Source organism: Ahaetulla prasina, chromosome 3 (genome assembly GCF_028640845.1).
Source record: "Ahaetulla prasina isolate Xishuangbanna chromosome 3, ASM2864084v1, whole genome shotgun sequence".
NCBI classification, from domain to species: Eukaryota; Metazoa; Chordata; class Lepidosauria; order Squamata; family Colubridae; genus Ahaetulla; species Ahaetulla prasina.
The window spans coordinates 86,564,562-86,708,740 of record NC_080541.1 but is presented as its reverse complement, the minus strand read 5'-3'; the positions used below and the strand labels follow the sequence as shown (position 1 = coordinate 86,708,740).

Genomic DNA, 144,179 nt, shown 5'->3' with positions numbered 1-144,179 from the left:
ATTAATTAAGAAATAAATATTTTCCCTATTTAATATTGTAAAGAAACTGGGAACATATGTTCCTTCATCGCAGCTACATACTGTTGGACTGAAATCAGCAGCATTCTAGTATATTTGCTAATTTTGCAAATCCCTGCAACTTTCTAATGGAAAAAAAAAGAGCAAAAGGAGCAAAGTGTTTGTTTCTTGTACAGAATTATCAGGAGAAAATCCAGAGAGTAGGGTGATACTTTTAAGCTAACAATGTAGTAAAATACAACAAAGCCTCCTATCTTGCATTAATTATGTCCTTCAAGCCTCTTTCTGTCTGCTTTACATCCAGAACTTTGGCTATGTAGAATGCAGGAGAAGACGCTCAAGGCTGAAGGGATAAATAGAAAATGTTACCTATTAAAAAGGCATTAATTTATTATAGTTCATTATGGGGATTATAGTTCACTCTGTTTTCATTAGTTTAGTGAAAAGAAGGACTATGAGTGACATGATAGCAGTGTTCCGATATCTTGGGGGCTGCCACAAAGAGGGGGCCAAACTATTCTCCAAAGCACCTGAAGACAGGACAAGAAGCTATGTGTGGAAACTAATCAAGAAGAAAACCAACATAAAACTAAGGAGAAATTTTCTGACAGTTAGAACAAATAATCAGTGGAGCAACTTGCCTCCAGAAATTGTAGGTGCTCCAACACTGGAGGTTTTTAAGAAGAGATTGGACAACCATTTGTCTAAATTGTATAAAGTTTCCTGCCTGAGCAGGGGGTTGGACTAGAAGACCTCCAAGGTCCCTTCCAACTCTATTATTCTATTCTACTCACAAGCATCTTGTCAAGCTATACATACATTTTGCCCTATCATGAGGCAAAATAAATCTACTCCTCCAAATGAGGGAGCAGAACAAGCATAACATGGACACATTCTCCTTCTGAACTGGTTTCTGAGGTGACAATGTGTGGTTCTCAGAGTAGTTTGCCACACTCTGAACCCATTAAGAAAATCCTTGACTGATGACTACAATTGGGACTGGAACATTTGTTGCTAAGTGAGGTGGTCATTAAGTGAGTCGTGCCCCTTTTTCTGCTACCGTTAAGCGAATCACCATGGTCTGAATCTGTCTTCCCCATTGACTTTTCTCGTCAGAAGCCAGTTGGGAAGGTCAGAAATGGTGATCACATGGCCCAGGGATGTTGTAACTTAAATAAATACATGCCTATTGATACGTGCCCAAATTGTGATCATGTGACCATGCGGATGCTGCAGTGGTTGTAAATGTGAGAAGTGGTTACAAGTCATTTTTTTTCAGCAGCAGCATAACATTGAACCCTCACTAGATGAATGATTGTAAATTGAGGATTTTCTGCGGTGTGCTATGTTCTTAATGGCAATTTATAATGTAGATTCCCCCAGTGTGAAACCTATAGGAAAATTGACGTCAGGTAAAAGGATATTCAAAAAAAAATTATAGGAGTGGAATAGCATGGGTTCATCACACTGGTGGGCTGCTGCCGGTTCAGTCCAGTTCGGGCAAACTGGTAGTTGCGACCTGTGGGTAGCCCCCCCTCCCCCGCCCACCCGGGCGCAATCCCATCCTATATCACTGTGTTTTTGATGCTGCATGCATGTACAGAAGGCATGCACGAGCAAATTGCCATGTTTTGTGATGCAGCACACATGCACGGATGGCACATGCGCTCACATTTCCGGTGCTGGGCAAACCGGTTGTTATAGTATGTGACGCCCACCTCTGGTTCATCAGCCTCATTTCTCTGGTGTTCTGGGTTGTTCATATATGCCCCTAAACATTTAGTTACATCACTGGCCCATTTAATTCATTTTTTAAAAATATATTGCTTGATTGCATTAATAAAAAATGTAAGTACTACATTATATTATTTGGATACAGTGGTATTTATACAATACTAACTATAGATAATTTATATAACTTAAACCTTTAAAGATAAATTTAAAAAGAGTAGGTAAATGTTAACTATGTTTTCTAAAATGGTAATTCTAATATTACTTTCTGTTTTATCATACTGTTCTAAAATATGTATAGTAGATTATATTATTTTGATACACTAGTATTTGTACAGTATTAAAGTTTATTAACACTCTAATGTTTAGATAACTTAAACCATTAAAGATAGAAAAAGAGAAAGTGCTGTATCAGTAATAATTATGAATTAAAATGTCAATGTTAATAGGCATAAGATTATTTAACTTGACATACAGAAACTAATATAAGATTTTAAAATGCTGCAAATTACATCAAAATATTTGTTCTTCAATGAGGGTTTCTGGCTTAAGTCAATTACTTAGTGTTGAGGTCTCCACTGTATTGTTACTTATTGTGCATGTTGAAATAAAACACAAAGCAAATTTGACAACAATGACTAAAATAAGAAGAAAAAAAACCAAAATGACAAAAATGGTTATTCAGTTTCTAACTGCCCTTTTCTTTAGACCTCAACTAATTTGCAATGTTTATAAACATTTAAGGCCCCTAGAAACCATACAATAAATGTTTATATGTGACTTGCGATATAATAAATTGTATACGTGGGAACCATTCTTGCTTTAATTTGATTAAACTTCCAAATTCAAAATGGTTCCCAACATTTTAAATCCAATTGTTGATTAATGAATCAAATGACTTTTTCATGGTCAATGCCAACCTAGCAGCTCGAAAGCACGTAAAAAATGCAAGTAGAAAATAGGGACCACCTTTGGTAGGAAAGTAACAGCATTCTTTGGGGCTTTGGCATTTAGTCATGCTGGCCACATGACCACGGAGACGTCTTCGGACAGCAATGGGTCTTCGGCTTTGAAATGGAGATGAGCACTGCCCCCTAGAGTCAGGAATGACTAGCACATATGTGTGAGGGGAACCTTCACCTTATGGTCAATCCAAAATCATATGTCTTTTTTTTAAAAATCATCTCATCTTTATTACTTTTATAAATAACTCAAGGTAGCAAATATATCTAATATGTCTTCCTTCTCTTATTTTCCCCATAACAATAACCTTCTGAGACCAGATGAGCTGGCTTTTATATCAAAAGTGGAAGTAGAACACACAGGTTTTTAGCCTGGTGTCTTAATCACCACCAGACCAAACTGGTTCTATTACATTGCTTAAATCATATCATTTTATCATTGCGCCTTTTGCACACGTAGAAATTTTTAAATCCCTTTTTGCTCTACAAGGTAGAACTTTGATAACAAGTGTTTGTAGATTTTACCATGAGCAATAATTCTTAAGAGCTGGAATGTTGTAGGCAGACAAGCAATTAGAAAGAACTACTTGTTTGTCCGTTTCATTTTGTCTAGTTTTTCATGATCAGAAATATTTGGCTTGCATTGAGCAAGTCATCTATTAACCCTTGCTGCAACATTTGATTGAAATGATTTGAAAGAAAAGAATGGAATAAAGAAGGATATTTGAGTCAAAATCCATGAAGGTCATTTTTGGTTGGTATATTTCATTTCTTTACCATCTTATCTTGTTCTTTTGCTGTTCCTGTTGTTACTAAAATATTTTTCCATTTGTTCAGGTCTTGCTGAACATATATCCATTAGAAATTTCATTGCTTTTAATGTGGTTATCCCATATATTTTTCACAAAATTACAATATCTTTTCCTTGCTTCTTAGAGGGTTCAAGAGGTTTTGTGCAGTAGTGAGATTCCAATAATTTAACAACCAGTTCTCTACCCTAATTACTGGCTGGGTGGGCGTGGCCATGGTGGGCGTGGCCAGGGGGTGTGACAGGCAGCACTCCGCCTCCTGCACCCTCTGGGAGCAAAAACGGGCTGCGGGGGAATGCACCATACTCCCCTCCGCACCCCATTTTGGGCCTAGTGGGCCTCCCTGCACTTACCTAGGAGCCAAAATGGGGTGCATGGGGACTCCTGAAAGGGGCGGGGAGGGGACAGTCAGGGCCAGCCAGCAATTTAACTATCAATTCACCTGAAGTGGCCCTATGCGGCTGAATCCCACCACTGGTTTTGTGCTTTCAGTTAAGCTTTGAAATAACAATGTTAGTTTGCTTGAAAGTGCCTATCCTATTGCTTGATTCTAATTTCATATAAATCAATTTTCTTAGACGCTGTCATTACTCATTGTTTAATACTCCCATTACTTCTGCAATCATTTTGCTCTCCAAATTCTATTCCTTTTTCAAACTTGTTTTATTTTCTCATTTTTCAATTTCTGTTTATTCAGATGCTGTAAGTTGCTAATATATTTTCAAAAGTGGTTTATTTTATTTTCCAGTTTAACTTTTGCCTTTGCCATTTGATTTTTCATCCCACAGCTTGCTTTCAATTTATAATCCAGTTCTGTTGTTCTTATTTTTGTGAGGCTATACCAGAGCTGTTCATCTCTTTGATCATTTTTGTCATAATTAATTGAGCAGCCACATATGCATCATGAGAAAAATCATTTAAATATTTATTTTGAGTGGACTTCAAAGGAAGTTTTTTTTCTTTTACAGTTTCTTTCATACATTCCATTTTTATAATGCTGTTGAAATTCAGAAAATTATGGTTTTGTTTCACTATTTTGATTTGTCTGCTGCCTCCAAATGGATAGTTATGTTGCCTTGTTCTCAGTGGTGGGTTGCTACCGGTTCGCCCCGGATCAAGTGAACCGGTAGTGGCAGCAGTAGGAGGCTCTGCCCACCTGCTTGGACATCTCTGCCCATGCGCCCATGAACAAATTGGTGCTGCACACTGGTGCCAGGTCCACAAAATCAGGGAATTATTTAAAATTATTGTAATGATCTACCAATTGTTGTTTGCTTGTCTCCCCCTTTTCCTTCAAGTATACAAAACCTCTCTTCTACTTATTCCAACATCGCCCAGGAAGTTAAGACTGCAGACTGATGGCTTTGTTTGAACTTTTATATAGATTGATTACATCCAATCATTTGGCATCTCAGTTTCTGCACTAGGGGAAAATGAGTATGATAAGCTTAATTAAATAAAATACAGAACTGATGATACAAACAAGAGCATGCCTAAACTAATTAAAACATTGCAGAATTCAATTAGTCAAGATAAAATGTATTAAGGCGTGCTGAAGCATGCTTATTATGAGTACTTTATACATAGATGTCAAAGAACACAAACATGACATTTGATTCTCACTAGAATAAAGTTTCCAAACAAAACCCACAAACTCTAGACAACTAACTCAGTATGGAAACAAGATAGTAGTAATAGTGTAGTTTCGTGGGATAAAGATGCACCATAAGTAACTGAGGAAAAAAGAATAAATAGGTATGCAATAGAAAAAGTATCCTGTCACCCTAAATAGGTATAACTGCCAGTTTCATTTTTATCCAGTTCCTCTTGCATTTATTTTACTTCTTTTATTTTTTCATCTTACATATATGACACCCGTGACAATAGCTACATGAAAACTTCTGCATTTTGGGGGGAGGTGGGTCCAATGTTGCGCTGATACGACGGGCTATTTTCAGGGGTCCTGAAGAATGTCGATATCTCCGCTGTCCATGGGTCCTGAGTGACCAAAGTCATCCCATAGAAATAATGAGCAAGGATTAACTGACACAGGCAGATCACAAACTCTCTGGTTGGATCAGAAGAAGCTCCTCAAAGTGGGCAGCAGAGACAGCAGCCATAGATGCCGCTAGGAAGCTGGGGCGATCATGACTGAAAGAGGAAGAACATGAAGACAGAGGGTATTATCTAGGTGAGAATTTTTTTTTACAAAAGTAAAGTTTCTCTTCATACCCACTTGGAAAAAATAGAGTGGAAAAGAAGCTGAAAGCAAAGAGGGAGAGCGGATGTACAAATACAACACCCATGACAATAGCTACATGAAAACTTCTGTATTTTTGTATTTCATATTTCCTTTCAATATAAAGATCTTTAGGGGCCATGGTGATACAGTAGTTAGAATGCAGTATTGCAGGCAAATTCTGTCCACAGCCTGGAGTTCGATCATGATGGGGCTCAAGGTTGACTTAGCCTTCTGTCCTTCTGAGGTTGGTAAAATGAGGACCCAGATTGTTGGGGGCAATATGCTGACATTTGTAAACTGCTCACAGAGTGTTGTAAAGCACTATGAGGTCTAAGTGCTACTGCTATTGCTATTACAGCTACTTTCAGAGTACTGTTCATTGAATTTCTGCAGTGTTTTTTAAATTTAACATGTGTTAATGTCTTCAGTGCTTTAGGTCATGTAAAGATGATTGAGGATTGAAGGGAAAAAAGTAGGAAGATAGAAGTATGGTATTCCGTCTTTTGAAATTGTGATACACGAAAGGAAGGACCCTCTCACTCAGTTTGAGGAAAGAAATTTGCTTCTAAATTTTCTTTCAGAAAAAACAATTGAGTTAAAATCTGATCAGTGGAAAATGCACTCTCATAGTCATTTAATGACAGGGGGTTCTGGTACCGACTTTCATTGGCCAGTCATCTCTTCAACAGCCTGCAGCCTCCACATCTGAGCAAATGTCACTTAGTTTCCAGTAAAGAGAATTCCATTCATGAGACTTTTTCAGACTTGGAAATATGGGAGTTAGAGTAATGGAAAGATGTACAACCGGAAACAATGCCCACAGTGACTCTGTGCCTCTTTAAAGAATAATAATTAAGCTCTATAAAGAGGAATAGTTTGGTTATGTGGCAAAAGTATTAGACTAGAAACAGGAAATGTGAGTTTCAGTCCTGCCTTAACCTAGTTGTGAAAACTTTGCCTAGAAAACAGCATGGATTTGTACAACTTGCAAGAAAAATAGTGTTATTAATAATATCTGCCTATCTCGGGTCCTAGGACTTGGGTTTGATAGGTGGACTTAAAATGCCAAATCCAGTCTGAACATATGGCTGACTGTGCAACTGTGCACAATAATAATATCATTAAAAGAAAATGAAAATAAATTCTCAAGCCCATACCTTGAGAATAAGGAAGAAAAGTAAAATCCTTGCCCATATGAGACTTTGTTGAGAAACTACGAGGCCAATTTAGGCAAAGTATTTGGGATGCTTCCTAGCCACATATTCTGAAATATTCTAGAAAATATAGTTGATTGTCTACAACCACAAACTACAGCATTTTTCACTCCGATTATAAGACTCGATATTATCTATTATTGGAAGTTGCACCTGCTACCAAGATAAATCAAGTAATAAACTGCTCCATAACACTAAAGTAATAATATCACCTCACCTTACACAATTGTTGCAAATATTACTGAAGAAGATTCATGGTCTATGTGCTATAAATGATGTACATGGTGCCACAATAATTCTTCAAAAAAAAAGTCATAATAAAGTATTTCCTTCCATTGCTTCAGGAGTTGGCAAATAGGTTACATAAGAGTCATCTCTTTATCAGTCATAGAGTATTCGGTTATATAGGTTAGATCTTATTCCCATGAACTTCAGAAATCTAATTATGCAGGGAATCATAAGCGAAGTAAGACTCTAAACAACTTAGCATTCAATGTACACAATTTGTTGATTAAATAGCCCTAAATAACTCTCACTTTCTGCTGCCTGCTTAAAAGGTAAAAACAGCTCAGTCTATTCTAGAAAGACTTAAGGAGAAACAGACTTCCATGTTTTTCATAATGAGTTGTGTAGAATATGGGTTCTGGAGTTCTTTCCAACACCGGTGTTACCCATTTGTAAGTGTGTGTGTGTAAGAGAGGGAGGGAGGGACGGAGAAAGAGAGAGAGAGAGAGCATGCCCTTAGTGAATACATCCAACCTGCTAGTGGAATACTCTCTCTCTCTATATATATATATATATAACCCACTCTCTAAAAACTAATTGAAGACAATACAGTGGATTAAGTCAGATAAAGGAGATTATAGGGATCAATTTCACTTTGCTTGAACTCCAAGATCCACCAATTGGGAAAATATATACATTGTAAGGTTTCTCACTTACACCAAGCTTTGTTTTCATAACCACAAATGATTGGATAAACATCAGAAGGCTTTGCACAACATGATAAACCAGACTGCTCATTTACTGCAAGGTATGTTTGTGAACGCTTGCTTCCCAGTATAAAAGTGGGAAGTGATGGGAATGTTATCAAAATATCCCTATTTTCGTACAAAAATGAGAAGGATTGGGCAGAACAGCTCGGAAGAAGAAAAGAAATGGAGAGAATTCCAGGGCGTGAACTTGAAAATCCTTTACCTTTCTCTAGTCTTAATTTCACTATCAATTCCAGTTGGGTGAATTTTCCAACACCCAATTTCATCCCACCATGACTCCTAAAAGATAGATGCACCTTTTGACATGACAAAGCAAACTCCTTTTCATTATTTTTTTTAAAAAAGATTCGGCAATGATGACCAATACTATTTATCATTTTGGACTGCTGTGCAGAAATACATAAACTAAGAATATTTTTATGCTACAGCAGCTAAAATACCATCCTATACTTAGCAAGTAGGACAGAAGTGCCCAGCTGTGCCCTATTAAACAAAAGAGTAAAGAAGCTTACGGTATATGGTACAATAGTCAAGCAGAAGAGAAGAAACTGCTTGACATATTCAAGAAGAAAGTTTGTTCTTGCAGGGACAGGTCGTCCTTGATTTACAACAGTTCATTAAGTGATTGTTCAGAGTTCCGACGGCAATGTAAAAAGTGACTTATGACCATTTTTCACACTTACGACCTTTGCAGCATCCCCATGATCATTTGATCAAAATTCAGATGCTTGGCAACCTGGTTCATACTTATGACAGTTGCTGTGTCTCAAGGTCATGTGATCCCCATTGGCAACCTTCTGACAAGCAAAATCAATTGGAAAGCCAGATTCACTTAACAACCGCATGACTAACTGCAGTGATTCACTGAACTTAAAAACTGATGGAGTTAGCAGAGATGGCTAAATTGACTTTTAAAAACACAATTTCCTTTATTTCTACTTAGAAACCACTTTTGGATTTTGTGCTTGAAGGTGGAAAAAAGAATGAAACTTTGATTTTGGATTTTATCGATTAGATAGATCTGTTGTTATAGAAATGGCTATTTTATATTGTTATGAAAAAGTAAATAGTTGAGGGTAGATGTTAATACCTTATTTTACTGCACCAAAGGAGTCGGAAGTCAATCTATTTTTTTTTCCTTTTTCCCTTACTTTCCCCCACTATCCACTTCCCTTTTTCCTTCTCTAATTTCTCTAATATTTACTTTTGTATTCTCTTTGTATGTCATATTATAAATTAATAAAAACTATATTATAAAAAAATGTGGCAAGAAAAGTCATAAAATGGGCCAAAACCCACATTAGAAGTACCTCACTTAACAATAGAAATTTGGGGCTCAACTGTAGTCATAAGTCAAATACTACCTGTACATTGTTTGTTTGTTTTAAAAAGGATAAAACTCAGGAATGCGGGTGGAGAAGTGAAACAGAATGAGTTTCATCTTTCCTCAGAATTAATTAACAAAATCTCCAAAGAGCTATAGGGGAAGAACAGATTGAGATAGATAGAATTCTGATTTAGAAGAAGACTTGATTTTTTTTAAAAAAAAATCTATCTACTTATATATAAAATTACTCAAGGCTTCTGGAAGTCAGGTACATAATGTAAATTTAATTTGATATTGTTGGTCGCATTGACAGCCAGATATTTAGGTTGGATTTGGCATTTTTATCCATTTATCAAGTCCTTCCCAAGAGCCTAAAATAGGCAGTTGTTGTTGTTTAATAGTGTTGAAGGTATTGTCGCCGGATGTAAGCTGTTCCAAGTAAAGCTGCCTTTTGCGATTATTATTATTATACAATTCATCAAGTGTGATGGTTAATGTGCACAGGCACGCTCACGCACAAGTTAACTTTTCAGCCCTGACAACTGCCTATGGGAAATAACCTTGTGAAGACAAGGGAGGACTTCCTACCCCAAATTACACCTTCTCTTTCCAGTTGTTAAATGATTCTAACAAATCGTTGGCAATGACCCTGGGATACGGCAAACCTGCCGCGTTTGTTCCTTTTTGCAGAGTGATTAGAGCTGCAGCTTTTCCTTGCTGTTTCGTGGCAGAAAAATGGCACAGAAGATGAACTATACTGCCAGACCTGGAGGTGGGGTGCAAGTAGAGAAATCCACCTACCAGCTCCTGTCAACAACCTGCTGTCAGCTGTTTTTAAAAAGAAAGAGCAGAGAAAGTACAACAGCAGAGCTTGTAAGAGAGCCAGGGAACCAAACGAGAGAAAGAAAAGGAGTGTGGGAAAGAGACAGCGAGACAGAAAGCAAGAATCACAAAGCAAGTGGGGGGGGGAGCATTCAAGGAAAAAAGAAGAGCATTAGAGGCAGAAAAGAAAACAAAGACCAAACAAAGGAGGAGAAGGAGGACAAGGACCAAGAGAGGGAGAAAGAGAGAGAAAGACCTTTCGCCGCGAGCTTAAGACACATCTATTTATTTGCGCAGGACTGGGTTAGCTTTTTATCAAATGTAGTTTTAATGGGGTTTTATTGTTTTAATTGTAAATTTTAATTCGGCCTTATCAAATAAGTTTTTTAATTAATGTTCTTATTTCTGTATTTATAGTTATGTATTTGTGTTTTTTAATAGGCTGTAAACCGCCCTGAGTCCCTTGGGAGAGAGGGCAGTATAAAAGTGTGATTAAAGAAAGAAAGAAAGAAAGAAAGAAAGAAAGAAAGAAAGAAAGAAAGAAAGAAAACAAAAGCAATTGAAAGGCAAGTGAGTAAAAAAGGACACAAAATCACTGTTGGCCAAATCTGGCTGTAGGTTCTGCCTCTGTTTACTTTTTCCGATAAGCAACCAGCTTGGAAGATCATTCATTCATTAATTTGTCAATCATATATAAGATAACAGGTAAAAGTATAAACATAATTTGGATACATGAAAAGAGTAAGTAAAAATATTAGGACAGGGACGGTAGGCATGCTGGTGTACTTATGCATATACCCCTTACAGACCTCTTAGGAATGGGGTGAGGTCAACAGTAGACAGTTTAAGCTTAAAGTTTTGGGGGTTTGGGGAAGAAACCACAGAGTCAGGTAGTGCATTCCAGGTATTGACCACTCTGTTACTGAAGTCATATTATCTGCAATCAAGTTTAGAGCGGTTTACCTTGAGTTTGTATCTATTATTTGCTCGTTGACAGGTAGGACATTGTGGTAGATAATTTTATGTACTATGCTTAGGTCAGATTGAAATCTTCGTAGTTCTAAATTGTCTAAGCCGAAAATTTGGAGCCTAGTGGCATAAGATATTTTATTGCGAGGAGTGGAGGACTCTTCTTGTGAAATATCTCTAGCAATTTATTAGAATACTCTGATAAAGATGGGTCTCCCTATGAAAAGGGGGAACCTGGAGAAATGGATTACTTTTATTTTTATCATTAGCCCCACAAAGAACTTCAAAGGAAAAGTTGATTGGTTTAGAAAGAGTCATCTGCCCAGTTACACCACAAGAATTAAAGCATCCAATTATGTGAGTGTAACCAGAGAAAAGAGCATTGTATTCTGAATAAAAGTAAAAGAAATATTTGCAAAGGAAAAACATCAAAACAGGTATGGGGTAAAATACATTCTCAGTGCTTCCCAAGATTGAGTTTGACTATTTTCTTTGTTCATCGAGGCTTGAGAACAGCTAAAAACGAAACTGTTATCTATTATGTATCAAATGCTTTCCTCCAATCCCAGTTTCTGAAAGAGAGACTTTCCTTGAAAGTTAACACTTACGGGAAATTATTAGCAACACAATGAAAAAAGCAAATTTAAAATGCAAGAAATATTAATTAATCAATGCAACAGTACTACAAAAACCATGTTTCAAGTATTATAGAGTCCATCCTCTGTGGCCCTTAGCACGAAAAGAGGAAAAATCCTACCTCTATCCAATGGTTCAGGTTCTGACACATAGCTAGATCCCTGAATCCACAATTTCAGTGGTGAAATCTGAACCGATTTACTACCGTTTCACTGGCTGTGCATGTGCACTGCGGGCGCGCATACACAGCGCACACCATGCACCAAATGTGAGGTGCGCGCATGTGCACAGTGCACGGCAAAAAGAGGTATGGGGTAAGTAGAACAGCGCAGGGGGGAGTGATCAGCTGTGGCACGCGATCTCTTTTTAAAAGCATTTTTTACAACCTATTCAGCCGAATAGGTTGTAAAAAAATGCTTTTAAAAGTAAAAAAAGGCTCTGACAATTGTGCAGCTCAGCTGTTATCGTCACAGCCTTTTTTTTTTACCTTTCAAAAGCATTTTTTAAAAGAAGTGGCAAGCGGAGAAGCGGGCAACCACGCAATTTGGTGGGCATGGGAGGGGCAGGGATTTTTGCTATTGGTTCTCTGAACAACCCACCACCATCGCTACTGGATTGGCCAATCCGGTCCAAACTGGGAGCATTTCACCCATGCCTGGGTCTAGTCATCTATTCAAACTCATCTCTTTTACTTCCCTAGCCAACATTAGTTTTTCTCACAGGTAAAAAAAATCCACCAATCACTGGCCTTAACTTGTCTCCTATTAAAGCTGCAAGGACTGTACCACTTGCCAGCCTGGTTACTAAGGCAGAACCAAGCTCAGGTGTTGAAACAAGGCAACTTCTGGCCAGTATATTTTTGTGTGACAGGACAAAAAGTGGATGTCTGGATGAGAGTTTTCATTTTAGTGAAAGCCAGTTTAACTAGTTTGGAAGTGCTACACCCAAAGTGCCTTTTATTATTGTTGTGGGGTAAAAATAGGGGAGACTCCCATCTAAACCATGCTAAGTTCTCAGATAGAAAATGGGTTATACTGTAAATGTAATAAATAAATAACCACATTATTTCTTACTATATAATCTTGTGTACTTCAAAATAATCATAATCATAATAATAACCTCCTGTGAGGTTATTGACGTGGTTGTGGTGTTTGTGTGCTCTGAGGAACTGGAGATTCACAGTTATCCAGGTCATGGTTGTCCCGAAGGTGTTTGTTCAAAAGGCAACTGGGACTTTATTTTCCTTAGGGACGTTTCCAGAGGTGGTATTCAGCAGGTCCTGACCAGTTCTGGAGAATTGGTAGCAGAAATTTTGAGTAGGTTCAGAGAACCGGTAAATACCAACTCTGACCGGCCCTGTCCCAATCTATTCGCTGCCTCCCGCTTCCCGGCTGATCGGGAGGAAATGGGGATTTTGCAATAACCTTCCCCTAGAATGGGGTGGGAAGCCTTCCCCTGCCATGCCGACCAAGCCACACCCACCAAGCCATGCCCACAGAACCAGTAGTAAAAAAATTTGAATCCCACCACTGGACATTTCACTTCTCATCAAAGAAGCTTCTTCGGTTCTGAGGAAGATGACCGCAATACTAGAGGTTCAACCATACTCGACAGGTTTCATTAGAGGAGCCAGATGAAGGATGTCTCTCCCATAGAAAATAAGGTGAGACATAGTTTACAGAAATGCATACTAGGTCGGTTGTCACCTTGGTCAACAAGATCCATGCTAGGTGTTGGAGTTCCTGGACATGTGGTGAAGAACGGGCCACAGGTCTCAGGAATGTTGGCTGAGCAACCAGGGCCAGCAGCTGCAGGGCTACTAGAAAGAAAAGTGTTTACCCACCACAAATATACAGAGTTTGAAAACAAAGAAATCTGTTATTACAGCCCAGGTTTAACAAGAAGAGGATTTTGACCTCTTCCTACCAAGGAAAATGGGTGGTTGGGAAATGCTGCAAGGACATCAGATGGCTGAAGAAGAAAAAAGGACATTGGATGAGTATCTGAAACATAGTGAAAAAGATGCAGTGCAGCTAGTATACCAGGAAGGCTTACTGGAGAAACCAAACAAGCCCCAGGAAAGACCAAATGAAGAACAAAAAGAAAAGAGGCGTGGGAAGATAAAGCATTGCCAGTATATTAAAAAAAAATACACACACCAGGGAAAACAGATAACTGAGCTGCGGTGGCGCAGCGGTTAGAATGCAATACTGCAGGCTACTTCTATTTTATTTTATTTTTATTTATTTATTTATTTGTCACAACATCATACAAAAAGATTATGTAGTATATACACATATAAACATATATAGGAAGAAGAAAAGAAAAACAATAGGACAGGAACGGTAGGCACGTTTGTGCACTTATGCACGCCCCTTATGGTCCTCTTAGGAATGGGGTGAGGTCAATAGTAGAAAGTTTTTGGTTAAAGCTTTTAGGATTATGGGAAGAGACCACAGAGTCAGGTAAAGTATTCCAAGCACTGATGATTCTGTTGCAGAAGTCATATTTTCTGCAATCTAGATTAAAGCGGTTTACATTAAGTTTAAATCTATTGGTTGCCCTTGTATTATTGCAATTAAAGCTGAAGTAGTCTTTGACAGGAAGGACATTACAATAGATGATTCTGTGAGTTAAACTTAGGTCTTGTCAAGGCGACGGAGTTCCAAGTTTTCTAAGCCTAGGATTTCAAGTCTGGTGGGATAAGGTATTTTGTTGTTTTCAGAGGAATGGAGAACTCTTCTTGTAAAATATTTCTGGACACGTTCAATTGTATTGATGTCAGAGATGTGGTGAGGGTTCCAAACAGGTGAGCTGTATTCTAGAATTGGTCTAGCAAATGTTTTATATGCTCTGGTTAGTAGTGTGGTGTTTTGGAAAAGAAGCTACGCAAAATTAGGTTTACAACTCTTAGAGCTTTTTGCTATGTAGTTGCAGTGGGCTTTGGCACTTAGATCATTTGACATGAAAACTCCAAGGTCTTTAACGGGATGGGGGTCGTCTGTAAGGTAATGTCCATCTAGTATGTACTTAGTTTTAGAGTTCTTTTTTCCTATATGTAAGACTGAGCATTTGCTGGTTGAAATTTGGAGCTGCCAATTTTTAGACCAAGCGGTTAGATGGTCAAGGTCGTTTTGAATGATAGAAGTGTTGTCTGTGGTGTTAAATAGTTTGACATCGTCAGCAAAGAGAACACAATTACTTGAGATATGGTCACAAAGATCATTAATGTATAGAATAAAGAGTGTTGGTCCAAGGACGCTGCCTTGAGGAACGCCACTCTTGACAGGAACAGGATTTGATAAAGCATTGCCAATTTTGACCACTTGTTGTCTGTTAGACAGAAAAGCAGATATCCATTTGTGGAGGCTACTTCTGCAATTCGAATCTCACCAGGCTCAAGGTTGACTCAGCCTTCCATCCTTCTGAGGTTTGTATAATGAGGTCCCAGATTGTTGTGGGCAATATGCTGACTCTGTAAACCGCTTAGAGAGGGCTGTAAAGCACAGTGAAGCGGTATATAAGTCTAAGTGCTATTGCTATAACAAGACCTGGCAATAACTAAGAGTAGGAAAGTTGAAGAAAGAGACAGAGGGGCTAATTCTGGCTGCACAAGATCAAACCTTAAGAACAAATGCATACAAAACCAAAATTGAGAAGACAGCAACAGACAGTAAGTGATGCCTCTGCAAAGAAGTTGAAGAAACAGTGGACCACTTGGCAAGTTGTTGCAAAAAGATTGTACAGACTGACAACGAACAACAGCATGGCAAAGTATCAACAATTGTAGATTGGAATATCTGCAAGAAATACCATCTGCATGCAAGCAGAATTGGTAGGACCATAAAATAGAGAAAGTAATAGAAAATGGAGAAACTAAAGTGCTCCAGGACTTCAGAATTCAAACCAACAGGGACCTGCCACATAACACCCAAGATTTGATAATTGTTGATATGAAAGGCAAAAACCTCTAGTTAATGAGATAGTACTGGGAGACTGCAGAATAGAGGAGAAACGACTACAGAAGATAACAAAATACAAAGACCTGCAAATAGAACAACTACAATAAAAAAGGCAAAAGTATTGCCAGTATATTAAAAAAAAAAACACACACCAGGGAAAACAGATAACTGAGCTGCGGTGGCGCAGTGGTTAGAATGCAATACTGCAGGCTACTTCTATTTTATTTTATTTTTATTTATTTATTTATTTGTCACAACATCATACAAAAAGATTATGTAGTATATACACATATAAACATATATAGGAAGAAGAAAAGAAAAACAATAGGACAGGAACGGTAGGCACGTTTGTGCACTTATGCACGCCCCTTATGGTCCTCTTAGGAATGGGGTGAGGTCAATAGTAGAAAGTTTTTGGTTAAAGCTATTAGGATTATGGGAAGAGACCACAGAGTCAGGTAAAGTATTCCAAGCACTGATGATTCTGTTGCAGAAGTCATATTTTCTGCAATCTAGATTAAAGCGGTTTACATTAAGTTTAAATCTATTGGTTGCCCTTGTATTATTGCAATTAAAGCTGAAGTAGTCTTTGACAGGAAGGACATTACAATAGATGATTCTGTGAGTTAAACTTAGGTCTTGTCAAGGCGACGGAGTTCCAAGTTTTCTAAGCCTAGGATTTCAAGTCTGGTGGGATAAGGTATTTTGTTGTTTTCAGAGGAATGGAGAACTCTTCTTGTAAAATATTTCTGGACACGTTCAATTGTATTGATGTCAGAGATGTGGTGAGGGTTCCAAACAGGTGAGCTGTATTCTAGAATTGGTCTAGCAAATGTTTTATATGCTCTGGTTAGTAGTGTGGTGTTTTGGAAAAGAAGCTACGCAAAATTAGGTTTACAACTCTTAGAGCTTTTTGCTATGTAGTTGCAGTGGGCTTTGGCACTTAGATCATTTGACATGAAAACTCCAAGGTCTTTAACGGGATGGGGTCGTCTGTAAGGTAATGTCCATCTAGTATGTACTTAGTTTTAGAGTTCTTTTTCCTATATGTAAGACTGAGCATTTGCTGGTTGAAATTTGAGCTGCCAATTTTAGACCAAGCGGTTAGATGGTCAAGGTCGTTTTGAATGATAGAAGTGTTGTCTGTGGTGTTAAATAGTTTGACATCTACAGCAAAGAGAACACAATTACTTGAGATATGGTCACAAAGATCATTAATGTATAGAATAAAGAGTGTTGGTCCAAGGACGCTGCCTTGAGGAACGCCACTCTTGACAGGAACAGGATTTGATAAAGCATTGCCAATTTTGACCACTTGTTGTCTGTTAGACAGAAAAGCAGATATCCATTTGTGGAGGCTACTTCTGCAATTCGAATCTCACCAGGCTCAAGGTTGACTCAGCCTTCCATCCTTCTGAGGTTTGTATAATGAGGTCCCAGATTGTTGGGGGCAATATGCTGACTCTGTAAACCGCTTAGAGAGGGCTGTAAAGCACAGTGAAGCGGTATATAAGTCTAAGTGCTATTGCTATAACAAGACCTGGCAATGGCTAAGAGTAGGAAAGTTGAAGAAAGAGACAGAGGGGCTAATTCTGGCTGCACAAGATCAAACCTTAAGAACAAATGCATACAAAACCAAAATTGAGAAGACAGCAACAGACAGTAAGTGATGGTTCTGCAAAGAATTTGAAGAAACAGTGGACCACTTGGCAAGTTGTTGCAAAAAGATTGTACAGACTGACAACGAACAACAGCATGGCAAAGTATCAACAATTGTAGATTGGAATATCTGCAAGCAGAATTGGTAGGACCATAAAATAGAGAAAGTAATAGAAAATGGAGAAACTAAAGTGCTCCAGGACTTCAGAATTCAAACCAACAGGGACCTGCCACATAACACCCAAGATTTGATAATTGCTGATAAGAAAGGCAAAAACCTCTAGTTAATGAGATAGTACTGGGAGACTGCAGAATAGAGGAGAAACGACTACAGAAGATAACAAAATACAAAGACCTGCAAATAGAACAACTACAATAAAAAAGGCAAAAGTATTACCAATAGTAATAGATGCATTGGGTGCAATTGCAAAGCAACTGGAGCATCACTTGAACACAATAAGCCTTGAGAAAATCACCATCTATCAATTGCAAAATGCAGCTTTATTCGGAACAGCTTACATCCTGTGATAATATATTTAACACCATCAAACACCCACATCTGTCTATCCTAGATCCTTAGAAAGGACCCAAACGGTGGATAAAAATGCCAAATCCAAGCTAAATTTATCTGGCTGACTATACAACCCACCATAATAATCATAAGATTAGTGAAGCTGGGTTCATACACACTCCTCAGTTTCCTCGTGTTAAAACAAGTGCAAGTACAGTACATTGCACAGAAATTATCTTCTTTTGAAAGAAGTTCCCAAAGTAAATTCTCTTCCTCAAACTTAGTAAGACAAAGATCTTTTCTTCACGACTGTAATGAAAAGTACCACTCTTAGCAATTGCTAATGAATTAGAGTTGTTTGAAACTGTTAAGAATTCTTTACAATCAATTTTTATATGTGAACCAAATTCTGATATTACCAGAATGTAACTGCTGACTTCATTTTACTTGTTTTTGACCTGCTTAAATGGAGCTTTCGTGGGAAGGCAGCAATTTAAATATCTTTTGTTTTAACATCCCAGTTAAGGTCTTAAAGAATATGTAGACAGGTACTAAAGACATGAATAAAGCATTTCCCCACAGATTATAAATCTTGTCAACATGGAATTATCATCAGGAACCAAGGCAACAGCCTACAATTAATTCAGAATTATTCAGATTACCATAGAAACTGAGCCAACATATCAGATTTTTTGTGTGTGTAATTCCTGACTTAAAACATTCAAGTATACTCTGTAATTTACATAGTAATTGTGCAATAATAAAAGAAAGCACAGAACAAATATTGAGTTTTGGTAAACCCCCCACCACCAAAAAAATCTTTGACATAAAACAAACGTTAAGAAAAATTAAATAAAAAGCATGAAAACTTCCCTTGTGGATTTGCTAATAGCCTTTCTTTTTTCCCTTAATGGGGAATGAGTTGTCTGAATGGAATATTATGAAGCAGCTATTTCTTCTACTTGGCTATTATTAGAAACAGCATGATATAAAGTCATTGGGAGTAGGCAGTATACAAATTTCATAAATAATAAAATATTTAAATTCTCTTAATCCTCCCTTCACTCTGACAGATGAATTCCATATCCAAGAGACAAATATATTGTTGAATCTTTAATTATTCTGAATGCTGTAGCCGAGTCTGAAAGGAACTACCGGCATTCCATATATGAGCTCCCATAAAAGGCTGGTTATAAATCAAACTAACAAATGGGTTATCCTATTTCAGCTACCAAAATCAAGGAAACACTAGTTTCTTTTTTGTATCTTTTTGCTTTCATCAAGTGATCATCAGTGTTTCTCAACCTTGGCTGATTTAAGAGATGTGGACTTCAGCACCCAGAATTCCCCAACAGCATGATGGTTGGGGAATTCTGGGAGCTGAAGTCCATGACTCTTAAAAATACCATTTTATCAAGTGAGAGTGTGATGAATTTGTGCCTGAAAAATTCAAGTTATATCTCTTTTTTAAAAATGATGGAGGAATTAAATGTACATGAACTCTGTCCTTTTTAAATAAAACAGATTTGCACAGAATTAATTTTAGCTTAGCCTTGTGCAGATTTTTGAGAAAAGCCTCAAACAATAGAACATTTTATAACAACTGAAAAGGCTTTCCAAATCAGAATTTTAGTAATATTCTTAAACATTGTGCGATTTAAGCAGTTTGGCTATTTTTCCCATGCTTTCTCTCATAACATTTAATAACTTGTTAATTCTAAGAAACACAAAGTTTTCTCCAGAGTGGTTTAGATCTTTGTGATGGCTTAGCTGTCAGGGGAAAGGGTGGCATTTGTGTGTCTTTTTGTTAAGAAAACAGAGTTAATTTATCATCAAAGGGAATAAGGAACCAGGACCATCCATATACTGTATGAGATGCATTTTCTCTGATAGCATCATGGCATAGTTCAAAGCCTAACCTTGCTTACCAAGTTGAATCCACACACAACCAAAATAAAGTCCATGTCTCCTAGAAGTAAACTACCTCATGAATGTCTCATCAAGTGAGAGTGTTGTGGATTTACACATGAAAATAAAGCTTGCGTGGTTTGTTTATTTTCACCTAGCCAATTCCTGGTTTGTTTTCAATCTGAGTTTTGGAAGAGTATACAGTAGGGGTGAAATGCTCCTGGTTCGGACCAGATCGGCCGATCCAGTAGTGATGGTGGAGGGTAGTTTGGAGAACTGGTAGCAAAAATCCCTTTCCCCCACCCAATGCCGGGTCACCCGCTTCCCCACTTGCTGCTTCTTTTAAAAACTGCTTTTAAAAGGTAAAAAAAGAAGCTCTGATGATCCCAGCTGAACCGCGCAATTATCAGAGCCTTTTTTTTTACTTTTAAAAGCGTTTTTTACAACCTGTTTGACCGAATGGGTTGTAGAAAAAATACTTTTAAAAGTAAAAAAAAAAAGATTGCGCACCACAGCTGATCACACACACACACACCCCGCGCGCTGTTCTACTTACCCCATGCCTCCTTTTGGCGTGCACTACGGGCTTGCTCACACCTTGCATTTGGTGCATGGTGCGCACTGTGCATGTGTGCGCCCAGCACGCATGCGCAGCCAGTGAACTGGTAGTATACCAGTTCAGATTTCACTACTGGTATACAGTGTGTTACCCTGAATCCTTGCTTTAAAGTAAGATATGAATCTTATAGCTTAATTTTTCAGATCAGAGCTGCAAAAATCTGGACAACCACTAAATGGCAAAGAGTAATAGAAAATCTTAACTCGCTGCTGCCTTTCGGAAGTCAATTGAATTTTTGGACTCCAGATCCAGTAGCCCTTATACAGACCCAAGCTAGAAGCTTACTTCATACCTATTTGATCTTTCCAGTAATCAAAGTAACATGCAGCTCAGTCAAGTATATCTTGTAAAAATAAAACAAAGTGGGGGGAAGGAAGGCTCATTTACCAGCTCTTCCTTGCATGTTTTGCTTTTGCTAATAGACATTATATTGCTGTAAAAGCCATTGCTCCAAGGGATAAATGATCACTTAGTTACTTATTACCAACAGTTACTTGTGTTTCTAAAGAAATGCAGCACAGGGGTACAATAGAGGGAAAGCAGAATCATTAATGTCCTATTTGCATATGGGGGTTGCAAAGAATTAAATTGTAGGGTCTACAAAAACAAGTTCTTAATACGTTGTGGATGCATCAACCTACTTTTCTAGGAAACAGTATTACAAACTCAGTTTGGAGATGTCTAGAATAGCATAGCATAGCATAGCATAGCATAGCATAGCATAGAATAGAATAGAATAGAATAGAATAGAATTTTTTATTGGCCAAGTGTGATTGGACACACAAGCAATTTGTCTTGGTGCATATGCTCTCAGTGTACATAAAACAAAAGATAGAGAATAGTCTCTAATCCAGTGGTTCTCAACCTGTGGTCTCCGGAGTCCTGCGGGGGGGGGGATGGGACGGGACACAGTATTATCACAGGGGGCCCATTGAGACTTGAAGAAATGTTATTATTTCAATTTTGAGTTAAGTCTTGGGGGTCTGTGGCCACAAAAAGTATTTAAAGGAGGTCCGTGGTGAAGAAAAGGTTGAGAGCCACTGCTGTAAACCAGGGGTCTCCAACCTTGGTCCCTTTAAGACTTGTGGACTTTAACTCCCAGAGTTCCTCAGCCAGCTTTGCTGGCTGAGGGACTCTGGGACTTGAAGTCCACAAGTCTTAAAGGGACCAAGGTTGGAGACCCCTGCTCTAAACTATTATTATGGAGGAAAAGTGTCACCAACTTTAGTTATCCTCCCTCTTTTAAAATCCCTGTAGTGAAGGGGGAAGAAATATCTTGAAAGAGCCAGGTAATCAAATGTAGAAAGTTAGCACCCACCCCTCTGCTAGGAAAATAAGAAATTTTAAGAAATATTAAAAGGGCAGAATATTTCACCAAAAAGGGAGGCAGAAACTCAGCCCCCCCCCCCCGCCTTTGTCAATGGGCCATTAAGGCCTGGGCCAGTCTATTCAACATAACAAAAATCTACCTCCTTCAGGCAGAGCCATAATAGGAATTGCCCAAAGCCCTTTCATTTCATCATCACCCAACAAGATTCAACCAAACTTAACACACAGGCAAACTAAAAAGCTAGCTATGACCTCTGACAGCAACCAATCAGGATATTCTTTCTGTGCCCCAGGAAGCACAAAGCCAGAGAGGGTATAAAACCCCGGGACCCTCAGCATCTCTTCCCTTTTCTGCCCAGGATCTCAAGCCGTGTGATCCTGTTCATCAATAAACCTTCTTTTCAAGCAACGTCCATGAATCCAGGGTCTTTTTCCCCACTTGGAACTGAACCGAGATGGACATTTCTTCCAACACAAACATAACAAACCTGTGAATCTAGATCAGTGGTTCCCAACCTTTTCTTGTTTGAGGCACAACCTTTTCTTGTTTGAGGCACCCTTGGAAAGCCTTTCAAAAGTTCCCGGCACCCTTATAAGGAAATAGATATTTAAAATCTCCGTAGCTCAAAAGTTCCCGGCACCCTCAAAAGATCTCACGGCACCCCTTAGTGCCGCGGCACACTGGTTGGGAACCACTGATCTAGATAGTAGACAGAAACCAGCAACACCCAGGAAACACAAAATCCTGGCAACCATTTAGAAACAAGATTTCATTGTCCCTCAAGGAAAAAGAAGTTTATTTTCCCTTTGTTCTGTTTTCCATTCAAAAGGAAATGGCTCCTTTTTACAGACTTCTTTACCAGTGGTGGGATTTAAATTTTTTACTACCAGTTCTTTCGGGTATAGCTTGGTGGGCGTGGCAGGGGAAGGAAACTGTAAAATCCCAATTTCTTCTTGATCAGCTGGGACTCTGGAGGCAGACAATAGATGGGGGCGGGGCCAGTGAGAGGTGGTATTTACCGGTTCTCTGAACTACTCAAAATTTCTGCTATCAGTTCTCCAGAACTGGTCAGAACTTGCTGAATACCACCTCTGTTCTTTACCCCTTGTTGGGCAGCTGAGTACCTATTTTTGCCACCAATTATCTTGCAGGGGTTTGCTTTTTCCTGGCATCCTATACCTAACCTGGCGTGTAAAAGTTATGATGAAAAGCAAAAAAGATGATAAAGGGAAATAAATTATATTGTGCCATTTCCTAGCATTGAAGTGTCTGTCTAGAGAAATCGACCTCCTTCTTTTCCTTCTGAATGAGAAAATAGGACAATCTCACAAGAAATAAATAGAATCAAACTTTATTTTTAAAAAAAGGAAAAGAGAGTGCATCAAATCTCCTTTAACTTTGAGTGCTCGCATATAAAATATTTGATGAAAAAGGAAATAAAAATACAGAGCTAATTAAAACACTGGCAGGACCTGAAAATAACGTCTAATGGTGAAATATAAGGCTTTGAGCAGTTTACAAGATATTAGATGTGTTACTAATATAGAAGCAGCTCTGAAGTAAAGAGGTATTAACTTCCATAAAATGTACAAGAGTGAGTTTATATATAGAGATTATAATGGAGATAATAAATTAGACCAAAAAAACCATATTACTTTATTTTATTTCTCTTATTTGAATTTATTATTCAATTTCAATGGTCTCATTAAAATAAAAGTAATTGTATTTCAGTATTTATAGCCACCTTTGTTACATATTCTCTCAGATAAACTGATGCCTGGAGCAAAACTCCCCTTGCTTTCTTTCATGAGTTTTTTTATCCTTTTTTATTTTTAACAGAGGCCAAAAATATTCTTATCCACTTCCCAACCTCCTTATTCTTACTCCTCATTTCTCAGATTTACCTTTTTCTCAAAGACATTTTTTTTTCTTTTCTAGTTTGGGTAACCCAAATGTTTATGCGATTCAGACCACACAGTTGCACCTAGTGTAGAGGTAAATTAGGGAAGTCTGCCTAGAATACATATAATATATTGGGAATGTCTGAATCTGTTGCTGCTAAGGAAACTTCACTCATAACAAAAATATTCTCTAAATGCAAAATTGTTTCAGTTGTTAAACGAGCTGCTTTGAGTTTTCTAAAGGCTTATTAGTATGACCAAAAACAATACAATGTCAGCCCTTCAAGGAAGATCAAGTGCAAATTCTGGAACCTCCTACTGACATCCAAATTAAAACATGTCAAAAAGTCATTCCAGTACAGCAGTAATTAAAAAAAAAGAAAGCCAAATTTTGGCTAGTTGGTATTAAGTAATTTCTATAATTGGTGTAGTCACTATCTGAGAAGACATCCTAACAATATGGATTACGATTTCTATAAAAGAGCATTGTGGGAGCATGGTAGAACTGCATAGCCTTCTTCCATGCCACCCAGTATTTCAGGCATCTTTTTGGTAAGAAGGAATTAATATCAGGATTAATATCAGACAAATAATCAAGCAGTAAATAATAGCCCAATCAAGGAACTACCAGGTAGAAAAACACCCACCACCAACACTGACAAGGACAAACCACTCTACTGTATACCAACACAAACCTACTTCCTACTTCCTTCTAGAACTGAAGATATCACCTGGTCAGGTAACAAAAAATCTGCAAGCCAATAACCAAGGTCAGAGAACGCCAAGGATGTTCTCACCAAGGTCAGAGAGCTGCATCAACAGAAGGATAGTATCAAGGTCACGTGAAGTGTTAGTACCACTTTATACTGCTTTGATAAGATCACACTTGGAATGCTACATCCAGTTTTGTTCACCAAGATACAAAAAATGATGTTGAGACTCTATAAAAGTGCATAGAGGAGCAACAAAGATGATTAGGGGGTTGGAGGCTAAAACATATGATGAATCATTACAGGAACTAGATATGTCTAGTTTAATGAAAAGGAGGACTAGGGGTGACGTGATAGCAGCCTTCCAATATCTCAGGGGCTGCCACAAAGAAGAGGGAGTCAAGCTATTCTACAACGCACCTGAGGGCAGGACAAGAAGCAATAGGTGGAAACTAATCAAGGAGAGAAGCAACCTAGAACAGGATAAATTTTCTGGCAATGAGAACAATTAACCAGTGGAATGGCTTGCGTCCAGAAGTTGTGGATGCTCCATCACTGGAGATTTTTAAGAAGAAATTGGACAGCCATTTCTCTGAAATGGTATAGGGTATAGCCTGCTTAAGCAGGGAATTGGACTAGAAGATCTCCAAGGTCTTTTCCAACTCTGTTATTCTGTTAATTTCAAAGCAAAAAACAGTCAAAATTGTATGTACACCTCAATTCTTGCTTCTTGACTGCATCGCCATCTTTATAGAAAAGATGCATGACTGTCCCCAACCAAAGAAGTGTACATTTAACATCAGCTTCAAGCGTTTGAAGCGACTGTCAGAAAACAGGGGTTTTGTTTAGTTTCCCGTGCTCCAGAATGTAAACAGAACTGTAACAAACTAGGCTCCACTGTTATAGTTTTATTATGATGAATTCAACCAAGGCTGCATTGCTTTCCATGTTGCTTTCTGAAGAGATAGAAAAACACCGAAACATGAGACTTGAATGCAGCCACAGCACTTTGTCCTCTCTGTCAAACTGCAGAAATATAGCTTTCCTGTGAGGGTAACAAATGAGTTTGCTTTGTTGCACATGACAGAACCAGGACAAAGTGGAAAAGAACATCTAAAATTCTTCTCTGTTTTTCTTTGCTTATTTCCACTGCTGTTCAAACAAACAAAATCTATTACAAACAAAGTCTGTTCAATTGCGCCGCATATTTATTACTATAAATTAGTAATAAATACATGGCTATACTTAATTTACTTTATACTTTAATTGATGCTATATGTTCGCTAAGTTTTCATCGTATACTTAAGTCCATTCTTTCCCCTGTGCTCCCTGTGTTACAACAGAGTTAAAGTTCTATATGGCAACTTAATGCTTTTCTGATTTCTTTGCCTTTATTTTTCCCTCATTAAAGAATTTATTGAGTGAAATAAAGACAGTCAAGAGACAAGTCATCTGACAGAACCTTACTTCAGACTGGAACTCTTTGCAAGAGTGGACTATATTTAGAGTAGTTCTCCCATTAGGCTGACTGCTGTAATTGTCTCACATATCAGTTCCTACCGGACAACAACATCAACTCCACAGATGTTCTTCCTCATTCTTGCAGATCTGAGCTACAGGTACCCCAGGGGTGAAATGCTCCCAGTTCTGACTGGATCTAGCAATCTGGTAGCGATCGTGACTGGTGGTTCGGCGATCCGGTAGTGATGGCACAGCAAAGCTCCACCCACCCTCACAGGTGTCATTATTTCCTGGTTTTAACCAGGAAGTAATGTGTTTTTTACCTTCTGTGCATGCGCAGAACCGGTAAGAAAGTTACGTAGATTTCACCCCTGAGGTACCCTACTACTAATTTCCTGTCTTAGATAATCTAGAGAGCATTCTTCCATTGCCAGTGTTGGCATATATATCTGTCAGAATAACTGCATCTGAATTAGCTATATCCAAAAAAAAAACCCTGGGATTTTAAAAGGAAAAAAACAGAAGAACTGCCTAATAACATCCAAACAACAAATCATCCTTTCTTCAGTTAATTCTACATATGTTCCAAAACTCAAGATCCTATTGAATCCGGTACCATGTAACAAGTTGGTTAGATTATCTTTATTTTTATTTTTATTTTTTAATTTGAATTTATATCCCGCCCTTCTCTGAAGACTCAAGGCGGCTTACATTGTGTTAAGCAATGTTCAAGAAGAATTGAATTCACGAAGAATTCAAGAATTCGGTTGCCAGTAATTTGGGGAAAATGTCATACATATGTGTTCTTTTTTATGTGCAGTAGGGGAGGAGTCCTTATACACAGAATCCTTTACTCCAATCCAAACTCTTTTAGAGGGGTAGCCCACATGAATTAGACGATCTAAGTTAGAACAATTTTTCAGTGGAATGGATTGCCTCCAGACATTGTGGTTTTAAGAAGAGATTTTAAGAAGTTTTTAAGAAGAGATTAGACAACCATTTGACTGAAATGCTATAGGGTTTATACTGCCTGAGCAGGGGGGTTGAAATAGAAGACCTCCAAGGTCCCTTCCAACTCTGTTATTGTTATTCTGTTATCTCCTAAATGAGGAGTGTCACTCGATTTCATTGAGGGCCACATCAATGATGTTGTTGTGTTTGACCTAGGGGGGCATGGCCAGATTGACATCACTCATGTTGAGGGCACCTGTGATGGCCCGGGGGGGGGGGCTGGGCGGGATCTATTGTCCTCTTGGGCTCCATTTTTAGCTATGATGGCCTCCAGCCCTCTGCCAGCGAAAACGGAGCTCGGGAGGGCCACACGTGCCCCTCCGAAGCTTCGTTTTCCCTGGCAGAGGCACTGCAGGCCAGTCCTTCACTGTTTCCAGGATGGCCCCACAGGCCAGATCTAAGCACCCTACCGGCAGGATCTGGACTACAGGCCTTGAGTTTGACAACCTGTCCTAAACCATACCAGATGTGATGGTAAGTGGTCATCTGATTGCTCTTTTGGTTCTCATTGTGATTGATTCTCATTGTGTGATTACAGTGGCTTGCAATAGAGCTTCTTATTCTATGGAGATCTTCTCATGAAACATTGAGCCAGCAGTATACTGGCCATATAGCATAGAATGAGAGCCATACTGATATATTAGTTCAAGGCATCAGGGGAGAAACCAGGAGACTGAGTTCCAATCTTTCTAAACACAAAGTCTGCTGGGTCCAGCCGCTCCCTTTTAGCACTAAGGAGAAGGAAATGGCAAGGCACTTCCTTTAAAAAAAATATGTATTGCAATTATATCGATTAAAGCTGATGCAAACTAAAAAAATAACGGAACAGAAAGAGAATGCCAAGAGGAAAGGAGAAAAAAACCTCAATAATATAAAATACAGAATAGAAAAGAGAGAGAAAATGAGAATATCACAAAGAAAAATTCTTTGAGATATTCTTATTATTTCTTGCAAGCCACTTCCAAAATTCTTGCCAAGAAAACCATAGGCTCTTATCCAGACAGTTGCCAGGGTCAAAACCGGCTTGAAGACACAAAATTATTAAAAGTTAGCATGTTGTGTAAACATAGAAGAGCCAGAGTGGTAATCCAGATCCAGATATTGGATTAGATCCAAATTGAATTAACTGTCCTTTGGTCAAACTGAAATCACTATCTTAACTGTGGCTGATTTAGATCCAATTCATCATCTACTGAATTTGCGCTACCACTGATTATTCCCATAGATGCAATTTCTGGTTATATTTAGAACAACCTCAACTCCAAAATTGTATGCGTTCAGGATGATTTACTCCTAAATAAATGTATACTGGTTTGTGGTCTTAATGGCTTTCTAAAAAACTCTGAGCCCTCTTCAGAATTCCATGCTGCAAGATATTCCATTATAAATAACGGCAGGCAATCTGCAATTTGTGAGGTTGCTTTAGAACAGGGATCTCCAAATTCAGCAACTTTAAGACTTGTGGACTCCCAGAATTCCCCAGCCAGCATAGTCTAGAACTTATTTGACCCAGATTCACATTCACCATCTAATAAACTTTCAAAGTTTATTAGATGCCTCTGAACCAGCCATTACCTGTCAGTCTCCTGGTATTATGAGAAAAATATTCTCACCAGATTATTATGAGAAAAATTAGAAGGCAGGTATACTGTATACTTTACAGCTTGTAGAGGAAAGAGAGAATAAAATTAACATATTGTTTTTAAACCATAACCACAGACTTGCGGTCATAGTAACCGCAACAGTTTTCCAAAATGTTCGGAACACCCCTATTTTTAGAAATGGACCATTGCGATTGCAAATAGCTTTTGTTTTCCCACCAATAAGAGTGTATGCAGCATCGCACTTGCGTCAGTTATTTGGTGTTTTCGTTAGCGGCATTTGAATTTGACTTTCGGTCATTTTGACCACAGATCTTTGTTAACATATTTTTTTTAATAATGTTGGGGCCAAGTTTTTTGCCAAAGAGGGTGCAATTTGGTGATCCAAAATTCAAAGAAACTGTTTTAAAATGGTATGGAGAAGCAGAGAGTGATCTGAGTAAAGTGGAATCGGATTGTGACGAAAAAATGTTAATGGACGATGAGGAACCTGCCGCTGCCACTGATTCTGACATCAGCAATGATGAAGCTCCCAATGAAATTGATGACCAGGTACAATCTACACCGTGCAATAATTTACATGGCAAGAACAAATTCAAATGGTCTTCTGCACCTTTTGGAAGCAATAGATCCAGAACCGCTAGTCACAATATTGTTGTGCAATTACCTGGACTACAGCCAGCAGCTAGAAATCTCGGAAATTCACCTACTCCCCTAGAGATTTGAAAATTATTATTTTCTAAAGAAATTATTAGTGCCATCATTAAGTGGACCAATGTAAAAATTAGAGAAGAAAGATTGAAATTCAAGGATGGAGAAACGAAAAGTGACCTGTGTGATGTGGATTTGATAGAGATCAATACATTTTTGGTTTACTGCTCTATACATCAATTTTTACATCCAACCATGAAAACATCAAATGTCTTTTTGCTACCGAGGTCATTATGACCTCATATCTGTAATAGCGTAGCCGAAATAGTACGTCTGTGTTTAAGGCTTAAATAGAGTACAATAAATTAGCGTGGGCTCTTTAGACCCATGTATACTCACACTACTTCGGAATGAAATAGTTTCTTATCATTTCAAGAGGTAAGAGTGAGAGAGAACATTTAATCCTGTGTTACACATCTGATCTGGAGAACTTTGCTTAAAAAGAAATATGAAGTATTTTATAGGGCTTTTACCAAAATGATGGAGATTATGTATTTGATTTTGTAGCTTTCAGGGAAGATATATGGATATATGTATTTTCACCAGCTACTATGATAATGGTATCATTATTCTCTTTTGCAATTTGTATTATTCCACAATGGAACTATATCCCTACAGTTTTTATTTTGACTCAGACATTTTTAATTTTGGAAAGGGAAAGAATGAGGGTGAGGGGAAAGAGGGAGGAGGGAGCGGCAAGGGAGAAGGGGAAAGGGGAAAGGGGAAAGGAAAGGAAAGGAAAGGAAAGGAAAGGAAAGGAAAGGAAAGGAAAGGAAAGGAAAGGAAAGGAAAGGAAAGGAAAGGAAAGTTTATGAAAAGGTCATAATATTCTTTAATTCGTCAGAGAAAAAAGATATTTCAGAGTATGGGATCAGAAACCAAGGGAATGGAAATATAAGTCTAATTAAAGTAATTAATGGAAAAAACATTTTGTTATCTTAGCAGAATTCTAAATTTAGATCTGGTGATAATATGTTATTCAACTCAAATCTTTCTGGAAATAGTTCAGGAAAACAATAGTTAGAACAATATAATTAGAAAAATGCTGTAATATCCTCCCAATGTGAAATCCAGTGCTGTTTTATATATACTTGTGATGATTGTAAAATAGAACATCTGCTCAAATGGGAGGTTTACTGGAGAATACCAAAGTATATTAAACACTAAAGCTCAACAAGAGAAATTAATCTATATGCAATAAAATCCCAAAATTTTCTCCTGGGACGCAATTAGAAATTATGCGAAACTATTGGCAACCTTAAAGCCTTAAAAAAGAATCTTGGCAGCCCTCAATTGCTTTTACTCAATTGGAAAAATCTGTAGATCTGCTTATAGTGAGAAAATAACTGCTGAAAATATATTCCCAGAACTAGTTCATCTGGTGGGGAAAATGCGCTTATATATTTTGATGGTCTACAAAGTCCTATGTATAGGATCCAGCTGGACAGCCACCCAGGATGGAAAATTTAGGCATGATGCATAATGGAGAAGCAGGAACAATGTCAGGTTTCCAAGTAATGAAACCCATTCAAAAAAGGAACAGGCAAAGTCTGTCAAATAAATATCATAAAACGGCTACACATATGTCAAATTTGGGTTCGACAAACAGAACATGAGGTTGTAACCAGCCTATATATGTTTGCCTTGGGCCAGAACAGGTGAGACTGCAGCTAGGATTTAATAAAACAAAGCAAAAAGCTATGCACAATTGACACACACATCAAGAAAAAGAAAGAAATTACTTGGTCTCTACCTGAATGACAGAACAGGAAGAGTAGTGAAGGCGTGTATTTCCTAGAGTCCACCTGAAATTGGATGAGGGAAGGGATTGAGCCATATAACTGAACTGTTGAGCAAGATAACTCAAGAATAATTATTCTTCTTCCTCCATTTCCTCTTCGTCCTCCTCTTTTTCTCCTCCTTCTCCCTTCTTCTTCTTCTTCCTCCTCCTGGCACCCATTTACAACAACTATTCAAAATTAAACTAAAATAGAAGAGGATGTTGCTAAGCCAAGCAACAAGAGAAGGCAGTGACAGAATTGCCTTGCAGTAGATTTTTATGTATCCATCTTCAGAAGGAAGCCCACTGAGTTTAATAGAATTTGTTCCCATGTGAGACCAGCTAGGACAGTGATGGTTAACCATCTTGGTGCCAAATACCCAAAGCGCGAGTGTGCCCCAATCCCCAAAATGCAATGCAAGTGACCCCGCACATGCACCCTGACCCCACACATATGCACGCATTCCCTGTGCATGCGCCTCCGCGCATGTGCACCCGCCCCAGCCCCTGTTTTGGCTTCCAGGTTGGTTCTCCTGCATTTTTGCTGCCTGTGCCTTCTCCGATCTCTGCAGTTTCTCCCCCCAGTGCACCCTAGATTTCTCCTGCATTTCTGCCATAGAGAGGCACCTGCAGAGGGTGGAACCTGCAGAGATTAGGGAAGACACGGAAGGTTGAGAATTCTGTCCTAGATAGCAAACACATGTTTCTCAGGACATGAGAAAATATCTGCTGTGAACTGCAAGTGGGTGTCAGGAAAGGCATCTGGCCAGTAAATATTCAGTTTCATTTAGTTGCCCCAACTCTACTGTGAATTAAGGAATTACAAAGTTGTAAAAATAAAAAAAAACAGGACGCTCATTCAACATCAAAAGATTGGGAGGACTTTCGGGACTATCACAGCAAAAGCTTTCATAAGCAACAACCATTTCATCATTTACAACCAGTTAGAAAACGGTCTAAAAAATGTATCTCAACATTTGAACAGGTCTTTAATTTTGCTTATAAATTTAAAAAAAAAGGAACTGCCTGATGGATGAGTAAATACACATTTTTGCATATATCCTTATTGTTGCTTAATTAGGGAGAGATAAATCTGTCATGTTTAGATTCCATTTCTAATTCTACATCAAACTGGCTGCATTTTAAAGGACCAGACCGGCAAATGTACATGTACAGAATACGTAGCTTCCCAAATATGCATTTCACCAATTGTGTACATCCAATTCAAGCACTGCTTCCTTTTTATACTGTATGCCTCCCACAGGAATATCTGCATTATTTTTTTTTTGCACTTTCCTTAATATATTAAATTTTAATACACATTTTCAGTATGTATTTCTGGCTCAGAGAATTACACTGCAAAACTAAGTACTGTAAATTCAAAAGAGTAATAATAGTCTAACTTGCATGCTGCTTTAAGAAATGTATATTTGAAAACTTCTTATCAAAATGCAAATGGAACAAAATTCTTTCCTCTTTCGTGCATATATTTGATGCTTTCAATATTAAATATTTATAACACGTATTACGGTGAAATAAAATTCTAACTACTAAATTGTCATTTTAAGCTGGTTATTATCTGAAGTTTATTCCATGCTGTCTTGTATATATATATAAAGAGTCCCTTGATTCAAGGTCAGTTCTGGATATGTGGACATATTGAAGTAGTTTTCTTGGCAAGTACACAGAAATGGTTTGCAATGTCTTCTTCCAGGATAATGTTTCAATTTCCCAGTTTATTCAACAATTGTGGGATTTCCTCCTGGTTTTCTTGCCAGATTGGACTCATGATCAGCTAAAATTGGCTAGGCACTGCTATTTACAGCAACTGAACACTTCAAAAAATAGAATACTAAACAAAGCAGCAGTCTGGAAAAGGGGAAAAAATAATTTGAAATGCAATTTTAATATCCCATGTGCAGATTTAATAGTTTTAGCTCTAATGGGTTTAGCAACCAAGCTGTGGAGAGAAATTTGGAAAAACACAAGATGAAATCCAGAAATGAATGTCTCCGGCTGTTGTTCCAGACACACTAGTTAGGGATGATGAAAGTGTGACATCTGGAAGGCCACAATTGTCACTATAACTGAATTGTCTATTCAGTTATACCTGAAACTTGTTTTCTGGGAAACTGTCAGGTGTGAAAGACCAGGTTCACATGTGAAGATCCAATTAAGCTGATATATTGCTAAAAACCTATGTACAACTAACAGTCGGCACCTGCTTGAAGTTAGATAAGGGTTAATAGAATTCAAAGGAGTTGGATTTAGTCTGCTTGTGGTGACATAGGGATTTTACGCTAATCCCTCTTTTAACTCCACCCCCAGGATCTGTTACTCCTATTATGGAATCAGTTATCAAACACTGAAAGGGGGTGGGGGGAAGGCTGTACTTTCTATTAACAAAATTGGAGTGGAATCTTCATTGGTATTGATAAAGTATAATAAGAGCAAAATCATTTTTTTCTGATGGACACAGTTTTTATTTTAGTTTAAATTGATACAAATTATTTCAAAATTCATACTGAGAAGGAGCCTGGGAGAATTATACCTACCACGTTCCCTGCAGTGTGAAAGTGTAATCCAGTCAAAATCCTCTTGTGAGTTTTTTAATAATTTGTCTACACAAAGTAATTGGGCTCACCCCACTGTTTGACTGAGCTGGAAATTCAGATACTTGCTGTTTACAAGTTGGGCGTACTTAGAATAGAATAACAGAGTTTGAAGGGACCTTGGAGGTCTTCTAGTCCAACCCCCTGCTTAGGCAGGAAACCCCACACCACTTCAGACAAATGGTTATGTAACCTCATGGCGTGAGATTAGATAACCGGCCTGTTTATTTATGAAACCAGATAATTCTTTTTAATTGCAAAACATCCAAAATCGCTAAACGGTCAGGTGGTCTTTAAATGGAATAAATAAATTTTAGACTCTGGCAAACCTATATGGAGAGAAGAAAGGGTAACCAAACTGAAAACTGTTGGTGTAAAACAGGAGTGTCCAAACTTTTTGCAAGGAGAGCCAGATTTGGTGAGGTGAAAATGTGTGGGGGGCCGACCATTCAGCCTGACATTCTTTGAACCATTAACATTAAATGCAAATGAACTATTTTATGGAAAACTAAACAAATAACTTAACTGCACTAATGTGAAGGGTGATACTGAGATCTCAACTGCATTATATAGGCCAGGTCTGGCTCAAAAACTGTGGTTTTGATGTGCAAGATGTTACATAGGTAAAGTCACTTAGTCTCATCCTCACAGGCTCTTGTGAAAAAGTGCTGCTATGCTGTTAAAGTGGCTTCCAGTGCCTTCCATTTTTCGCCGTGTTCATTCCCAGTTAACTTGTGGTAGTTAGCACGTTTCATCTAGTAGTACCTCTTGATATTGAATTCCTTGAAAACAGCCACAGTCTTTTGGCAGTTGTTTCATATTTCAGTGAAAAAATACTCCAATTTCCACTTGTTCTGGAAGCGGCGGCCCTCGCTGTCAACTTTCCTTTTTTTAGTTACAGTCGCCATTTTAGAAATGGGCACACAAGCTCACAAGGGTCACGTGATGAGAATGCTGACTCAGGTCTACTGAAAAATATGGCTGAGATGCTCTGCAGAGCAGGGTGGCTGTGGATCAGGAGGCAGCAGGGGACAGCTGTGGGAACCGCTGTGCGGTGAAGGGAAAAACGCTGACTGACAGGGATGAGTGACAGGCTGAGCCGGCGGGAAGAAGAGGCTGCGGGCCACTCGAAATTTGAACACGGGCTGATTGTTATCTTATTGTTCCTTCACCACACACACACACACAAACCCTATCCCATTTGTAGTATTCCACCTCTGAATAATATGCCTGCAAATGGTTTTATAAAGAAAAACAAACCTGCTAAATCCATAATTCTTAAATCTGATATTGTATCTTGCCATGCAACTTCAAGAATTATTTTAAAAGCCAGCTGATGTGGAATGCGATTGATTTCCTTGATTTAGAAAATCACTTCCCTGGCACTTATACATCTTTATTATCATTAAGTACAAGTAGCAACGGTGGCAAAAACATGGCACAAACTTTCATTCCATACACATAGGCCATTATAAAAACCTGAAGTCATACTTATGGGTATTATCTTGAAGGTTATTTTCCAGTGAATTAGAAAGCTGAAAAGTATGCAACTCTACTGATCTGCCCAATATGTCATTTGCCTTAATAGTGTACAGTACACTAAATGGCTGCTTGATCGGATGCGTTCAGCCTCCAAAGTCTAAAGCCAGGAAGACATTGTATATTTAAAGAAGTACTTTATAACTTCTAGAAAGCAGGAAGAGTATAACCTATCCAAGTAAATTATGTATGCATTTCATTATATGTTAATTTGTTTTAAAAAATTAATAAGTTTTTCATTTTATAGGAGAGCAACCGAACCAACTCGATATTTTAGTTGGAACAGAAAGACCATGCCCAGGTTGTAGGAATACTGTACCATTTTATAAGCTTCTCATCATGGTTATAATTTCAGTATTCATTTTTTCAAGCAGTGAACACTGAGCAGGATAAATAATTGATTCTTCTCTTAAAGGCTGAAGCTCTAAACCTCAATCAGGTGTCTCGGGGCAGTGTGATTTCTGTGTGAATAATTGCATTTTTCATAACAACATATACTATTGTTGTAAATACATATGCCTTCTTCTTTTGAAAAACATTCATTTATACTGTCAATGTGTTAAGCCAAAATGTGGGTCTGAAATTGTAACTTCCTCTTAGTCCACATAGATGACTGACTGACAGACAGACGGATGGATGGACGGACGGACAGACAGACAGACAGACACAGTGGTGGGATTCAGCCGGTTCGCACCTATTTGGGATAACTGTTGTTAACTCTCTAAGCAGCTCAGAGAGCCAGTTGTTGGAAGAAATCTTATTTTGTTTTTTTCCAGTTTACAGGACTAATCCTGTAAGGAACACAGGAAGGAAACATTCTGGTGTTGTTTCTACCTTAATCTTTATTGCCCTGCTTACAAGAAACTGCCTCTTTGGTTAACCCTTATTACATTGTGGGAGCACCAACACTCTGGAACGAACTCCCCCCTGGCTTACGTCAACTGCCTGATCTTCGGACCTTCCGTCGTGAGCTTAAAACATATTTATTCATTCGAGCAGGACTGGCATAAATAGTTGATTTTAAATTGGGGTTTTAATAATATTTTAAATTTTTAAATGTTTTAATTATCGGCCGTATAGTAATAGTTTTAAATTCTTTTAATTGTATATATTCTGTGTTTTTATTTTGGCTGTACACCGCCCTGAGTCCTTCGGGAGAAGGGCGGTATAGAAATTTAATAAAATAAATAAATAAATAAATTGTAACAGCTGAGGTGAAGCGCCCATCGACGTGAGTGACATTGAATTGGCCACGCCCACATAGTCACATGACCACCTAGCCACACCTACCCAGCTGGTCATTAGGGCACAGAACCAGTTGTTAAATTATTGGAATCCCACCAATAGATAGGTAGATAAATATGATAAATAGATATGATATGATAGATAAATGAGAGAGAGTCTGGAGAGAGATGATAAATAAAGAGAATGAAAGATAGATGAGAGAGGGATGAGAGAGATGAGAGAGAGGGAAACAGAAGGACAGAGAGAGAGAGAGAAAGAAAGAGAAAGAGAGATGATTGATAGATTCTGCAGGTACATATACAAAGATAAAGATGTTCAGAAAGACCCACTCAAAGGAGGAAGAATAATTAGCCATTTGTTAAGATTGGAGGGCATAGCAGCAGGGGAATTTCCCCAGTTGGGATAACTCTTGTCTTGCAAATTGTTACCAAAATCTCTTAATCCAGGCAGGATTATTTTTTAATTAGTTTAGAGCCAAGACCGCGTGAGCACAGGTCAGGAGCAGCTTCAGCAGCAAGTTTCGGATATGGCCTTCATACCTGTTCTTGGAATTGGACTACTGGTCAAAAATATACCCAGTAAAAATGTTGCAAAATGTTGAGTCAGATGATGAAACGGGAGAAAAAATCTGCTTAACCTCCTGGCAGAAAAGACCATTCTTGTTTCTAGAATATATTTGACTAAAAATCCGTCGGTTTGATCCAGATGCTGAGTTATATTTAATAGTAGACAATTGAAATCACTTGGTCTTTGGGGAGTAGATCCAACCCATCATATCTTCCTATCTACAATTTTATTACAAGTCTGTAAAATACGTTGAAAATAAGTATGAAGGATTCATCAGGGCAAGAGAAATGTCAGGAGATCCATTCATATTTAGTAGAAAACTAGAGCGATTTCCCTGTATTCCTAAGATATTCCTAGAAGTCTATTCTAATTTTATTATCAACTTTCTAGAAATCTGTTTTAATTTTATTATTTCATCAGTACTGGAATTAATTATAACTCTCTAATAGCCCCTTGGATTTTATATTTCTACGCTTTTCAAACTGCAGAGATGAGCCATTTGGCTGCCATTAGCAGTGCAGAAAACTATTTTCCCTCTGCTTAAAAGGAATTTTATGTGTTCCATGGCTGACATAAAGGCAAAAAGTTAGGATTTAGAATTCAGTACTAGGAGAAATGCAGATGTAAAGAACAGGTACTTAGTTTTGTTACACCAGAGATAATTGAATTGAAATAATCTAACAAATGTTACAACTTTTTTTAAAGCATACCATATTATTAAAAATATTTAAGTAGCTACCATATTGCTGTAGAATTTTTTTCCCCCAGACAATACTTCCTTGGCACTGCAATGCTATTATTACTATAGGACAATGTTTAATTAATGGCACTTATTTAGGAAATCTATGGAGCTTCTCAGTCAGTCATGGTTGTTCCAAAGTGGGAAGCCCTCTTGCCTCTTGAAAAAAGCTTTGGGGGCACTTATTTAGGATAGTTCCATCTTCTCAGAAAAGGAGTATTTTTCCCCCTTAATTAGACCTGTACTCCAAATCAAAAGTGAGAAAATTAAGTTGCTACATGTAATTTTGCATGGTGCATTGAGAACCACATTGAGAACCAAAATAAAAATAATATCTTCTGATGAAGGAAAGGGGGGGATTGAATTTTTTTTTTAAAAAAATCAAATCTTTATCAGATTTGGCGTATCTTTGAAATTCCTCCAAACCACCCAAAATATAAAACAAGAGTAGTAGTTTCAATCTTTCATTGTGAGAATTTAGAAGCTGCAAAATGTAACCACACAAGGGACATGGGTGGCTCAGTGGCTAAGATGCTGAGCTTGTCCATCGAAAGGTCAGCAGTTCAACGGTTCGAATCCCTAGTGCCGTGTAACAGGGTGAGTTCCCAGTACTTGTCCCAGCTTCTGCCAACCTAGCAGTTCGAAAGCACGTAAAAAATGCAAGTAGAAAAATAGGGACCACCTTTGGTGGGAAGGTAACAGTGTTCTGTGCGCCTTTGGCATTTGGTCATGCTGGCCACAGGACCATGGAGATGTCTTCGGACAACACTGGCTCTTCGGCATTGAAATGGAGATGAGCACCGCCACCTAGAGTCGGGAACGACTAGCACATATGTGGGAGGGGAAGCTTTACCTTTACCTTATCTTATGTAACCACACACCACCTTCATGTTTTTTTGTATCTCTCCCTAAATGTTACAATTCCAATAAGTAAAACTTGATGCCTCCATTCAGAACTTTGGAAGACATGAACATAGAAACCCATTATAAATAAATTACCATTTGGTTCAACTAGGATCAGTCTTACCATTAGATAGGAAAATGTTTCAAGGAGACAATGAGTTAAATCCATTCTCCTCTCTTAAGGCTGAGTTCACACCTACATCATAGACATAGTGACCTAGCTTGTGTGTGATGTGACCTACACATTGCAATAGCATCATTTCATTATTCTGCTATTTCTAAATTATCAAACAATACTGTCAAGATTAACACATACTTTGTCTTAGTTAAGTTTATAGCTGAGCTGCAAAATTTCAGATGGTCTCTAGATGGCAAAGTAATGAACAATAGGAATAATATGGACAATAGGAATAACCTCATTTGCATAGGAGACAAACCCATCAGGACTAGATTCAGCAGACCATCTGCATTTGAAAGACAAAGGCCACTCTTTTGAAGACAGCAAAGTCCATGTTTTGGACAGAGAGGACTGCTGGTTTGAAAGACAGTCAAAGAGGCCATCTATGTCAAAATTAAACAGCTGTCTCTCAATGGGGGGGATATGACATCATCTATCTCCAGTCTACAACAAAGTCCTTTCAACAGTTCAAAGAAGGCTCCACACCCATTTGCACTACTCAGGTGACCCTGATGACACAGATAAACCTCCAGTTGGCCTCAGCAACTCCCTAAAAGAATGCAAATGATCAGCTGTCTGCAAGGAGTATAAATCCTTCCATCCCCCACCATCCAGTCAGAGCTGAAGAAGCTTCTTGGATGAGAAGAGAAACATCTTCAAAGAAAAACCCGAAAGTCCAATTGCCTCTTGAAAAAAATACCTTTGGGATATTCATATCTCTGATTTCCTACTCTGGTCTACCTTGAAGTGTTGACAGACAGAAGACCCTGAAAACTAAATCCTTGTTGTCATCTTGATTATCTATCCAGATATGGTAGCGCTAGCTTAAGGCAATGGAAGAATCCAATCTTAAAGAATCCAGGTTACATAACTTGTCTCTTATCTTCTATACTGGCCTCATATGTTTTAGGCAATGCTATCCCATCAATGGGTTTTCGCAGTGGTGAAATCTGAACTGGTTTAATACCGGTTCACTGGCACAATGCGCACCATGCACCAAATGCCATGTGCCTAGGTGCACACGCACAGTGCACACCAAAACGAGGCATGGGGTAAGTAGAACAGCGCGTGGGAGGGTGATCAGCTGTGGCACGCAATCTTTCTTTTTACTTTTAAAAGCATTTTTTTTTGCAACCTATTAGGCCAAATAGGTTGTAAAAAATGCTTTTAAAAGAAAAAAAGGGGTCTGATGATCAGGCAGCTCAGCTGTGATTGTCAGAGCCTTTTAAAAGCATTTTTTACAACCTATTCGGCCAAATAGATTGTTAAAAAATGCTTTTAAAAGTAAAAAACAAAGGCTCTGACGATCAGGCGGCTCAGCTGTGATTGTCAGAGCCTTCTTTTTTTTAACCTTTAAAAGCATTTTTTAAAAGAAGCCGCAAGCCGGCAAGCAGGCGACCGGGTGACTGGGTAAGCATGGGTGGGGGGACCAGGGATTTTTGCTACCGGTTCTCTGAACCACCCGCCACTATCGCTACCAGATCAGCTGATCTGGTCCGAACAGGGAGCATTTCACCCCTGGGTTTCCAGGATCAGAGAAACTATCTTGTTCTTTTCATCAGATAACAAAACATCTCGTGCCTGTCTTTGGTCCAGTGCTTACTACAGATTTTTTTTCTGTTTGTAGATGGGAAGAAAATTGGCCAACAGCCTACAATTTATCTTTTTTTTAAAAGCTAGAAATCTGCTCTAGTTTTTAAGGTCTATAAGGAGCATTTCTGATACTAGCAGCTTTTCATTACAACTGTCAGAAACAAAAGTGAGACCCAACTGGAAAACTTCATTATATGTCAGCAGAATTGAGGTGAATTAATAAGGTTTATATTTTACTTTGCTTGAAAAACATTTAGGCAAACAAACTATATATAACCTTATTTTTATGTATGAAGTATTGCTTTCCCCTTCATACCACTCTTTTTTGTTCTGCTTTCCTGGAAAGTCATCTTAAATAAATGTTTGTATTTAATAAGAGAGAGAGAGAGAGAGAGAGAGACCAAACCACATTTTTTTTTAAAGTAACAGATTTTGATCTCCATCTTTTGGCCAGCTATATTTCCTAAGGGAAATTGCAAAACATGAAAACCATACCGTAAAATAAAATAATGCAGAACAGAAAGCTAAGCCTTGACAACAGGGAGACAAATTCTTATTTCCAAGGAAGTTTGCCAAGACAAATTTGAAAAAAAATAAATAAACACAACTTATGCTGATTACATGGACATGACCTTAGCAGGAATATAAAAAGGCATTGACCCTTTTGACTTTCCAGTCTAAGCCTTCAGAACTGGAATATTCTAACGGTCTCCACTTCAGTGTTCTAACTATACCTAAGTCTTCTTAGCTTTTCTCTAAAGCTAATTCAGTGCTAGAATCTGCTCTGACCTTAAAGCTGGTCCTCAGGTTACTATGGTTCAGCATCAGAGTTAGACCTTTTTATCTGCTTCATATTTTGTGTCATATATATTAGAAAATAGCATACACTCTGTATATCTGAAACAATGTCTTGTTTGCTATCTTAATTGTGCTAATTACATCTTTTCTACTGTGGGTAATGAATTATGCTGCCCAGGGGTGAAATTTGCTTACCTTCCCTACCAGTTCGCAAAGGTGCGCGCGCCATTGTCTGCACATGCGCAAAGCCTTCTGTGCATGCGCAGAGGCTGAAAATCATCGCAAAACAGGGACATTATGATGTCCGCATGGGTGGGCGGGCTTCCTACCATTTTGCGCGATCCAGATAGAACCAGCTGAATTTCACCCCTGATGCTGCCTTCTTAAAATTACCTTCAGAGATGACTCTGATGCTGGAGTACCACACTTTGAACCAATAATTATGGTTCAGGAACTTATGCTATGAACTTCTCTTGAAAAAGCAATTGGTGACTTTCTTTGAAAGGCAAAGAAGACTTATTACTTAGCTGATGTTTAGATTCAAAGGTAATTCTAAGAGGCTAAAAAGCCACTCATCTATCAGAAACCAGCAGTGGTGTGAAGAAGCAAGTTAATAGGAGTATATTAAAGAATTGTAACAGCTCTCCTGAATTAGATCAAAGTACAGTCACTTCAGCCCCCTCCTTGAACTAATATCCTCCAAATGTATCAGACAATATGGAATGATGGGAACACCTTGGCTATTACCTACTGTGGCTTTGGCCATTCCTGGAAATACTGCAATACCAGCCTGTTATATAGAATGAATGGTGCAAGCCCCCATTGTACCTCTCCATTTTAAAAACTGCATCCTAAAATAAAGGATGCATTTGATTTTAACTAATAATCAGAAGAACCTTGTTTAATCTTCTCTGCACTCAAAGGAGCCAACTTGCCTGTTTACGAAGCTACCTGTTTGCTTAATGACATTGTGTTACAGGAAAAGCTTTTAGACCTGGTGTGTTTTGGCTGCAGCTTATTTATTCTCCACAGCCATGTCTCATAACACTTACAGCAACTATAAATTAAAAGAAAATATTTTCACACATGCCAGACAGCTTTGTACATCTAACAGCGAGCCAAAAATGGTCACCTAGAAGGAGTAGATACAATGGAAGATCTCAATGTTTGTAATACCAGAACCTTCAAAAATGTTTAATAAATTTGTGAAACTCCCTCCACGCCTTAACTCCTGGGAATAAAAGTAACTATTTCATGGAGCTGGGCTGATCCAAAAATAAATGCACCGTGCAAATTTCAGTATATTTTGACTTATTGCCATCAACATTACTAAAAGATTGCTCACCTTTAACTTTTCTTTTTTCCCCCAAATAAACCATCCCCATGTTGAAAGGTTAGGATTTGAAAATAACAGAGAGAATGCTGACAGTGGAAATAGTAGATAAAAATATTGAACTTTACTGATACATACTGTTCAACAGACAAAGATATGGATTTACCATGCTGAAAGTCATGAGCCAATGTGACCAGTGAATGGTTAGATACATGCAGTAGGATTATCCATCTCACAATACTTATTCTGGGCTTTGCTCTCTCTACTTTGCTTGGGTAACCCTGCAATATTGTTTTGACACTTTGCCACTGGAAGGCTGCTCAGTTTTAAAACCACTTTTGTGCCTCCTTCACTATAGTTGCTCAAGGCCCTCAGAGAATCATGAGCCACATTTTGATAACCTCAAGATACACGATTAAACACATTACTGGCACTATCAGAATGAATCATACCGGCAGGCTGAGAAACATTGCACGCAAGGAAAGCATTTGAAGCAAATTGGATCATGAGGTACAGTGTTGAGTGTGATGTAGATGTGTTATTTCACTCAGCAGTTTTCACACATACAGGACATAATCCAGCAAGGGGACTTGTGTATATAGGACACTTGAATTCCTTCATTTTATTTCTAAATGTTATATCATCGGGAACTGTTTTTGATCCCCAAAGAGATGGTTATATCTCTTTCAAACAATGCTCACCTTTATTAGAGCAACCAGCCAAAATATTGGTTCCCTACAATAATTCCTGGCATCAGCAGTGCCAAAGAAATCCGGATCTGGCTTCACAAAGTCTTGGATTAAATTTTGATTTAGCGCTGCCTCTTACCTGCTACAATAGTTATCCCAACTTTGTGTGTTTAAGATGTGCTGGACTTCAGCTCCCATCACCTTTAGTCAATTTGTGTTTGACAAGTTTTGTAATTATAAACCCTATATTGCTAGTTGATGCATATTATGGAAGGTTGTATTTCTGCTTCAGCTACATTCTGTTGTCCCACCCAACAGCTGGGTATTATTGTCTTCAAAAGTTGGCGACTTCATTTATATCTTCACTATAGTATCAGACCATCCAAACTATTAATTCAGAAATGACAGCTATTGACATTCTAAAAACTTTAATAACAAACAGTGTCAATTTATAATAAGTATGGCAGAAGCATTCTTGTCCAATTAATATGTGTTTTGTAAAGTGTATTTCATAACAGAAACTGCCAGGTTATGTTCATTAATCAAAAGACAGCAACATTTCAAAGAAAGAGCCCAAGGTTGTCAGATTTTCAGAGATTGTAAGTGACAGTAAGGGACGTCTGTCATAACAAGAGGAAAGGAGTAGAATTCATTGTGCATTCTTAAATGTAACGCCCTTCTCTCAATGTGACAGAAAGGTAGCATTATCTTCAATACCTTAGGTGCCATTCACACGTTCAAGAAGAAAAATTCACTTGTCGGACATGTTTGCAACTGAAGTTATACACAGCATAATATAAATCATGATTGAAGTCTGCTTCAGACGTGGAAAGTTTCTGGAAAAAATAGTGAATGATTTTATGTCCACAGTCATAAAAATAAAGGTAATTCAATGAAATTAATTAGGTCCTGAAAAACTATACTTGATGAGGAGTCAAAAAGTTGCACGTGACATAAAATAGTAATGCAGATAATTCATAGTGGTTTGAAGAAGGCTCTACATAAAAAGGGATTAGAAGCCCAAATAGTTCTCACTCTGAATAGGTTTTTTTTTTTAATTTATTTTTATTTACATTTATATCCTGCCCTTCTCCGAAGACTCAGGGCAGCTTACAGTGTATAAGGCAATAGTCTCATTCTATTTGTATATTTACAAAGTCAACTTATTGCCCCCCCAACAATCTGGGTCCTCATTTTACCTACCTTATAAAGGATGGAAGGCTGAGTCAATCTTGGGCCGGGCTTGACCCCGCAGTAATTGCAGGCTGCTGTGTTTTAATAACAGGCTTCTTACAGCCTGAGCTACCACAGCCCCGACTTTTGTTGAGAGTCTGAACTCTCATTGGACGATCATCTATGTGATCCAATGGCAAACTTTTTAGACACTGAGTGCCCAAGCTGAGCATGTGCACATGCCCAAACTGAAAGGTGTGTGTGGTTGTGTGCATGTACAGACATGCACAGATATGTGTGGATATGCATGGATATGCACGGAGATGCATACATGCATGGACATGCGTGCATGCACAGCAGAGACCTGAAGACCAGCTGGCCAGCGGGAGGCAGGGCATCCCAACACCGGCAGCGCAACAAAAGGCAAGATATTTTTCTTACTGTGAGTTTCTTTTATGTAGGGAAACATAACAGAATTTATTCTGTATTTGTAGGGAAACAGAAGCTCACAAAAGAAACGCCATGGAGATCTGACCTGGGGCGATGGCGCATGTGCCAGCAGAAAGGGTTCCGCGTGCCACCTCTGGCATGGGTGCCATAGGTTCACCATCACGGATCTATGTGCTCAGTTTAGGAAAAGTCATTCTGAATTAACTAATAGAATAGAATAGAATAGAATTTTTATTGGCCAAGTGTGATTGGACACACAAGGAATTTGTCTTGGTGCATATGCTCTCAGTGTACATAAAAGAAAAGATACGTTCATCAAGGTACAACATTTACAACACAATTGATGGTCAATATATCAATATAAATCATAAGGATTGCCAGCAACAAGTTATAGTCATACAGTCATAAGTGGAAAGAGATTGGTGATGGGAACTATGAAACGATTAATAGTAGTGCAGATTCAGTAAATAGTCTGACAGTGTTGAGGGAATTATTTGTTTAGCAGAGTGATGGCCTTCGGGAAAAAACTGTTCTTGTGTCTAGTTGTTCTGGTGTGCAGTGCTCTATAGCGTCGTTTTGAGGGTAGGAGTTGAAACAGTTTATGTCCAGGATGCGAGGGATCTGCAAATATTTTCACGGCCCTCTTCTTGATTCGTGCAGTATACAGGTCCTCAATGGAAGGCAAGTTGGTAGCAATTATTTTTTCTGCAGTTCTAATTATCCTCTGAAGTCTGTGTTTTTCTTGTTGGGTTGCAGAACATCCTCAGGTGATACTAGCACCACAAAGCAAGACAAGAAACAATAGACTAGACTAGACTAGACTAGACTAGACTAGACTAGACTAGACTAGACTAGACTAGACTAGAATAGAATAGAATAGAATAGAATAGAATAGAATAGAATAGAATAGAATAGAATAGAATAGAATAGAATAGAATAGAAATTTTTATTGGCCAAGTGTGATTGGACACACAAGGAATTTGTCTTGGTGCATATGCTCTCAGTGTACATAAAAGAAAAGATACGTTCATCAAGAATCATAAGGTACAACACTTAATGATAATCATAGGGTACAAATAAGCAATCGGGAAACAATCACTATCAATATAAATCGTAAAGATACAAGCAACAAAGTTACAACAACAACTAACCAAGGAGAGATGCAACCTAGAACTAAGGAGAATTTTCCTAAATATGAGAACAATTAACCAGTGGAATGGCTTGCCTTCAGAAGTTGTGGGTGCCCCATCACTGGAGGCTTTCAAGAAGAGACTGAACAGCCATTTATCTGAAATGGTATAGGGTCCCCTGCTCCAGCCAGGGGTTGGACTAGAAGACCTCCAAGGTCCCTTCCAACTGTGTTATTCTATGTTCCAATTCACTATTTTAGCAAATCATCATATCCATTATGATTACCAACTGACTGAAAGAAGTTCAGATTAGGAGAAGTATGGTGCAGATACAGCAGAGGATAATCGAAGAAATCATAGTGAAGGCAGATTAAGAAAAATATTGTCTTCCAAAAGACAATTTTCAAGCTGAAAATTGAAATATTGCTTTAGTCATATTATTAATCTGAAAATCCCTAACCAAATTCAATTACTTAAGTTGAGGGAAAGTCTCAGTAAAATAAATGGGACTTCCTTTGGAATAAACAGTTACCGGATCAGTTCACAATGCCCCACATATTTTCATTCATCTTCAATCCAGTCACAATAATCAAGATTTATACTTTTTCTAGCCTATACTATTTCTGCAATATGACAAGTCATGCAAGGTGATAAATTTCTGGGAAATGCTGCCCAGTTTAAGAGTACAGTTCTCTTGAAGATTTGCCAGATTCAATATCTCAGCATTTTTCAAAAGTGATGTGATGGCTTTCATTCATATTTTTTTAAGTTGACCTTTCCTAGCCAATGTTAATGCACAATTATACATTTATATTATATTACACTGGTGCGCGAGGGGGTCTTCCCTTTTTTCCAATCTTCCTCTCTTCTTATTTAATTTCTCCCATTTTGTCTGTATATTAAAATTTATCTTTTTTAAAAAAATATTTATTGAATTTCCAAAAGTTAAAATACACAATACAAAAAAAGCACAATACACACAAAAAAACCACACAAAGACAAACTCGTCAAAATTACATTTTAAAGGTATACAATTATCTTAATATATCATGTATTAACTAATTCACAAGAAGCTGATTATATGCATCAAGCCATATTCATTCTTTAATATATTAAAGAATCACAAAGCTGCAAGTAATATGAACTGATGCAACTTTTAAAGAAAATCCTCATTCCACCTCATAAATTATTGGCCAGCTTCTAAAACAACTTCCAGTTAGTGTCCAGTCAGATAAACTAGAACAAACATTTAAAGGGGGGGGAGCCTAGTTTCATATTAAATGATTTATTATTTGTTCAAATGGATCTAATTTTGAATTTCTGCCTTGGTATATACAATAATTTCTGCAGTGGGTGAAATGCTGAAATATGTACTGTTCAAGGTGAAATATTACCTCTTGACAAGATTTATTTCTCAGATCAATAAACTTTGATATTCATGTTATATTCACACAAAGAACCTTTTTCTTGATCTTGCTATAAAAATAAAGTCAAGGTAAAAGCTATAGTCATCAAAATGCCTCATTGTTTCAATATAAATCTGCCCTTACATTTGTACAATCAGACTCACAAAACACATATTAAGATTAAATGTTTGTATATCTCTCATATTGATCCATTAATGAGAGTGGAGGTTTCTTTCTGCAAGCTTGTGGGTTGGTTTCCAAACATTTTGTTAACATCTTCAGCAGAGTGTCAGCCTTCCAAATAATACACCCATTGGAAGCAGAACTCCAAGGCAGGTAGAGTCCTCAAAGAACATGTTTATTGGATACATCCTGTCGGCACAGCCAATGAAAACCAACTCTAAAAGTTCCTGCAGTTTTCATCTAATTAAAAGAGCAAAAATCCTCCTTCCTAATGTCACCGGTCACATAGTCCGATGAATATAGCTGGCAGGCTGCTTGGTCACTCCACTCCTCCTTCACCAGCCACCTGTTGACCTTGGTTCCCACAGGAAAGCTTATTGTTTTGGCAGTTAGCTGGGCTATCTACTTCCCCCCTCCCTTCCCCCTCTCAGGCTTTGTGGCAACTATGAGGCAGCACAAGATGGCTTAAGCTAGGTTCACTTCAGAGTTGATACAAGTTTAGGGAGTATCTGTGTTCTTCTGCTTATAAAGTGTGGTCAGTAGGTCTTGTGATGGGGAGGTCATGTCAGGTGAGAGTCTTGTGATGGGTCCGGTGTGAGTGTGTCCTATAAGGATCTTGTGATCCATTAATTTATAAAGGTAGTGTTTTAATGTAAAGCTCTTCCTAATGTGAAGCTATTATATCCAGTACTAAATTCATACCACTCTTTAAAAGCAGCCATGGAATCTACAAGTAATGGGCTGCTGGTGATGCATTCAGCAAAACCAAACAAACCAGTTGAGGTTTCACAAAATGGTTTCAAATGTCTCTCCTAAAAAGTGCTATAAACCGAACTGATTTCTTCGAATTAAAATACAAATGCTAGATCCAAATGTCAACTCCAAAAGATTTAATGGAGTGGTGGAAGCATGAAAAGGATGTGATTTGTCCCACAAATGTGTTTTGTTTTGTTACGCAAAAGCAGCACACTGCTTGTTGAGGAAGTGTGATACCCTGCTCTTCAGTGAGGTGTTTCCTTTAACTGGCAGTAGATTTCTGCACATGAGCAGTTCAACCCATTTCTTCCAGTTAAGCAAAGTCACCTCTACGTCAGTGTCCAGAAGGGTCTTATTAAAGTCAATCCATTTTTGAAGATCTGCAAAAGTTCTCTAATATCCACATGGGAAGGGGGCAGTGGTGGGATTCAAATTTTTTTTACTACCGGTTCTGTGGGAGTGGCTTGGTGGGCCTAACATGGCTTGGTGGGCATGGCTTGGTGAGAGTGGCAGGGGAAGGATACTGTAAAATCCCCATTTCCTCCTGATCAGCTGGGACTCACGAGGCAGAGAATAGATGTGGACGGGGCCAGTCAGAGGTAGTATTTACTGGTTCTCAGTACTACTCAAAATTTCCACTACCGGTTCTTCAGAACTGGCCAGAACCTGCTGAATACCACCTCTGAAGGGGGGGAGGAAATAATAAACTGTGGTGTGTTATAAATCACGAATGCAATTTTTTTTTCTTCCTTCCCTCATATATGAAAGAGGAAGAGCTGACAAAGAAGCTCATTATATTCTTCAAAAAAGCAAGGCCTCTGAGGAGATTCAAGTTTGGTAATACGTGATAAAATGTCTAACAGATCGTGAAAACGAAGGGAGGAAATAAGGCTGCTATGGGAGGGACCATTATAGAAAACGTTCTTATCCAGTAGAAAGGGAAAACATGAGAAATCACTCTTAATTGCGCTAGATATAAATTGATCTGGAGAATTGCTTTGAAGGCTTTCAAGATTGATGACAAGGCCTGAGAAGGTGGTAAACTCCAGAAAAAGACACTTGGATTTCAAGATTTATTGCTAATGGGGTAGTGTAACAGAACCTTGAAAGCTGTCAAAGCAATTATTTCATTTTGGTGAAATCTGGATCACTTTGATGAATTCCTTTTTTCATATTAATGGAGGCAGTCTTTTCATTTATATGGATGGTAACTGTGGTATTTCAGTCTTTGATTTTAAAAGGCTGAAGTAGTGTTTTTTCTACCGAATCTAATTAAGAGTCAAAAGATTTTCAAATCAATGAAGGATGGGTGAAGTGGTATCTGCTGTTCAATGCAAAGTTGTGATATTTGCTGAATGACTTATTCATGCTCTATAGAGCTAAATATACATCTAAAACCACTTTGTTCTCTTGGCCAGTTTGAATTTTAACATTATTAATTATTAATATATATCATCTACTAGTCCATTTGAATTAATAATTAGCTGATGTGTGGTATAATTTGTAGTATTAACAGTAGCTTGTAGCATTAGTAGTTTGTAACATTCGAAATTACATCTAGCGATTAGTAATATACTAAGATAGAATAGAATAGAATAGAATAGAATAGAATAGAATAGAATAGAATAGAATAGAATAGAATAGAATAGAATAGAATAGAATAGAATAGAATTTTTTATTGGTCAGCATTTAAATTTAGAGGGGTTTTTTAAATTGATTTTAATATCTATATTTTTATTTTTAATTAATTGGGCAGTAGAATAAGTTTTTTAATGATTGTTTTAATTTGTATATTGATGTTTTTATATGCCTGTGAACCGCCCTGAGTCCTTTGGGAGATAGGGCGGTATATAAATTCAAACAATAAATAAATAAATAAATAAATAAGTGTGATTGGACACACAAGGAATTTGTCTTGGTGTATATGCTCTCAGTGTACATAAACGAAAAGATACGTTCATCAAGAATCATAAGGTACAACACTTAATGATAGTCTAGGGTACAAATAAGCAATCAGGAAACAATCGATATCAATCATATGGATACAAGCAACAAAGTATATAATCAATATACTGTATTCTGGCTTGAAATCTCATACAAATTCAGATGGAAATACCAAATATACTGCAGACACTATTGGAGGAGGGAGATGTCATGTATACCATGCTACAAAGAGATACAATGCAGTCTATCCAATTTTTCTTTTTTCTTTTTTTTTAGGCAATGAAATAGAAGCAAAGATTAGGAACCGATAGATTATGAAATATCCAATAACTTTTCACTAATCACAAGAAAGATGTCAAAGGCTGGATGTAGGTAAGTCTAAATTATGGCATAGTTTAATAGTTATTGCTGAGAACTTGGGAAAGTATAGGTTTGGGATAGGAGAAGGTGAGTTGTGGATCTGCAGCTGCCAACCAGGAATTGAAATGAAGTCTAGAGTTTGGTTTGGTTTGGAAGGACCATAAATAAAGGAATGGGGGATGAAACAAATATCTCTGATCATTGACCTAATGAATAAGATTGGGATTGTATAAATGAGGTTATACAATGCTTTCTTGATATTTAAGTAAATAAACAAAGAGTGTGATTTAATCCAAGCTACTTTGAGTCTAAATAAAGAAGGCTAACTATCAGATTACAGCTCCCAGAATTCTGCAAGGGAAACCATAATAATTAAACTTGCTGAACTACATGTTGATTAAGATGTCTTTGAATTATTTGTGTATCTCAGTTTAAAAACTTGCCTTTAAAATATCAATAATTTCAATTTCAATTCAGTTTATTAAAGACATAGACCAGAAAATATCAATAAATTAAATTAACAATAATGACGCCCTGGGCGATGACTGCTAAATCTTTAAAATGGGACATTACAGGTTAGAGTATCGTAACCATTCGGCGGAAGCCACAATGATCTTAAAGTGTATCATTACTTCATTATGTAAATAGCACAGATTACATAACATGAATCAGTTGCATGATACAACTGGCACAATTGGTGTTATTCACAACATTTGCCCAATGTCATGATGCGGGTACCATCACTTCCCCTCAGCCATCATACGTCCATGAACAACTTTTATTTCAATAGTACAAGAAGGCATCTAATGGTCAGCATCTCTACAGCATTTTTCTGGAGCAGCTAGTCCGCACTGGATCAAAAGCAGCCAGATACCCACCAGTTGACCCCGTTTCAAGCACTTTTGGGGTATCAGATGAATCCTCACTGCTAAATTTCATCTTGCCCGCTAGCACCTTCTGCAGTCAGCTGGAATTCTGGCCCCAAACATCTTTCTTTCCTTGGAGCAGTTTTCATGACAAAGACAAAAAGAAATTTTTAAAAGTCTCCTTGGATTTATCCCTCTGGAATCCCTCTAATTTATCCACGTGCAATAGAAGCTGTGGAGGATGAAGAAATCTTGGTAAGACACAACTGTGCTTGTTCCCACATTAGAGGGATAAATTCAAGGAGACAGGACGAGTGGACATCCTGCTAGTCATTAGATTATCTAGTTGAGTAATAGAACGTCTTCAAACAAGCTCAGAGAGTACCAAGGACTCCACAATTCAACCCTGGGCTACAAGTACAGGTAAGTTCTCAATGTACGATCACAGTGGAGCCCAACATTTATGTTGTTCAGTGAGAAATTTGTTAAGTGAGTTAAGTGAGGAGTTAAAGGAGGTGGGCTGCACTTCCTTTAACAAAGGGTTTGCTGGTTGTGAGAGCAGACGCACGTGCCCTCGCTTCGCTCACACGCGCCCCTTTGGGAGAGAAACGGAGTTTCAAACAGGCTCATAATCAGCTCAAGCCGCTCCAGTGAGAACAGCAGGGGCAGTCTGGAATGCAGCTGGGCCAGTCAAAGAGCCAGCAAGTAAGTTATAAATGGATAGGGGCGGGTGGGCCGGCCCAGTCAGCGATCAGAACTAAGGGTTCGCCTGAACCCTTGTGACCATGCAGCAGCCCATTACTGGTTTTGCCCCATTCTACGATTTTTTCTGCCACTTTTGTTAAGCGAATCACTGCAGTTGTTAAATTAGGTTAAGTGTTGGTTAAGTGAATCTGGCTTCCCCATTGACTTAGAATAGAATAGAATTTTTATTGGCCAAGTGTGATTGGACACACAAGGAATTTGTCTTGGTGTATATGCTCTCAGTGTACATAAACGAAAAGATACGTTCATCAAGAATCATAAGGTACAACACTTAATGATAGTCTAGGGTACAAATAAGCAATCAGGAAACAATCGATATCAATCATATGGATACAAGCAACAAAGTATATAATCAATATACTGTATTCTGGCTTGAAATCTCATACAAATTCAGATGGAAATACCAAATATACTGCAGACACTATTGGAGGAGGGAGATGTCATGTATACCATGCTACAAAGAGATACGATGCAGTCAATCCAATTTTTCTTTTTTCTTTTTTTTTAGGCAATGAAATAGAAGCAAAGATTAGGAACCGATAGATTATGAAATATCCAATAACTTTTCACTAATCACAAGAAAGATGTCAAAGGCTGGATGTAGGTAAGTCTAAATTATGGCATAGTTTAATAGTTATTGCTGAGAACTTGGGAAAGTATAGGTTTGGGATAGGAGAAGGTGAGTTGTGGATCTGCAGCTGCCAACCAGGAATTGAAATGAAGTCTAGAGTTTGGTTTGGTTTGGAAGGACCATAAATAAAGGGATGGGGGATGAAACAAATATCTCTGATCATTGACCTAATGAACTACGATTGGGATTGTATAAATCAGGTTATACAATGCTTTCTTGATATTTAAGTAAATAAACAAAGAGTGTGATTTAATCCAAGCTACTTTGAGTCTAAATAAAGAAGGCTAACTATCAGACTACAGCTCCCAGAATTCTGCAAGGGAAACCATAATAATTAAACTTGCCGAACTACATGTTGATTAAGATGTCTTTGAATTATTTGTGTATCTCAGTTTAAAAACTTGCCTTTAAAATACCGATAATTTCAATTTCAGTTCAGTTTATTAAAGACATAGACCAGAAAATATCAATAAATTAAATTAACAATAATGACGCCCTGGGTGATGACTGCTAAATCTTTAAAAAGGGACATTACAGGCTAGAGTATCGTAAGCATTCGGCGGAAGCCACAATGATCTTAAAATGTATCATTACTTCATTATGTAAATAGCACAGATTACATAACATGAATCAGTTGCATGATACAACTGGCACAATTGGTGTTATTCACAACATTTGCCCAATGTCATGATGCGGGTACCATCACTTCCCCTCAGCCATCATACGTCCATGAACAACTTTTATTTCAATAGTACAAGAAGGCATCTAATGGTCAGCATCTCTACAGCATTTTTCTGGAGCAGCCAGTCCGCACTGGATCAAAAGCAGCCAGATACCCACCAGTTGACCCCGTTTCAAGCATTTTTGGGGTATCAGATGAATCCTCACTGCTAAATTTCATCTTGCCCGCTAGCACCTTCTGCAGTCAGCTGGAATTCTGGCCCCAAACATTTTTCTTTCTTTGGAGCAGTTTTCATGACAAAGACAAAAAGAAATTTTTAAAAGTCTCCTTGAATTTATCCCTCTGGAATCCCTCTAATTTATCCACGTGCAATAGAAGCTGTGGAGGATGAAGAAATCTTAGTAAGACACAACTGTGCTTCTTCCCACATTAGAGGGATAAATTCAAGGAGACAGGACGAGTGGACATCCGGCTAGTCATTAGATTATCTAGTTGAGTAATAGAACGTCTTCAAACAAGCTCAGAGAGTACCAAGGACTCCACAATTCAACCCTGGGCTACAAGTACAGGTAAGTCCTCAATGTACGATCACAGTGGAGCCCAAAATTTATGTTGTTCAGTGAGAAATTTGTTAAGTGAGTTAAGTGAGGAGTTAAAGGAGGTGGGCTGCACTTCCTTTAACAAAGGGTTTGCTGGTTGTGAGAGCAGACGCACATGCCCTCGCTTCGCTCACACGCGCCCCTTTGGGAGAGAAACGGAGTTTCAAACAGGCTCCTAATCAGCTCAAGCCGCTCCAGTGAGAACAGCAGGGGCAGTCTGGAATGCAGCTGGGCCAGTCAAAGAGCCAGCAAGTAAGTTATAAATGGATAGGGGTGGGTGGGCCGGCCCAGTCAGCGATCAGAACTAAGGGTTCGCCTGAACCCTTGCGACCATGCAGCAGCCCATTACTGGTTTTGCCCCATTCTACGATTTTTTCTGCCACCTTTGTTAAGCGAATCACTGCAGTTGTTAAATTAGGTTAAGTGTTGGTTAAGTGAATCTGGCTTCCCCATTGACTTTGCTTGTCAGAAAGTGGCAAAAGGTGATTCCATGACCCCGGGATACTGCAACCGTCATAAACCTGGATCAGTTGTCAAACATCCAAATATAAATATAAATCACGTGCCCATGGAGTTGCTTCAACGGTCATAGGTGTGAAAAATGGTCATAAGTCATTTCTTTCAGTGCCGCTGTAACTTCGAACAGTCACTAAACAAACTGTTGTAAGTCAAGGACTATCTGTATTCTCTTCTACTGAAATGAGAAACCAGAGGAATTGCTGCAAAGCTGTTTTTTGCAATGTTTCCTCTGCAGCAACAGCCAAGTGACGTTGTTGTGACCGAGGCCCAAGTAGTGACTACCATACACAATTCAGTCCTGAACAAATTTATTTTATTAGAACAGCTGAGAATTAATTCATTCTTAGCTTAGTCCAAATTAAATCCAAAACAAATTATTCATAAACAGCCCTTCAGCCTTATCACCAACCTTTGTTGTCTTTGGCAAAAAACCCACAAAATTCAAGAGAAACTGACAAGAAGCAATGGAATCAACGTTGCTTTTCTACAAAGAACCCAACAGCTCGTTGCTGCTCTTTTAAGCCTTATGGGAGGGGCCAATCATCTTCTGGCCTAACTCCCAAGTCATCCTTTTTGCTTTGGCTGCTCTTGCCTTCTGGCAGCTCTTTGCATGCGTGCACTAGGAACAGGCTCCTCTGCCTCTGATGCAGAACCCTTGTCCAGACCTTCCCCTGACTCCAGAACTGGACCATTGTCCTCCCCAGCCTTCTCACTGTCCGAATCTGCTGCCAGCTCCGCAGGCTGCTGGCAGACCACAACAGACGTATCCTATGGTATCATAGGAACACAAAGCAGCACCAGTCTCAACAAGCTGGCTCTCTTCAGACTCTGCTAAAGGACTCTCAATCCTACTCTTGCCTGTAAATATATCTATCATAAAAACAAAGGTTCCAAGCTCCACTGACTTACTTTCAGGAAATCTGAAACTTCAATCCCTGAAACTTTTCAGTGCTTGGAAGTCGCGTCCTGCATAGCAATGCAGTGGCTTACTTTCTGAACTTCCCCAAAGCAATATATGCTGTGGGAGCTCATCACAGTGAAAAGGCCAATATGAGAAGCAGCCTTGAAGATCCAAAGCTCTAGTGAAATTCCCATTTGACAATGATGAAGCAGTAACTGCATACCAAGGTTTCTATACAAGCAGGGTTGGCTTCTCCAGGCAATGTTTCACAAACCTTATTTACATTCCGCTGCATTTTTAACCTTCATTTGTCATTCAACTTCATCTGCACATCCATTTCTCACTTCTGTTCTGTGGATGCTACCTGCAGAATCACCCAGAGGAAAATTATTCAATGTTTACTTCTCTAATGACACTTTGAAATTCAGAGGTTATGCCGAACAGAAGGAAAAAATATAAAGATGGGAACTTTTCCCCTAATTTGGAAGGGGGCAGTTCATAATTAATCTACTGTATCAACTTTCTCGGAAACAGAGAAAAAAAATTCTCTTTTAAGCCTTATGGGAGGGGCCAATCATCTTCTGGCCTTACTCCCAAGTCATCCTTTTTGCTTTAGCTGCTCTTGCCTTCTTTGTATGTGTGCACTAGGAACAGGCTCCTCTACCTCTCTGCTGTCCGCCTCTGGATGCTCCAGAGTCCCGCACATTGCTCCCAGATGGCCCTGGCCCCATCTCTGCCTCTGATGCAGAACCCTTGTCCAGACCTTCCCCTGACTCCAGAACTGGACCATTGTCCTCCCCAGCCTCCTCACTGTCCGACTCTGCTGCCAGCTCCGCAGGCTGCTGGCAGACCACAACAGACGTATCCTATGGTATCATGGGAACACAAAGCAGCACTAGTCTCAACAAGCTGGCTCTCTTCAGACTCTGCTAAAGGACTCTCAATCCTACTCTTGCCTGTAAATATATCTATCATAAAAACAAAGGTTCCAAGCTCCACTGACTTACTTTCAGGAAATCTGAAACTTCAATCCCTGAAACTTTTCAGTGCTTGGAAGTAAGCCACTGCATAGCAATGCAGTGGCTTACTTGCTGAACTTCCCCAAAGCAATATATGCTGTGGGAGCTCATCACAGTGAAAAGGCCAATATGAGAAGCAGCCTTGAAGATCCAAAGCTCTAGTGAAATCCCCATTTGACAATGATGAAGCAGTAACTGCATACCAAGGTTTCTATACAAGCAGGGTTGGCTTCTCCAGGCAATGTTTCACAAACCTTATTTACATTCCGCTGCATTTTTAACCTTCATTTGTCATTCAACTTCATCTGCACATCCATTTCTCACTTCTGTTCTGTGGATGCTACCTGCAGAATCACCCAGAGGAAAATTATTCAATGTTTACTTCTCTAATGACACTTTGAAATTCAGAGGTTATGCCGAACAGAAGGAAAAAATATAAAGATGGGAACTTTTCCCCTAATTTGGAAAGGGGCAGTTCATAATTAATCTACTGTATCAACTTTCTCGTAAACAGAGAAAAAAAATTCTCTTTTAAGCAGGAGCCATGTGGAAAAAAATCTAGGGTAAAAAACCTCTCCAACCAGGGGTGAAATACTCCCAGTTTGGACCGGATCGCCCAATCTGGTAGCAATGGCAGTGGGTGATTCGGAGAACTGATAGCAAAAATCCCTGCCTCCCCCCCTCCCACATGCCCAGCTGAGCAGCACAATCATCAAAGGTTTTTTTTTTTTACTTTTACTTTTTTCTTCAGCCGAAAAAATGCTTTTTTAAAAAAAAAGCCTCTGATGATCATGTGGCTCATCTGGGATCGTCAGAGCCTTTTAAAAACATTTTTTCTACAACCTCTTCAGTCGAAGAGGTTGTAGAAAAAATGCTTTTAAAGTGTTCTGATGATCCCAGCTGAGTTGCCTGATCGCCAGAACCCTTTAAAAGCATTATTTTACAACTTCTTCGGCCGAAGAGGTTGTAGAAAAAAATGCTTTTAAAAGGTTCAGACGATCCCAGCTGAGTGGCAGGATCATCAGGATTGTGCTTTAAAAGCATTTTTTCGGCCGAAGAAAAATGCTTTTAAAAGTAAAAAACAAAACAAAAAACTCAGATGATTGCATGGCCCAGCTGAGCATGGGAGGGGGAGCAGGGATTTTTGCTACCAGTTCTCCGAACCACCTACCACCATCGCTACTGGATTGGGCAATCCAGTCCGAATCTGCTGCCAGCTCCGCAGGCTGCTGGCAGACCACAACAGACGTATCCTATGGTATCATAGGAACACAAAGCAGCACCAGTCTCAACAAGCTGGCTCTCTTCAGACTCTGCTAAAGGACTCTCAATCCTACTCTTGCCTGTAAATATATCTATCATAAAAACAAAGGTTCCAAGCTCCACTGACTTACTTTCAGGAAATCTGAAACTTCAATCCCTGAAACTTTTCAGTGCTTGGAAGTCGCGTCCTGCATAGCAATGCAGTGGCTTACTTTCTGAACTTCCCCAAAGCAATATATGCTGTGGGAGCTCATCACAGTGAAAAGGCCAATATGAGAAGCAGCCTTGAAGATCCAAAGCTCTAGTGAAATTCCCATTTGACAATGATGAAGCAGTAACTGCATACCAAGGTTTCTATACAAGCAGGGTTGGCTTCTCCAGGCAATGTTTCACAAACCTTATTTACATTCCGCTGCATTTTTAACCTTCATTTGTCATTCAACTTCATCTGCACATCCATTTCTCATTTCTGTTCTGTGGATGCTACCTGCAGAATCACCCAGAGGAAAATTATTCAATGTTTACTTCTCTAATGACACTTTGAAATTCAGAGGTTATGCCGAACAGAAGGAAAAAATATAAAGATGGGAACTTTTCCCCTAATTTGGAAGGGGGCAGTTCATAATTAATCTACTGTATCAACTTTCTCGGAAACAGAGAAAAAAAATTCTCTTTTAAGCAGGAGCCATGTGGAAAAAAATCTAGGGTAAAAAACCTCTCCAACCAGGGGTGAAATACTCCCAGTTTGGACCGGATCGCCCAATCTGGTAGCAATGGCAGTGGGTGATTCGGAGAACTGATAGCAAAAATCCCTGCCCTCCCCCTCCCACATGCCCAGCTGAGCAGCACAATCATCAAAGGGGTTTTTTTTTACTTTTACTTTTTTCTTCAGCCGAAAAAATGCTTTTTTTAAAAAAAAAGCCTCTGATGATCATGTGGCTCATCTGGGATCGTCAGAGCCTTTTAAAAGCATTTTTTCTACAACCTCTTCAGCCGAAGAGGTTGTAGAAAAAATGCTTTTAAAGTGTTCTGATGATCCCAGCTGAGTTGCCTGATCGCCAGAACCCTTTAAAAGCATTGTTTTACAACTTCTTCGGCCGAAGAGGTTGTAGAAAAAAATGCTTTTAAAAGGTTCAGACGATCCCAGCTGAGTGGCAGGATCATCAGGATCGTGCTTTAAAAGCATTTTTTCGGCCGAAGAAAAATGCTTTTAAAAGTAAAAAACAAAACAAAAAACTCAGATGATTGCATGGCTCAGCTGAGCATGGGAGGGGGAGCAGGGATTTTTGCTACCAATTCTCCGAACCACCTACCACCATCGCTACTGGATTGGGCAATCCGGTCTGAACCTGGAGCATTTCACCCCTGGCTGAGGCCCATTTGGCATAGTGGTTAAAATGTCAGATCATGAGTTCTAGTCCAACCTTGACCAGTCCATTCTCTCAATTTTACTGAGCAAACTACTTGTGACAATATAACCAAGAAAACTGCAGTTGCCAGGAGTCAAACCGACGTGACAGCACAGATTTATGTTCCTTGTTCCTATGGTGCCACCTGCCACCCGACCTGACCCACTCCCATTGCAAGCTTCCCATTGCCTCTCACTCCCGTTATCTTTGGCCTGCATCTGGGGCTAACTGCCCTCTCACCTCCCCTTGGTACATCACTGACTATCACTATTGCCCAACTGGTTTTCAGTAAAATAGGATGGCCAGAGCCAGCCATTGATTTGCCCCTAAATCTTCAAAGGAGAGTGATTAACTAACATAATTAATAACAAAAGAATTCGTAAATTGCTAACCATCTCATGCAAATTCCTAATCAGACATGTGTGTTTGTTCCGGGACATTTCTCTATCCTCACTGACGCACATTTTTCTGCATTTCAGTAAGGATTTGGAGATCACACGTGAGCACAGAGTACAAGTAAAATAACCCAAGTCATCAGAGTCATCACCGGCAAGCCCTTTAACCTGGTCTGGTGCCAATTTACCCTCCGCTCTTTAGAAAGAGAGATGATATCTTTCCCACCCCTGGCCAAAGACATCCCTCTCTGTAAGAAAATCTTTGCATGGGGTGCGGTGGGGGGAGGCACTTGATTTGTCTCAAGGATATACATATATTAGAATGGCCATCAGGCCACCAGAAGAGAAGTGACCGTCAGGGGAGAAGAGGAAAATTACTCCGGCAACAGACTCTGGGACAGACTCAAGAGAATAGAGCCAGCAGCACTGCGGCAGAAGAAGAGCTGCCATTAATCACCAGAAAGAGAGAGCCAGCCACAGACAGACGGGAGCTGCACATACTTAAAGCTGGACAAATCAGACCGAAAGGAAGGGGGGGGGGAAACCTACACATAACACGCTTTGCACCAAGCCTCCACTTCAGCCATGTTTATCTTACTTCCCACAATTATTTCACCCGGCAAATTATGTTTCTGGGAAAGAAATGGAGGCTTTCGGAAAGCAACTCCCTTGGTTGAGAACAGAACTGCGGCAGTTCAAGCTAAGACAAAAACCTTCCCGTGAGCCAAAATCTTTTTCGGATTATACACGACCTAGCAGAGGTGAATGATGAACAATATTTCTTCTTGTTCTTAAGTTCATGCTTGGTCCGCCTCCTGACCTCTCCTCACACAAGGGAGAGATGTAATCTGTCGTCTTTCCTCACAACTGTTCTCAAGTCTTATTAAAAGAAAAACGTGAGGTACTTAAACCTACAGGCAGGCCTCGGTTTGCAACAGTTCGTTTGGTGGCCTTTCGAAGTTACAACGGCACTGAAAAACAGGGAACGTTTTTCACGCTTATGACCTTTGCAGCATCCCCATGGTAACGTGATCAAAATTTGGATGCTTGGCAACTGACTCATATTTATGACACTTGCAGTTGTTATGTGACCCTCCCTTTCGTGACCTTCTGACAAGTGGAGTCAATGGGGAAGCCGGATTCGCTTAACAACCGTGTTACTAATTTAACACCTGCAATGGTTCGCTTAACAACTACGACAAGACAGGTCGTAAAATGGGGTAAAACTCACTCAACAAAATGTCTCACTTAACAGCAGAAACTTCGGGCTCAGTTGTGCTCGTAAATTGAGGCCTACTTGTACTTCGGTTATTAAATAAAGGTCTTATACACTGCCAGTAGGTGAAAGGATTGAGGGCTGGGCCGCGCACACATGTGTTGCTGCTCACTCATTCCTATTCATGGCCTCTATCTTGGCCCCCTTCTCTCAGTAATTCTGAGCAGAACCACAGCCCAAAAATGGAGCTTCCTTGTTGCTCTTAACAACACCATTGCAGATTGTTAAAATCTCTTGCTACCATTAGCAGTGGGAAATCTGTACTAAGCTTCCTGCCAGCCTGCTAATCACCTGGCTGGCAGAGACTACCTAGTTTGATTTCCTAACATTGAGTCATTTCATGCTATCCAGAACCAATTTCCTACTACAGCACAATCTTTGTTATCATGAATTTTGTAGCTGGGAGAGCTTCAGGTTGCTCAGCAATACAATGCATTCTTACCTACGATCTGCTCTCATCTCATCTCCTAGGCTGGGGACCTGAGAAAAGTTCTGCCTTGGAGAATTGCTCTCCGCACTTTATCAACTGGGGATTTCAGAGGACCTCTATACACACAAAAACAATCCAATGCAACAGATCTCTACAGTAAAGGAAGAGAAAGTAATGAGGATCTTCTCATAATCATTCTTGCATGCACACACCAACAGACACAGTTTAAAATAAATAAATGAAGGGGTGTGTGTGTGTACTTTGTTGATGTTTTCTGCTTTTCCGTCAATGATTTCCATCAATTACAGATCAAGAAAGACTAAAGAAATAAAAGCACACCAACAAGTTAGGAATGTATTCAGCGGAAATGAGAAACTGGGGCTAACAGGCAGAGTTTAAATGGTGTAGCAAGTGACTGTCTGCTATTATCCGCTAAGAGATAGTGGAATCACAAAGTAATAAGCCAGCTGTTGTGAACTTGACTGGGTTAGAAGGTGAGTATTACCTTGCCCATCTGAACCCCTGGCAAAAGCAAATCTGAGGCATTTTCTGAAAGTCTGAAAAATGGGAAGTGACTTCACAAAAGTTTGCAAATGTTTCCTGAATAGTTTATGAAACCAGATGCACTCTGTTCGCTGGGATTCGAAAGCTGAAGGGATGGATGTTGTTTTCTTCTATTAAATAGAGGACCACTTGGCAATTCCCTGCCTACACACAGACACACACACACACACACACACACAAACTTCATGAGCCAAAGAGGAGCAGCCTGGCCAAACTATCTGCCCACAGACACAGAACTGCAGGGAACTGTCTTCCTGCCTGCCTGCCTGCCTGCCTGCCTGCCTGCCTGCCTGCCTGCCTGGGCTCCAACTGCCAGCTGTTCTAAAACTGCTACTCTAAAGGGAAGCACCAATGCACCCAGCTGGATGGCCTCTGGCATTACCAATCAACAGTTTGGTAGTGCTTTTCCATCATTCCTTCTTTTAATGTCCTACAGGTGGAAAAAAATACGTGGTGGAAAAATAAATAGAATCTGGATCTTATTTTATGTCACAGTTGCTAGACTACAAGAAGCCTTCCAACCTAGTAGATCATTGCAAAAGGTGGAACCCAGTGTTTTTTCATTTGTCTTAAAGATTTGAGGGCTTGGTAGGTTAAAAATGGAACTATAGTAGAAATCACCTTCCAGAAAGCTTGCCCTTCCTTTCCTACACGTATGCATTTTTCCAAACTGCTGCCAAAATTGGTACAAATTCAGCTCGTGCTCTGAAGATAAAGGGGAATGATGGTATTAATGGAAACGTTTAACCTTTCATGAGATTAGATCTTGAATTTTCACTTCTAATTACATTTGATCAAAATCTATATTACCAAAGTTCAAACGTTTTTCTGCCAAGCTTTGGTGCTAGAAATTCAACATTTTCTGGGTGGGATAGGAGTGGGTTAAGAATGGGAACAGGAACATTGTACATTCCCGTTTCCCTTCATTGTTGAAATAAAAACCTTTATTTTGTGGGTAAGAAATAGAGTGACAGAGACCTATAGAAAATTCACAAGCCAGGCAGTCCTCGATATACAACCACAACTGAGACCAGAATTTCATTCACCAAGTGATGTGGTTGTGAAGTGAGCTCACCATGGGACTGGATCCAATTTTATGACCATTTTTACCATGGTTAAGTGAATCACGTGGTTAACTGAATCTGGCTTCTGCAATTGACTTTGCTTGTCTGAAGTCAGCTGGGTGTCAAGCCATTGTTTTCCAGAGTTCTTTACTAGCATGAGGAAACTGGCACACGATGAGTGAAATTCCAAAACTGAATTTCCAGATTCTTTTCCCAGTTATACAAACCCCAAGAGTCCCACCCCCCTGACCCCTTTGATGGTCACATGGTCCCACGTTCTCCCAGTTCATTCGAATATCTTCTTGCCACTCCTCCTGCAGATGTGAACACCATCCAACCTTGACCGCTTGAAGAATGTTACCATACCCCTCAGCCCCCCTTCCTCCCCTCAGGGGAAAAATGTGGCAGCGTCTGGAACCCTAAAGTCTAATATGGTTTCCAGGCCTGACACTGGGTAGGTTGCAAATTGTGATCACGTGACTGTAAGGCATTGTAATTGTTGTGCAACAGTTGTAACTCTGAGGACTGGTTGTAAGTCACTTTTTCCAAGGCTGTCATAACTTCAAATTATTTGTGAAGTGAATTGTCGTAAGTTGAGGACTACCTATATTGAAAACTTTTTCACTCACCTTAGAACAGGGGTCTCCAACCTTGGTCCCTTTAAGACTTGTGGACTTCAACTCCCAGAGTTCCTCAGCCAGCTTTGCTGGCTGAGGGACTCTGGGAGTTGAAGTCCACAAGTCTTAAAGGGACCAAGGTTGGAGACCCCTGCCTTAGAATATATTTTATTATACTCCTTGGTTAATGTAATGCTACTGTTGTTTTACCTTTAAATTGTATGAAAAGTATTTTTATATTGTATTGCTATCCGCAGATACAAAGCATTTCAGTGTTAAGGATATCAAATATCTCCAGACTTTTAGCTGTATCTTCCCACCTAATCCTCTTCACCCCACCTCCAATGTTTTGCATAGTGCTTAGCAGGATGAATGAATAGAAAAGTCAAATACTTACTCATGAGTTTGTGACATACTGATTCATCCTAATAAGGTGTTGTCCCATTGCTGATTTTTTTTTTTTTAGTGGCTCAAAGTAGCTTTGGGAACTTTAATATATCTTGAGAGTTTCGTTTCCCAAGTATTATTAGAACCTGTTGTGACCTACCTTCATAAATGATCAAAGGGCAGAATTTAAAACCGAGGTCATCTTTACAATAGTTATGTGAAACAAGTTAATGGAAATAATTCCAGGTAGGGAAGGTTAGCAAATAAGGATTTCCCTCAGGCGTAGCCAGTGGTGGGATCCTCCTGGCTTAACAACCGGTTCAGTGATTGTGTGCGTGAGCAATTTAAACAAATGTTCACTTCAGGGTTTCTTCAGAGGAGTAACACAGCTGATTTGAGCAGCAATCGGCTCTGCCGCACAAATCAGCTGAGAAGATAAAGGTAGGAAAATAGTGCGGATGGGCAGGTGGGCCCATCTGATCGTTGGGGCAAACCGCTGGTCATTGGAGCTACCGGTTCGCACGAACCGGTCCAAACCAGTAGAATTTCACCACTGGGCATAGCCCTCAGCTGAAATAATATTTAAACTGGCATTTATTTAGTTTCTGCTCAGGTGTTTTTTCACAAAACCAGAGTTTTGATTGAGTCTGAATACAGGTAGTCCTTGACTTATGACCACAATGGAACCCAAAAATGTGTTGCTAAGTGAGGCATTTTTAAATGAATTTTGCCCCATTTGTTAAGTGAATCACTGCAGTTGTTAAAGTTAGTAACATGGTTGTTAAGTGAATCTGGCTTCCCCCATTGATTTTGCTTGTCAGAAAGTTGCAAAAGGGGATCACATGACCCCGAGACACTGTAACCGTCATAAATATGAGTCAGTTGCCAAGTGTCCAAATTTTGCCCACATGACCATGGGGATACTGCAACGGCCGTTAGTGAGAAAAACAGTTGTACATCACTTTTTTCACTTCTGTTGTAACTTCGAACGGTCACTAAATGAACTGTTGTAGGTGAAGGACTACCGCTGTTCACCTTAACTTGGGAAAGGAAAGGATGTTGTGCATTTAGCAGCCAAATGTCCTGAGCCAAGTCTATGTGAAGGAAAGTCGGGTTTTTCTTTAGACTAATGCTGAAGTTTTAGAATAATGCAACTGTTCAATTCATTTTTATTGAGTCACTTCTCTGCACTCTCTCAAAAACATATTCCACCCTTGAAACCTCCTAGAGAAGACGGAAACAAATATTTGGTGCTCCTCATAATGGATCTCAAGGTACGATCTTAGCAAATACGGAAGAGCTGAAGTCGATGCTTGCTTAACAAATGGCAAATTTTAAAAGCTGAGCTGTAACTCTTAATAACAGAGGATTAACATTAGCAAAGAAAAGAGCAGAACAGTATTTAGCCTGAGACTTTCACAGTGTTTGTTTTCGCACTGATTCATCAAAGCAGTAAAACCTCATTGTAGGTGGAGGGAGGGGTGACATATAGTTCAGCCTTTTAGAACACAGCATGTTTCTAGAATTATTTTTTTGTATAAAACATATAGCATTTCCTCCCTCTTTCTCAGGGCCAACCCTTCATGGAATTCAATAATGCATGGTCCCGTTTGAAGTGTTTTCGGGAAAACTCATTCAAAATTCATCCTGTAGTTCTTCAGGTGTTCTAAGGTTGGATTCCTTACCTTAAATGTGAAACTATTTTTCTTCCAAAGATCTTTGGGGTTTGCTACCTTCCTTGGAAAGGTTTTAATTTTATTTTAAACCTGTGACAGGTCATAATAAAAGAAACAAAGCACATCAGTTTTTGAGGATGGTGTTGGATTAATGTCTGTATGTTGATAGAGACAATAAAGAAACATTAATATTTGATTCCTAAATGCTGTACATGCAGGGGTGAAATTCAATTTTTTTCCCTACCGGTTCTGTGGGGATGGCTTGGTGGGCGTGGCAGGGGAAGGATACTGCAAAATCTCCATTCCCACCCCATTCTGGGGCCAGCCAGAGGTGGTAATTGCTGGTTCTCCAAACTACTCAAAATTCCCACTACCGGTTCTCCAGAACCTGCTGAATTTCACCCCTGGGTACATGTCATTCAACCAATCACAAGCAACCAAATATTGCTATTTGCTTTGTTGATAAATAAAGGATTTACAGAGAAACATTGTTCTTTGGAAATTTAAAAATCTTGCTTCATTCCTGCCATTTATACATTCTCTCTTTCTCTAAAATTAACCCAAAGTGGGGTGGTTTTGTTTTGTTTTTTTAATTTCAAAAGGATATATCATTACAGTCAACATCAAAAGTTAAAATTTGGGGGAAGACAAGATTAACAAGACAGCAACTGATTCCAAGTTCTTTTTATCCAGGTGATTCAAGGAACCCTTGAAGAATGCAGTCAGTTTCTACAAAAGTCAAAAATATGTTATCAGGCAATTTGAATGATGTAATAGGCAGGTGGCTCCATGCAACCAACGTTTGCAAAAAGGACAGGAATCAGCAAAGGTTGTTATGTGATTTGTGATCTTAAAAAAGCACCATTTGCTTCAGCAGCTGCAGTAAAAATGACCACAAATCAATGATATATTGTTGCAATTAATGTTCTACCTTCACCTGCCATCAATTAATTAGTCTGAACAGAGAATTATCTTGAGAGCAATTTGTGTTCTAGTGTTCCAACCAATTGCACAAATCAATAAAAACTATACATTTCCTCCTCCTTCTCTGACATCTTTCTGTTTCCAACAGGTTTCTAAAACAAACTTGCCTCAATCTTGAACAGGATAAAACTGTACCCAAGTTCATTCCTGATGTTATTTTTTTTTCTTTCTATTTTAACCCCCATTTGTTTTATTGTATGTTTCAGATTGAATGCTAATAAACATTATTGAACTAGATTGGTTCTTATTTCGTATCCCAGAAGCTCAGATATCTCAAATCAATGCAACTTCCCAGTGCCTGCTATTAATCTGATATAATCTAATGTAAGTATTATCACATAAGTCATCAAGCATGGGATACATCAAACCAGAATAGTTTATTTTGGGATAAAAAAAAGCTAATCATCACATGTAAACACTGTCTTCTCTTTGCTTGCCCAAGTTTGTCCACAGCTGTTGAGTTGAATCACTGGATGTGTTGTCTCGGTCTGGCAGCAAAAAGAACATTTTACATGAGGAAAGGTCAAAAGAGTATTTTGTTGACCTACAGTGAAAGCTCTGCATTCAGTCCTGAAACGTCTAGCTTAACAGCTAATTTAAAAACAGCTTGGAAAGCTTGGAAAAACCAAAACTAATTCCAGTAAGTGCATAAAAGAAAATTGAAAAATGGAATCTACGCTTGTCTGGAATAATTTAAAAATATATTTTAAACATAAGTACACACTCAACCAGGCACAGTGTATCAAGAAACCCAGGAATGGGTAAAAAAAGAAAATTGGGTTTACAGAAAGGTTAAATATGAAACCTTTTGGTACAGTATACTTATTCCATCAGATCAGAATTCGCCAGATGGATTTGCAGTTGGCTGACCAACCACACTCAAAGTACTCAATGGAACTACATCTATGCAGAGGGAGGCATGCATGGGGTGCCTCACAGTTCTGTTTGGGGGCCAGTGCTCTTTAAGATCTCCATAAAAGATCTAGATCAGGGGTCCCCAAACTTTGGGTCATGACTCACTACTGGACAGTGGCCTATTCAGAAGGGTTGGGCGAGTGGCTAGCCAGCACACGTGTGCACGCACAGCTTGACTTGCACAAGCGGCAGTGTGTGCACGCACACGCAGATCAACATACAAGTCAAGCTGTGCATGCATATATGTATGTGCCAACCCCCCAGCCTGCTTCTCACGCAGCCCGGTTCCCCTCTTCACCTCCCCACTGGGCCACTAAGCAGCAAAGGTTGGGGACCACTGATCTAGATAAAGGGATAGAAGAAGAGCTCATCAAATTTTGCAGATAACACCAAGTTGAAGGGGGAATTGCTAACACTTTAGAGGATAGACTCAAGATTCCAAAGGATGATGATGCGCTTGAACTAACAAGATGCAATTCACTGGTGAGAAAACTAAGATTCTACCCCTAGGCAGGAAAAATCAAATGCACAGGTATAAAGCAGGCACTGCTTGGCTCTACTGTAGTAACCGTGAAAGGGAACTAGGTATCCTACTGGACAACCATTTAAATATGAGTCAGCATCCAATTCTGGTCACTACAATACAAAACAAAAGATGCTGAGGCCCTAGAAAGAATACAGAGAAGAGCAAGTAAGATAATAAGAGGTCCGCAGGATAAATTGTACAAGGAATGGTTAAGTATGTCTAGCCTAATGAAGAGAAGAATGATAGCTGTCTTCTGGTACATGAGAGGTGAGGATCAACTTATTCTCAAAACACCTGAGAGCAGGACAAGAAGCAATGGATGGAAGCTCATTAAAGAGAGAGCCAACCTGGAACTAAAGAGAATCTTCTTAACAGTGAGAATAATTAACCAGTGAAACAGCTTGTCTTCCAAAGCAGCGGGTGCATTATCACTGGAGGTTTTTGAGAAAAAGATTGGACATCCACTCGTCCAGGATATGATATAAAGTCTCCTGCCATGGGCAGGGGTTGGACTAAAAGACCTCCAATGCCTATGATTCTATGAAACTGATCAAGAAGAAAAAAACAGCTGTGAAAGGAGAACTTTTATAATGGATGATTAGAAAAATGAAATTCAACATAACCCCCTTTCGCATGGAGGTACATTCTTGATACTTTATTGGCCAAGTGTAATTGGACAGACAGGGAATTTGTCTCTGGTGCATAAGCTCTCACTGTACATACAAACAACGAAGCGGTAAGCCATAAAATACCAATAGGAGAAGGTAGTAGTAGAAAAGATGAGAAGAATGATAGCAACACCTTACTACAAAATATCTTTAAACATAAAATAGCGCTGTGGGAATTAGGTGTTTAGCAGAATGATGGCATGGGGTGAGGGGAACTATCTTTGTGTCCAGTTATTTTGGCATGCAATGCTCTGTAACAACATCCTGTGGGGAGAAGTTGAAACAGTCGTGGCCCCATCTAGTTCTAAAGCAAATTCCAAAAATTTCAGATCAGAAGCAAATCAAAGAAGGTCTCTTTTGCCCCAATTCAATCATCCTTTTGCGTGAGAGGCCCTCAGTTTTCAGAAAAGAAACTTTCGTAATAAAAGGTAACAAAAACTCCTAAGGAAAGCTAAAAAGCCGCTACAAAAGAATTCTGGTAACTGGTATGTATCAAATATGAGTTCTGCTACATTTCAGTTGCTATTCTTGCACCTTTCTCCTCAGATTGCCCTACATAAGGGTCTAGACCAGTGTTTCTCCACCTCAGCAACTCAAAAATATGTTGACTTCAATTCCCCAAATTACCCAACCAGAGCGTTAACTGGAGAACTCCAGGATTTGAAGTCCATGCATCTTTGATTTGCTGAAGTTGGGGAACATGGGTCTAGAAGCTACTCTATTGGGGAGGAGAGGCATAAAGGGCAAAAACAGTTTCCATATGTTCCTTATTTTGGTAATAGCCCAATCTGGTATCAGGCCAATTGCTTCTGATCAGGGGTGGGCTGCTGGGGGTTTGCAGGGGTTCAGAAAACCTCTAGCTAAGATTCTGTGCAGTTTGGAGAACCCCCAAATCCCATTCCTGGCTGGCCCCGCCCACCCCACCTGCCAGGAGTCCCCACACAGCCCATTTTGGATATAGGTAAATACAGGCATGCACGGAGGCTCAGGAGAGTGAAAAATGGGCCTACCAGAAGTTCTCCAGAGCCTGGGGAGGCATTTTTGCCCTCCCAGAGGCTCAAGAAAAGCCTCCAGAGCCCAGGGAGAGAAAAAACACCCACCACCCCCACCACCTCTGTGGTGCAGGAAGGTGACTAGGCCACATCCACCATGGCCATACCCACCCAGCAATCGGGCAGAGAACCCCTTGCTAAAATTTTTGAAGCCACCCCTCTTCGGATCATGTGAAATCTAATTCCCATAGTTGAATAGACTCATCATATCTATTTTACCCCATCCAGAGACATCATTGTATCTTCTGTGGAGAGTATAATAGCAATGGCATTTAGGCTTATACACCTCCCCACCGTGTTTTATAGCACCTCCTGGGTGGTTCACAATATCGAAGTATTACTTGCGAGTGCCTCCAACAATCTGGGCCCTTGTGTTACTGACCTTGGAAGACTGAGTCAACCTTGAGCCCCGTCAGGATTGAACTCCTGGCTGTGGGCAGAGTTAGCCTGCAATACTGCACATTAACCACTGTGCCACCAGGGCTCTTCATAATCCTGAATGTCAAAAAAATAGCTGTGGTTTAGATTAGCTCTTGATCTGATTTTTCTTATATTTTGATGCTGCAGTGGGAGGTCTAGTTCCACCACCTAGTGTTTAACATCTGACCGGGATACAGATTTGGAACAGGTGAAGATCTGATTTTTCTTATATTTTGATGCTGCAGTGGGAGGTCTAGTTCCACCACCTAGTGTTTAACATCTGACCGGGATACAGATTTGGAACAGGTGAAGTTCTAACAATAACAGAATGCTCTGAGGTCATGCCTTACCCCATCATTGATCATTCTGTCTGCATCCATACTTGGCATCATTAAGCACAAATTCCAAATAGCCATGAAAAAAAATGCCTGCAGTACCTGACAATCTCCTTCATGCTTGTGTTTGAAAGTCACTTCCAGATACTTGGGCAATGATGCTTGGAATTCTTCTACTATATGAAATTCTTCAACTTTATGAAAACTTTTTCTCAATGATTCTGGAACCCATGAGTCCTGGGAAAGGTTTTTAGATGGGCTGGGCAAGACAATCACACACGTCTGTATAAAATCATTTCAAAGAATTTTAATTGTAACAAATGGTGGGATGTTTTTTTTAACGTTCTCAGAAAAACTGACATTTTCTCATATACAAAGGACAAGACATAAAGAGTTTCGCATACAAAAATTCCATATTTTAAAATATATGGCAATTGGGATAAAGCAGGGAGTTTGTGAAGCTTTCTCGGCACCATCTATAAACAAGCAAGAACACTTTTAAGACATTCAAATTGATAAACAGCCATATGATGTATTCCCAACCCTAACTCCTATTCCTTTACTGTCAGCGTTTGGCAGTTTTTTGACAAGACAATCCAAGAACTCATACATCTGGAGAGCAATCCCTCAAACAAATATGTTTATATTAAGGTAACTTGTATATATCATTGCAAATGAAATATACCAGGAACTATGGTCAAGAACCCACCAAGTAATATGAACCTAATCATTTTATACTGAATATATTCACTACAAGTGAAATAGAAGCAAGGAGGGAGGGAGAATGAGAAGGACAAGAAAAATTCTTTGTATGGTTTTAGTATAAAAAGAGGTGACATCCTGCACACATAGTTTCCATGCTATCAGTTTTCACCTCTTACCATTCACTAGCTAACCGTGCATGAATGAGGCTCAGGAAATATGTTTTATTGAGAGGTAAATACACAAATTTGAATATAAGAGGAAAGGCTTCTCAAAATATTGTCAAAAACCAAAGGAAGTTGTAAGCAATTTAGAAGGGATTCGACCCTGTTTTAAACTTCATCAAAATTGCCCAAAGTGGACACATTATTAATGTTTGTCCTGAATTTTGCACCTTGTTTTGCCCATACAAGGCAGCTGCGGGACACTACAAAGTTTGAGAAGAGATACATCTAGTCTAATGTAATTGTTATAAGTGATATATTTATTCTTTGCAAGGCCCTAACCAAAATGAAAACATTTGTTTTACTCATGGGTGGATCACAGAAGTTCAGTTTATCTTTGATGGTTGCCGTATTGCAACGTTTCAGAATCTCCAGTTTAATGGAGAAAAGAAGAATTTGGTGGGACTTCTTGGAAAACAGACGTTACAATCTGAAATAACATTCACTATTAAATTCTACAGAACCTACTGTGTTTCCCCGAATATAAGACCTGGTCTTATTTTCTTTTGGATTCAGAAATAAACACTAGGGATTATTTTCAGGGGAAATTTTCTTTCTTTTGAGTGCCGCCATGAGGCGGTGGGGTGGATCCACCCCATGCATCCTGCACCAGCTCACCTCAGGGCCCCCGCAGCCAGGCCATTCACCTGCCTCGCCTTGTGGCCGTGGCACCGGCACATCGCTTGGCCTCCTGCTCATTGTATCTACAAGCAAGTAGAAGTGGGCCAGCGGCCATGTGGGGTCTTGCTAGACATGGCTGTTGGAGCCAGGATCCATTTATAGAACTTGGTGTAATTGTAAGCTTTCCCATTTATTCTACAAATATTTCCTTGACATGTGAATAGATAATCTGCTTTCATTCAGGCAGGATAAATTGTCAATCTTCCTCTGAGCTTTAGCTCATGGTAAAGCCCACTACAACCATTTGCTTGGTGAAAAGTGATTGGCATGTCTTAATTAAACTACAGATAATGTGTATGGTACAAATTTACCTCTCCTTCTCCTGCAGCACTCCAAAGCACTCAATCCTTGAAATCTTAATAGATCAATTAAATTAAATTAAATTAAATTAAATTCAGTTCAGATCTTTATTGTCAGTGTACAACATATGTACAATGAGATTGGTTGAGCTCCCTCAGTGCACCCACCCCCCAATACAATACAAATCAGTGTGAAGAATCCCTAACCCAATAAATTATATTAACAAAACACCCAGTCCTATTGCACCAGTGTGAACATGTTACACATTGCACTGGCCCTGCTGTCCATCGTACTACGTAGTTATGATGTTATTTCTCATTCAGGAGTCTGTCAGCTCACAGATAAAAACTGTTCTTCAGCCTGTTTGTATGGCTGGCTATACTTCTATATCTCCTTCCCGATGGTAGGAGGGTAAAGAAGTGGTGGCCAGTTTTCCTCACTCTTCTAAGGCAGCGAGCCCTAGCAATCTCATCTACTGGTATCAGCCCACTAGTTTTAACCCAATACTAAATAGTCTCAATAGAATCCAGATACATAATTATTGTGGAATTTATTTTACTAAATGTAATAAATATTTGATAAATATTACCGTAACAGTGTGTTACTTAATTGAAGCCTAAATTAAAACTATTGTAAATCCAAAATCTCAATTTAAATAGTCACCTAAAGAGAAAGGGAAGACTCACAACTGCCCATCCTTCTTTCTGCTTTTCAGCCAAAGCTTTAGAGCTGAATACACAGAAGAATCTTAGTCAAAAACCCTAACAAAAAGGTTTGAAATTTGTATTGTAGGATCAGGATGAAACCTTTGGCTTTCTAAGTATCACTCAATACCAGTCAGACCTAGATGGGAGGGTAGACCAGCTTAAGGAAGCTCATCCAGCATTTTCTTAACCAACATTTTTAAAATGTTGTTATTACAGCAAACATTAAAGGAAATTCATAAATGCATTTCTAAGAGGTCCTTGCAAGAACTGAAAAGTTTCTGAAAATGGCCTGATGGATAGTGAGAATCAAAACACATCTCCTGGAAACCATTTACCTTGATGAGGTAAAGGAGTCACAAAATGCCTTTTTTGTGGACTAACAGGACCTGATGACTGTGTTCCTATGTCTGAAACGCTGGTGTGCAATTATTACAACATGGAAACACAGGCATTTCAAAAACAAAAAAAACAAAAAACCCAGAAACTCCATACTTACCTCAGTTTGGGGAAATTGCAAAGATCCAGCTTCCGTGCAGAGCATTGACATAATAGAAATTGTGTTGTGCATCTGATGGGAAGCATTGGTAAAAATTTCCCCAGGACAACAAAAATTTTCCTTTTTGCTTGAGTAACACCGGAAGTGTTTTTATATTCAACAGATCGCCTCCCCTTCTGGCATATTAGTTGCTGCACCGAATTTTTTTTTTTTCTTCTTAGCATTTTCCCACAAGTGCACAGTTTATTATTATTATTATTATTATTATTATTATTATTATTATTATTATTATTATTATTATTATAAAAAAGTTTTATTTTAACATTCATATCCAATAACATATTTAGTTATGTTAGTTCTTTTAATTAAAAAAGAAAAAAAGAAAAAGAAAAAAAAGGAGGAGGTAGGAAAGAGAAGAGGAGGAAGAGGAAAGGAAGGAAGAGGGATAGAAGAAGGAGAAGAAAAGAGTAGGGAGGAAGGAAGAGAGGATGTAGATAAGAGAAGGGGAGAATGGTTGTGGAAAGTAGAAGAAGGTAGAGAAGGGAAGAGAGTTAAAGGAAGGGGGTGGTGATTGGACAGGTCCGATTAATTGTATATTATTATTTTTTTAATCAACCAAGTGTTGATCCATTTGGCTATGACAGGAATTGACTAACTGGCTTGTTGCCCAAGCATGATGTTGTGGGCTGAGAGAGACAGAGACACTGTTCAAAGTCACTCAGCTGGTTTTTCATGCCTAAATAGGAGTATTCTCCTGGTTTCTAACATGGTGCCTTAACCACTAGACAAAACTGGCTCCCCTAGTAACTATATTTTGGATTACAATTCCTTACTACGGGCAATCTGGACTATACTGGCTGGAGTTGATAGTCAAAACATGTGTGTGTGTGTCTACAGAATGCGCCAAAGGTCAGGCTCCATAGGCCAATCACAATATGATTTTTTCCCAGAGAAAATGTTACTGTACTTAGGAATATCTAAAGGTCATGAGTCTCAACGAATAAGGAAGTATTTACAGGAAAATGGCAACCATATCTGTCATTAGTAAGTTATATAATCCATTGTCAAGGGGGGCAGAGTTGACTTTTGGTTCACGGTGTATGTCTGTCTGTGTGTCTATGTGTCTGTGTCTGTGTGTGATTCAAAAGCAGATGGTGTGCAAAGCCTATTTGTGTAAACAAAAGAAACCTATCAAAGCAACTGCATCGTTTTGAAAGCTCTCATAATTGCTCCAAAGACTGTACAGGAAGTGTTGTGTATGAATGCGTGACAACTTTTAAAGAAGCCACCCCAGCAATTATAACAGAACTAGTTGATTTAATGGTTTGAAGAGGACTGCTTTGCTCATGCTAGCATGTTTTATAGAGCAGGGGTCTCCAACCTTGGCAACTTTAAGCCTGGAGGACTTCAACTCCCAGAATTCCCCAACCAGCTGCCAGGGGAATTCTGGGAGTTGAAGTCCACCAGATTTAAAGTTGCCAAGGTTGGAGACCCTGTTACAGAACATCTTTTTTCAGTACTTGCAGAGCCCTAGCATTTATACCAGGGCTGAAATGCTCTCGGTTCAGACTGGATAGGCCAATCCGGTATCGGAGGTGGGTTTCAGCAGGTTCTGACCAGTTCTGGAGAACCGGTAGCGGAAATTTTTAGTAGTTTGATAGTAAAAATTCTGACTGGCCCCATCTATTCTCTGCTTCCTGAGTCCCTCTCCAATCCAGGGGAAGCTTACTGCAAAATCCCCATTTCCTACCAATCAGCTAGAACTTGGGAGCAGAGAATAGATGGAGGCAGAGCCAGTCAGAATTTTTACTACTGGTTCTCCGAACTACTCAAAATTTCCACTACCGGTTCTCCAGAACTGGTCAGAACCTGCTGAAACCCACCTCTGGTTTGCTCCCTGCCTTCATGTTCCCTTGATTGGATCCTGGAAAGAGAATAAACAAGGGAGGGGGACATAAAATAAGCAGACATTTACAAAACTAATATTTATCTAATCTAATCATGTTCCCTTCTTGTGCTTCCAATGGATTTGAGATTACTCAATTTATTATGTGCAAGACCTTGTTAGCCAGTGGGTAAAGCATCAACACCTAGTCCCAATGACATCATTTATGTGTTTGCTATTACATCCTGGGTACTTCTGTTGACCAGAGGCTAGATGTTAAAACTTGGCGAAGAGTTGCAGACTTTAGAAAATTTACTTGCAAGGACATAGGGGGTGTTGTGAAATGGACCTTTGAATCTTTGTGACTTGGGAGTCTCTGTGAGTTTTTATATTAAGCAAGATTCCAAAATTACTTTCTCTGTAAGACTTAAAGTAGGTTTACTATTACCAAGGGGTGGGTAAACAATGCTTTTGGGGCTGGAATCACCCATTCGTCGTTGCTGTTGTTATTGTGTCATTCACCTTCAAGGACCATAGTAGGAATAGCTTTGATATCACCAAAATAAGATCAAAATCTTTGGGAGGGGGGAGGTTATCCTGTGTGGGAGACTTTACAATGCAAAATGCATGCATGCTTTCAGGCTCTCAGAAGCTTAGCTTAACACACTTATTTTAAAACATTAATTGAAAACTAGGTACTACCACCACCCAAAAAAACCCACACTGCACCAATATTGGCAGTAGAATTCTGGTGGTCCTGCACTGGTATAACAAAAATTCTAAGGGATTGCAGTTATAAATTACCTAAAGGAAAAACATATCCAAGGATAGATATTTCTTTTCCAGGTAGTCCTTCACTTATGACCATAATGGAGCCCAAAATTTCTGTCGCTACGTGAGACATTTGTTAAGTGAGTTTTGCCCCGTTTCCTGACTTTTCTTGCCACAGTTGTTAAGTGAATCACTCCAGGTGTTAAGTTAGTCACATGGTTGTTAAGAGAATCTGGCTTCCTTATTGACTTGGCTTGCCAGAAGTTCGCAAAAGGGGATCACATGCGCCTAGGACACTGCAGCCATCATCAATATGGGTCAGTTGCCAAGCATCTGAATTTTGATCATGGGACCTAGGAGATGGCGCAATGGTTGTAAGTGTGAAAAATGGTCATTGGTCACTGTTTTCAGTGCCATTGTAACTTTGGACGGTCACTAAATGAACTGTTGTAAGTCAAGGACTATCTGTATTTAAAAGGGAATGATTGGGTTTTGTCTCCAGATATTTCAGAAGCAAAAAAAAACCTTGAGAGGCCATTGCAGAGATAGAACATATGCTTTGTATGCCTAAATTTCCCAAATCAGGGGTCAAACTTGGCTCGCTTCCATAGTTGCCTGCACTTGCTTTCACTCGCAATTTGCCAAACAGTGACAGGAGGAGGGGGCTGAATTCTTAAGGGGGAGTGAAGCTATGGAATGCACAAAAGCCTTCTGTTGCCAGCGAGACATTATCTTTATATCTTATTAATAGTCCCGCCTGGACTATTGCAATGCTCTCTACATGGGGCTCCCCTTGAAGAGCACCCGGAGGCTCCAGTTAGTCCAGAATGTGGCCGCGCGGATGATAGAGGGAGCACCGCGTTGCTCCCATATAACACCCATCCTGCGCGGTCTACACTGGCTACCGGTAGCCTTCCGGGTGCAATTCAAGGTTTTGGTTACCATCTTTAAAGCGCTCCATGGCTTAGGACCGGGATACCTTCGAGACCGCCTTCTGCCACCGATTGCCTCCCAACGACCCGTGCGCTCCCACAGAGTGGGCCTCCTCAGGGTGCCGTCGACCAAACAATGTAGGTTGGCGACCCCCAGGGGGAGGGCCTTCTCTGTGGCGGCACCAGCCCTGTGGAACGAGCTTCCTCCGGGATTACGACAACTCCCCGACCTCCGGACCTTCAGACGTGAACTGAAGACTTTATTGTTTCAGCGCGCTGGACTAGCCTAAGAATAAAATGTTTTAACTAAATTTTAAGGGTTTTTTAATGGTTTTTATCAATTTTAGTGATTTGGCCATGATAATATTTAGTTTTAATTGGGTTTTTAATGCTTATTTATTATATTGTTTTTAATATGCCTGTAAACCGCCCTGAGTCCTACGGGAGATGGTGTGGTATAAAAGTATGATTAATAAATAAATAAATAAATAAATAAATAAATAAATAAATAAATAAATAAATAAATAAATAAATAAATAAATAAATAAAATCTACCAAGGACAAGTTAGGAAGAAGGTTTGAGCGCCTCAGAGTTTTTCCCAAAGCAAAAGAACTGAACTCAATTGGTGAACTGTGAACTATGGGTGGCCCGGAGGGGAAAAGGGGGTCTTGTCTATGTAGGTTTTTGTAGGAAAATCCCAGAACTGACTTTGCTTCTGCTGTGCCTAGATGAATCTTTCAATAAAGCTATATCTTGGTCATCCTAAATATCCGGGAGTTTCTTTTGTTGACTGTGCCAAATGGGATGGTTGACATCAGGTAAAAGATATCAACCAGTAGTGTAAAAACCTGATCTCTGGCCAATAAACTGAAGAGTTCATCCAAAACAATATCCATTCCCTTGTAACTCCCATCCCTCGACAGTATTTTGTTAGCATTAATTCCAAGTAAATTTCAGTGGGAACTTTATATCCATGTTGTCTTAGGCAGGAGTCCCAGTCACAGATCTTCCCCACTTTGCTTCACCCAGAAAAAATCAGACATAAACCTAAGTAATTCCCAAGCCTATTATTATGTGCATATCATACATACTTTGACTCTTATTCTTATCATTAAAGATCATTATTTTTAGTTGGATTGCAAGTCTGAATGTCTAAAAACATGGCTTTGTTTTCTTCAACAGCCTTTCCTAAAATTGTCATTTTTATGTGGGTGCGTTTTGAAAAATAAATCTCTTTCCACTTTACTTAATCAATTAAGGACACGACAAATACTTTGGTTCATTTGCTTAAATGCCTTAATGGATGCGTGGTTGTTCCAACAACAAAGAAACTTGGCAAGCAGTTATCTCTACGAGCCATACTTACAAAAATCTACCATTCTGTTACAAAATCCACAACACTTGCCACAAGTTTCTGGATGCCTAACATTAAGCATATAAACTTTTCCAGGCAGCAATCAGGTTGCTTATTTTTATGTCACAATAGAAAGAAAATGCACAATCAGTATTTTTTTAAAATAATAATAATAACAACAAATACAAGCAGCATTGCAACAAGTGAAGAACTCAGATAAAACATGGACTGGCAGCTTTGTGATTCAATTGAATGCATGACTGTCTGGCACTAACTACAACTCTCTTGTACATTATCAAAACTGCATTGCTAGGACTATCTTTACCTTAATTGACATCAGTTCCATAAAATCATAATAAATCTGTCAGACAAAAGACTAAACCAAAGTACATTTCAGCAGAGTTCAGTCTCTTGTTATCAGTCCAGACCCCCGAATTGTAAGCTTTATTAGAAAGGGGAAATAGTCAAATATGAATGCAGGTATTGTGTATGAAGCTATTTCATTTACTTGTAAAAGTGTGGACTTCATAATAAATGTAAGTTTTTAAGGGGAAAGGAATAAAATCTTCATTCCAATATTCCCCTCTAACCTTCGAATAATTGGCTAATAAACATCGTCTAAAATGTTTTATCTCAGGCATAATGGCCTTTTTAAAGCTGCAATATTTTCTTTATTAATGGCAACTCTATGCTATACTGTACTGACTTCAGAATATTAATTGGTAGTGATGGTGTGGAAAATAAGGGTAGAAGTTTTATGTATTGCTGGGATCATTTTTCTTCCAGATATAATCCTTGGAAGTGTTCCTGTTCAAGAGAATGTTTAGGAGCATTTTTTTTTAAAAGCAATGCCTTGGTGGAATGCTTTCAAGTATGCTTTGTAATCGTATCTTCCAAATAGCTATTGTTACCTTTCTGTGATGCAAACAAGATCTAAATCCTTATTTGAGGAAGATACAGACCTGAACCATCAGCCAATTTATCCAACAGCTTTGAATAAGGATGAAACAATGTGCTTGAAGGTCAATATTGGCTTGCAAATATTTATTGCTGTGCCATACTGGGTTGAAACAGGGAAGCTGAGAGATGAGCAAGAAAGGGGGGGAAAGAGGTTATCAAGCAAAGGTCACTAATCTATTAAAAAAACCTTCTGTAGTTCTGCCACAGATTCTTAAGTAGATAAATATCATCTAAGGAACAGCTCTTTGAAGACATTGTAATTGCCTCTTCACAAAAACATGGATTAACCAAGAATTTCTATGCATTTCTCAAACAAATATTTATTTCGTCTTGTCCATCTGACAAGCTATCCTACTACATAACAAGCCAAGCAGGCTTTATTTGTAGGTGAAAAAAACTGCCTCTTTTTCGTTCAATAAAAACCATATGATGGACTCTTGATTTTATGAATAAATCTCAGTGTTACGTTGAGCTATCAAATCTTAACATGGAAATAGCCCAGCAATTTGTTACATTTCTAGGATTAAAACTGGCAAAGAGTTCTAAAACTGGTATGCATTGCCGAAGAAACCTTTGAGAAAGTCAGCTGTATTTTGCATCCAAGCTGGAGTTGGATGTTGCAAGCAGAGTTGAGCCATTCTGTGGCCGAAGTAGTGCTTACTTTGTGAACAACCAGCACACATGAACATTGGATACGTGAGCAAGAAGCAAATCTTACAAGTTTGTCGCTTCTATCAGGAAACGTTTACCACATGTCTGATCTTGGGACGCTGGATCTCCAGTTCCTCAGAAGTATGAAAATGAGCACAGCCTGGAAAAGAATATGTCAGGTTTTCTCCCCAAAGTGTAGATTTCAATTTGCAGGATTCTGGCAACTTATTAAACGGCGTTTTTCATACCAATCTGAGTAGGCCAGGGTGTGGTGACAAATACAAGCAAAGGGAGAGCCAAGCTGAGTAGGCCAGGCTGAGTGCCACAACAACAAGCGAAGGGAGAGCCAACTCCTCTATTAATGCCACCGTCTCTCTTTCTCTCTCATACACACATACAAATGTGTCTTAACTGAGTGATTGGTGGACTAAAAATACAAAGTTAAGAGAACCACTGATGTAAACAATCTTTCAGGATTGATGGAAGGTTTAAAATCAAGGGAGACTTATCATTTTGATTTGGATTTCCTTTTAGGTATTTTTAAATCATGCCTTTTTTATTTTTATAAACAATTCAAGGAGGTAATCAAATCCAATATTCCTTCGTCCTCCATATTTTCCCCACAATAGCAACCTGTGAAGCGAGTTGGGCTGAGACAGGGTGACTGGCCCCAAGTCATTCACCTGCGTTTCATGCCTAAGGTGAGGACAGTTATATCCTTAAGATTATATCCTAAGTAGGTTACATTTTTATTTATTTATTTACATTTATATCCCACTCTTCTCCGAAGACTCAGGGGGGCTGACAGTGTGTAAGGCAATAGTCTCATTCTATTTGTATATTTACAAAGTCAACTTATTGCCCCCCAACAATCTGGGTCCTCATTTTACCTACCTTATAAAGGATGGAAGGCTGAGTCAACCTTGGACCTGGTGGGACTAGAACCTGCAGTAATTGCAGGCAGCTGTGTTTTAATAACAGGCTTCTTACAGCCTGAGCCACACCGTGGCTTTTAATTATATTGCTTTGAATTCTAGGACAAACAAACCCAGTTCTCACAACTCTACTTTATAACCCTACATTTAATCTCTTCTTCCTGAACCGATTTGTAACAATAGCCCCACTTTGGGCAACTATTGAGTCTGTACAAGTAGTCCTTGACTTACGACCACAATTGAGCCAACATTTCTGTTGTTAAGTGAGGCATTTGTTAAGTGAGTTTTGCCCCATTCTATAAACTTTCTTGCCACAGTTAAGTGTATCACTGGAGTTGATAAGTTAGTGACCTGGTTATTAAGTGAATTTTCATCACATGATCATGGGGATGCTTCAAATGTTGTAACTGTGAAAAAGCGGTCATAAGTCACTTTTTTCAGTCCCATATGAACTTTGAATGGTCACTAAATGAACTGTTGTAAGTCAAGGATTACCTCTAGTCTCACCCCTAAAGCCGATTCATATTGGGTTCTTTCACAACAGCAGTCTCGGGACTTTCTTCTTCAGATTCACACCAAAGCCAAACTTAGTCAAACATTCACAGGTCCTAAACACAAAAGCTGTTGTGTTTTCAGGGAACCTCACCATAGTTACAAGCGAGACATGTTCCTTTTCAATCAAAACTTTAGAGTGTGGCCAAAGCTAAATCAAGGTAGAATGTATTGTTTGATATCCACAAGTGCTTAGTATATGTGAACAATTTTATACAGGAGATAAAAAACAAGCACGGTTGCCAAAGCCCAGTTAAAAATAAATAGGATGCTCTCTACTCATTCTGTCTTTTAATCTAAGTTACGGACAGAAGTTAAATTACCCTTAATTTTATTCTCCTCTAATTTTAATTAGATAAATTTAATTAATAAAAAAGAGCCTAATGCTGGGAAAGATTCTTCTTTTGCCTTCAAAGATTGAAGGCAAAAGAAGAAAGGGATGACAGAGAATGAGGTGGCTGGATGGAGTCACTGAAGCAGTAGAGGTGAGTTTAAATGGACTCCAGAGGATGGTAAAGGACAGGAAGGCCTGGAGGAACTTTGTCCATGGGGTCGCGATGGGTCGGACACGACTTTGCAATTAATAACAAAAACAAAATTTAATTTTCAGCAGTTGAGCTACAATCAACATGTTTGGTTGTTAAAGATGTATATATCTTACAGGATTTATTATATGTTGTGTTGAATTCTTAAAAATGAAGGATAAATAGTAATTATAGTAAATATAGTAAATAATTACAATTGTTTCTTATCCAGCCCAGCCCTACTAATAAGTAGACAAACAGAAGCATTTAAATTAAAAACTGTGGTCTTTCAACCTATTATTAGCTGTTCAAAATGAACCTCATGATGCATAATGGTACTTTATGAATTAGGAATATGAGTTTACATGCATTTCCATAGGGACATAGTTCATTAACTTTTCAATTCCTAATATCTACAGTATTAACTATGTTGGATTCTTGCCTCCTGAAAACCCTATCAAAACCAATACTGTACATTTTAGATCTTTTTAAAAACCAATTGTCTCCAGATAACAATTCCCCAAATTTCCATCCTAACACATATAAAGAGAAACAGTTTGGGGGTGTGTGTGTCTTTTTCTGATCATTCAGATTGTTCTGAGGAGTCAGAAATCCTCTGAGCAAATTGACCCAGACTCAATCTTAGTCTAGATGTACTTTCTCTTACCAACAGAGAGAAATACTAACAACAGTGTCCCATCTCAACTTTAAAGTAAATTGGAGACTAATGAAATTTGTCCTCTTATGAATACATTAAACCTCTATCACACAGCTGTATCACAGATTCCCTCAGCCCTCAAACCAAGATTACTTCATTCCATCCCCAGGTCACTCAAGGGGAAAAAAATCACCTGGTTCTGAAGGCCATCTATCACCTTTTCAATATACTGAGCAGATCTCACTAAGTAATCCTAGTATGAATCAAGCCTACAGCAACTGACATAGAAAGGAGCGTTTCTAATAGCTATGACCTGCTCCCTTTTTTACAACTCTACTGCTAGATGGATATTATAATTGGGGGCATTATGTGATAACTAAGATGAATTCACTAGAGCCAGCAAGTGAACTTACCTTTCTTTTATCCAGTTCCAAGTCCCAATTAGAGAAGGGATTGGCACACATAAGACATCATGAACCATCAAGATCTACCTGAATGGAATGTTCAACATCTCAGCCTCTTTCTGACAGCCCCACCAGTTGGGGATCAAACTTTAAGCTAATTAGCCTGTGAGACTCAGAATAATAGGAATTGTAGCTTGTTCTATAAGACATGCATCCTCCATATTAATTCCCCCAGGAAACCCTTGTGGAGTGCAGAATATGGTATTCCACAGCTTATTATGTTTTTAATTCACCAAAAACATGCAACACTTGGCATTCTTTTAAAAGTATTATAAACTTAATTCTTACGCCTTAGCCAAAGTGTCCTTCAACCAGAGAGCAGAACATAGTTCCTAGCAAGTCATAAGTTCCTCCAAATCTAACATCTATACTTAGGAAGTCCTAGAGATGTCAGCTGGGCTCTTAGGGTCTAGAAGCAAATTTACTCATTTTCTGTATGGTAAATGGATTTTATAATTATATTTTATGATTAGTTATTTGTGAAGATCTCCATATACTTTCAAAATTTCAAACATAACCCTGCTTAGATCTTGTTATTTTATGCCCATCTCTCAAATTTCTACTGAAGAAAATAGTTATTACACAATATAAACTCATACTGTATATCACTGCATATCATCCTGCTAGGATAGAACTTCAGGTTTCTTCCTGTCGCATACCCAATAATTTGTTTCGTTGCTGTCAAATGATATGGAACTGACCACTAATGCAAATATTTCAAAAGAAGTGTCCCCTCTCCCCCCATGTAATACTGTTGTTAATACTGTTGATAATGCTGTTTTAGGAATCAAGCTGAGAAGTCAAGAGTATGCTTTAATTTCTTCCTACCATAATGACTACAGAGAGATTTTGTTTCTTCAGGAATTCAGAATAAATGTTTGACTTGGGATAATTAATGAATATTGTTTGATGAATTGTTTGAATGTATTTTGTGTTTGTTTAACTAGGGGCAGTATTGCAGCTGTGATAGGACTTGTGCGCCTTCAGATATATTATCACTCACTTGCAAGAAGCAGCTGAGCTGAACAGCAGCTGTATCCCACAATCCTATAGATTCTCTAGTTTAGCCATAAGTTAAAGGGGAAAGAAACAAGCAATTTCTAATTTATGGCAAAACATTTCTCTAAGTAAACTGCTGAAATACCAAACTGGACAAGTCCTACATACGAATACAAAGACATGACACCATTAAAAGTAGAGAGGGATATGAGGGCCCATCAAGTGAAGAATGTATCATGGAGAAATGAAAATTGTGAAAAACAGAGTTCTTTCTAATGCTTTCTATCATCGGTGAAGAAATAGCTATGTCCAGTCCTTATACTCATCTGAAGAAAATGGGAAATATGTTCAAAGCTTACTATATGATAGACCAAAATGCAGGTTAAGGCAAGGGATAAAAGCATCTCCGTTTTTTTATTTCTTGGTGTCTCCCTCATGGGGAGCTCCAAGTTAAGTTCCTTAGTGCCATTTTCTCTGGCAGCTTCCCAACTTGCCTCTGTTGTGCCTCAGTTGGAGTGATCACACTAAAATCAACATTCCTTTTCTTGAACATCTTGAGATAATGAACGTTTTCTGAAAAACTGGACAAGTTAGTAGAGTTTCTTTGAGCATATGATAAAACAGCAATCATTGGTTCCAGATGGCATGATTCAGCAGCTGAACTGCCACCAATACAATTTTCATGCTTTCCCTCAATATAACCACCAAACTTTTTTTATGGGAGCCACTAGTTTCAGACTTCCCTTCCTTACTGCTATGAATACAAACCTTTTCCTGATTATGGACAAAGTTGTCCAATATCTGTAGAAGACAATTCATCCTGGTAATACTTGTCAATATGAACATTTAAAAAGGGAAGGGTCTTGACCTACATGGTTTTAACTTCAGTTGGATTATCATTCATTTGACTACTATGCTCTTATTTCCCCCTCTTATCTACTTTTGTAATGGCAACATTTATCACATTAAAAAAGCCTTTCATTACAAGGGACAGCACAATATAGGTTTATCTATTTTGCATTACAGCCATAATGCCCACCAATATCTCACAGCTGCAATAATAAATAAGCATCTACAAATATAGCTATTATATTATGTCCCCAAAAGTAACTCCAACTTGCATTCCGGAGGATAAGGATACGTTAATAAAAACCATTAATTCTGTCATTTTGGTAAACATATTCTCTCTTGGATAACACTATCTCTGCTATTTCTGAATCTTATGTACGCAGTGTATGCATGTGAAGTACCATGTTGAGAACTTACATGTTCAAGTAGCGTTTGACAGAAGAACACAGAGACAATCATTTTGGCCAGACATCTAGATATCCTTCCTAGCTTCCTTTATTGCTATTATGCTTAGAGTCTCATTTCAATTTTTTTTAAAAAACAAACAAACAAAATCATTTAAACTACAGAAGAAAATAGAATGAGCATAAACATACACATATATTACATCTAGAAGATTTTTCAATACTTTAAAAAAAATGTTCCCTTTCTATACCTGTGAGACAAATTTTTAAAACCATTTTTCATGAATGTGCAATTTGAAAGATACAAAAAAAGTCCTCATGGCCTAAATGATTACATTTCATAATTTTTCCCTGCTGCTATTGAGAAATAAAGAGAGAATTACATTTTTGCTATGTCTGGAGAACACTGGGTAGACTGACTGTCTTCATTCCAATGTTTAATTCTACTTGAACATACAGCATTTTCATTTGTAAATCAACTACTCTGAAGAGACAGAGAGAAAGAAAGGGAGAGACCATGACCTGTACAGTAGAACCAGCTAAATAGACATCTTTAATCTCATAACATGATGAAATCAGTATAGATTACAGATCATTTGTTAAGTGAGTATGCATGCAGTCTTCTTTGATATCGTCACCAGCAGAGAAGCACCAGATATGCCTCACACTCTTATCACCGGGTCTTGCTGTCCTACTTTTTACAGCAGATTCTGGACTGTCAATCAGCTTGCCTGGCATCAATGATTCAGTCCATGTGACAGCATTTCACCTCCTGGCCTCCCGTCACCATCAATACCACCCTCCCAAACCCCTAAATCTAGCTCACAAGAGGAGCTTGCTGCAGCCTTCTTTCAGCCGCAGGAGATCACAGTGAAACGTTTGGAGATGCATGACATATTGTGGAGGACAATACCGAGAAGAAAAACTAGGACACAGGCCACCAGGATGACAGTGCAAACCCCTGACCAGGTGGAGCTTTTCACAATGCCCCTCTGGTCTTGCTCCTCGTCTCCTGTAACCTGCGGCATCCCAGCCTGCAGTGGTTGTTGCTCGGCTGGGATTGTGACCACAGTGAGAGACTTCTGTTGGCTGCTTGGCAAGAGACGACAGCCAATGTCTCCAGGCAATAGAGACCTCTCTTTGGAGATGGGCAAGGGCAACATGTAACACCCATTGCTAGGAAGTTTGATGAAGACTGGAGTGTGCTCTGAAGTGTGGGGTATTGCAATCACAGCAACGACCTCCGGATCATCTGGCAACTGGGAGACAGAGAACCCAGGTGGGAGTTTAGTGATACCTCGGCACCATGGACACCTCAGGTCCTTCTGGCTGGTCCTCATCTGCTGAAGGCAAACAGAGCAACAAGTATGCTTACAGTCCAGTAACTTGGGTCTCCTCCGTGGGCTGTAGTAATTGAAACAAATCTGACACTCCAGCAGAATGTCCTGGGACAGATTCTCCATGGTTGCCCAACTATTGAAAAGCAAAAGATATCACGCTGACTTGCAGTCCAGTGCCCAGAGCTTTTCTTGTCCTCCCACGGTGACTACTTTGTATTCTGCTACCAAACAAATGAAGGTAGGAAGTCTAGAAGGAAGCATCTGACTGGAGGTCCATCAGCATCTGAGGGAGAAAAAAATAATGAGAATGAATCATAAAGATCTATTAAAATACCAGAGGGAGGAAGAGATTTATGAATGCAGAGGAACAGAAAGGGCTTCTCAACTTGAGACTCCCCTAAGCCGTGTTACAACAGCAATCTTTTAAAAAAAAATGCAGGCTGCAGCCAAATAAAGACCTTTAAAGAAAACCTTTCAAGTTAGTGCCTGAATCTCCATGTTTATTCAGCCAGTAACAAAAATACTATTTGCTTGCAGGAAAAAGAGAGCAGAGTGATTAATTATTATGTGCTTTAGGAAGAAGCTTCATAATTTGTTAACAAAGTGCTGAATGGTACAAGGCAAGTCATTTAAACAACTTCTCAATCATTATGTTGCAAGTTATCACATGTCATTCTCACATATGCATTGTATGATCTTCTGTTGCATTTTAATGGAAATCCCCATATATGTAGTACACCTTAGGTATAGTGCAAGAGCTCACTGAAATGGATTAGAACAGACTTCTCCATTCTCATTCTTCGGCATGGCTTTGCTTGCTAGATATTCTGGGAATTGTATCCCAACTGGCTTAGCTAGGTACTGCTTGTGTTTGCATAAGGCGCCAAAACAAGAAGAAGAAGAGAAGAGCTTGTATGTTTAATAAATACAGCAACATATTGATTTATGCAACATCTATGTTTGCAAAAGCAATCCTTGGGCAGTGAAACCAGCAGTTCTATTGTTATGATAATGGAATGGAGCTAGTCCTCTACGTTTTCTTCTAAAGGAGGAAGATAATAGAATGATACTCTGGACAGGACCAGTTTCATAATTTTTTCCTTTCTTTTTCCGAACATTGCATTCTTTTCTCTCTAGATAATAATCAAATAGAAAGAGCATCACAGTCGTGCTAATTCTATTTAACTTCTCTTTTTTGTTTGGGAAATGCTACAGAAGCTTAACTTATGCACCATACAAGTCAAATGGGGAACCCCTACTGTTGGTAGCAATATGGGAAGTAGTTAAGTAATAGTAATAGACCTAACAGGCAACTTTTCCAGAACATCAAAAGCTTTATATCTGAACTGTACCATAAGTTTCAGCAGCTCAACTCTGTGCTTAGATTGTTGGTAGAGTTTTCCAGCTTTATAATAGAGATCTCAACCTCAATTTTTGGGTGTGAAGAATGAAAGCAGAGTGGGGGTTTATGGCCACCATGGACCTGATCCAGATTATTTATTTTTGTTAATCAAAGTTATACATTGCCCATCTTATTACTGAACAGACTCTAGGAGGTTTACATAAAAATTATTGAGGATCAAACACTTGTGAGTTATACAGTGGATTTGGTTTTTTGTCTTGTTGCTGTAGTGATGTGATCAGGATTTGAGGAATGCTAACATCTATCCCAAACTACTCTCTGATTACTACAACCCTTGCTATGCCTTGCCTTCTTTCCCTGCTTCTATTCAAATCTACATGATGCTGTTGAGAGAGGGTTAGGGTTGTATTGTAATGTAAAAATGTACAATGCATTTGTATGAATTATGTCATATTTCTGATATTCTAATCCTTTATTAGTCTGCAAGAGTTACATGGCAAACGGATGGACATGCACATTTATATATACCATGTTTCCCTGAAAATAAACCCCTCCCTGAAAATAAGCCCTTCTTGAAAATATTTAAACGCATGCACAGCCGGTCCCTGCCATTTCCTCTGGTTAGGGTTAGGGAGACAGAGTTGGAAATCAGGTAAGATGGCAAGAGGAGCCCCGTCTTGCTCCATGCACTCCAAAATAATAAGACTTCCCCAAAAATAAGGCCAAGCGCTTATTTCAGGGTTCAAAAAAATATAAGACAGGGTCTTATTTTCAGGGAAACACGGTAAGAAAATTATTTCTTCAAATGCAGCTACTGAAGAATAAAGTAGCTAACTTTTTGGAAATAACTGAGCTATTTAAGAAAACAATTCTTAATGGAATTAGATTGCAAGATTGACCTGTGGTATTACTGCTTTGGTAATATCTTAGAAAATAATGACACAAACTTCTGAATAGTCACTGTGAAAGCAGGAAGGATTAGTAACCTTTAATACAGTATTTTTGATGTTGTTTGCATTGCTGAAGAAATATTTAAATTGTTTTAATCAGTCTACTACAATAGATCTACGGTAAAATACAAAACCAAGACATGAAGAAGCTAAGATAACCACTACTAAGTGAACTCCAAGGTGATTGCAGTTCTTTTGGAAAAGATGTTGAGAGTGTGGGTGTCTATGTGGGTACGTACGCACACACACACACACACACACACACACACACGGAAAAGAAGTAATGTACAAAAAAGCTTACAAACATTACACAAAACAGAAATACAAGTTATATCTAAATAGTTGGCATACTAAACCAACAGAATGGATTTCAGGCAACAAGAATGAAAGAAAAGGCAGGAGAATAGCATTTCCTTCTAAAACAGCTTGCGATATAAAGTAGCTATCCACGATTCATTCATCTCATATATTTCTGTATAACGCCTCTTTTAGCATCTCCTTTTAATAGGCTATTTTAATACTATTTTAATTTCGTTTGCTTGTCTTTCAATGGTTCTGCCAAGACAATACCGTGAAAGATGGAAAGCAATTCAAGAATCTTAGAATAAAGATAAATAAAAGCTGTTTCTATCAAATCCTGGTAGGCTATTTCATAGTCCAGTGGCCATAATTCATGGCAAATCTAAATTTAGCACAATTTCTGTGCCTCTGTAGCCCAATTCACTACCCCTAGATTGGAGCAGTATATAGATGTAAGTATTAGGCAGCAAAAGTAAACAAGTATGTAGATTAACTCTGTATGTGTGTGTTTATGCATGAGAGTATGCACATTTTGTATGTATGCACACATCTATAACACTACCAAATACTATAAACCACTATCTTAATTTAGAGATACGTTAAAATGGATTGAAATTATTAATATATAATTTCAATAAAACACATATAGCAGAGGTTCTCACAATGTCTTAATTGTCCTGTGCCCTGAATGTCTCAAGAATTTTTTTCAGAGCATCCCCCCCCCCAGCCAAAACCATGTACTACCTTAAGCCAGTAGTTCACATGGGGTAAAATTTAAAATTCACTGTGACATCCGTGTGAGTTTGCTCGGCACCCTGGGGTGCCACAGCGCACACTTTGGGAACTGCAGATTTAAAGTGATTTTAAATTCAAACCTTTAACATCGTTTCGGTGCCTTTTGAAGCTTTCCTTTTGCAATAGATAAAGCAGCTTTTTTTCTTCAGAGAAAAGTGGAGTAAGGAGAGGAGAGATTCTGAATGTCTTCAAGCTTTGCAGTATGGATTCAGAAATATAATCAGTTGTGGGGTCCTTGGTGCTCTCTCAGCTTGGTTGTTTTCTTGCAGACATTTCTTGCAAACTAGGTAACATCTTCAATGCTAGTCAAGTTGTGTACTATGGAAACCAGATGGCGAACCAAATGACCTTTGATGACATAAAGCCTGAGTTAAAGTACAGATAGTACTTTTTATCTGAACCCTGCTCAAACTGAGAATACATTTACACAAACACACACACGAATACATACTCATATGCATACTTCATAACATCAATACTTTTCTGGTTAGTTTAGACAGAAATAGCTGCCGTACAAGGGTTATAATGGATTTGAACTTACATCCACTGCATCTTAATTTATAGGCAACGAGACTACAACTTGGTCTAGTTTCCCCAAATCTAGCACTCCCAGATGCGTTGGCATGGCAACTTCCAGAAGACCTATCACAGCAGAAGTCTGAATACACCTAGAGATACCCATTTCGGAGAGACGCGTGGAAGCCACATTCACACACAACCCAATACTCGGAAAAATCCAGGATATTCATCCCATCCATAGAGCCTACCACAATTGCGGTTTGTGCTTGCAAAGAATGTTATGCACAAATTTGCTCAGATCTTGTATGAGGGTATAGCTGACTTCAGCAGCAGTCAAAAACACTGTTTTGTCATTAGTACTTTGGACTATCTGATGACAGCCAAGAAAATATTGCTGACTGAGACAACTGAGAAAGACAGTCAGGGATATCTTTAGAACTCTTAAAGGACGAAGAATAGGAAGAGAGAAAGGCTGGAAGGCAGTGACACTCAAGTGAGACCAAAAGACAGAGACAATCAGAATCATGATTAATATCCTTGGTTAGTGCAGATTTCATAGCAGCTGAAAGCTCTGCAGGCCGAGCTATATCTACTAATGTTAATAAAAGCTAATGGCGTATGAAAAAACCATGAGCAAAAGTCTCCAAGGAAGAGAAAGAGGTGCATTAACAGCAGAAAGGAGTAAGGGAGGGGGGGCGATCACAAATTAGTTTAAGCTAATTTTAAGGAAAAAAAAGATTATTGAAAGTGACATTGTTCCTGAAATGTAAATGCAGTTCTTCACAGTATGCCTGCTGGTCTCGTGAAAGAGATTGCTAGCAACGTCCCCTATCACTCCTGAAGTTGCAAACTCTGGACAAGGATATACATTTATACACACACACACTGCTATTCGGCAAGGTTAAGATCAAGCTTGTAACTAGGCAGCACAACACCTTTACCAAGGAAGTTTCAGGATACAAATACATTAAGCTTCCTTAGAAACCATTACACATTATGCATGATTTAAATATGGCAATGCTTGCTGCCCTAAGGCCATGGAGCTGGCGGGGTGCGGGGCAGAAAACAGGCAAAGGAAAGGGTTCGGGGTTGCACTAGAGAAATTTACTGCCAGAATGAAATGCATTAAAATATAAACAGGATGCATATGTTTGAGTCTTCACAAATTAATTTGCAATTCCCACCCTTCTTCTATAAAGGTATCTTCAACACTTTCACAAGGTCTGTAAACCTGTGGTTAGACACTAACCTGTGGAAAATTACCAAGCAAGTGTGTTTCATGCACTGTTTGCTTCTCTTTAACAACTCAAATAACTTACATAGGTACATGTGGACTTTTCAAACAAATGCATAAGGACAGAGAGATAGGGATGAGATTCCAACTTTTGGAGCATCTTAGGACATTTGTCTAAGTAGATAGGCCAATATAGAGTTTCTGATTATACAGCCACCACACCATTTTGCACCTAACACACTGTATAAAAGGCATAGGAAGGAAATTACTATCACTTTTTTACTTGGTGATATTAATATCCCTTGTTTTCTAACTGCTCGGAAGACATCTGTCTTTTGGGTGGTTTGTAAATTAAACAGCCACTTGTGTTCTATAGAAGGGCCACCAGTCATTTAAGGAGGAACAAAATGAATGTGTTGCTGTAATATAAAACAACCTATAATAGTTTATGAGTAGATGGCTGGGCATAGGTGTCAACAGAACATTAGTGATTGGTATTATTTTTTAATCAAATTCTACTCAGCTGTAATGAAGAACAAGAATATCACCAGCAAAGTATTCTCAGATGCCAATAAGAGCTTTTCTTTCTCATGAAATATCTTATCTTCTTTAGCTCCCAAGAAGTTGTCAGCAAACACACCCAGGAGACTGTGTTACTTGTTGGTAAACCATAACCATCAAAGCTGCAGGTATGTGGCGAACCTGTGGCACGTGTGCCCGAAGTGGCACGAGGAGCCATGTCACCTGGCACACGCGGTGTCACCCGTTCCTCTTCCGGGTTTCTGGCATGTATGCGCACGTAATAATCAGCTGGTCTTTTTGCATGCGGAAGTGCCGAAAACTAGAAGATCTTCTTGCTGGTCTTCCATTTTCCTGTGTGAGCATGTGTGCTGGCCAGCTGATCGTCGCGTGCGCATGTGTGCCAGAAACCGGGAAGAGTAGCTGGCTGAAACCGGAAGTTCATTTTTGGGCACGCACATGCACCCTAGGCAGCTCCTCTTCCAGGTTGCGGCCCAGGCGTGCACGCACGCACTCCCTTTTCGGCACTTGATGCCGAAAAGATTCGCCATCAATGGGCTAGATTCTTCTCAAGGAATCTAGGAATTTGCAATAACTATCATCAAGGCTATAAACATCTATACGCAGAAGGTAAAATAGGAATAAATAAATAAATGTTTATTCAATAAATAACCTTGTGCATAGTCTTGAGAAAGGAGATGGTGTAGAACTGGACCCTCCTCTCAGATAAATTTAATTTCAATTTGACTTCAGGTCTCATGTCTTCATCCTGATGATGAACTATGCATGAACAGAGAAGGGGTTTCGGTCTTTCTAATTTCCTTAGGTATTCAACCATTTTCAACAGAACTAAAGATACTTCCTGTCATGATGGTGTTCTGGGTTGGGAATTGTAGGTACAATACTTCAATAATTTTATCCCTACTTGAAGTTCCAAATGTTTGTCCCATGGACTGTATTAAGCTCTACTTCCACTTTTCATTTCAATCTTGTGGAAATGAAATCTGATGGGATACCTGCAAATGCTATGAGAGACGAGGGAAAATTGGGTCTGGCATCAGCTTTTCTATTCTTCCAACAGCAGCCCAAAAAAATTATTTGGTTTTGGTTTTTCAACAGGTAGTTACCAAGTTTTTCATTTGCTTTGCTAAACTTTTACATGGCATTTTTTAAACTATATCACTCTCCTGCTATTATTTTCGGTCTACTGCCACCGATTGCCTCCCACCGACCCGTTCGCTCTCACAGGGAGGGACTCCTCAGTGTGCCGTCAACCAGGCAGTGCCGGCTGGCGACGTCCAGGGGAAGGGCCTTTTCTGTGGGGGCTCCCGCCCTCTGGAACGAACTTCCCCCAGGACTTCGTCAACTTCCTAACCTTCGAACCTTTCGCCGCGAGCTTAAGACACATCTTTTCATTTGCGCAGGACTGGACTAAGATTTTAAATTTTTAATTTGGTTTTAATGGGGTTTTTATTATTCTATTGGGGTTTTAATATTCGGCCGTATGTAATAAGTTTTTTAATTGGGGTTTTAACTTGTATTTATGTATTTATGTATATTTTACGTGGCTGTTAACTGCCCTGAGTCCCTCGGGAGATAGGGCGGTATATAAATTTGATTAAATAAATAAAATAAATAAATAATTTTTTACTTATGCTTTATCATTCTTATTAAATCATTTGGGGAGGGCTATTTATTTAATATATTTTGAAAAATATATTTTTTAAGAAAATATATTTTAAGAAAGCAAGACATTTTCGATTCCCTGTATAATTCTATTCTTCATTCAATAGATATTTTTATGGGTGCGATGGCTCAGCACCCATAAAAATATGGGTGAGCTTGTCAGATGGAAGGCTGACAACCTGGGTTCAAGACCCAAGTGCCACATGATGGGGTAAGCTCTCGTTACTTGCCCCAGCACTAGCTCATCTAGCAGTTTAAAAGTATGGTGGTGGCACAGCAGTGGTTAGAATGTAGTATTGCAGGCTAACTCTGCCCACTGCTGCAGTTCGATCCTGGCTGGCTCAAAGTTTTATCTTGCCTTTCATCTTTCCGAAGTTGGTAAAATGAAGACCCAGATTGTTGAGGATAATATGCTGACTTTATAAACTCCTCAGAGACTGCTGCAAAGCACTGTGAAGCGCTGTATAAGTGTAAGTGCTATTGTTATTGTTATATGTAAGAAGATAAAGAGGTACCATCATTCCGTGCACCTCAATGTATAGTCATGCTGACCACATGACAACGGAAATGTCTTCGGACAATGCTGGCTCGCTCAGCTAAGAAGCAGTGATGACCACCATCCCCTGGGCTAAGGCATGACTGGATAGGGATCTTTACCTTTACTGTTTTTTGGGCAAAAGGGAAAATTTTCCTGCAATCCTCCTTGCCTTTTCAGTCAGCATCCAATTTTAGTATTCTCTTCACAGATACTCTGCCAATGAAGCAATTTCAGTTAAGTTAATTTACTTTACAAAAACTCTTCTTACCAATCTAGCATCAGTCTTCCCAAGTAGACCAGGCAAGAAACAGAACCAGATGAGCTAATTCTACTTTATTGTAAGGCTTCCTTAATAGAATCTTGCAAATCTGACAGTACAAATCTCCTGCCTGTCTCTTATACAGTCTGGGAATTTAGGGAGGATCCTTTCTGAGTTTCGTTCTCTGCCCATTAGGCAGCTGCAGGCTATGCCCTCTCTTATCTAATCTTACCCTAAGCAGCAACTCTTCACATACACCACCCAGCACACACAAATACACACACACACTCCCAGATTGCCCAAGGTCATTCTCCCATCCAATTTCACACCGGATTGCCAGATAACCAAGCTGAAATCATATAAAATCAAGATATATTAAGCTGCCCAACTTATTACAGAAATTAATCATATCTGTTCCATGCAATGGTAAGTCGTACACTATTCTAAAATGCAAAGACATATATCCATATGATGTTATTACATATTAGAAAAGCAAAATTTCCTGTTCATCTAAGGAAAAGCTCCTGCATGAGGCTTTCCAAGTCTTATAAAGTTGAACCAATTAACTTTGCAAGTTGCTGTTGCCCCAGGAAAAAATTGCATTAATAATTTTGCAATATAGAGTTGGAGGCAGGAGTTGGAGGCACTGTCTCATCTAGTCTTCTCCTGCCCCAGAAACCAAGATGCCACAACATCATGGTGCTTCTCCCAGTAGTTCCTGGCTACTTTGAGGAGACATTATGCCTTTTCCTCAAAAAACGAATCAATGAATTGAAGGTTGAAGATGGAAGGCATGCTATCATGTTGATGGTGGACATCTGGAGATGTTCACATCATTGCAGAAACTGTGAAGTGAATTTGGGAAGAGTGGTAGGACAAACTCCCATGTATGGAAATGTTCAAATAATGTCGTTTACTCGTCTGCTACTGTGTTAATTTTTCCATCACCATAGTTACTAAAATGACACTATCATGATTTGTTAAGGAAATTGATTTGATATTATAGTTCGGGCTGAGACCAGCACAGTGGAACCAGTGATTCCTAAATTAGAGAGAACTATTACGTAAACACTCTCAGCTGCCTCATAAGGCTGTCAAGGGACCAGCCAGGTTTTTGTTAACTCAAAAGGAAGGAAAGAAAATGTCTAGCGTTTAAATTCTGTATCAGAGACAACTAGAAAAGTTCTGTCTTCTTTGTACCATTGTCAAATATTGAGTTTAAGGCTTCACACTTACCTGCAATCATGTCTCGATAGAGGGGAGTTCAATAGACAAACTAGGGTAATGAAATATCTGCAAGAAAACAACCAAGCTCAGAGAGCACTGAGGACCCCAAAACTCATGTCTGAAAGTATTCTGCCAGGTCAAGCCAAATGTGAGTGTCTGAAGAACTGTGATTTACTGGCCAATTTCTATTATCAATACTACTACTACTACTACTACTACTACTACTAGCACCAGCACTACTATTACTGCTCTTACCATAGTAAACAGATCTCGAAAATAAGACTCCTAGCTTTTGTGTATGTAAAATGTTTGTTGTAACACATCCCTGCAACTAACTTTTTATTTTCTGAGAGTCTTCTGATAAATCTCTATTTAGGCTGGCAGATCTGAGCTATAAAAATCCAAGCGATCATTAGATATAAAAAAAAAATTATAGAAGTCTGTATCTTTTTGCTGTCACCTAATGGTGTCCCAGATTTTTGCAGCATAGAATTTATGGTCCCATTTAGCTAGCAGAATGACACATTAGGGAAGGCTATGAAAACATGCCTTAGAGAAATATTAAAACTTTGGTTTAAAAAATTGGTATGAAGGAGAATAGAGTACCATATTTGGGTTCTGTTTGCAATGGGAGAAGGAGTTGGCCCCTTCCAAGTTCAAATGCATTTATTTGTTTATTTATTTATTCATTCATTCATTCATTCATTCATTCATTCATTCATTCATTTTTTTTCTTTCTTTCTTTCATTCATTTATTTTCATCATTCATTCATTTTCATTCATTCATTTATTTCCATTCATTCATTCATTCAATACCTGTGGCTGTTCATTTCAGCAAGTGATTCTGGGCAACGAACAACCTTAAAATAAATTAAAACAGATTTCCATCATAATAATCACTATATAAGAATTAAAATGCACACAGCGGTCAAGGAGGATGTTACAGTCCTTGGTTGTCAACCCACCAGAAAATGGGACTCTTCACACACTTGGAGCTACAAGCATATAACCAGGACTTTAGGGCCTTATGAAAGGCCAGCAGGCTTCAAGCCATCCTCCTGTCTGGAGAGAGGATGTTCTGTAGGGCAAGTGAAATGGCAGAAAAGGCAAGTCTCCTGGGCCCCACTGTCACACCCTGGCCAACGGAAATGGCGCATGCCCATCCTGCCAGATGTGATTGGAGAGGCAGAAACAACTGGGAAAAGATAGTTCCTTAGATAAATGGCTCCCAAAACATGAAGAGCTTTAAAGGTGGCAGCCAGCACCTTAAATCCCATCTTAGAAGCACGCTGGCAACTAATGTAGTTCATGGAATCATGGTGTTAAATGTGTCAAGTAAACAGCACCATTTACTACTTGTCCAGTTGCGTTCTACACCAGTTGAAGCTACCGGATGCTCTTCAAGGGCGGTCCTATGTAGGATACAATTGCAGTAACTCAAATTTATCTCATATATCTGAAAAAGGGACGCGGTAGCTCAGGGGCTAGGATGTTGAGCTTGTCGATCGGAAGGTCGGCAGTTCAGCGGTTCAAATCCCTAGTGCTGCCGTGTAACGGGGTGAGCTCCCGTCTCTTGTCCCAGCTTCTGCCAACCTAGCAGTTTCAAAAGCATGTAAAAATGCAAGTAGAAAAAATAGGGACCACCTTTGGTGGGAAGGTAACAGCGTTCCGTGTGCTTTTGGCATTGAGTCATGCCGGCCACATGACCACGGAGACGTCTTCGGACAGCGCTGGCTCTTTGGCTTTGAAACAGAAATGAGCACTGCCCCCTAGAGTCGGCAACGATTAGCACGTATGTGCGAGGGGAACCTTTACCTTTATCTTTATCTGAAAAAGCAAAAAAATGAAACCAGCAAAACCAATAAACCAATAAACCAATAGGGGAATCTCTGTTCAACTGCAGTTGTATCATTACACCAGGATCAGGTTTCATTACTCCACAGAGTCAAATTTCTCATCCTTGCAAGAACCTGGAAACAGGTAAAGATGAGTGAAAAGTCCAAGGAGGCGAGAGTAAAACCCAAAGAGGCCAAGTATAAAACAGACTAAGCAAAGGAGCAGCATGGAGTTGTCGACACTGCTGTGGAAATGGAAAAACGATAGAAAAGATCGTTTACTGACTTCTGATTTCTTCACAAAACTCTCATTCGTGTTTCCATTAGCCTTCTGCCCATATCTTCAAATTGTACACCAATCACAGACTGCAGTGCCAAAGAGCAACAATCTGCTTCCAATAAACCAGTGCTGCTTGAACATGGCCTTGTCTGCTCGAGTTCTCTGTAAAGACCAATGGTATAAAACACTTCTGGCATTTGCAGCTCAATTCCCAAGAGCTTGGCCTCCGAGAACTGGAAAAGCTGCCAGTCCAAATTGGGAGAGGCATAATTGAGTGAGGCGCAGTTCATGAAGTCAATTGGTCTTGACTGGAGACAAATCAAAAAATCCCCAAGCTTCTCTGCTTTGAACTGCTTTCACATGTAGAAAAACAAATGGGACTTGAAACTTACATTTACTGCATGTTTTCCAGACAAATCTATTATTAAAACCCACCCAAGTCAACCACACAAAGAAATATATTACAGAGGCAATATAAACTGAAATGTGTGTCAAGAAGTCTTTTTAATGGCAACCCCCACCCCACCCTCCCTCAAGTATTCTCCATGTGAGGACAATTCAGACATTTCTGTTGTTAGATTTACTTTACAGTTGTTTACACAGTGTTTACAGTTTACAGTAGTTTACACAGTGGTTAAAGTGCAATATTGCAGGCAAATGCTGCCCAAAGTCTGGAGTTCGATCCTGACGAAGGCTCAAGGTTGTCTCAGCCTTTCATTCTTCTGAGATCAAAATCCCAAAATCTTCAACCAAAAACTGTCTACTATTGACCTCACCCCATTCCTAAGAGCGTGCATAAGAACACAAAAGTGCCTACCGTTCCTGTCCTATTGTTCCCTTCATTATATCAAATTAATATAGTTGATGCATATATTTTGGGGGCAATATGCAAATAATGCTTCTATATTGTAAACTGCCCAGAGAGCGTGGTAAAGTACAATGGGCCAGTATATAAGCCTAAATGCTATTGCTATTGTGATTTACTAGGATTCCAAATTCCATCAGCCAGAATCGTTCTGAACACACAATATCGTTTCAAGAACCCAGCTCACAGGCCTTACACATAGAATTCCATTCCTGCATAGTGCAGACTTCTTCCTTTTACCAGTACAATGAGAAGTGAATCGTGATGGTTATTATTAAATTTTAACTGTGAAACTTGGAAATCTGGAAAATCCATAGTTTATCAAACCTGAAACTTTGGGATCTTAACACTACGTCCTGGCTTATTTGTTGCCCAACCTGGTTCCATCATTCACTTTAAACATTTACAGGTAGTCCTTGACTTACAAAAGTACATTTAGTGACTCTTTGAAGTTACAACGGCACTGAAAAAAGTGACTTATGACAGTTTTCACAATTACAACTTTTGCAGCATCCCCAGGATATGATCAAAATTTAGGTGCTTGGCAACTGGTTCATATTTATGACAGTTGCTGTGTCCCAGGGTCATGTGATCACCTTTTGCGACCTTCTGATATGCAAAGTCAATGGGGAAGCCAGATTCACTTAACAACCGGGTTACTAACTTATCAACTGCAGTGATTCACTTAATAACTGCGGCAAGAACTTCCGTCGTGAGCTAAAAACATATTTATTTATTCAAGCGGGACTGGCATAATGGTTTTAATAGTTTTAATCTTAAACTGGGGTTTTTATTGGGTTTTTTAAATTCTTTTATAATTTTAAATTTAAACTTTTAATTATCAGCCTTTTGTAATTTGCTAGGTTTTAATTGTTGGTTTTAATTGTATATGTATTGTGTTTTATCTTTGGCTGTACACCGCCCTGAGTCCTTCGGGAGAAGGGCGGTATAAAAATTTAATAAATAATAATAATAATAAATAATAAAAGAAGGTTGTAAAATGGGGCAAAACTTACTTAACAAATGTCTCACTTAAGCAACAGAAATTTTGGGTTCAATTGTGGTCATAAGTCGAGGACTAGCTATATTTCTTATGTTTGCAATACACCATATATTTTCAACTCCTATTCTCTTACATCAAGTGGCTCTAATTGTGCAATTGTGGCTGCAATGAAAATAAATAAATTTGAACAGATTTACTCTTGTGCTAAGGCACATTTTTGTGAAAGATCAAATTCCAATCCAGTGTGTGGTAAAGAAAGGGTAAAGATTCCCCTCGCACATATGTGCTAGTCGTTCCCGACTCTAGGGGGCAGTGCTCATCTCCGTTTCAAAGCCAAAGAGCCAGCGCTGTCCGAAGACTTCTCAGTGGTCATATGGCCAGCATGAATAAACACCAAAAGCGCATGGAATGCAGTTACCTTCCCACCAAAGGTGGTCCCTATTTTTCTACTTGCATTTTTTACGTGCTTTTGAACTGCTAGGTTGGCAGAAGCTGGGACAAGGAATGGGAGCTCATCCCATTATGCAGCACTAGGGATTCGAACCGCTGAACTGCCGACCTTTCGATCAACAAGCTCAGCGTCTTAGCCATTGAGCCACCATATACCTCACTGTGGTACCTGGTGAGAAAAAGAAATCTTTATAACACAAAACAGGTCAACTTTAACCAACTGTAAAAGATTGCTTCAAACAGGTTTTTCTTTTGAACCAAGCTACAGTAAAGGAGGATTTCAACCAGCAAGCACACTGTGCCAGAAAAATAAAAAATAAAATAAACACCGCTGCTAATAAATCAATAGTGCTGTGTTAAGCATCAGTGTCAATGCATTTTTCATTCTTATTTTTAAATGGGTAAACCCTAGCCAAAACTAAAAGCAGTGGCAGCAGAAAAAAGCAGCGAAAGCAAAATCTTGGTATGTGTAGCGTGCGTGGAACACATGCATCAAAAAGACACCTTTGTGCTAGCAACAAAAATGAAATGCTCAACTATTTGTACTGGACAAAGAAATTGTGCATAAACCAATCCATATTGTGCAGGGTGCTGTGAAAAACACAGGATTGCAAAACAGAACTTTCACACTAATCAACGACAGCAGTGCTGTGTACAGTATTTGCAGAATTACCGTATATACTCGAATATAAGCCGATCCGAGTATAAGCCGAGGTCCCCAATTTTACCCCAAAAACTGGGGTAAACTGGGGACTCGAGTATAAGCCGAGGGTGGGAAATGAGGCACCTACCGGTTGGGGAAAGCCTCCTCCTCAGCTGAGAAGGCTGGCGGCCCCGCCCGCCTCTCACTGCACCGCAGGGCTTCCGTCCGCAAATGTGAAAAAGAAGAAAAACTCGAGTATAAGCCGATATACTCGAGTATAAGCCGAGGCTTAAAAAAAAACCTCGAGTATAAGTCAGATAGACCCGAGTATAAGTTTAGGACGTTTCAGCACAAAAAACGTGCTGAAAAACTCGGCTTATACTCGAGTATATACGGTATATAGAAAAACAAACGATGCCAGTCTTTAAAACTAAACCGCATATTTTCCACAGTTTCTCATAAAAGCTTACTTTTAGAGTAGTAAAATTAGATTAGAATAAAGCTCTTCTTGGAACTGTCTATATCCCTGCATGTCATTTAATTAACCATTGGAAAGGAGACAAAACAGGTAGTCCTCAACTTACAACAGTTCATTCAGTGACCGTTCAAAGTAACGGTCTGGAAAAAGTGACTTATGACTTGTTTTTCAAACTTACGACCGTGGCAGCATCCCCATGCTCGCATGATCAAAATTCTGACGCTTGGCAATTGTCTCATATTTATGATAGTTGCAGTGTCCCGAGGTCACATGATCGCCTTTTGTGATTTTCTCACAAGCAAAATCAATGAGGAAGCCAGATTCATTTAACAATCGTGCCACTAACATACCAACTGCAGTAATTCACTCATCATCTGTGGCAAGAAAGGTCGTAAAATGGGGAAAAACTCACTTACCAAATGTCTCACTTGGCAACGAAAATCTGGGGCTCAATTGTGGTCGTAAGTTGAGGACTAACTGAATAACTGTTCATTACAGATGGAGGTGAGTTTCCCTAAATGTAAATATTTGACCTCTGCAGCAGGATATAAGTGGAATTGTCATTCATTACCAATTTTCAGAAGTTAATTCATGCTTCAAACTGCAGCTCAGCAATTCTATATTTCAGTTGAAATTGTCTGTCTCCTTAACTCATTTCAGTCCGCCTTATCTCTCAGGAGATAAAAGTTTATTCTCTTTTTAGAGAATACCCTTGACCTTGAAGTCTTTATGGTTCCCAGGCACTTCAGAGATCATGCAGTACCAATACATTTCAATGTGGTGCCAAGTCTCTTTAGTACCCTGTCTGGGCATCAAATCTCTAGTAGGAGGCAGCGTGCCCAAACCTAACAACACCAGTGGACTGAAAACAAAAATCAATCAATCTACAATTTTGTTTGCATTAACATAAACACAATTCAATTCTTGAATGGCACGGTCTCATCTACACAAATCAGAATGACTGCTAGAGAACCTATTCCTGATTAACTATTAAATTGGCATGCCAATGCATTGATCTTCGCTCTTTAAAGTGCTGGGTAATTTTTTTTTAAAAGAAGCAATCCCCTATTATTAAAAATTGAAAGAATTGAACAAGCACCACACAGCATTTTTTAAATATTAAACAAGCTGAACTTTTTAGTATTGACTGATAACAGCCTAATATCCTTTCTTCTAACTTTAGAGATAGAAAAGTCTTTTGACTACACTGAATGAATAAGCAATATATTTTTTTCAACTCCATTGCCTTTGAGCAGAACTACATCACCATCTCTTCTTGTGAATATCATGGCAAACTGAGAAATTCTCAGAGGAGAGGGGTAAAAAAAAACAGAATCTTTTTAAATATGATTTAGTGACTCATAAATGTGACATCTGGATTAGATTTATTTGTTAAGGTCCTCTTCAACTACATTAAGGCAGGACAGATTTGAAGTTAGCTTTCCCCTTGCCGCTAATCCACAAATATGTTGAGACACTTAACTTGAAATTTGGGAGTTTAATCTCAAGGCATCTGGAAAATCCTAAATCTGAGAACAATTACGACTGTTTACTTTTTCTAACAAAGAATCACCATTGCCATAAATTATTTAATGATATAGCTTCAGCAACTACGGTCATTCAGCAATAATAATCATTTGAAAAGTAACAATTTTCAAGAAACTATTTGCAATCCATTTCGTATTCCGCCATTGAGTTTGAATTTTTCAGTGACAGAATGCCATCTTACTATTAGATAACCTGGAATAGTTGTTATAAATCAGATATGTAAACAAATACAAACTAGATTATCAAGAAAATCTGTTTCCAAGCAACCAAATAAAGAAGTGTTGATATGCTGTGATGTATTTCGTTCTCTTAAACTGCTACAACATGCAAACAACAGACCTAAGTTTCCATCTCCAGAGATGAACACTAACAAATCCAACAGTCCAAAACAGGCTAATTTTGATTATTTGGATAATTAGAGACAGTATAAACCAATAGTTTCAAACTTGCAGAAATTCCTGGCACTATGAAAAGTAATACAAATCTAGGCAATGCTTTTTAAAAAAATCTCTAATTCTGCCTGCCTAATTTGAATTGGAACAATCTGAGGAATGGGCATCACCTTCTTTTTCACAATCAATATTATCTCTTACGTTATGTGTTATGGCTAAACATTTCTCCTTCACTTTCAATTTATGGAACATTTCCTCTTTTTGTTATATTTTTATTTCAGTTCCGTTCTCTTAATATTATACCGTGTGTGTGTGTGAGAGAGAGAGAGAGGGAGGGAGGGAGGGAGGGAAGGAGAGAGAATAAGAATTCAAGAGAAGTTACATGGAACTTTGGATCTTAACCATTTTCAAGGTTATTATTTTAAATATGAAAGCTACTGCTTAGCAATAACCCTCTGAGCTGCATGCATTCAGGTTTAATTTCAGGTTTAATTTTCAACAACAACAAAATCTCTGAGAGAAAAGGTACAAGTAGTCATTGTTTAGCAAGCACAATTGGGACCAACAAGTCAAGTCATTAAGCAAAGCAGCTGCTAAGTGCAACCATGACTGTGCCTATGAACTTACTTCAGTTTTGTTTTTTGCTGATGAAGGTTGTAAATGTGAGGATTGGTCGCAGAGTTACTTTTCCATCACTGTCGTAACTATGAACCATCACTAATTGATACAATCACTAAACAAGGACTGACCATACTTGAGAATGACTGTTGAAATAATGAAATGATGGATCAGGCAAATGCAAAGGAAAGCAAAATCACAGGAGCGATTAGAAAGATTGTCAAAAGATGCTTTTATGATATATACATCTATAGATGGATATATACATCTATAGATGGAAAGAAGAGATATAAAACACACAGACATCAGAGGCCATGGTTGCATTTTCATGGTGTATGAAAAGCTGCCATCAGTAATCTAGAGATTTTGAATTAGAGGTGTCCACAGAACATAGACAAAAATGTCAAGATGGTAGTTACAGTATTTACATTGGAGGAGGGGGTTGAAAGTAATATTATATATGTTCTCAACTTTGAGTTACTCATAAAGTAATAAAGGGAATGTCAACTGTCCCATTAGCATATGCAGAAAAATCATGATTTTACCTAGAGTATATAACTTTACTGATAGATCCATACAGGCACAGAAGAAGCGAAGCTAGCTCTGAGGTTTTTGCACAAAAAACAGCATAGTTAATTTCCCCTATTTCCCCATGTGGCCCACCCACTGCCCAATTGTCCACCAATCTAACATGTTCCTTTTATTTTGGAAAAACAGTGCCTACAGACGGTTCCCATCGCATGGCCTCGAAGTGTTAAGATTTTTTCAGGCAGCAAATGGCTCACAAAACTTCCTCACCTCCTTCCCAGCTCCCAATACATTCCAAGCCTTCCCCTTCTCCCTTCCTCTTTTCTGTTGTCAAATTGAAAATAGAGATGTCTTATGAGTCAGCCTTGACAGGCAGGATAAAAATCTAAAAAATAAATACATGTTTTTCTGAGACATTTTCCTTGATTATATCATATTTCAACCTAATTGAACAAATGTATTGTCCAAGAATGGCCACAATATAACAATGATTTTATGCTAGTTTTGTTCAAAAAACTGCAGAACACAAAATGTTCCAATCATCTAAAAGCAGAAGGGCAGGTAAATATCTGTATCGTTCGTTCACTGATGGCCTTCTTCACTTCTCTACTTCATATAGAATTATGAAAGAGCACGTACCTATAGCAAGATATGTTCTAATTTGTACTCAGTTAAAATTGTATTAGTCAACTGAGGAAAACAGAATCATGTTATGATGCATTTCAAATTTCTTTATCAACAAGAGATGCATGCATAATTAAAAAGGATTTGTGATAATTTCACATTTTAATTACTTTGCAAAAAGGTGATGTGCAGACTCTAAGGAGCTCTTAAAATACTTTATAGTTTTATGTTTTTTACAGCTTTGCCTGGATTATGTATTGTTAGATTGAGAACATATTAACCATATGGATTTGAAATATACATGTCAAGATATTTGACATGGAACATACTATCCAAGAGTAGATGACTGCAAAATTTATAACTAGAGCTCTTACACTTAAGTCCAAAGATATTTCTAGGTCACAATCCTTACCTATTTTATATATTGCATAGAAATGGGCTTTTTAAACAGAATTCCGTGGAATCCTAAATTCTGTGAGAATTTTATGGGGTTCCATAAGAGACTAAGGGCAAAATGTAAAAAAATTACTCAACACAGCCAATTTTTTTATCACTACAGCTTGACCTCTCTCTTCATGGCTTGGAAAAAGTCTGAAAATCCCTGGTATCTGAAAACCCACGGCTTTAATTTCTGCCTTCTTAACAGGCACAAGCCAATAATTAAAAGTCTACTCACAATACAAATTCATCTCGCCATCAACATGGTGCAATTTTATATTATGGGTTTTATCTTTATATAGCACATGCACTTTGGCAAACAGTTCCATGCCAAATGTCATCAAAGTGTGAGTCTTCCTCTTGTAAAGTAACTTGGAGTTTTTGTTGCACAGGGCCAAGTTATCTGCAGTATGGCTACTCTTGGAGGATAAATGCTGCCCTGGTGTCATCAGGCCACATAATGTGGGTGTCAGTTTTGGAAGGCAATTTTCTTTTTGCTTCTTAACTGCCACATATTTTAGCTGGGAAAGTTGGGAGGGGGGTGTTGTTGGAGCGGTAGAAAGTTAGTCATAATAACATTCCGTATTCAAGGCCTTTTGCCTGTGTCTGATGTAGACTGCCTGAAGACTGTATCCAATTGAGTGTGAAGAGTTGATTGGACAATGTGATAAAATTGTGGGTGTGGGGCAGGGCTGTGAACTGTCAACTGGGTGTGGAAAACCTGGAAGCTTTCAGTTTCGGGTTTTCCCAGCTGTGCCAACATGACATCTCTAATAAATTGGAACTTGGAGGAACCTTAAGCCTCAGAGTTTTATTTCATTGGGGGTGTTCCTTGGAACTCTGAAATTGGGTGACCCTCCAGATCCCTTCCCTAGCACGATCTAGACAATGTGCCTTCTCGGCAGCAGCCCCCTCACCTTTTCCCCTGAGCTCTGGCAGGCTGCTACCCTGTAGGCTTCTGGAAAGTCTCAAAGACAAGGTTTTTCTCATAAGCAATGGGTAGAGTAAGGAAAGAGCCCATTGGCAACTGTCTTTGCAGATGACATCACAATGCCAAAGGGTTTATCATATATTGCCGTGATGGTGGACCTATGGTACGCATGCTAGAGGTGGATGAGTGCCCTCTCTGATGGCACACGAGCCGTTGCCCCAGTCCAGTTCCGCTGCACATGCACACGTGTCTCCCACTGGCCAGCTGGTCATCGGGTCTCTGCTGCGCATGCACAGGGGGGCAGGACATGCATGCATGGGGGCAGGGGGGTGCATGCAGGGAGGCACGCATGCATGCATTTTGGGGGTTCAGGGGCATGCTCATGCACTTTGGGCACTCAATCCGGAAAAGGTTAGCCATCCCTGATATATCGATATATCTCAACTAAGGGCGAGTAAAATAACTTTGGATGCTCTTATCTGGTCTCTCAACTGACACTGATAATTAGGGCTCATCTACAGGAGTTTAAGAACAACTACAACTCTGCAATAATAAAATGGTGGTAGAGAATAAGACCTGAGCCAATTTATTATTGCTTTAGTTGTGAAGTGTTTTCTTTTGCAATACTTTGAAAGGCTGACTCATGCCCTACCTCCCAGCTTCAGAAGTTCAAAATTATATAACATTCTCTTTTCCATTTACCCATACAATTTCATATTAGAATTTGTCTCCAGAGTGACTGGAACTCACATAGCCTGGCACTTTGGAGTACAAAAAAAAAGAAAATGCAGAGAAAGAACACTTGCCAATTTAATACCTTTCTTTTTCTGAGCTATTGTGCATCCAGGAGTAGTCTGCTAGCCATCAAAGCCTGGATCAACCCTGGCAGCATTCTCCCATTTTGTCAACACAGCAACAATGAACAGTGATTGTGAAAAGTATCTGGTTGCAAAAGGCCAGCTTCACAATGAATTTTAAGTAAAAACAGGAGGAATGGTGGCTTTGCAACAAGTAGGTTCTCCCAATAGCAACTGTTCAGATTTTTCTTATACCCAACCAGATAAATTTAGACAAGAACTAAAAACATGAATGTTATTTGTTTTCATTCCAATCTATTGTCAAGTGGGGGCAAAGGATCTCTTATTATTTAAGATCCTGCAATTGTTCAAAGATGACTCACTGGCTATTATTGGTCAGCTGGAGAGAGTATTAAATGGTTCAAAATGTTTGCTGGCTCTTTTCGATACTAATTGGCTGCACAAACTCACAATTTCTGGCAAATCTCCTCCAATACCTTTTTAAAGCATTTTATTCTGTGTCTTATATGATCTCACAACTAATTAAAATGTAACAAAATGAGATACTATATTCTCAGCTTTGGAAAATGATATTAACGAATGTAATACGTATGCTTTAAATTTTAAGTTTTAAAATGTTACCCTTATTAAAATGGCACCTTACCACAAAATATCTGTGGTGTGCTGAACAGATACTTCTGGAGCCCACTGTAAGGGCTAAATAAAGGTTTTAGGTTACCCAATCCACTTTCAGTGTGACTCAACCCTGTTTTGAAGTAACATCATTGGTTTTCATGAAATAGTTTTTTTTAAAAAAGAGTAGAAGTGAGAAAATACAAACCACATGCATGAACATGGTTCCAAAACGTTGCCCCAGAATGACGGCGCATCACGTACACTTCTCCAGACAGCAGAAATTTCCACACCACCCGACGCACAAGCACACAGTGTGATTACAACAAGCAAATTAGCACAGAACACAAATAAAGTTAAAAAGCCCCTTCATCTTTTTCATCTCTCTCACCCATTCTTTAATTTAATGCAGCCCATTCCAGTGGTGGGTTTCAATTTTTTTTTACTACCGGTTCTGTGGGCATGGCTTGGTGGGTGTGGCATGGCTTGATGGGCGTGGCAGGAGAAGGATACTGTAAAATCTCCATTCCCTCCCCAGTCCAGGGGAAGGATACTGTAAAATCTCCATTCCCTCCCCAATCCAGGGGAAGGTTACTGCAAAATCCCCATTTCCTCCCAATCAGCTGGGAATTGGGAAGCAGAGAACAGAGAATAGTCAGAATTTTGACTACCGGTTCTCTAAATTACTCAAAATTTCTACTACCGGTTCTTCAGAACTGGTCAGAACCTGCTGAAACCCACCTCTGGCCCATTCTTTTCTTTTCGAGGCACAGTGGCTCAGTGATTAAGACGCTAAGCTTGTTGATTGAAAGGTCAGAAGTTCAGCGGTTCGAATCCCTAGTGCCGTGTAATGGGGTGAGCTCCCGTTCCTTGTCCCAGCTTCTGCCAACCTAGCAGTTCAGAAGCACGTAAAAAATGCAAGTAGAAAAACAGGGACCATCTTTGGTGGGAAGGTAACAGCTTTCCATGTGCCTTTGGCGTTAAGTCATGCTGGCCATATGACCACGGAGACATCTTCAAACAGCACTGGCTCTTCGGCTTTGAAACGGAGATGAGCACCGCCTCCTAGAGTCGGGAACGACTAGTGAGGGGAACCTTTACCTTTTTTAAATTCTTTTTTCAGAAGGTTCTCAAGCAATTTTATCACCAGGTAAGAAGAACACAAATACAAATATGTCACAAATGGTTAGCAAGGATAGCACTTAACAGATGCATACAAAAGAATTTGGATGATTTATTAAAAGTCTCTGTTAATTCAGAAATAAACCTTTACCTATGTGGCTTCTCTGGTGAACCTCAGCAGAGAAAGGGTTTCCATGATTATTCTGGATAATCACTCTTTTTGCCATGACCCTTTTGAGAAGGTAATCTCAAGCACATGCTTTGCATCAAGAAAAATACTAGTAAAACACAGGAGTGCTAATCAGTGACAACTACGCATTACACAAAACCTACCGTTCTCAAAACTTTTGATACCATCAAAAGTTACCTTATGTACCTTATGCCTCCCATCGACCCGTACGCTCTCACAGAGAGGGTCTCCTCAGGGTGCCGTCCGCCAAGCAATGCCGGCTGGCGGCCCCCAGGGGGAGGGCCTTCTCTGTTGGAGCACCTACGCTCTGGAACGACCTTCCCCCCAGTTTACGCCAAATATCTGACCTTCGGACCTTTCGCCGGGAATTAAAAACTCATTTATTTATTCAAGCGGGATTGGACTGATTTTTTAAATTCTAAATTTTAAAGTTTTAATCCTTTGTAATTTTATATGGGGTATTTTAGGTTAGGTCAATCTGACGGTTTTAATTCGGCCATTATGGAATAGGTATTTTAAATTGATATTTTAACTTTGTATACTTGCTGTTTTTATTTTTGGCTGTACACCGCCCTGAGTCCTTCGGGAGAAGGGCGGTATAAAAATTTAAATAAAAAAAAACAAAAAACTGAGCATTACAGAGACTGCTGGGAAGTTTCATTAATCTAGCTATTCCAGGGTAACCAGTAATTTTCAGGAAACCAGTTTTACAAACAGAAGCAGTTTATAGTACTCAAATGAAGAAACAGGATTGTTTCAGAGGAGGACCATGTCTAGCTTGGATCTTTGAGAAAACCATTTCAGCATACAGGTAGTCCTCAATTTACAGCAGTTCATTTAGTGTCTGTTCAAAGTTACAACGGCACTGAAGAAAGTCACTTATGACCATTATTCAGACTTATGAGCATTGCAGCATCCCCCTGGTCACGTGATCAAAATTCAGACATTTGGCAACTGTCTCGTATTTATGACGGTTGCAGTGTCCCGGGGTCATGTGATCCCCTTTTGCGACCTTCTGACAAGCAAAGTCAATGGGGAAGCGAGTTTCACTTAACAACTATGTTACTAACTTAGCAATTGTGGCAAGAAAGGTCATAAAATGAAACAAAACTCACTTAACAAATGTTTCACTTAGTAATAGAAAGTTGGGCTGCATTGTGGTTGTAAGTTGAGGACTACCTGTAGACGGAACAGTATGATTGAGGGTGGAAAAAAAATCTGTTTTGTAGATACTGACAACAATAGTAAACTAGATATTTTCAGATCAGGTGTTCTGAATCTGATCTAAGAAATCACCAGAACTAATGCCAAAAAATCTTAGGGAGGATTTGCTTACAAGTACATTCCTTTGCTTTCATTTTATACTGAATTTAAAAAAAAAAAAAAACCTCCACACACGTTAAGTGATAAAACTGAATTTTAGTTTAGTAAGAATTCATTTATTCCAGAAAGCATTGGAATAAATGAATATTTTTCATTTCGTTCATTTCATTATTTTTGCTGCAAAAAAGGCCTGAAACTTACTTATGAAAAATGTGGGAGAGAATTAGGTAGAATTCTCTTTTATTATATCTTCTTTCATTCTTGCAGCAATCACAATGATGATCAGAGTGGGTCTCCTTTTGACCCAGAATGCACTTTTTAAATAAAATTTAATAATAATATTTAAGTTACACTATATAGCCTAATTCATATAGGTCAATTGGAAAGCACTGAATTGCTTGTAAAGAAGTGTTAACCCACTTATAACATATAGCTACAGTACCAGTCATATAAAGTCTGTCGATAAGAATTATTAAGCTACAAAAAAAATAAATAACTAGCACACTTGTCACTCTTCCTTTTAGTCTTTTATGTGCTCTAAAGACGTTCATAGATGAGAAGTTTAACCTGCTCCCAGAACATCTCTATATTCGTCTTTTGTCATAGTTTTATATTCTTTGGCAGCTGAGACAATGCTCTGCTGAAAAATTAATTTTCAGTTGCAAATGCTGAAAATTTGCAAGTCTTGAGGCAAGCTTTCCCCGATGAAACTTTGAAGGGATTTCCTGTCTCACTCTACCTGGTTCTTCAGCTTTGGCCGTTCTAATAGATTACAGGTGTCAAAATCGATTGAGTCAACCTGACGTATTGTGACATATTGTGACTTTTTTTGTGAAGCCAGGGGGGCATGACCTGCTCATGTTACATCTGGCCCATGGGCCACCAGTTTGACAGATCTGTAATATATCTTCTAAGAAGAATGCTGGATTGATCTCTTCACATCAACGTCTTGGTTGTCAGGTGAAGCAAAAGAATGAAACTAACAAAATTCTGTGGTTTTTTTCCCCAAGTTTTCATAGGGTACCTGCTGCTTATCCTCCCTTCCTTGTCCGTTTTGTTTCTGCTAGGGTTGAGAATGTTGTTGTTGTTGCAGAAACTGTGGTCGCTTCTTGTTCTCAGCATTTTTAAGTCAGCGAATGTGAAGATGGTCAAGAGCAATTTTAAATCTGTTTTGGAGATATTTGGCAATAAAAATAGCATGTAAGAAATATAAAAGCAATTCTTCCCAATTTAGGGAGACAGCATGAAACCAACTGAAATAATGGCCAACATGTTGTAATCTACCATGTAATCTATCTTCAATGAGATAGAAAGACTGAAGCTTCCTGATCCAAAACAAGGCTAATCTTCTTATATCAAATATTAGTGGAAACAAATACTTCTGCAAATGTATTTTAGACATCCAAGATACATATAGGCATAAAAAAGCATATGCACTTGCTTAAGAATTGAATCACAGTTAGCGAAGCAGAGTAAGAGGGGAAAGGACATAAATACACAGATTTTTTTTCCCCTGTAGAAGTGCAATGAAATTCTCAAAACTGAGCGATGTTTCTTAAGTCAGAGACCCATGACCCCATTGCCTCAGATTGTTTGTCTATATGGGTTTATCCATACGTTGGGGAACACACACATTATATTGCAAGTTATTCTTCTCCCCCTTACCCTCTGGGGTACAACTTTAATCTACTTTAAACCACTTTGATTCAAGAATCTAATTGTGGCTGATAATGCCTGGATCAGCTTCGTTTTGAAGTTCAGCCATAAGCTAGTGTGCAAGCAAAATAGGTTTTACTACTGTTACAGTAAGCAATTATATAAACGCTGGAAAAAGATTAGCCTTCAAGTGTACTCTCAACTGAGATGACCTAACCTAAATTACAAGAATCCTTTCTTTTTTAGCATAATTGCTTTATCCAGCTCTATCACATTAAAACATGTTCCTTATTCTTTGATAATAAACTATTATTACTACACTATGCATTAAGAACTATTAAGCAAAATAAGAACAACATATGGATTCTAAAACATATTTCTAAAAAGTAGAGAATTGGAATCCTTAAAAAAACAGCATGTCATATGGTTAGAGAATTACACCAAGGAACTTAATAACCTAAGCAGAATACTATTTAGAAAATAATTTCCACCAAATTAAAGGGGAAATATCGCATTTAGTTTTAATAAGAGTACTACACAACCCTGTGACACACTGGGTCATCCTTTGAGACAAAAGTAGTGCAGTCCGATGTGACCAGAATGAATATTAAATTTTAGATTGATTGTATCTTTTTTTACTCCAGTGCTGGAACGGTGCCATGATCAACTAAGAGGAGCACATATCATGAATAGAAAAGTAATTGTAATAGCAAATGAACTTCAATAATAAGTCATTATTAACTTACCTAAACCAATAAACAGAATGACCATGGATGGGCAAAAGAGCAGTGGAAGGTGGAGCAACTTCCTGCAGGCTTCCCCACTGACTTTGCTTGTAGGTAGCAGGCCAGAATTGTTGTAAATCACAACCATGCAACTAGGGAATACTGTAACAGTGACAACTTTGCAAATAAAAGTTGTCTGAACATCGTGGAAATTTTAATTCCATAGGAGTAATGGGTCCCAGATTTTTTACACATTCTTTGAAGTTGGTGGATGTTAGGTACTTGAGTCAAAAACAGTTGCATTATAATGCATCGTTTGGGTTATCTTGAGACTAAAAACAGATAAATACAATGAGCTTTAGTACATTATAGACAGATAATGTTGATTCTCATCACAAAGAGATTTGTATCTATATTTTCTTCTATTTGACAAGCAAGGTCACAAAATAAAATCAGAGTACACATTTTAAAATCTACTAGATTGCCACTTTTCCCTGAATTTTTAGTTTTCTCATCCATCAGCTTTGAAACTTGTTAATCCTTTCTACTCTTTTCTAAAGTTCTTTGCCAAAGTCATTCAAAATCCCTGAAAGTAACAAAGAAAGTATTAAAATCTTAGCTTCAGAAGTTTGCTTTGCAAAACTAATACAGTAGCGTATGACATGTACGTGAATATGGTATATGAACCGAATGCCTATTATATAGAAATGTATATCCATCAATAGCTGATTTTTGAAAAATACTGCAACTTGATCTTCGTTACCTTTTCCAAATCATTGTTTTATTTGAACAAAACCTCAAATTCCAAAATATCACCACAATTCATAAACTGTGTTTCAAGAAAGTTATACAACAGTAATATCTTTTTACAAATTGTAATTTGATTAGGATAAATACATACAAATCTTTACATTAAACAAATTCACATGGAACTGTGTTTTTGAGACATAATCTTACACTTGTTTGTCCAGAAGTAAGTAACTGAGTTCAATTGGTTGGATTCACACATGTTGAGATACAGAATATTTTAATCACAGTTCATATGATTAAACCAAAAACAACCCATAGTCAGACTTACAGACATGCAATATAATTGGGGGGGGGGAGTATTGGATAATTCCTGATTTGTTTTCTTGCTTTTTTAGCTGTTCTAGCATCTGCCTCTGTGAAATGTTTAAAAGTCTAGATGTGATACAAAAACAAATGAAGAATGAAATAAACCTCACAAATAAAGCATAGACATAATCCTAAACCGCATTTGCAATCAATTAATCAGAAAATTAATTATATTATTATAATATTATTATATATTATATTATATTATATTATATTATATTATATTATATTATATTATATTATATTATATTATATTATATTATATTATATTATATTAATTATGTTGGATATAAATTCTTGTTTAAAAATCTAAACCAAACCATACATTTCTTGATGACTCTTAGTGCATATGATAATAAGCCAAAATAAAGGAGCTACTGTTTTGTTGTGGTACAGCAATTTTATCCCTGGAAACTCTACATATTTATTCAAGATTGAAATCAATAAGCCAAAAAAAGGTGAAATGTATCTGGAATATAATCATGATTAACTTTCTTTAGTCTGGAATATGTGTTTTATTATACTCTTCCTAAATGGCGTGTATATTATTTTAGATATTCTGAACAGTATTCGCAGTGTTTCAACTTGTAGAGTGAAAACCAGTTGAACCAGATCAATGAAAATTTTTGTTTAATCTGAAGAAACCAAATCTTGATAAACAGATTACTTTCTAATACTAATTTAGTTCTGGTGGGAAGAAATAAAACAACCCTAGTAACACTCGAGAGAGATCTTTGTTTGGGTTGCACTGTAAATTCTAACTTCATGCAGAAAGGCAGCTACAGTTATGTTTTGGTAATATGCAAATATATTTATATTTAATCACCTAATTTATCACTGATTAACCAACCAGACGGAGGCAGATTAGTCATTAATTAAGATTTGTAGCAGCCTCATCCCAAATGGTCCAAACTCTGGGAAACAAATAGCCAACAAATTCAACATTTGAAGTTGATATAAACACCGCCTACAGATAATCCATATACAGGTAGTCCTCAATTTACAACAGTTCACTTAGTGACAAGTTACAACAGTACTGAAAAAAATGACTTATGACCATTTTTCAAACTTATGACAGTTGCAGCATACCCGTGGTCATGTGATCAAAATTCAGATGCTTGAATTCAGATGACTGAGTCAAATTTATGATGGCTTCAGTGTCCCAGGGTCATGTGATCACCTTCTGACAAGCAAAGTCAATAGGGAAGCCATTCACTTAACAACTGCAGTTAACTGTAGCAAAAAAGATCATAAAATGGGGCAAAACTCACAGAAATTTTGGGCTCAATTATGGTCATAAGTCGAGGACTACCTGTACTGTATGTCCCTCCTAGAGTCAAAGCAATACCACTTATGACAACTTTTAAAATCCAATATATTTTCTCAGAGTAAGAAGTTGGTCTTTAAAGATACAGATGGCTATTAAGAAAGGCCTAATGTTTATTTTCTGTTCTCTCATCTACGTCTTTAAAAACCTATTTCTTACTCCGAAAAAGTACATTGGATTTTAAAAGTCCTGGTGTCTTATATGGACTATCCATTCAGGTCTTTTGGTGACAAGATGGAAATGGTTTGCCATTACCTTTCCCAAGATGGGTGTGTATATCTATGTGTTTGTGTAGACTGTAGCACAGCTCCTCTGGGGTGATCTATTATCCAAGAACCAACCAAACTTGATCCTACTAAGTTTTCTACATCAGCCAAAGCCAGCAGTTGTTGCTACCTGTTGAGGTAAACTTTAAACAACTGTGACCTAAATGACTAAGATTAATCTTGTAGAGAAACTGAAGTTGTAGTACCTATATCTCCATAATCTCCAAAAAGAAAAAGATCATTATCCTATTCCAGAAATAAAGAAAGTGGACTCTCATTGGTCTAAAAATCTATTGCTGAAAAAAAATGTATATCATTTGGTAAGCTACAGATGGCAGTACAAGTATTGTTTTTTCCTTAAAGAAAGCCAAATGTTGGGGGGGGAGCCTCTCAGAGGCTCTCAGTTTATTACCATGAATTTGGAATTATATTCCTATAGACTACAGAACTACTTTTGCTTAAATGAATGCCTCAGGAACTCTTTCATTTTTACTTATCTCTAGCTTTAAGCTTTCAGGTAAGATTTCCTTTGGATCAAATTTGATTACTGGTGACTTCATAAAAATGTCTATGCAGGGTTTTTCTGCAATTGTTTATAAGTAGTTTGCCAGTTCCCCTTAGCATCTTAAATTTACATAAGGTTGAGTAACACTGTTGAAAGAGAAATATGGCTTCTTGTTTATTCTAGCCAGTTCATTTAGTTCAATCTTTTCTTCAAAATGAGTTTCCAAGGTTTTAATTACACCAATAATATGCATTATGGAACTGATAGAAATGACGTGGAAGAAAGGCAACGCTAGGAAAAAGCAAATCAGGCAATTGGAAGTATACTATTTTCAATAAGTTAAAGTAAAATAGTATACTACATACAATACTCATAAATAAATGCCTGAGCGTAAAACATACTTCTGCCTTAAAAGAATTAGGAAAAAAAGAGAAAATAGACATTTGTATTACCCGGATTTACTCAAAGTTAAATAAATACATAAAATAGTATAAGTCTTAACCACAGGAAGAATTTGTTGGCAGTGCTTACAGGAAGTAGGTGCGGTACATGTGGTGCATGTTAAGCCATCTAGAAGCGGAAGCTCAGCAAAGCAGGTTTCCTTGACCAAAAGAATAAGCTCTCCAACAGTGCTCAGCTGCAGCATTAGCTAAAGACCATGCCAGATTGATACACAAGAATCCTTGACTCTATAAGGAAGGAGAGAGGCACTAGCATTTATCCATTTACTTAAGCAATAAGATGACCCTAAACCAGGAATGGAATGGAATGGAATGGAATGGAATGGAATGGAATGGAAAAGAACAGAACAGAATACTTTATTGGCCAAGTGTGATTGGATACACAAGGAATTTGTCTCCAGTGTATAAACTCTCAGTGTACATACAAACAACAAGGTAATATAATCAGTGTACATTCATACAAACAAGATAATATAATAATAAGATACCAATAGGATAAGGTAGTAGAAAAGATGAGAAGAAGAAGAAGAAGAATACAGCCATACACTACATGGGTAAATATCCTTAGATGTAAGATAGTACTATTAGTACTGTGTGCTGACATAAGACAGTACTAGTAGTACTGTGGGAACAAGGTGTTTTCAGAATTAGAATTTAGCCAGTGTACCCTAGAAGTAACATCTAGAAAATTATAAGATAAAATATTAGTATAAACCAATTTCTGCTGAACAAACTAATGATGATTTAGCTTTGGATAGTAAAATGGGGTACAAACAAAATTCCTATTTTGTTCCACCTAAAATGAAACTTCTTTATAAGCAATTCAGTGCAGGAAAAAAGAACTAATGCTGCATGTTGCATGTGCTAATATATTACACTGCAAACATTACAATGCATGCCCACTGTACATACAGATAAAAACATGTAAATATATACATTTAAAGCAGATTTGCTGCTTTAATTAGGTACTCATTAGCATCAAGCCCAACAAACTAAAAACATTTCAAACTATGAGCTACAAAACATTTACAGGTTTTGACTAGTTCTTTGAATTAATTTTCATTAAACATTTCTCAGTTTTTCAAAGTAAATTAATTGATGGGCCAATGGATTTGGGCGAGTTGTCAATAGAAGCATTAATGCAAATGTGCTGCTTCTCCCAAATTAGATGAAATCAACTCAATAGGGTTGGGAGGTGAAAGCACTGGGGCATTTTGGATACTGACTTAATTATACTGTATGTGACATTTTGTGATGCTGTTTGCATGTGTTCAAACCATGTCAACCACTATTAGTATAACTGCCATTAATAATTGCCTTATATTTGAAAGGTGAAGAAGATGGGACTCTATACAGACCAAAAAGGCAGAATTTGTATCAGGTGAGCTTACATAGCATGTGGATGACTTCAAGGAAGGCACAACAAAGTATGCAAAGACATAATTTTTCAAAAGATGGCTCCACAAACATCAGAAAAATCCCATAAGAACAGAACAAGACAACAATTGTCTATAAAACAATACCAGGAGGTGTGAGAAAGACTTCCAAGATGGTACAAGCCACACATTGATTGGTATGCATATAAATAAATGTATGGCAAATGTAGAACAATATACCATGCATAATAGAATAGAATAGAATTTTATTGGCCAAGTGTGATTGGACACACAAGGAATTTGTCTTGGTGCATATGCTCTCAGTGTACATAAAAGAAAAGATACGTTCATCAAGGTACAACATTTACCACACAATTGATGGTCAATATATCAATATAAATCATAAGGATTGCCAGCAACAAGTTATAGTCATGCAGTCATTAAGTGGAAAGAGATTGGTGATGGGAACTATGAGACGATTAATAGTAGTGCAGATTCAGTACATAGTTTGACAGTGTTGATGGAATTATTTGTTTAGCAGAGTGATGGCCTTCGGGAAAAAACTGTTCTTGTGTCTAGTTGTTCTGGTGTGCAGTGCTCTATAGCGTCGTTTTGAGGGTAGGAGTTGAAACAGTTTATGTCCAGGATGCGAGGGGTCTGTAAATATTTTCACGGCCCTCTTCTTGATTCGTGCAGTATACAGGTCCTCAATGGAAGGCAGGTTGGTAGCAATTATTTTTTCTGCAGTTCTAATTATCCTCTGAAGTCTGTGTTTTTCTTGTTGGGTTGCAGAACCGAACCAGACAGTTATAGAGGTGCAAATGACAGACTCAATAATTCCTCTGTAGAACTGAATCAGCAGCTCCTTGGGCAGTTTGAGCTTACTGAGTTGTCGCAGAAAGAACATTCTTTGTTGTCCTTTTTTAATGATGTTTTTGATGTTAGCTGTCCATTTTAGATCTTGCGATATGATAGAACCTAGAAATTTAAAGGTTTCTACTGTTGATACTGTGTTGTCTAGTATTGTGAGAGGTGGAAGTATGGAAGGGTTTCTCCTAAAGTCTACCACCATTTCTACTGTTTTGAGTGTGTTCAGTTCCAGATTTTCTTCCAAACATAACCTGTCTTCCAAACATAACCTGTCTTCCAAACATAACCTGGCCATCCAGCCTTTAAGATAGTAGTTATGCATATATACATGAATGAGAGGTGCTTTTAGTTCTAAGAGTGTACAATTAAGGTTGTAATTGCATTTGTTTGTCCAGTTGCCTTTTGAACAGCATTTTTGGGACAACCATGACCTGGACGATTGAGAATCTCCAGAGACACAAGGTATGGGGATGATCTCCAACTTGAATGGCTTTAAAAGAGGTGTGTATAAATTCATTTGGACAAGTATATCAATGACCATTAATACTGAAGAATCAATGTTACCTCAATGCCTCCAAATACCAGTTGCAAAGCAACCATAGGGAAAGAGTAATAAGCTTCCATATCCTGCTTGTGAACACTCCAGAGGCGATTTGTTGGTCGCTGTGTAATTCTGTTAAAGTTGAAAGGTTGAAAGTTGAAAGGTATGGGAAATCTGCATCCTTCCAGATACTACTGAACTATTACTTCCCACTTCCATCGCTATGCTTGGCCTACCCATTTTTTGTGAACCCAGGTTTTACAATTAGTGCAGGAAGTCACAAATTGCAGTATAGCCAATACAGAAAGAAAAAATAAAATCGTTTTTATTATAGATTTACTGATTTTAAAGCTCAGTTGTGCTCCAACCAAAATACCCCACAAATTCAGAATCTAACACTAGCCCACACCCTAAAAAGTGGCCATCATACCAAATATTTTTCTGTCTTCCTAGATTACATTAGAATCATGCCAACCATCTGAAAAAATAACTATTTAATTTAAAAGAGCTTGAACTCTACAAGCATGCTTCTCACAACGAGCCATTGCCAATACTTTCCTCCACAAAGCCTGCTTCCATTTTTTTCCTCTATCCAAAGAAGTTTTCCATTCTCCTAGTCAGTATTCATCACTATCTATGTACCTAGACTTCAATGGATTGTTTTATCTACACCCACATACTCCCGCTGGCACCTCTGTCTTGTTCATGAATTGTGCCTTTTCTTGTATATATAGTAAACAAGGATATGCTTCCCCAAATACTGAAAATAAAAAAAGTTATTTACATTTCACTTGCAGTAAAAAGAAGTTACTGAAAAAAACTGTGACCAAAAATAAATGAAAACATTTCCCACTGAGTTGTGTCTAATATGTTTCTATTTCATTCAAACACTTAGAATTTCTATCTTAAAATGTACATTCCTGACAGAATTTAAACCTCCCAAAATGAATCAACAGCCATAGACAGCTTTCTTTCTAGAAATGGAGTATAGGTAGTCCTCGACTTACAACCACAATTGAGTCCAAAATATCCACTGCTGAGGAAGACAGTTGTTAAGTGAGTTTTGTTCCATGTTACAACCTTTCTTGACACAGCTGTTAAGTGAATGATTGAAGCTGTTAAGTTGGTAACATGGCTGTTAAGTGAAGCTGGCTTTCCCAACAACTTTGCTTGTCACAAGATCGCAAAAGATGGTTGATCACGTGACCCCAGGACGGCACACTTGCCCGTTGCCAAGTATCTGAATTTTGATCACATGACCACAGGGCTGCTGCAACAGTCGTAAGTGAAAACTTCGTAGTCACTAAACAAATGGGTGTAAATTGAGGACTACTTGTAGAATCATCATCAGCCAATCACTGTTATCTTCCTCAATCTTTCTGCCCTCCTAGCTCTGCAGGTTTTGGAGGTACAAAAAATCCCCCCATCCTCCGCTTCATGCAATAAATGTAACCTCCGATTCCTCATCCACATTTTTAATATATATATTGTACAAACCTGCTTTGCTGTTTGCAGAAAAAAAAAACCACTCTGAACGGTTGCTGTAAAGTGGTAGCTACTAAAATACCAAGTCATCACTCATCTGTTACACTGAAAAAAAATGTTCTTACATGATAGGATAGCATGCTAATAATTTTGCAACTAGGAGGATTCTTTTTTTCTGAAGGCTGCAATCAGCTCAGAAGACCAGCAGAGTGAAAAAATGGTCAGTAGCAAAAAAAAAAAAAAAAATCACCACACCTTTCAGCCCTCCAAGATTTCGCCACAAGGCTTTGTTCCCTATAGAAGAGAAGAAGAAACAAACAGGCCCTTGTACTATCTTCAATCTAGGATACTAAGCAATTGCAATCAGTCAAAGTGGCCAAGATCAATCCATCAGGTATTTTAAGGTGGCCTTCATAGAATGATGAACATTTACTCAGTCATATTCAGGGCAATTATTATGAGCTGTTGTGTCACCTTTCCCCTTTAAGGACCTGTAAACAGCTCGAAACCTGGCTGGAGCCCAGAAGGCGGGCTGAGGCAACAATTCCTGCCAATCAGAAAACAGATTTCCCCAAAGCCCTGCAAAGCTTCAGTATTAAATGTCTGTTTTCCAATTTAGCTTACACTATAGCTGAGCTAGAAAGAAAACAGCTCAGACACATTATGCCATAAGAACCCAGGGGACTGTAGCTTTTTTCCCTCGAGGGATGCAAAGACCTCAGGCTGCTTTAAATCAAATTTTAGCCCCAATGACTCTTTACCCAGCAAAAGCAGCATTCATCTCCAGTGCGATTTTGCAGCCTAATACAAACCTATGTAAAATAATTGAGTGCAGACACTGTTCCAAAGATATGATTGAAATTGACTTGCTTTAAAATCTGCACAACTAGCATGTTTGGAGTCTTCAAACCGGCCAAGCGTGCCACAAAAATGTCACATACCAATTGCTTTTTTCCTTTTTAATCGTTACTGTAATTTTATCCCTTTCTTCGCAGGCCTCAGGGGGCACCAGCAACTGCTCCCTTGACCCATACAGGAATGGTTTGCAACAATGCTTATCAAAGACTAAGGGGGCTCACACGTTGCATTTGCACAGAAGCTGTTCCCAAACCTCCTCTTTGTTCCTCTGATTTCTTACTACTCCTAAGAATTAAACTTGCCACTCTTTCACAGCTTCCTTGCTCTTCTCACTTCTATGCTTGCTGGTTGCTGCATCAGGCCACTGGGATGGCATCTCTACTTTAGAAGGATGACAGTCAGACAGCTCCTCGAAAATTCCTAAACAGATATTGGCAGTTGTGAAATTCTTTCCCATTTCTACATGTTCATTCCTCCACATTTATTAGTGCTCCACAAAACGCCATCCTGATTTCAGTTCTGGAGATGGTTGGCAGTCCCAAGAAAATTATTGCACCGTGTACCAAGCTCAACATCAAGGGAGATTATTTGAAAGAAAGCAGTTCTGCAGTAAAGCCATAGCATTTAATCCTTGGACATAATTCATCCCTTAAAATCATGTTTACATAATTCAGAGGCTTTTATCAGGAAATTGTAGCATTCTGCTTTATACTGTAACTCTTGGGAATAAAACTCTCAGAGTAAACAAAATCCCCACCCACCCAATAATATTCATAGAAAATTAATATTATTGCAGCACTTCCAATGCTGGAACAAAACGGATCTCAGACTGGAAGGGTTTTTCTGCAGTCTGAAGAGATGAATCTGCACTAAACTAACAAACAAACGAAGAGCTCCAAGCTCACATCTAGCTTTTCTGTAATTGAAATAGCCTAAGGTAGACTTTTACACAGAAACTAAACTAATTTAACTCCATGGCAATGGCTAAATGAAGTGTGGTAGGTTTTAGAGCACAAGCAGCCATAGATGTGACAAAACTGGTCAAAATTGGACCTTGGCTGTCTTCTAAGTTGTTACATGTCTCAATACTTTAAGCACACCACTGTATTTCAACAGCTAGAGTATCATGCTCCTCTTAACTGGAGAAGGGCTGAGAAATTGCTGGAAGGATACTATGTCACAGTATACTATGTGATAGTATGTCATCACAGAAATACCAAAGCACAAAGCTCAGTGCATTTTGGGCTGATGATTTTAATTATTTAAAATTACAATCTTCTAAAGTACAGTGAAGTCCAAGACAGACAAAGATGCTAGCAAACCTTTAATCATTACATAAAGCAACAAATGCAAAAAAGGCAAAGTCCTAACAGAATAAAAATAAGTTGGTGAATGAAAGTTAGATATAACAGCTTTCATGTTCTACAGGACAAAGTTCTAGAATGCTGTTGCAAACACTGAAAGGGCCTTTTCTCTTGTTATAGACTACTTATTTTTATTTATAAGATGCCTCAATCTGTAGGATTCTGGTCAGTGGACCACAATTACAGTATACTATGAACTGAAAAAAGTCAAAAGAAATAATAAACCACACATGATAGCCACTCAAATTAAAGTACTAAAGGAGCTGATATAACTTACTTCTAAGAACCGAGGAGACTTGGTTGAAACTTACAGGACCAATGTTAATAAATGTCTTAGTTGTTTCCTGACAAATAGCAACTCTGTCTTGTAAGGATTTAATTCATACAGCCTCTATGCACCAATTCAGAACTTCCACAACATTTCTGGTCTGGTCTAGGTGGCTATGTATAACCTGATCTGAACAGACCAATGATCTCCTCCAGCAATTTCATACAGATGTTCAATAAAGAGGAAAAATACCAAGCTCTGGGGAATACCACACTGGGCTCCCAAGAGCTCAACCACCAATTAGATCAATTGCTTTGGTAGGAACAAAACCATCACTTAATGGTGACCCCAATTTCCAACCTTTTTAAGCCATCCAAAAGAATACTATTGGAAAACGATTCCAAATACCGCTAAAATGTGTAAACAAATCAAGAGGACCATATTCTCTACAACTATGTCACCTACCAGAACCAAAATGTCAGGGTTCCAAGGAACACCCCCAACGAAATAAAGCTCTGAGGCTTGAGGTTCCTCAAAGTTCCAATTTATTAGAGATGTCATATTGGCACAACTGGGAAAACCTGAAACTGAAAGCTTCCAGGTTTTCCACACCCAGTTGACAGTTCACAGCCCTGCCCCACACCCACAAGTTCATCACAGTGTCCAATCAACTCTTCACACTCAATTGGATACAATCTTCAGACAGTCTACATCAGACACAGGCAAAAGTCCTTGAATACGGAATGTTGTTATGACTAACTTTCTACCGCTCCAACAACAACTGCCTCCCAACTTCCCCAGCTCAAATATGCGGCAGTTAAGAAGCAAAAAGAAAATTGCCTTCCAAAACTGACACAAAGCTGTTTCCATCTGACCGGGCCTGAATTCTAACTGAAACAGAAATAACATATAGCCATTAAAAAGAAGAACACACAGAAGGAAATAAATTACTAGCTACTTTTATTCCATAAGAACTTGTCAGGCTCTAGACATACTTAATGTACTTTCATTCACTCCATGAGGCATTATGAAAATATGGTAAAGGGAGAAGTTAAAAAAAATACTGGTGGCTTTTTTACTGCTTCTACCACTAATTGCACTCCCTAATGTGGAGTTGGTTTGGGGATGGTTTGGGGAGAGGCATGTTTTGTCAAAATGAAATCCATGGTAGCAGATAGAAGTTTTCTACCTCTACTCTGTGGTGAATGAGAGATTCTCCAGGAATCATGTACTGCAGTCCCCCCCTCTCCAAATTTCACTCACTCACTTATGTTGTCACTGATGACATTTGCTTGGTCTTTCCTATTCACTCATCTTTCTCTTTCACTTATATTTCCTTCCTTTCTTCACTTACTCACTCACTCACTCTTGCTCTATTGCTTGATCCATAGGTCTCTTAGCCCATCACCTGACCACTGATGTCACTTGCTCTATTGCCCAGTCCATTATCTATCACACACTCCTACTCTATTTTTCAAAACTCCTATCCTATTTTCCTTGCCTTGTCTCTCTTGCATACTTGCTCAATCACTTTTGCTTGGCTGCCTTTCACTTGCCCTTCTTTGTCTCACTCATCCCCTTCAACAGATTGTACCTGAAGGAATATTGTCAACAGAAACTTACCGTATATACTCGAGTATAAGCCGAGTTTTTCAGCACATTTTTTGTGCTGAAAAACGTCCCCTCGGCTTATACTCGGGTCTATATGGCTTATACTCGAGTTTTTTTTTTTTTAAGCCCCTCGGCTTATACTCGAGTATATACGGCTTATACTCAAGTTGTTTTTTTTTCTTTTTTTCACATTTTACCGGACGGAAGCCCTGCCGGTGCAGTGAGAGGGCGGGGCGGGGGAGCCGCCAGCCTTCTCAGCTGAGGGAGGGAGGGTTTCCCCAACCGGTAGGTGCCTCATTTCCCACCCTCGGCTTATACTCGAGTCCCCAGTTTACCCCAGTTTTTGGGGTAAAATTGGGGACCTCGGCTTATACTCGGATCGGCTTATATTCGAGTATATACGGTAATTTGTCTCTAGCAAGTTTAAAACCATCTGAAGAGTTGCATTTGAACCTTCTGCTTGCCCAGTGGCCAACAAGATATGAATGGAAAAGCTAGCTACTTTGTCCTTTATTTTTCAAATAATGATCATGTTATTGATTTATGTATTTATTTATATCCTGCCTTTATTATTTTTACAAATATTAAGTCATTATGTGCTAATAATAGACAAATTCATAAAGGACTCAGCCAAATGCCATTTTGAAGTTGATTATCTTGAAATAATGAACCCATAACCTTCTGTATGTCATTACAGTCATTACCAGTCACTTATCAATGTGCTTCACTGGATAATCAGTGGAATTATAAGAGAGGAAGAAATGTATTTCTATCCAATTTCTTTATACCATGAACAAATAATTATGTCTTCCATTAATCACCTTTTTTATAAGCTTAAAAGTTCCAGATATTGAACTAGTAGCTTTAAGAAAAGTTTATTATTTGGACTATTAGTTTCTGAGCCTGTTCTGTATCTTTTTCTGAAACAGAGCAATTTTTGAACTCAATTCAATATTCCCAGTGTGGTCACACATAAATTTTCTAATCAAAGCCTGTTTATTCTTATATGAATTCTTATTCTTATTATGACATACAAATGCAGTCTGGCATAATATTGGCATTTAGACAAACTATAAATTACAGTTTAAGTCAGTTTGTTTTCACAAAAATGCGAGATCCTTTTTCATTTTAAATAACTTATATGTCATTTAGGGTTACAAGTCTTAATTGCTTTCTGGCCACACCGCAAAAAGAGAGGGAAAAGAATGGTAAGGGCGCCCATATGAAACTAAGCCATGGTTTAGCATTATGTGCAAAAGTTCATAATTTAATATTGAAAACATGTCTGCACTAAATCTTGCACATGTACTATATATCCTGAAAAAACTTTGTCCCTGTTTTCTTCCAGGCATTGACGAGAATAATCTTTATTAGCTTTAGGTAGCTTGCTAAGTTATTTATCTTGATATCCTTTAATCCTATTAAAGTTCATTTTATTAACTTGAAATGGAAGAACCGCACAAGACTTAAAGACAAAACACAGATCAGGTATTAACTTCATCAGAATTAGCAAGCCGTTTATACATTACATGAATGCATTTTATGAAAGAATTCTATGGATAACTTCCAAATAAAGCAGTGTCCAGAAACACAGATACAACAAATCTAAATCAAATTGCTGACTTTTGTTGGTTCGTTTTTTTAAAAAATTGCATTCACAACATTCTAAGAATGTTAATATGAACAAAGTGATTTTTTTCTAAATATGGGGCTTGTGCGCTAATGTCTCACACTTTTTTATCAGCATATACCAAGTAGTCTGTGTAATTTTCTTCCAGCATTACCCAAATAAATTCCCATTTTAAGTCATTTTCCAAACCACAAGGATTTCTTAGGTGAGCCTTATGCATTTTAATACTAGCTGGGTAGAAACAATGGTTGACAGATTGTACCCAAAAGTTTTCTCTCTCCTGGCTTTACTTGACAGCTGTAGAAATGTCACCTTGGAAAAGCAGCAGCTGTTACAAATTATCCACTTAGCTGAGCAATCCCCGGAGTTTTAAAAAAAATTATTGTAAATGAAGGCAAAAGACAGGAGAGGAGTCCACCACCTCCTTTTTTTGTTGCTCTTTCGTTTCATATTAGTCAGTGTTCTAGAGAGTTAAGAATAATAGTCTTATAAACAAATTTCAAAACATTCTTTTCCTAGAAAGGTTCTCATTGCACAACAATAATTAAAGAAACCAAAACAAAGTCACTTTGTGTTTATCCTCAATGACAAGCTCAACACTTAAATGAAATCAGTGACAGATTTGATCATAATCCCTCTAAGTAGTATGTTATTTTTCATTCTTTCAAGGTTCTTCGGGCAAGCCTATTACCTCAGCCGGAGTTTAAAGATTTGGGGGGGAGGGATAGCATAGTTGGCAAACTTGAATTTTTTTAAAAAAGAAAATTTTATGGAGTACCTTTTTTGTTTTTTGTTTAATGACTAAAATTCTGTCATGCAGAAGTGTCACTTTGAAAGAGGACAAGGACAAAATAAGAGACCATGGTTTATAGAGTTAATGGAAACAGAAACTTGTGAGTGAAAAAAACTTAACAGCTATATATATATACATACATACATACATACATACACACACACATCTATCCTCTGCTACAAATTAATCAAAAACAACCCTTATGTTCTCGACCTCCACAACCTCAGCAACTGTAAACCACTGCGTTCATATCTTTTACCAGTTTTCAAACATTTTCCAAACGGTGAATAGCTTCCAAAGTCACTGAATTGCATATTAGATCCAAATATTACAGCTATTGTGAAAACTTGACATTTTATCCCTACTTGTTTTCCTAATAATCTGTTTTTTTAAAAAAAATCAGCCTGTAATAGTAACCAACCAAAATTGGTTGTTATAAACAGATGAATCATGGTACAAAACATGCTTTTTCTTAGTTATTGTCCCCAAATTATTTTCAAAATAATTTCAAAATTTTTTCTTCAAAAATTTTCCTCAAAAATTATAGCAGTCCACAACTGAATAATCAAAAATCTACCTCCTTCGGCAGGGATTTAAAATGAACAACCAACTAGTTTCCACTTCAGTTTCATTTGCTTTTGTATCAGTGTGTAAATCAACTCCAGGGCTCCGCACTTCTCACTTTAAAAAAAAAAAATCAAAGCGATGCAACCACAGACGGAAAACAGAGTTCAACAAAGTGGCCATGCACAGACAATGCTCCAGCGACGGCAGCTTTCACACAGCAACAGATATCGAACGTATTTTTTGTGGCATTACCTGAATCTCTCATTGTGTCTCATCCATCCCTTTCTGCCTGATATTGAGCAGGAAACGTTCAGCTGCTTGCAGGCAGGAGGCGACAAGCATGAGGCACAGTTGTGACAGCGCTTTGTTCTGCCTGCAGTGTATTACAGGAAGCCAGGGTTAGACAGCAGCAGCAGCAGCAACCAACAAATTAGGCAATCTGAGTGGCCTTTTCACCAGGATATGCCCATATTTGGGAGCCAGAGGGGCACAGGAATGAGGAATATTCTCTTGCTTACAAAGATACCTCAAATCTCCTTCACCAGCAGACCCAGGAACAGGCAAGCTATGGTTATTACAGACGATGTGGCCAGAATATAGTTACTTGTCTGCATGCATATGCATATATATATATATATATATATATTATATTATATATATAATTATCATGGGCCAACTTGCATAATCAGATGTTCTGCAATCATCATCACTCTCTAGCAACCTAAGCTACGGTTTCCCTTAAAAAAAAAAGATGCAAAGGGGGGGGAGGGGAGGTTTCTGAAACAAAAGCCCTGTCCCTCCCCAGCATAAGGGACAAACACACAATACTCCCCCTTTTGGGTTGACCCGCAATGCTCAGCCACCCCAGGCTCTCTGTTCTTGTGCCTTGCCCTTGCAGCGATCACTTCAGCCTGTCAAGCAGGATCGGCCAAACGAAAAAGACCTAGACATCTGTCTCTTCTCTTCCTATCTCCTCCTCCAGAAGAAAGGGGGGGGGGAATTCTGGCTGGAGATAGAAAAGAGAAACAGACAACCTCCCCATCCTCCTCCTCCCCCCACCCCAAGCTGCAGCTGGGTCTTTTATAGGCAGCTTACTTGCTTTCCTTTCCAAACACCCCCCCCAAAACAAAAACAACAACAACAACAGCGAAAGCTTTCTCAAAAAGGGAGAAGAGATGCTTTAGCATCTTCCCTGCCTGCAAAGAGACTAAGTGAAGAGAAAGATTATCTTTTCACAGCTCCGGGCTGCAACCGAGGCTTTCGCAGGAATACAAAGCTTTTCTCCGCACCAAGTCCCTTCTCCGAGACCCCTCTGGGTAGTAATTCAGACTCCCCCCCCACCTTAGTTTATAGACTCCTGCAAGCTTTACCGGAGTCCCTTTTATTTAATCAGCTGCGTTTTAGCATTCCACCTCCCTTCCTCTCCAGCCTATGAAACATTAAAAAAAAACAACCTGAACTACACAAATTAGGTTCAGTTTCTCTCCCTATAAAAAAAAAAATGATGACGACGACGACCAATTCGCCTACTACACATATTTACAAAATCCTCCAAGACATTCTCTATCAGAAGTGAGTCCTTTAAACTTAAAGACCTCCCAACCCGCTTCCTCGACGCGCGTGCAACAGTTTGACTGCAGAGGCGAAGGGGTTAAACCTGGGGGGCGGGAAGCGGTGTGCAGAAAGAGTTCAAGACGCCACACTCTTGTCCCAGCATTACAGCATATATCTATATATCTATCTATATATGTATTACACAAACAGACTCAGCGCGTGTGCGCAGACAGACGGCTCCCCGGGTGCGCCTGCCTGCCTGTCTGTCTGCCCGCCTGTGAAAATATTCCATCTCAGGTTAATTTCCCTCGTGTCCCACATAGAGCTGCGCCCCCCCGCCGCCGCCGCCGCCGCCGCCGCGCGCTATCCCGCAACTCTGAGCCGAAACCAGCTCGGTAGGGAGAAGCGGCTTGCGGTCTTTTATTTATTTATTTTTATTTATTTATTTAAAGAGAAATAAATAAGCCCCGCACGTTTTGCTTACATGGCTCCTCCCCATCCTCGCAGCCTGCAGCCTTGCGCGCCCTCCCTGCTCCACCGTCGGCGGCTAATTGAAGACCAAAGCGGTGGGTGGCGGGGTAGCAGGCGGGGGAGGAGAATGAGCTCCAAATGTTAAGACGAGCCACGGGGAGGCGTGGCGGGAAAGCTCCGCCCCCCTTGAGGAGAGGGGCTTTGTATTATTATTATCATTATTTTGCACCTCCCGAGTGTCCAAAAATCCCTCCTCTTCCTCTCTTCCTCTCCGAATTCCCCTTTGCGCGCGATATGTTTGCAAAAGCGAGGCCGACGACGCTGTCGCTGCAAGTAAAAACGCCGGCGTTAACCGAGTGAAGCAGGCGGGAATGTCAAAGCGTCTCGGGAGTGTCGGCTTCACACGACCCACATGGTGGTTTATGGCATATGGTGGTTTAGAGTCCACTTCTTCAGATGCGTGGGGTTATTCTGGGTTATCTTCAGTGCGCGCCCGCCCGCCCCCTCAGGTAGGGGTGGGAGGGGGTGAGACTGCTCCAGGAAAAACACAAGCTTTTGATACTAAAAACAACAACAGCAACAACTCTGTATTTTTCCAAGGAATACATTAGATGCGATTCGGGCCTAAGAGCGGAGCCCGGGAGGTCCACGGGAAATTAATGTCATGATTCAATTGGATTTCATCTCCCAAATGCATAAACTGAGTTTTGCTGTTTCTTTTTTATTTTTTGTCCCGTTTGACATGCCATTTTACTGCTAGCCTGTCATGACAGCTAGAAATTCAACAGGTGATTTTTATTTTTTTTTACTGCAGAAGTAAAAGTGTAAAGCTGCATTCGGTGCTGCAACAGGAAACATTTAAAAAAAAACTTAGAAATACTAGCCGGCATGTCTCCTGGGTTTTTCAGTGCTGGCTGAGCTGCAGTAAAGTTTATTGTAGTGCCAGCGTCCTTGCTCACCCTTCACGCAGTTCTCCTCTGCAAGTCACATACTTCTGATTTCCAGCTGGTTCCTGGCTTGAACTGATTTCTTGCTGTTTTCCTTTTAATCCCTAATTAGCTGTATTTGCAACAAGAAATGCAACAAGAGCCATTGATCTTCATTATCTCCATTCTAAAAAAAGCGGCTACCTTTTGAATTTCAGGTAGCTTACACACCATCACGGTATATAAAGGATCTCCTTGGCCCTGCCAGAACCAACTTTTTACTTAGTTTTAATTGATTTTAAATTGTATTAATCTATTTATGATTTTATAGTTTAGGGTTTTATATCGGTCATTTGACCGTTTTTAGTTTTAAATTGGCCGGTTAAATATTTCATTTTAAATGTATTTTAAATTTATTGTGTACCTATGTGTTTTAATAAGGCTGTACACCGCCCTGAGTCCTTCGGGAGAAGGGCAGTCTAGAAATCTAATAAATAAATAAATAAATAAATAAATAAACCATTCCAGCAGCCTGGAAATTCTCAGTAATTGGCACATCACTTAATTTTAAACATTACAACTAGGTCTCTGAAAATCTCCTCTTGTTATATCTTTGCCTTAAATTAAGCAAAGCACAATGCTTAATATCCAGAAAAATAAATCCATTATTTAACTGTTTCAAATAACTTTTTAAATTACTGTTTCAAAATATTAAACTACGCAAGTGTATTAAAATTATGATTGTTAAACATGCAATCATTTTTGATGCTAGCAGAAGATGCTATGCACATCTGTGTGGAAAGTAAGGCTCATTATCTTCATTGGGACTTATTCTATGTATATACACAGATTCAGAAGGAGAGAGATCAAACAGATATAGTAGGGAACATAAAACCAGATTGGATTTGTTTATATGAATGAGGGGGAAAAAGCAGGACATCTGGAAAGATAACAGTTGCATCAACATATCATATGAAAGGGGCAACTGATATTGACGTATATGGACTGGAAATTAAGAAAAAAGGTACAGAGTTTAAAACAATTGCATTGGTGCCTTGATACTACCCACGCTTTGTAAATATGTTAAAGTATACCTATTTCAGAAAATATTCTGAGAGATGGTTCACTGGGCATAATGGGTATTGCTTGCATCAGTCCATACTGATGTATTGCATGCTTCCAATGACTTCATCGGGTCTGTTTGAGTCATTTATCATAGTTCACTCTGAACTCATCTCTGATTTGTGTACCTGTCTAATCCATGTGATAAATTGCCTCTTAAGTTTATAACCCCCTTATTGCTGTACAGCAGAGTTTCCAGAAAATTTCATATACAGGCCATAGTATAAAAAAATAACCTTGGATTATATTTGCTATTTTCTTCATAAAGATAAGAATAGGCAACTTTTTAATTCCCAAAATGAACAAGGACTAGGGATGGGGTGCTCAGTTGGTAAGTGACAAGGTGTGAATCAATCTAGTTAATTCCTGCATATACTTTCACAGACTTTCACATACTTATGATACATAGACAACCAAGGATCACAATATAAACTACTGATTAGAGAGTCTTCTTCCCTCAACTTCACAAGTCTCTTACTCACTCTTCTCCATGGATAGTGCACTATGATTACCTTACTGTGAGCCCTAACTTTGAAGACAGGTAGCCCTTGAGTTACGACCACAATTGAGCCCAAAATTTGTTGCTAAGTGAAACATTTGTTAAGTGAGTGTGCCCCATTTTACGACTACTTGCCACAGTTGTTAAGTGAATCATTTGTTAAGTTAGTAACACAGTTGTTGTTAAGTGAATCTGGATTCCTCATTGACTTTGCTTGTCAGAAGATTGCAAAAGGTGATCACATGATCCCGGGACACTGCAACCCTCATAAATATGAATCATTTGCCAAGCATCTGAATTTTGACCATGGGGATGCTGCAATGATCGTAAGTGTGAAAAATGTCATAAGTCACTTTTTTCAGTGCTGTTGTAACTTTGGTCACTAAATGAACTGTTGTAGGTCGAGGACTACCTATAGTATTACTATTGCAAGCAAGCATAGTGTCAAGCTGCTTTTCCTCTGTAGATATCTATTAACTAAAAAATTGAAGAATTAATTTAATGTAAAGCAGTGTTTCTCAACTCAGCAGCTTTAAGATGTACTCTATGAACTTCAATTCCCAGAATTCCCCAACCAGCAATGCTGGGAGTTGAGGTCCACACATCTTAAAGCTAATGAGGTTGAGAAACACTAGTCTAAAGCAGAGGTGGGCATCACATACGGTAACAACTGGTTCTCCCACAATCGAAAATGTGAGTGTGCGCATGCCTTCTACGCATGCGTGCAGCATCGAAAAAACAGTGATGTGATAGTGCCAGGGCGGATGGGCGGGCCCAGCCGCTGGTCGGAACTACCGGTTCGCCCAAACCAGTCTGAATCGGCAGCCGCCCATCACTGAAAAGCTTGGATGTTTCTTTAGGGATTCAGCAACCCAGAGTCTCATCTCAACAATATTCCTCAATCTAGTATACTCTCCAGATATGATGAATTACAACCAACCGAATGTATTACACTTTGATTTACAAATGCTAAAGTATATCACATCTAGAAAGTACTGGATCATACTGGATTGTACAGAAAGTACTGTGGGCTTATAAACTAAGAAATGTAGATGGTAAAAGCCTACCTGGATTGCTTTCTCAAGCAAGAATTGGAGGCAATCAGAGACCAAATGTATATTTGTTTTCACATTTCAGACAGAAGTGCTGCAGATCAGTGGTGGGATTCAGCCAGTTCGCACCACTTCAGGAGAACCGGTTGTTAACTTTCTGAGCAGTTTGGCAAACTGGTTGTTGGAAGAAATCATTAGGGCAGAGAACCGGGTTGTTAAATTACTTGAATCCCAGCACTGCTGCAGATAAATACGAAACAAGTAATTTGTGCAGCATTCTTATTTTGGAAAGATAAGGAAAAGTTTTTGATACAATATTTGATTAACACCTACCCCAAATTCACAAATTTTCAGTTAAAACCATTCCGCCAACTGGTACCAGAGAGCAGATATTACTGAAAATACCATATCTGTCTTTGGAATCGTGGAAAAAATCCTTCTGAGGTTATTGGTCTGAGATGAGTCATTTGCATACTGTATGTGATGTTATAGGCAAATAGTGATAAACAAATACTTGTGTATCAACTTCGCATTATAATAAAATTAACTATATGCCTAAACAAATTTTTGCTATGATAGGGTTATATTTTTCACCTATTTGATGCTATTTTCTGAAAGGAGGGGGGGGGGCTAATGCTATTTTGTAAGATTTATCCATTATTTAACAGTTGAAGACAAGAACCTCTAATACATTATTCTATATAACCCCTTCTTCTTAAATAAAATAAACTATACTGAAGTTTGGGTTGTATAGGATATAATGTTTTGCTTTTCATAATCAAATTTTAATTTGCTATCACAGGGGTTCTCCATTTTTTCTGCATTATTATTTTTAAAAGTATTGTTAATGTATTGTTTTGATACAGTGATATTTGTACAGTATTAATTGAAGATTATTAACAATTTAATTGTTAGATAAGTTAAACTATTGAGGATAAAAAAGAGTTATTATAATAATTTTAATTACAGTTTTTGATGTCAGGATCGTATGTGGGTATTTTTTTTTATTATCCAGAATTGTATACATCTAAAAGTATGAAGATTGCATCAAAATATGTAGGTTAAAGGTTTTGGTCTTCAGCCAATTAATTAATGGTAGGGTATTCATTGTAATGTTAATGTTTTGTAAACGTTGATAAAGGGGAAAAAAATAGATTAAAAAATAAATTTAACTATTAAAATACCAAAAATAAAGGAAAAAGACTATTAGGTTTCTAATTTCTTTGTTTTTGTGCATCTCCTAATTTACAATGTTTATAACTTTTGGGCTCCCTTAGAAACTTACGATTATACTTGCCATGATTATAAATGATTACATTTGATTATATTATAAATATAATTAAAAATTATTATATTTCATTATATCATGATTATAACTGATTACATTTGATATTAATCATGATTATGAATGATTATACCGGTATTTGCCATGCTACATGATGTATTGTATATATGGAAAATCATTCTTGCTTAAATTTAGTTAAACTTCTATTATATGGAGAGTATACTGTTCAGAAAAGGATCAGTGTAGCTGGGTTTAGTTTATATTTTTAATAATATCTTTGTATTTGGTCAAAATACAAAATTGTTTGTATAGGATTTTATTGATGATATGTGTTTGAACCTTGTGCTTTGATGTGGCCTATAGGCTACTCAATAAAGCTATCTATCTATCCAATAATATTTTTGAAAATACTTGATCAAATTATAATGGAACCAGAATTTTTTTTATACTTGATATAAGAAAAGTATCAGAAAGAGAGACTATATTTTTAAAAGGTACATATTAGGAAAAAAATAATTGAGCCCTGGTATGTTTACCTATATTTTTACAAGTCTAGAAGGGCCAATTTCTTAAATTTTTAGAGAACTTAAGAAAAAGCTTATTCGTCCTAACAATTTGTCATCACACTTCATAACTCAATATGTCTTTCATGAACATGAACTCCAGTACCTTCATTTTTAGCTGCTATAGGTTGGAACGATGGAGTAACAATCCAGAAATAATGGGCAACAACCTTTTCCTTATAGTATGATCTTTGGAACAGACAGACACACAAAGATAGTGGCTTTTCTTTTAAGAGATACCAGTTTCTAAAGTTGTATCAGTTGCACTGATCAGATATGATTGCATGCCATAAAATCTGCTGAAGAAATCAACATGTATTATAGACTGACTGGCAACGTCAGCAAAATGCTGCAATCTATTTCTGCTTTCCCCTGTCAAGAAGCAATCCGAGCTCAAGTTGGATGTTAACCTGTGGAAAAGAGAAGTATTTTCTTTCACAGGTTTCCCACAGATTGAGAAATATTTTGAGCTTTTTAGTTAGAGGTCCCTTACTTATTAGATAGCAATGGCTGTATGCCTGATTCTTATTTTAAGTATAACCACCACCCCCATATTGGCTGACAGTGGATCCATAAACAGCTACACATAGTACACGTAATCCTCGACTTACAACCATTTGTTTAGTGACCAAAATTTCAATAGCACTAAGAAAAGTGACTTATGACTGTTTTTCACATTACGACCATTGCAGACTCCCCATGGTCATGTGATCAAAATTTGGACGCTTGGCAACTGGTTCATATTTATGAGGGTTGCAGTCTCAGCCTCATGTTGCAAACTTCTGACAAGCAAAGTCAATGAGGAATCCAGATTTGCCCTATAGCCATGTTATTAACGGCAGTGATTCACTTAACAACTGTGGCAAGAAAGGTCATAAAATGGAGCAAAAGTCACTGAACAATTGTCTCACCTAACTCTCACTTAGCAGTGGAAATTTGGGGCTCAATTGTCGTAAGCCGAGGACTATCAATAACATAAGTCCTTCCACCAAGGAGGATGTTTATGCTCCTATGATGCTTCCTTTCCAAATAAAGAACCGGGCAGGCTGATGTTGTATGGTATGTCATAAAAATCCTTCGTTGCTTCCAGGTTTGTATCTCAGGATAAGAAAGGTAAACTGGAGGTCTTTGGGTGGTTGCTACTACCATCATGCAATTGCCATATGCATTTCTCCCCTTGGTTACTGCTTGTAAAGCATCTATCCCGGCCATTTGCTTGGAAGTTGAAGGTGAGTTATTTAAAGGAATTTGCTCTTACAAATTAATATTGCTCAGGTGGGGCAGCGAATGGACTTTCCTTCATGATCAAGGAGCCTACCAGACAAGTCCAGCCAATTTATTTTGGCACCGGATTGTGCCAGTGATCATATATACAGAAAGCATTTTCCCCTTTCCTGTAGTAAAATCCAGTTATATAATGACCAGTTTGATGCCCTTTCAAACTACAAATACAAAAGCTTGTATTAAAAACCAGCTGCCTGCAGAAGCTCATTCATTCTGTCAAGCAGCAAGAACCGCTTAGATAGATCACCTTCCTTGTAGATGATTCCAACAGCTCTTTTCCCTCAGGAATATTATTTCAAGCTCTTACAAATTCCACAAGGGTGAATCAAAAACACATACGTAACTGTGTGTTAAGCAAAAGTTAAGAGACCATATTTGGGGATGATAGCCGTGCTTAGCACAACGGCAAGAATTTGCTAAGCTGTTATGAGGGAAAGTATGAGTCCCAAGAACATTCAAAACGGGAAGAAAGTGAGAGAAATCTTAATACCGCTCGTGTTAAGAGCCATCTCAGAGCTGCCCAATATACATTATTTCCACACACCACATTTCAGCATTTTAACTAACTGCCTGGGTAAAGATCTCAGGCAGCTTCCAAAGTTTTAAAAGGCTAGGCACCACATCACAGCCTGACAGGGAGAATAAACATTTTAAGATAGTGAGGAAACATGCCAAGAATGTTCCTCCAGGCCATTTCCTTGACTTGTTTATGTTGCATATTCAAGGCTCCTAACAGTATGGGATGGCCGATGTGTTGTGCTATACTATGCAATACAGTCCTATATGTGAGAAGGGAAGTCGCAGCCTTAAAGGCATTTCAGTTGTTTTTCCTCCAAACTAATCACCAAGGAGGTGGTGGGTGAGGGACAAGAATGTAGCAATAAACAACATCCCCTCACACCACCACTCCACAGCAATAAGTCATGCAATTTCCCCAAGCTGCTATTAATTCCAGGGAAGGTGGAGTAAGCTTGTGCCGGTACTTACAGAATTTGCCTTTCAAGGAGTCTCAGGGAGCCTTTCTAATTAGCAGGGGAGAAAACAATAAGAACATTTCTAATTTGATGGTCTCTCTCTGCAAGTTAATAAAAAGAGAAAACAAAAACAGCAAATGAGCCATTAGATAACCAGTTTTGGTAAAAGAGGACTAGGTAGCCATTTTTTACCTGCAAAAAAACAGAAAGGGAAAAAAAGGAATTTTGCAGAAGACTGGGATAATCCTTTTTAATGCAAGCAGATTATGACCCTAAAGGAAAATGGAGAATCGTCTTTAGATCTCTTGCTCCTGTTGTTTTGACTCCTGGCACAGTCTTCTCCTTTTTTATTAGTTTATTTTTTATGTTCCAGAAACAGCTGCCCTTGCAAGTTGCTGCTTGCTAGAGACCAATATTTCTTGGGCCTGTTCAGCCATACCAATCACCAGAAAGATTGCTGAGAGTAAGCCACTTCCTGCTTTCCTTTTGTTATAGAGATAAATTCACAGTTGACAGACCTCTTTGTACTTCAAGCGATCTTTCTGTCAATGAAGCTTTAGCTTGGTGTTTCTCAAACTCGAAGACCTTTAAGATGTGTGGACTCCAACTCCCAGAATTCCCCAGCAGGTAGTATGCTGGCTGAGGAATTCTGGGAGTTGGAGTCAACACATTTTAAAATTGCCAAGTTTGAGAAACACTGTTATACTATAGAAGGTTGCCTATGCTCTTGAAGGTAAACTGACAGTCAAGTATCACAACTAAAACTTGGTCAAACTCTTAATGCTTCAAAAAAATTAATCTATCTTCTGCTTCTTGGTTTGGATCAGTGTTGTGCTTCTGACTGATACAGGAATAAAAAAAAATAAGCACACGGCCAAAAATAGACTTCCATCTGTCCACCCTATTGCCCCAAGTAGGCAGCCAATAATAGTCATGGTAGTTTCAGATGCAATCTGCTCACCGTATTTCCTGCAGTCTCTGATTTGCTTTGTTGACAAAAGGGAATACAAAAAGTGTTTTTCCTAGCTTAATCCCCTCATGTTTCCATAACCATGAACAATAATCCACAAACAGACCCAATGTTTCTTTTGTTTTCCAATTTTTCTCATCTGTTATGCCAGATAATAAATAAGCTATGTGTGAAGAGATTCAACAATTCTCTGCAAAACAGATTGATGCTTAGCCTTTTATAGGCCCATAATCTCAGGATGCATTGCATACATTTGTTTACTACTTTATTTTAAATCCATGTATTTCTACTGTTTCTTAATTGGAAGGCACAGAAAAAATCAAGTATCCATAAAATATTGAGCATCATCAGTTATTAAAATAGAAATCTAGAAAAATTAAGAAAAAAATTGAACAACCAAAGGCTACTTCTTTTGAGGGTTATGCTAATTTATGTAGTAATAATGTTCCATTTCTATTGGCAACAATAGAAATAATGTGGGATGCATCAGCCCTGTCCACCAAATTGTGTCTTTAATGATATGGAATAGAGCAGTGGTTCTCAACCTTTATAGTGCTGCGACCCCTTTAATACAATTCCCCATGATGTGGCGACCCCAACCATAAAATTATTTTCGTTTTGAATTTATCGCGCGTATTGGTTAGCGATCTGAACTGCTTACAATTGCCTTGAGGACGGAGGCATAAAAGCGGAGACTCCTCCCTTATTAAGTTCCCATCACCAATCTCTTTCCACTTATGACTGTATGACTATAACTTGTTGCTGGCAATCCTTATGATTTATATTGATATATTGATCATCAATTGTGTTGTAAATGTTGTACCTTGATGAACGTATCTTTTCTTTTATGTACACTGAGAGCATATGCACCAAGACAAATTCCTTGTGTGTCCAATCACACTTGGCCAATAAAAATTCTATTCTATTCTATTCTATTCTATTCTATTCTATTCTATTCTATTCTATTCTATCGCACCTGAAGCCAGATTAGGCTAGCGATTGGGAGTGATTGCAGCTGGCTTGAGAGGGAGATATCAGAGCAAAGATTTCTCTCTTTTTTAATTCATCGCGCCTGAAGCCGAATTCGGCTAGCGATTTGAAGAGCCTGCAGCTGGCTTGTGGAGTCAACCATTGGAGCGTGATTCTTCGACTCGCAAGTATAGTTCCCATATTTCCGATGGTCTTAGGCGACCCCTGGCAAATCGTCATTCGACCCCCAACGGGGTCCCGACCCACAGGTTGAGAACAGCTGGAATAGAGGAAAGCTCACCTGGTGTCCTATTTCAGTCCCTGTTATGCTGCCATTATGTACATAAAAGGGTTAAAAGTGGAGTAACAAAAGGACACACTAATTATCTATACTATTGTTTCCAGTGGCCCTGAAACCTGCCTTCTGATAGAAGATAGCTATACAGATAAGATAATGTAAATTCTTGTCTGTTTCTTATGCCTGCTTTTTGTCTCATTTTGCTAGTTAATTGTTTTTTATGTTCGTTGATATTTAATAAATAAACTTTTTTCCCTTTTTTTGCTACCTGATTTCAGTGGTGTTAGTGCTTGTTCTTGATCTGGATTTCATGATCGTTTGAAGGTATGCTAGATACAAACTCAACTGGAAATTACCCACAATAATTTTCCAGCTTTTCTCCTATTTATACTAGTAATCATGCTTGAACAAACAAATTGCCTTTACATTTAAATCAATGGAAAAAGAGAAAGAAATAGGATTTTTTTTTAAAAAAAATCTCTAGATGCCGCTGTGAAACTTGGGTCTGTAAGTAAGAAGACAGGAATTGATTCTAAGTGTTCTTTTATCTAGGTGACCTATAATCAAAAAATTTGGTTGTCTGTCTTTTTCCCAAATTGCCCACAGTGTATCTATGGGCTTTTGAACAGAATTGCATGTTCCTGAGCTTCATCCATAGGTTGGTTGTTCCTAGTGAATCCTTCAGAGGTTGTTGGTTGTTGTTGCTGTTTTTAGATAGCTGGTTCGTGTTATTTCTTCAGATTTCAGTAGATAGCAACTCCAGGATTAGCATGGGCATGGATAGACACAACTAACACAGCATCAAGTTTGTTTTAAAGATATTAATTTTTATTCTGTCTCATTATTGCTACAGTGCTAAATAATAGGATAAAGTGAACATTTTTGTATGAATATTAGTCATCCACCTGTAGGAAATTAGCATCAGTGGTGGGATTCAAGTAATTTAACAACCGGTTCTCTGCTCTAATAATTTATTCCAACAACCAGTTTGCCAAACTGCTAAGGGACATTGGCATTCCCATTTTGTGAAGCAGTACTTAATTTCATAGTTTAAAGCAGCACTGTCTCATTTATGAAACATGCACAGTAGTTATGCATATGGCTTTATTATTTTTAGCACTGAGATTGCAATGAGTTACATCGTCAAGTTCACATTGCTAAAGCAAATAAGACTTTTAATTCTTATATGTTGTGTTCAATGCAAGTGCAGGCTATAGCTAATAATAAACCAATTGATTAGTTGTGGAAAGTCATAGAAATATAAATAGATAAAAACTCATTGCATGACTTCACTTTGTAATCAAAGCCCCCTTTTAAAATTATCCTCAGTCTTTAGTGTGTGCGTGGGAAGGGGGTGTTGCAGACTATACTGTATATACACTGGTAAAATCAGTACAGGTAATCCTCAATTTACACAAGTTACAACGGCCATGAAAAAAGTGAGTTATGACCATTTTTCACACTTACTGTTGTGTCTGTGCCCCCTGAGCCGGGCCCCCTGCCAGAAAGTGACTCACAAAGTGAGGGGGAAGGGCCATCAGGACTCACCTCTGGAGCATCGGCTTCCCTGGCTCAGCTCCAGGAGCCAGAGGCAGGCCAGATGGAGGAGATAACGAGGCCACCATCCCCTAACTCTTCCCCCACCCAGGCCACGCCTCCAGACCCGGCTGATTGCAGTCAGGCCTGGCTGGACCCTAGGTTTCGTAGGCAGGAGAGGAAGGAACAACAAAAGCAGGGGTGGGGCAGGCCTAGGAAGTGCTGAGTCACAGAGCCACACCACACAGAGTATAAAAGCAGCCCTGGCTGCTCTTCTGCTCCGTGACGAGCAAAAATTGAGCTGAACTATTTGACTCGTGGAGAAGTGAGCTGAACTCTTTGACTCATGGAGAATTGAGCTGAACATTCGTCCTGGACTGCTGACTTCCTGGTTGCCTGGCAACCCCAAGATAAAAGGGAGACTTTGGCAGGCAGCTGCAGATTCCCTGCCAGGACTGTTAGCAGCCTTGAACTCAATTACTGTCTCGTTTAGCCAGCTCGCGTGGCTGAGGCCGGGAGGGGACAGAACACTTACGATGTTTGTTGCATCTCCATGGTCACATCAATTCAGACTCTTGGCAACTGACTCATATTTATGACGGTTGCAGTGTCCTAGTGTCATGTGATCCCCTTTTGCGACCTGATAAGCAAAGTCAATGAGGAAGCCAGATTCACTTAACAACTGTGTTACTAACTGAACAACTGCAGTGATTCATTTAACAACTGTGGCAAGAGAGGTTGTAAAATGAAACAAAACTCACTTAACCACTGTCTTGCTTAGCAACAGAAATCTGGGACTCAATTGCCATTGTAAATCAAGAACTTAACTGCATGTATCTTTATGGGAGAAGCTCAGATATATTAATACCTTCAATATGTGAGAACTTGTTTCAGCCATATTGACTTTGGGTAAAGTTAGTTCTACATTTTCATACTGTTCTGTTTTTCATTGTTCCATCTCTCAGTATACCAAGCCCTAAAAATAGTTTCCAGGATTTCTCTTGTACAGGTTTCAGGCATGCTGGAAAATTATAGGAAAAAGCCAGGAAGGAAGATCAGTGACATTTCCTATCACCACTACTGTTGCTACTCTAGGCTACATAAAATAGTCCACAACATGGAGAGAAGATATCTTCAGATCAGACATGCTTCTGAAGATAACACCAGAAACAGGATAGGCTGTGTATTCAAAAGAGTCAGGCTCTTTTCTGTGGAATGGAGAGAGCTAGGTTCCTTCTTTTGCTTAATCAACCCAAAATTAAAAAGGAGATAAGCTACTCCTTATAACCATTTGTCTGAAGTGCTAAAAGGTTTGCTGCCTAAGTAGGGGGTTGGACTAGAAGACCTCCAAGATCCCTTCCAACTCTGTTATTCTATTCTATTCTATTCTATTCTATTCTATTCTATTCTATTCTATTCTATTCTGTGTGATCAACATGCAATTGTTTGGGAGCAGATTTGATCACAGTTCTGGGATTGCCCATTTAATTGTTCCTTCTACTCCTCCCTTCCTTCTTTTTTCTGACAAGAGTTCACTGACCAGCTTATAGATAATGCTAGGCAAAGAAAGAAGGCAAAAAAGCAACCAGTTTGTGTGGAATTTTCATATTGAATTTATTTTAAGATATATTCATTCAGAAACAATTATTGTAATTTCCACAAAAATAAAAGTGGAGTTAGATTGGGACTATCTACCTAGACTATTTTCAGGTAACAAATCATCCGTGGGCAGTTTCAAGGAACTTAGTTTCTCCTCATAGGATTATTTATGTTTAAGTAAGACTCAGGCAGTCTGGTTTAAAGTCCTCCAACAGAAAATGTCTTCAGATAGACAGCTGGGCAGAATTCACTCTGATAAATTTGTTTCCAAAATATTGTACAGTTGTAAATAAGATATCTCAGAGACATTTAAAATCTCCAGGTATCTCTCTCCAAACAGCAGAATAGCTTCCAGCCCTGTCAATGAATTTCATAGAAGAGGGGACTGCATAACAATGTTTTGAATGCCTGCAGAGGTATAAATTACGAAAGAAGTAACACGAAATGTAAACTAGTTGTCTTAATGCAATATGAAACTTTGGGGAGTTGTGATTATAAATTCTGACTCCAAACTCTCAGTGGCCTGAGAGTCATTAATCTATTCTGGTTCTATTTTCTCATCCATGAACAAGATAACTTAATGCCTGCCTTACTTACAGGTGCAGTGTGGATTCATTAATGTTCTGATTCTTTCCCCTTCAAGTAATATCAATGTTGTCTCATATATATTCTTTCCTTTCCTCCCCAGGATGAGCCTGTTTAAATTTGCTCTTTTTAGTATTTTTATAATT

At 38.6% G+C, this 144,179-nt stretch overlaps 1 protein-coding gene across 10 annotated transcripts; it reads right to left on the bottom strand.

Moving 5' to 3' along the window:
• Nucleotides 1-85,773: 85,773 nt before the first annotated feature.
• On the bottom strand, nt 85,774-130,511 carry RNF152 (ring finger protein 152). 10 transcript variants are annotated; one of them, XR_009154353.1, is made up of 7 exons: nt 130,385-130,498; nt 128,599-128,719; nt 121,511-122,533; nt 119,794-119,902; nt 113,330-113,640; nt 111,952-112,093; nt 86,964-87,122 (listed from the first exon to the last, which is right to left on the bottom strand). XR_009154353.1 is itself a non-coding variant. In XM_058176572.1 (5 exons), the coding sequence occupies exon 5, from the start codon at nt 86,960-86,962 to the stop codon at nt 86,351-86,353; it is 612 nt and encodes a 203-aa protein (XP_058032555.1). In that variant the 5' UTR covers nt 86,963-87,122; nt 111,952-112,093; nt 113,330-113,640; nt 128,599-128,719; nt 130,385-130,498; the 3' UTR covers nt 85,774-86,350. The 10 variants fall into 10 exon arrangements, 7 of the variants coding, with proteins under 7 accessions (XP_058032555.1, XP_058032554.1, XP_058032551.1 ...); XM_058176572.1 differs by lacking the exons at nt 119,794-119,902; nt 121,511-122,533 and having other exon boundaries at nt 85,774-87,122; XM_058176571.1 differs by lacking the exons at nt 119,794-119,902; nt 121,511-122,533 and having other exon boundaries at nt 85,774-87,122; nt 130,374-130,441.
• Nucleotides 130,512-144,179: the final 13,668 nt, after the last annotated feature.

What these genes read in the sequence shown, in the direction of transcription:
- RNF152 (XM_058176573.1), bottom strand. Translation starts at nt 86,962, where the DNA reads ATGGAGAATCTGTCCCAGGACATTCTGCTGGAGTGTCAGATTTGTTTC.